General features: G+C 43.1%; 3 protein-coding genes and 2 long non-coding RNA genes across 6 annotated transcripts in view; 1 reads left to right on the top strand and 4 right to left on the bottom strand.

Annotated features, from left to right (window-relative positions):
- Positions 1-9,312: 9,312 nt before the first annotated feature.
- CYCS (cytochrome c, somatic) lies at positions 9,313-11,935 on the bottom strand. Its single transcript, XM_073333692.2, has 3 exons — positions 11,852-11,935; positions 10,965-11,141; positions 9,313-10,665 (listed from the first exon to the last, which is right to left on the bottom strand). Exons 2-3 carry the CDS (start codon positions 11,131-11,133, stop codon positions 10,517-10,519), a joined length of 318 nt encoding a protein of 105 aa, XP_073189793.1. The 5' UTR covers positions 11,134-11,141; positions 11,852-11,935; the 3' UTR covers positions 9,313-10,516.
- Positions 11,936-12,204: 269 nt separating this feature from the next.
- Positions 12,205-18,807, top strand: LOC140907526 (uncharacterized). The gene is made up of 2 exons (XR_012157514.2): positions 12,205-12,492; positions 14,912-18,807. It is a non-coding gene; the product is annotated as an uncharacterized LOC140907526 (long non-coding RNA).
- A 7,282-nt stretch (positions 18,808-26,089) lies between these two features.
- SPMIP4 (sperm microtubule inner protein 4) lies at positions 26,090-66,395 on the bottom strand. The gene is made up of 9 exons (XM_073329667.2): positions 66,262-66,395; positions 58,719-58,895; positions 54,272-54,343; positions 46,113-46,142; positions 40,102-40,286; positions 36,980-37,068; positions 35,051-35,225; positions 34,697-34,788; positions 26,090-26,923 (listed from the first exon to the last, which is right to left on the bottom strand). The coding sequence occupies exons 1-9, from the start codon at positions 66,393-66,395 to the stop codon at positions 26,090-26,092; spliced, it is 1,788 nt and encodes a 595-aa protein (XP_073185768.2).
- A 16,419-nt stretch (positions 66,396-82,814) lies between these two features.
- Positions 82,815-92,048, bottom strand: NPVF (neuropeptide VF precursor). Of its 2 annotated transcripts, XM_073333688.1 has the most exons (4): positions 91,939-92,048; positions 86,441-86,496; positions 84,043-84,422; positions 82,815-83,159 (listed from the first exon to the last, which is right to left on the bottom strand). In XM_073333688.1, the coding sequence occupies exons 2-4, from the start codon at positions 86,483-86,485 to the stop codon at positions 83,063-83,065; spliced, it is 522 nt and encodes a 173-aa protein (XP_073189789.1). In that variant the 5' UTR covers positions 86,486-86,496; positions 91,939-92,048; the 3' UTR covers positions 82,815-83,062. The 2 variants fall into 2 exon arrangements, with proteins under 2 accessions (XP_073189789.1, XP_073189776.1); XM_073333675.1 differs by lacking the exon at positions 91,939-92,048 and having other exon boundaries at positions 86,441-86,578.
- Positions 92,049-113,303: 21,255 nt separating this feature from the next.
- The window catches only part of LOC144930237 (uncharacterized), an 18,465-nt gene continuing 9,872 nt past the window's right edge, over positions 113,304-121,896 (bottom strand). Inside the window, exon 3 of the long non-coding RNA XR_013635391.1 lies at positions 113,304-120,731. This is a non-coding gene — a long non-coding RNA (uncharacterized LOC144930237). The remainder of the gene's footprint in view (positions 120,732-121,896) is intronic.

The following is a 121,896-nucleotide window of genomic DNA, read 5'->3' as shown; positions in this document are numbered from 1 at the left end:
CAACCCCTTGCCTCAGCCTGGAGCCTGCTCCTGCACCCTGAACCCCTCATTTCTGGCCCCACCCCAGAGCCCACATCCCAACTCAGTGAAAGTGAGGGTGGGAGAGAGCAAGCGACAGCAGGAGCAGGGCTTGAGTGAGTGGGGGACGGGGCCTCAGAGAAGGAGCAGGGCAAGGGTGTTCTGTTTCGTGCAATTAGAAAGTTGGCTATCCTAACCTCCCACCCAAGGCCATTCCCAGTCTGACCTGCTGGAAATTCCTTCTTGACCTCGCATCTGGCAATCAGTTAGGCCATGAGCATGTGAGCAAAAGAACCAGCCAGCCAAGCAACACACAGAGAAAGAATACTCACTGCAACCTCAGAGAGGGGCAGCGACTTATATGGGCCCATGGTGCCCGGGCTCCACCAATGTTTGGGGTCGGGTCTCTCCCCCAACCCCACCTGCCGCCCACGAGTGCCTCCCCTGAGTGTCCCCGAGTCCCCACTTGCTGCCCGCCCCCCCCCCCGTGCGTCTCCCCAGGGCCCTGGAGCATCCCTGCCTCAAGCAGGTGGCTGCCCCCATGCAGCTCCCCCTCTGCTCTGATCTGCTGGCTCCCGGCATCAACCGCCACCACAGGGTCCTAGTACCCCCTATCCACTAGTGCCGTAGGCCACCTTCCTCCCCTCCACTAGGCAGGCTGACCCTGACTCTGCCCTTTCGCCTCTGACCCTTCCCTTTTCCAGCGGGACCCTCCACCAGCACAGGGGCCCTCCCGCTTGCAGCCACTGCTCCTGCCCCACGCTGGGCAAGGGGCAGCCCCATCCCCCACCGCCAGTGAGGCTACAGTGATGGGCAGCACCAGGGGAGGAGGCGGACATGTGATGGCAGCCTCTGCCCATCACCCACCACAGGGGAGGCAAGGGGGCTTCCTGGATCTGAGAGGAGCCCTAGGAGCATGTGCAGTGACAGTGGGGTGAGCTAAGTGTGCAGCCGGGAGGGGCGATGGGGGCCCAGGGGCTGCCTGCACCCCATAACTCCTCAGCCCCAGCCCTGCCCCACCCCAGAGCCCACACCCCCAGCCAGAGCCCTCACTCCCCTGCACCCTAACCCTCTGCCCTAGCCCTGAGTCCCTCCCACCCCCCAAACCCCTCATCCCCAGCCCCAGAGAGAGCCGTCATCCCCCCACACCATAATCCTCTGCCCCAGCCCTGAGCCCCCTCCTGCATCGTGAACCCTTCATCACCAGAACCCTCACATTTTTACATTATTTTAAAAAATATATATCGGCTAACAAGGCAGGAGGGCGGGGTGGAACCTGGACCTGTTCTGGGCACCAGCAAAAATTACACAAAACTGCTGCCCTGGACCTCAGAGCACTGGACCACCTTATGCAGTGTCCCACCTGTAGCCATGCCCACCTCTGTTGCTTCTGAGGAAGGAGATTATTGCTGTTATATACTAGCATTTTATTACAGTACATTACCATAAGCCCTAATGCACTTTCCAAAAGAATTGGAGCCTATCATCAGATACTACTCACAAGATATTATTAAAAACCAATATCAAAGTGCATTTTTAGCTAGAAAAGGCAACATTCTTCTATCTAATCTGCAGTTTGGCTAAACTACATTACAATCTCTGCATTGTTCCAGGCACAAAACTTCAACTGACGACATCAATGTAAGTTCTACGAGGAGAACAAAAGCAGAGTGTGCATTAGAGATATGCTGTTTAGATAAGAGACCCACAGTGTAGTTCAGATAGATGAGTGTTGCTTTACAATTAAATTACATTAGCTCCCAATGCTCAAATACTTTTAGGTTTATATAAGATTGTATAAGATGTTTAGTCTTCAGAAGAGAAGAATGAAGGGGGATTTGATAGCTGCTTTCAACCACCTGAAAGGGGGTTCCAAAGAGGATGGCTCTAGACTGTTCTCAGTGGTAGCAGATGACAGACCAAGGAGTAATGGTCTCAAGTTGCAGTGGGGGAGATTTAGGTTGGATATTAGGAAAAACTTTTTCACTAGGAGGGTGGTGAAACACTGGAATGCGTTACCTAGGGAGGTGGTAGAATCTCCTTCCCTAGAAGTTTTTAAGGTCAGGCTTGACAAAGCCCTGGCTGGGATGATTTAGTCGGGGATCAGTCCTGTTTTGAGCAGGGGGTTGGATTAGATGACCTCCTGAGGTCCCTTCCAACCCTGATATTCTATGATTCTATGTTTAACACTATGAAATGTGAAACACTGATCAGTTCAAGGGTCCAGAACATTCCAGACTATCCACACTATATGAATGCACTTTTCTATTAGTCTAGTGACGATATAACATTTTTTTTCTTGTGCATTTTGTAAAATTGTCACTTGGTAAAAATCAGCTTTGCTCTACTCTACTTTAAACATTCAAAGGTTGATTAAAAATGGTGGCCAAAGACAGTTATAACTAAAAAGAAAAGGAGTACTACAGCTCGCTTCATCGGATGCTGTAGCTCATGAAAGCTTATGCTCAAATAAATTGGTTAGTCTCATAAGTACTCCTTTTTGCAGATACAGACTAACAGACTGCTGCTCTGAAACAGTTATAACTGTCACATGTAGCTTTTTCAGTACTTTGGCTCCCCCTTGTGGTCACTATGTGCAAACAAACTGATCAAATGTAACTTTCGGTCAAATTAGAGAAGCAATTTATTGACATATTAAACAATTGCATTTTAGAACAGCTAGTTCTAAAGCCCACAAGGAGAGAGGGCTATTCCCAATGTAGTCCTATGCAACATACAATAGTTGGTTCAAGATGTAATTATAATAGGGCCACAAAATAGTAGAGACCATGATATAAGTAACTTCAACACTCCAGCCAAGGGTGTTGATAGTACCAAAACACAGGAACATAAGAATGGCCATCCTGGGTCAGAAAAAAGGTCCATCTAGCCCAGTATCCTGTCTTCTGAAAGTGGCCAATGTCAGGTGCTTCAGAGGGCATGAACCGAACAGGTAATCATCCATCCTCTGTCACCCATTCCCAGCTTCTGCTAAGCTTCAAAAAAGAAGAATTCAATCAATGAGAAAGCTAGTCAAAAAGACAAAACACAATGAAATTAAAATCTTTTGACTCCACATGGAGGCTATTAAAGCATACCAGAACAAATTAAAAAACGGAAGCAAGGGAAAAAAAAGTATAAATAGCAAGTTGTTATTCAAGCCAAACAGCAAAAGAAATCTGTTGCTAGTTAAGCCAACAGAAAGAAGTGTAAACTATAGCAGATAAAATGGAAATGGAAAATAAAGGGGGATCCCCTGGACTACCAGAGAGTAAAAGGGTCAATTAAGAAGGTTAAGAATGTTGCAGAGAAGATCATTTTTTTCTCTGAATCTGTTTTCATCACAGAGCAATTGGGGGCTCTCTCTACCTTAGACCTACTCTTTTGACGTAATTAAGATGTGGTACTATCAGAGACTGAAGTGTCAAAGGAGGAGCTCTATGAAATGGAGCTGATAAATTAAAGAGCAGCAATTCACCAAGACCAGAAGGTAGAACATCCAAGAGATCTGAAGGAATTAAAAAATGAAGTGGATGAGCTGCTAGTAAAAATATGTACTCTCAATAAAATCAGTGACTATACTGGAAGTAGTAAATGGTGTAAACTTTCTTTAAAAAATTCTGCAAGAGAGGATCTTAGATCTATAGACAGTGCATCTAACTTCAATCATTGGTAAAATAACTGACAATAATTAGAAATAAAATTATTAAGAACACCTTGATGAGCATAGTACATCAGGGACAGTGCTGCATAGTTTCTGTAAAAGAAAATCCTCCTCCTCTCTTGTTTGAACAAGAAGTAGTGGGTAAAGAAGAACCAACTGAAATACTTGGACCATCAAAAAAGCCTGTTGACAAAGTCCCTCATAAGATAATTAAACAATCAAGGAGTGAACAGTAAAGTTCTATCATGGATTATAGAGTGCTTAAGAGACAAAAAAAAAAAGTAACAATAAATGATCAAATTTCAACTAGCAAAAGTTTAACTATTGGGCACCCAAAGTTCTGTAGTAGGACCAGCGTTGTTTAATGTATGTATTAATGATTGGGGGAAAGGAGTACATAACGAGGTGGCAAATTTTACAAGTTTAGGTTAGTTAATAGCAAGGAAGACTATGAAGAACTCCTAAGGAAACATATGAAAGCTCAGTGATTAGGCAGCACAATGGCAGATAATATTCAATGTTGACAAATCTGAAGTAATGCAGATTGCAAGGAGTAATTTGAACTCACACACATTTCTTGGTTCTCCATTAATTAACTTTGGGGCACCTGGAATTGGCCACTGCCAGAAGATGGATCATTGGTCTGACCTAGTATGGTCATTCTTATGTTCTTAACCATGCGGGAAAAAAATGTGGGTGATATTATGGATGACTCAGTGAAAACTGCTGTGCATTTGTGGGCAAAAAGCAAACAAAATGACTGAAGGAAGGAGAACAGAATGCAAATACTAAATATATTGTAATTAAGGTTAAGATTTTGTTCTTAATCACTGTTATTTTTAGTAAAAGTCAGGGACAAGTCACCAGCCATAAACAAAAATTTACAGAAGCCCATGACCTGTCCCTGACTTTTACTAAAAATTACTATGACAAAATGGGGTTGATGGGGGGGGGGAGGAATGAGAGCTTGAGCCCTGCTGAGGGAGGGGAAGGGAGGGTCCAGCACTCACTGTCACTGCCAGCTCCGGGGGCCCCTCACTGCCCATGGTGGCTTGGAGCTCTGGGACCAGCAGCTGGGAGCTGCTGGGTCCCCCTGCCGAATGTGGCAGCTGGGAGCTGCAGGACCGGCGACGGCTCACAGCTCTGGGTCTCGCTGCCTGTGGCAGCTCGGAGCTCTGGGGCCTCCACCAGCTGATTGCTCCAGCCCCGCTGCTCCAGGGCTGAAGCGGAAAATGTCATGGAGGTCTCTGGAAGTCACAGAATCCGTGACTTCCATGACCTAATCTTAGCCTTAATTCATTATATATCAATGGTACATTATCATGTGGAATATTGTGCTCATTTCCAGTCATCCTATCTCAAAAAAGACCTAGCAGAAATACCTGAGGTTCAGAGGCAGCTGAAAAAAAAAAAATTAGCTGATGAGAGTCTTCGGTATGAGAAGAAACTGAAAGGATTGGGGCTGTTAAGTTTAGTGAAGAGATGAACAACAGGGGACATGATATTTTTATACAAAACAATGAATGGTACTGAGATGGTAAATCAGGATCTTCTACTCATCCTCTCTCATAATCCAAAAACAAGTGGACATACAATGAAATTAAAAGACAACAAGCTTCCCACTGATAAAAGGAAATACCCTAGTCCTTCCATGGCTTGCACCTTCCTCTTAAGCATCTGGTACTGTGGCCGCTGTCAGAAAAAGAACAGGAGTGCTTGTGGCACCTTAGAGACTAACACATTTAATTGAGCATAAGCTTTCGTGAACTACAGCCCACTTCATCAGGTGCATAGAATGGAACATATAAGAAGATATATATAAATACAGAGAACATGAAAAGGTGGAAGTTGCCATACCAACTCTAAGAGGCTAATTAATTAAGATGAGCTATTATCAGCAGGAGAAAAAAAACTTTTGCAGTGATAATCAAGATGGCCCATTCAGACAGTTGACAAGAAGGTGTGAGGATACTTAACATGGGGAAATAGATTCAATTTGTCTCATGACCCAGCCACTCTCAGTCTCTATTTAAGCCCAAGTTAATGGTATCGAGTTTGCAAATTAATTCCAGTTCAGCAGTTTCTCATTGGAGTCTGTTTTTGAAGCTTTTCTGTTGCAAAATTGCCACCTTTAAGTCTGTTACTGTGTGACCAGAGGTTGAAGTGTTCTCCTACTGTTTTTGAATGTTATGATTCCTGATGTCAGATTTGTGTCCATTTATTCTTTTGCATAGAAACTGTCCGGTCTGGCCAAATGTACATGACAAAGGGGCATTGCTGGCACATGATGGCATATATCACATTGGTAGATGTGCAGGTGAACGAGCCCCTGTTAGCATGGCTGATGTGATTAGGTCCTGTGATGGTGTCACGTGAATAGATATGTGGACAGAGTTGGCATCGGGCTTTGTTGCAAGGATAGGTTCCTGGGTTAGTGTTTTTGTTGTGTGGTGTCAGCAACCACATACCACACAACAAAAACGAACAAAAACTAGTCTTTTCTGCCTCTCTTCCCTGTCTTCATTCAATTTTTTTCCTATCCTATATTCTTAGTTCAATTATTACTTCTTCCTCTCCTTTTCCCATCTTTTTTTTTTTTTTTTTGGACTGGCTCTCATACTCTCTCCCAACTGTCCATTAGAAGAATCTCCCTGTTTAACAAGGATCAGTACTAGGCCTGATACGATTCAACATTTTCATCAATGATCTGGAAGTAAATCTAAAATTCCTGCTGATAAAATTTGCAGATGATACAAAGATTAGCAGAATAGTAAATACTGATGATAACAGGGTAGTCCTATAAAGCAATCTGAATTGCTTGGTAAACTGGGCTCATTCAAACAAAATTATTTTTAATACAGCCAAATGCAAAGTTATACATCTAGAAACATTCCTACAGAACAGGGGACTGTATCCTGGAAAGCAGCAACTTTGAAAAGAATCTAGAGGTCATAGTGGACAAGCAACTTAACAGGAGCTCCCAGAGTGATGCTGTACCAGAAAGGGCTAATGCAATCCTGGGATGTATAAACAGGGGAGTAGAGAGAAGGAGTAAGGGGTTGATTTTACCTCTGTATAAGGGAATGGTGAGATCGATAATGGAATACTACATACAATTCTCATGTCCACATTTTTCAAAGAATGCTGACAATTTGGAGAGGGTACAGAAAAAGAACACAAATGATTCAAGGGCTCAAGAAAATGCTTTATAGCAAGAGATTTAAAGAGCTCAACCTGTGGAGCTTATTAAAAAGAAGATTGAGAGGTGATTTGATCCGTGTATAAGTACCTTCACGTGGAGAAAATACCAGGTATTTAAGGCTCTTTACTCTACTGAAGAAACACATAAGAACAAGTAGCTGAAATTCAAAGCCAGACAAATTCAAATTAGAAGGAAGACAATTTAACAATATAGGTGGTTACCCTTGGAACAAACTACTCAGCGAAGTGGTGGATTCTTCCATCTCTTGATGTCTTCAAATCAAGACTGGATGAGTTTTGGAAAATGTGCTTTAGCAAAATGCAAATTAGTCTTTAGTCAAACAAATTATTGGGCTTGAGACAGGGGTAACTGGATGAATTTTAATGGCCTGTGATATGTGAGGTCAGACTAAATGATCTAATTGTCCTGTCTAGCCTTAAATGCCACAGGTGGGATGCCCAAAGTGATTTGCAATGCTGAGTGTCATGGCACCTAACTATTAGGCATATAGAAAATCAGAAGAAGACCCTGTGATCCATAAAGCCAAATTAGATGCCTAGGCTCTCTTTACAATGCACGGGAAGTGTTAGGCACCTAAGAATGAGATCAATGAAAGGCAACATGCTAAGTGGGGAGCTGCCTAAGATAGCCAATGGGAGATGCCAGTCAGAGGAGTGTGGGTGTTAAACCCTGCCTCTCTCACAGAGCCAATTGCCTAAGGCCAGGTCTATATTACAGACATAATCAGTGTAATTACATTGTTCAGGGATGTGAAAAATCCACATCCCCAAGCAACGCAGTTATACCAACCTGTGTAGATAGTGCTATGTCCACAGGAGGGCTTCTCCTATTGACATAGCCACTGCCTTTTGCAGAGGTGGATTAACTACTCTGACAGAAGCTCTCCTGTCAGTATCATAGCATCTTCACTCGCGTGCTACCAGCTGTACTGCTGCTCTGTTTAAAGTGTAGAAGTGCTCTAACTCTGAGCTACAGGGAGGTGCTTATCTCTGCTTAAGAGTCCACGAATAGGAATCAACTGTCTCCAGGTGGCTTAGGCATGTAAGGCATTTCTTGCACGAATGAGTTATACCCCTGCCTTGCTCCACACCCAATTACTAGAGGAGAAAAAGGTGGTGGCAGGTGCTGTTGCCCTGAACTTTTAACCCAGTGGTTAGAGCATTCACCTGGGATACAGGAGACCTGGATTCAATTCCCCGCTGAGGGGAAGAAAGAATTTAAATGTGGATCTCCTTCCACCTTTCCCGTGGGTGCTCTAGTCACTGAGCAATTGCATATTCTGATGTGAGTCTCTCCTGTTGAAACTGTTTTACTGCATCTTAAATAACAAAAGAGGGATTGGAGCATGGGCACTGGACCAGGGCTCTCTATCTCCCAGGTGGGTGCTCTAATCACTGGCCTATTGAGTTATTCTCACTTGCTCACTCCCTCTTTCCCCCCAGCCCACTACCTGTTTCACTGTGGATAAATAATGAAATCAATGGGGCATTTAGAATTCAGCAGGAGTTTTCTAGATTGCAGTGGAGCCTAAAACTGGGATTTAGGCATCTACCTTTGCAGATTTAGGCACTGTCTCTGTATCTGAGCCACCACTGTGTAAGACAGAAATAAATCTCTGTGGGTATTTCTTCTGTGCAGGTATTCTAAATGAAATTTAATGTGTGTTAATGTTGCAGTAGCTCTAGATGAAGTTGTTTTATGTCTGACTAAGTATTGCTGCTTTACTGAGCACAAAGTCTTATTTGCACGCTTTATGATAAAAGTACTAGCTGGTACATGAGTGCATAAAGGGCTAAAGTGATCTTTCCCCTCCTGCTCCCTTAAGTTTTAATAATTCTTTAGCAGTTACAGAAGTTACACCAGCATTAAGAGGTAACAACACTTACCTTAGGCCAGCCCTGGAAGGCTGTAGCTTCTCTGCTGTTGAGTGCTATTAGCATTTCCTTTACCATTAGGAAGACAAGATTTTTTTTTTTTATTAAGTATTTGTTACTTAAACTGTTTTCCATGAAAACTAAAGAATGGATCATGGTAAGATATAAATAAAGTTAAGGGGTACTACAAGGGGAAAATTCAGAAATTGAATATGTACTGTAAGGAATGAAAAGCATCAGAAGATTACATTAAAATATACTGCAAAATAAATCATCACTTTGTTATGGAGAAAAAAAAAAAAAAGCTTTCCAATAAAGACATGTTGCCCTGTCTAGGTGATGGGCTGGTAGACTTCCCCTTCCACACCTCGTCACATGGAGTTTTTTCATACCAAACCACTGGTTTACCTTTTTTCCCCATGCTAATCCCTCTATCCCTCTTGCTTCCTGGAAGCCTAGTGCCACAGTGCAGCCATACAGCTTTGAGTTATGACCTCATTACTTAGTTAATAATTTCACAGACATTCAGGAAGTATTATGCTGGGAAGGTTTTTTAATTTGTAGTATCAAGCACACTTAACCTCATCATGTGTCTGAATGGTGGTACACAATAAATACATTTATCTTAACAATTCAGTTTTGTCTATGGAGAAAAAAGTTGAACCTTCTAGAGATTCCATTTTACACTGCAAAATCAAGTTTTCAGAAGTGAGCAAACAGCAGCATTTGCAAAAGTGAGGCAGAGAAGAAGACTTAATTTCCCTCTTCAATACTGCAAGTGCAATTCCTGCGCCTGTTGAACAGAAATTTCCTCTGTCCAAGTGGGTAGAGATATTAATAAGAAATATTAGCTAGATAAGAGTCCTTGCTCACAGATTCAAGCAGTTGTTTTTACGTTGTACCTTGGTAACTCCCAGAGCACTTGTTAATAACCTTTTTCGCAACAGTGAGGGTCCTTCTTTCAGAAGCCATAATAGATATCTAACATCTAGGACTGTCATTAGGCTCTGAGCAGTTTTAAGTTAACTATCCCTTTAAAAAGTTCCTATGAAGCAGAGCATTTCAATGATTATGAAGAGGATATTTTTGAACACAGGGCATGGGTTGTATCATGCACCATGAAATCAGAATAATCTGCATAAGCCAGGTAAGGCTTTCCGATAGCAGACACTATCAGAGTAGCTGGGACTCCGTCCAGTTTGCCTGTCAGGCTATGAAATCAAAAAAAGCTGCATTGCTAGTTCCCACAAAAACAGATGTCTCCCTACTCAGTCATATAGCTATATTAAATATTGTAGTCAAATTCCCTTGTTTGTTATTCTTTTTGGGGAGAGACATGATGGAGAATGCCAAGAAACTGCTCTTCTCTTTTTTGAAGAGCTGACCTATGTCAGAACAGCCGCACTATTGACTAGTGTCTACGTGTATTCTTTAGAATGAAGGAAGCACAAAAACACTTCTTTTTTTAATTGCATGATCAGGAATGACTACAACACATAGAACATGATTGTACTCATTCAAGCCCAATCCAATTTACATGTATTCCCATAAGTTACGACTGCCAAATAAATGTATTATTTAACAACCATCCATGAGCAACATTCTCTAGCTGATGAGACAGATTTTAAGAGGTTTAATATAGTGCATGTAAAAATAGAAAATTTAAAAACCAATCTCATCACAGAGACACTTTCATTTCCTTCTCTGTTGTGAAATAAATAAGGCAGCAGATAACTATTACTTAGAAGTGGCATCTTTGAGATATGCTATCAAGTCTGCCCTCTCTGTCTTCTTCTTTATGCCAGCAAAAATCATCTTTGTTCCTGGGATGTACTTCTTAGGATTTTCCAAGTATTCCATCAGTGTTTCCTCATTCCAGGTGATTCCTAAAAACAATTTAAGTTGTTAATATATATTTATAAGATGAGCCAATTACATATTTGAACTAATTAATCTTCTCCTCAAAAATCACTTATCTAAAGGCAAACATTTTAAATTAAATCAAACATAAAATACTAATAGAACTACTACCATTAGCAGCTGAATGTCATCTATTGTCTATTAGATGCCGTCTAAAAGAAAAGGAGGATACAGGCTAACAGGGCTGCTACTTTGAAACCTGTCTATTGCTCAGTTACCATTCTACACCTTCCATGTAACTTGGAAGAGTAACACTTTAGTTTACCTTTATTCTTGTTTGCTTCAGTGTAAGAGAAGTTCTCAGCTTGGCCAGTCTTCCGTCCAATTAGGCCATTCAGGTTAGGTCCAGTCTTGTGCTTGCCTCCCTTTTCAACTGTGTGGCACTGTGCACATTTCTGAACAAAGATCTTCTTACCCTTCTCAATGTCTCCCATTTTCAATGCTGAAAATGAAACAACCCCAAGGTCAGGTCTTTTTGGATGGACTTTAGAAGAGACAGGAAAGCACATGTATATTCTTAGGCGAGGCCGTTCTGGATAGCACCCAGCCGTCTAAAAATCCTCAGATATAATTTTGCACACCCAACAAGAAAATGAGCAGGGCTTGACAACACTTCTTTTTGGTTGCAGGGCTTAGAAGCGACAAAGCTAGTTCTGACTAGAAAACAGCTGCCCGCAGAGCTCTGCCTGGCCCCGAGGAGGACCTGTGCCACCGGGGCCCTGGCAAGCGCCCCGCGCAGGGAACGCCGAAGGGGCCGTAAGGCGCTGCCATGGAACCGCGCCCAGCCCAGCCCAGCCCCGGGGCCCGCAGCGTGTCCGGCACCACGCGTGGCACTAAAGGGTCCCGGCCCGCGGCGCCCCAGGCTGACCTTGGCGGTGGCCCCAGCCAGCGGTCGGGCCCAAATGGAAACGGCTCTGTCGCCGGGCCAGTCATCGGGGGGGGGGGGGGGGGGGGCAGCCGGGTGCAATGCGGGAGGCGGACCCGGGCAGGGGGCGCGGGAAGAGCCAAGGTCGGCGTGATGCCGGGATGGCGCGAAGCGGCCGCTGCGGCCCGGGCCGGACCCGCTCCCCATCCCGCGCCCCGCACCGGCCCGACGGAGACTAGGGCAGCAGCAATCCCCTCCCCCACGGGAACCCTCCTCGCGGCACCCACCTGGCGGCCTTCTCCGCCCTCCGACCACTATCGTCTCTGCCCCACGCTCGCTGTCTGAGCCCAAGGACACGCCGTACCCGACCCTTTGTAGCCGGTGCCACTGCAACCAAACCGCATCGGCCCTCGGCCCACCCACTCGAAGCGCTGGCCAATCGGGTGCCGCCGTGGGAAACTTTGATTTGTTTCTCTACGGGTCCATCAGGACAAACGTCACACAGCGTTTACACCAGGGTAGGTGGCTTCCAAGTAGACCCGGTCTCCGCCTTTTTCTCTACGAAATGGCGCATGAAGTACGTCAGAATACGTAAGAGGTACGACTAGGAGGGTAAGACCTTTGCGCATGCGTAGGATAGCGAGACGCAGAGGTCAACGGAGCAAGGTGAGGCTGCGACCTCAGCCTCTGCCTCGGTCAAGTCACGAGCTGCCTCTTCCCGCGGGCCCCGGGGGAGGAGCCTAAGCAGCGATGCGAGCCGAGAATCCCTCCTCGCGCGGGGGCGAAAGGGAGCGCCCCTTGCTGCGAGCCCCCAGCGCCCGCCCGCCCGGCCGCCCGGCCGCGGAGCGGGCTGCCCCATGCGGCGGTGGGTCAGGGCTGGTCGCTTGCACGGCGTGCTCCCCGGCCAGGGACCCGAGCCGGAGAGCAGGTGATGTCCAGGCCGGGGCTTGTCTCCTTGCCAACGTGCGTGGGGTTTGGTGAGCTGGTTGAGCCCAGCCCAGGCAGATCCCTGTGTGGGAGGGCTTCGCTGGGTCTAAAAGGGAGTATGCCGGGTCAGCGTGCGGCCAGACCAGCTGACGGCAATGTCGGTGTCCACACACAAAAGTTGCGCTGATTTCCCTGTGTTGGGTTAAAATCACGGCTGTGGTTAAACCAGTGCAACTCTGTGTGTGGACCCAGACTGTGTTTTACATCAGTGCAAAAGGCTGCTCAGGGCTTGGCTACTCTGAAAAGTTAGACCAGTGTAGCTGCGGCTCTCAAGGTGTGATGACGGGATGCTTCCTATCATGGTAGTTAGTATCAACACTGACACCTTACACTGGCCCAGCTCCAGTTTAATGGTTTAAGTGTGGACATAGCCTAAATCAGAACTGCAGTTTTTCACACTTGCTCTGCACAGGTCTGAATGGTCACACATGGTGCAAGACAGAGGAGAATCGTGGCATTCATTTTCACATGCTGATCCCTGGCACATACATGTGAAACTCTGGTGTTATGCTGAGAGGAATTTTTTAAAGGATTTTAACAAAAATTGCTTCAGTTCTTTTGAGTTAAAGAAAAGCTTTTTAAAAAGAGTTTCTACGATAAAAATAAAAATATTGCCACTCTTCTAAACACAACTCAGAAACAGCTTAACCTTGAAACTCAGTATGTAATGTTCACCAAAGAGCATGTCATACCTATGCTTGGAAGCCAAAACACACTGTATATAAGTGAGGACTGTGCCCTAGGCAGACAAAGAAGAGAGCACTTTTGAATGGATGTCAGTGGGCACCAGGCCACTTCAGAGACTTAGAGCAGCTTAAGACTTTATGCCACTATAAGTTCTTAAAGCAGCTTAGAGGGTGTTTTTAGCCCTTTCCTCTTTTAAGGACCGAGGAAATTAAAAGCAAAACCATTGTCAATACAACATGAAGGTTGAAAAATTAAACTAAAAGGTCATAAGCAGTGTTGCCAAGTCTTGGGATTTTATTGCAGTTTTTGTGGTATTTGGTATCAGAGGGGTAGCTGTGTTAGTCTGGATCTGTAAAAGCGGCAAAGAGTCCTGTGCCACCTTATAGACTAACAGACGTATTGGAGCATGAGCTTTATGGGTGAATACCCACTTCGTATTTGGTGTATCTCTTGAGGGAAGCTCTGGAACCGTGATTATGTGAGAATCTCAATTTTAATTTAAAAAAAGTCTTGCAGCTCTAATTGTGACAAAAACCTTGAAAACATGACCCATGTGGATCTTAAATATTCAAAACCAGCCAGAATGCAAATAAAATTGATCTAATTTTTTTAAAATCATGATTTTAAAAACCAACCTAGTCAGGGCCAGCCTTACCCATACACAAAGTATGCAGTTGCATAGGGCACCAGGAAATTTGGGGCAGCTGTGTGCTGCTCCAGCCTCTGCTCCACCTCTTCCCCATGGCTCCCGCCCCTGCTCCCCCCCCAACCCCACTCCACTCCTTCCCCAAAGCCCCCGCCCTGCTCCGCCCCCACCCTGCCTCTTCCTGCCCCTACTCCGCCCCAGCCCTGCCCCCACTCCACCCCTTCCCCTAAGGACTGCAGCAGGGGTCAGGCCTGCCCTGCACTCACCGTGCCGCTGGCTTCCAGCTACACCACCAGTGAGTGCTGGGGGGCAGTTCCCCTTGTCTTTCAAGTCCAAGGCTGGGAGCCAGGGGAGAAGAGCAGAGCAGGCTGGGCGCCAGGTCACTCTACTTCCCGCTGCCCCGTGAGTGCGGGATCAGGCCTGCCCTGCACTCACCAGGCAGCAGGAAGTGGAGCGACCCGGCCGCAACCCGCTCCGCTCCGCTGGCTCATGCTGGGCGGCGGTTTCTGCCCTGCCCCGCAAGCCTGCTCCTGCCCGCCCCTCCCCCCAGCGGAGGCCTGGGGACGCCCCTGAACCTAGTGGTATATTGGGTCCTAAGTCATAATTTTTGAATGGTCATCATCATCATGTTCCCATTACGCTTCTGGTGTTTAGGGCAGTGACGAAGCTCCTTCGCTTCTGTCTGTTTCTGGCAAGTCTTTCAATGGTTCCCCAGCTGTGCCCCAGGTTTTTCAGCTCAGCTTCCAAAGCTCTTTGCCATGTTGTTTTTGGGCAGCCTCATTTTTGCTTGCCTTTGGGTGTTCATCTTATTGCTGTTCTGGTGATGGAATCAGTTTTCAGCCAAAGCACATGGCCAATCCATCTCCAATGCCTCCTGTCAATTATGGTGTTCATATCCTCTTGGCTGCACTGGGTCAACAGATCTTGGTTTGAGATTGTTCTGGGCCAAAAGATACGGGGGATTTTTCTGAGGCAGGTTGTATGGAATGAAGACAGTTTGGACATGTCATACTTTCTCATTCCCCAGCATTCTGCACTATAAAGTAATGTTGAAAGTATGCAGGCGTGGATGCACAGACCAGATCTTCACTCTATGAAACATAATAGAACAATGCTTAGAATGGCAACGGCAGTTCTACATAAACTTCATAGACTTTGAGAAGGCTTTTGATAGTATTCACAGGATCAGCCTATGGTGCATTCTGCGGGCATATGGAATCCCTCTCCATATAATCAACATCATCAAAAGCTTTTATTTCAACTTTACATGCAGGATTGACTACAGTGAGCTCAGTTTTGAAGTCAAAACAGGAGTACATCGGGGTGTGTCATGTCTGCAATCCTCTTCAACATTGCCATTGACTGGCTAATGCAGCGTACAACAGAAGACATGACATGAGGCATTAAATGGACACCCTTCTCATCCCTTGAAGACCTGGACTTCGCAGATGATCTCGCTCTCCTATCACATATCCAACACCATATACAAGAAAAAACTCGACTCAACACATTCAGCCAGCAAATTGGACTGAAAATCAATCGTAATAAGACAGATATCATAACCTTTAATATTGCCTCACCATCACCAGCACGGATAGAGGATTCTGTTCTTATCAATGTAGAAACGTACTTGGGCAGCACCATCAGCCAGGACAGTGGAACAAGCCAGGACATCCGGAACAAAATCAGTAAAGACAGGAAGACCTTCAGGAGTTTAAATACAGTCTGGAAATCATCAAAGTAGAACACCAAAACCAAACTCAAGAATGGTAGAGGTTGGCAATGATGGAGATGCAGAAACTTAAGATTCATATAATTAAACTAACATGGCCATGTTACATGCATGCTATATTTTTGTGATGGGATCCCTGGGGTACCACCTGGAATTGTGGGACCACTGTGCCCCCTTAACTCTCCAGCCTGGGCTGTCTCTCACAATGCTTTGCCAGTGACAAGCAGGAAACCCCTCCAGGCGCTGTTACCGCTCAGTCACCAGCATTCAGAGGCACACCCAGCTAAGTTGCATGAATACCCTCTAAGCCACCCTTGAACTACACAGCAAATTTCCCAAGCCCCCAGCCTTACACCCTAGAAATATACCATCTTACACTGTTCCAGACCTTTTGAACAGTGCAAGCTTATTTATTAGTATGCCACTTCGCCAAAGGAAAGTGGACATGCACCAGCTTTTCTAACTTGAACAGATTCCCCAAGCACTTTAGACAAACTCACTGGTAAGGACAAAACATTAAATTACATTTATTAACTACAGAAAGAGAGATTTTTAAGTGATTATAAATGGTAAGCATAAAAGGTCTTACTTAGTTACCATAAGAAAATAAAAAGTAAATGCATTCTAAATCCTAAACTTTAGACTAAGCAAAAGTTGAATCAAACAGCTTTTCTTACCTCACTGGATGTTGCAGGTAGGTTGTAGTTCTTAATACGCAGGCTGAATTTCCTTCTTATCCTGGGACCAGTGTCCTGAGTTCAAAGTCTTTATCTCCCCAGCGGTCTTTTTGCCTTCAGCGTAGGCAGGTGACGAGAGAGGTCATCTCATGATGCCACTGTCCGTTATTTTATACTCTTAGTCCATGTCCTTGGAAAGAAACTGTCCCAGGCATGTCCTGGAGGGCCTTGCTGAGTCACAGAGTTGAGCAATCCTCATTGTGTGGTGCTGGCACAACTGTCTCTTATTGGCATAAGAGACGACAGCATCTGCCATATGCTGTTCTGAAACAGTCCAATGCAGAGCATTGTTTCTGGGGGTAGGTTGAAACCTGAAAGTTATTTTATGGGGTTGGTAATGCTGGTTGGTTAGGAAAATAGCATTATCCCAGAATTGTTTCCAATGTGCCTCGAGTTTGAATGAAGATGCTTTAAGAGCGTTAGCCTGATCTCAAAAAGAGTGCAGAAGACCTCATAAAATGATAAGTTCAAATTGGCCATGGTTTGGTTATACTCACAAGCTGTGTGTGTTCTTCTATGGATTTTGTTTGGTGGTATGTATGCCAGAGTGGGCAACCACTGAATAGGTGTTGATGTTAATGTTCCAGTTATGATTCTCATTGCTGCATTAGGCTGTGTGTAAGTGGGAAGATGGTCCTCAATTTGTGGAGAACTGTTTTGGCTTCTGTACTCCCCTGGTGGAATCGGATAGTGAAAGGATCTGAGTCCCTTTACCCAGATGCCTTTCTGACTTTAAGGACTTATCTTCTATTTTCCCATATGGCAGAGTCCTCATAATCCTGGTAAGGCTGGCCCAGGATTCCTGGAAGGCTTAACCCTCAATCTCGTCATGGTCACTTAGGACAAGAGCTAGGATGTCCCCACTCTGGGATACTTTCTTCTTACCCGCTACTTCCCTCACCCACTGATCAGTACATTGTTTAAACCAAGTACAATTTATTAAACAACATCAGTAAGCAAAATAAGGGACAAATGGAAAAGGTTAAAGGAACAAATCTCTGCAATTTAAGAAAAGTTCACAGTCTGTTCTGCACAGGTCCCAGGCCTTCTTCCCAGGACCTGGTTGCACTGCAGTCATACTGCAGGTAAGACACCTGCCCTGGGGGTGGCTACATGGCATCAGGTTCTAGGTGGCGGGACCCTTCTCCCCCAGCATTGGCCCTCCTGTCATGTCGAGGCCCTCTTGTCTGGTGATGTCTCCCTCTGCTGAGCAATTGCTGCCCAGGGTCCCACCTTGCTCTCCCCAGCTGCTCACAGTGCTTAGCCCTGGTATTAGTTGTGGCACGGCCAGCATCCGCTATCCTGGCTCTGGCCCCGCAGCTCCTCGTTGAAGCTCCGGCTTGGCTCACTGTCAGCATGGCTGGTCTCCAATGCTCCAGCTCCCCAGTTCCAGGCTGCTTCAGCTCCGCTCTGCCTCAATGCTGCTGCTGCTGTTCTGGCTCCAGCCCAGCTCTGTCTTCTCTCTCTTTGGGCTGCTGCTCTCTCCTCAGTGGCTGCTTTGCTTCTAGCTCAGCTCTGGCTGCTGCTCTCTCCTTATCTCTGCCCAACTCTGGCTCAGGCAGCTCCAGCTCAAAGGGAGGACGGGCCCCAGGCTGTTGACTCCTTCATTGGCCTGCCTGCTCTGTCAATCTGGCTGACTTGGAACATTGCTCTTTCCCCACTGGCCGTGGGGATTGTCAGTCTTAGGATCCTGATTTCTTTTGCACCCTTTCTCCTGGTATTGGGTGAAGACCAACCAAAAAAGATCCCCTCAAGTTTCAGTAAGTGGCCAACAGCCCCCTTACATGTGCATCCAGAGATCTAGTATATGAACTGCCTGCTCAGACTGGTGTGCAATATTCAGCAGTTGAGTATACCAGTGCTGGAGTCACTGGTTAAAGGGTGTGTGCATCACATAAAGTGTGTGTGCATGTTGTGCCTACAAGTTTTTGGATCGATTTCAATGGACTACTCTCAGTAATAAAGTTAAGCGTATGCTTTAGGAAACAGGCCTAAAAGAGACAAGCCACTTGTATGTAAGAGAAAAACGGGAGGAGTTAAAAAATCCCAAGGTAAATATAGTAGAAATAGGTATATTTCACTTGCAAACATCAGACCCTAAATATGATTAATGAAAACTATGTAGCCCTTTGTTCGATGCCTGCAAACTTTACAATACTTTTGTTAATGCTGTAAATTTAGTAAAAATATCAAGATAAGAAATTGAAACAGAATATCATTGCTTTCTGACCCTGTATAGTGTGTTTTTAGTAAGAACTTTGGATAATGCTTCCGTGCTAAATTGTTGGATTAGATATGTGGGAATTGAGAGGACTGATTGCTGGAGAAACATCAGACAGCATTAAATGCAAATCCTGCACATAGTATGTAGTGTGCTTACAAGAATTTAATGTGTACACTGTGTATTATTTTCCAGAGCTGAAGAGAATAAAGTCGTGGCTTTCCCTGCCAGAATCTGTGTGTCTCTGAATTGTAGGAGTGGGTTAAAATTAATCTGAGTACATTTACAATGTAGTATTCATTTGTTCCCATTGTCTGAATTTTAGCATCAGTACGGCATTTGTTTATGAATTTATCATTTTAATTTTTCAACTATTTTCACATTCTAGGTACAACTGAAATACTCCTAAAAAAGGACCCTGACTGTTTTTCTAACACCTCAAACAATTATGCAAGAATGATGTACAAAAATTTTGAAACAAAATTTTTTTTTATTAAATTAATTTTTTTTGAAGGGAAAATAGTGAAATCAAATAAATATGTACAGAAGGTTAGGTCCAGTTACTAATTTAAAAAAGGGAGAAATATATTCACAGTCAGAGTTTTTTTTAAACAGAGAACATGTAGCTAAGAGAGGAAGTATAGTTTTGTGGAATTAGGATGGGACTCAGGCAATCTGGATTTAGTTCTCAGCTCTGCTACAGCCTGTGTGTGTGTGATCTTGGGCAAGTCACTTCATCTCTGAGCCTTGGGTCACCACCTGTAAAATGGAGATAAGTATACTTCTCTACCTCTCGGAGATATTCGTTATCATCAGTGAGGTGCTCAGATAGTATGGTGATAACGGCCGTAGAAGTGCCTAGGTAGGTAATGTATACAGAATGTTATATATATGAAATACAGTATGTATGGAAATTGGGCACTTTGTTTCTGATATTTATTAATGAATGTGACTAAAACTTCAGCCATTTTGAAAGAGGAGGATTGTGACATCTGAAAGTTGGTAGTAAAAAACTCAACCCTGGAAAGTGTTAAATATCAATCTGTTGAATAGTTACTTTTTTTTTTCTAGCTGAGGACCCCCTTCCTAACGTAATGGTAATTTTTTTTTTATAAATGTCTCCCTATCTCACGCTAGGGTACTGAGTAGTTCCTAGCTCAGTATGTGATCAATGGGAAAAATAGGTAAGTGTTGCTTCTGCTTAAAAATGACTCCTAGGAGTATCACAGATACTTTACTTAAAAAAAAAAAAACAACCCTGCTTCTGTGAAGAGGCCGGCTTATGATTAAATAACACACAGAAAAGTGCATCCATCCTCTGAGCTCTGCAGAGTGCAGCTTTTCAATAGCCAACTCACATAATTTTATTGTGAGTCTCTCGCTATGTGGTGTCTTTCTTAAATCTCCAGTTCCTGGAATCTGTTGATTTTTCTGAGAACCTCTGTTTTCATCTAAAAAAAAAAGAAAGTATGTTTTTTCTCATGGCTGTGGAGAAAAGCTTGGAAACATGAACTCTAGAGACTCAAAAACTCGGAGGGCAAATAAAGAGAATCCACATTAATATTTTTAAAATGTCATGATTTCAGTACCAGTCATGATATTTTGGGGTCTGGCGCAAGATTTTTAAAAACTTGGGGTTGGTCTTAGAGTTTTCTGTTTGTACAGCACCTAGCACAATAGGGTCCTGGTACATGACTGGTGCTCCTATGCTCTACGGTAATACAAATATTAAGAAATAATAAACACCAGTGCTTGAGTAGGTCAGATTCCATCCATCAGAGGGCACAATACAACTGCGGTAATTGCAGTTGGCCTATCTTTCTGTATAGCTGGTCAAATCTGCCACTTTTTCAGTCTACTTTTTAATCATTTTTGCTAATGGATAAACTAATTGGGAATAGGCTGTTCAGACTGTCTCCTGCTGTGATTAAGTGCCTCTGCAGCTCTGTTATGGTCAGAGATTATTATCCTGTCACTCTGTTATCATTTGGTAGCGTGTTCTAAAGTAAATCTAAGTTATAGCATTGTAAGTAGTTGTAGCAGAAGAGTTGGCTGTCAAATTATTCTCCAGGGCATCAACCTACCCAAGAAAAGCTTCAAATTAAGTCTACTTTGTAAGATTTATATGGTTCGGTCTCCTTATGTCATGATATTTTAATCTTATGTAATCTATAAAGCCTTTGCAGTTCTTTTATTAAACTGGCCAAGGCATCAGGGCATTTCTTAAAATAAGAGCACAAGGATGGTGCTACGACGCACATTAAGAGTCATTAAAAAAAAAAGAGAAACCTGAAGTTGACCTTTGAAGAATTTTCTGTGAAGCAACCCTGATGACATATGTAGGACAAAGTCCTGTCTTCTACCATGGAGGGCCACAACCCAGCAGAAGTAGTGCTGGTCTGCTGCAGAAAGAGGGGTGGTGCAGAATTTGGAGACTTTGTGCTGGTGTCCATACACCCTGTGCCCTGTAGAGCTCCATAGGGACTCCCTGTGTCATGTATACAAAGGGCTTGGAGCTGGAGACTGACCATGTGAGATGGTGGATACAGTCCAGTCACTTGCTGTATGTTAATTCCAGGATTTGGGGCTAGATCCATAAAGCATTGCAACATCCAACTCCTTAGGGCCTGCCGCTTAGTGAAATCCTCAGCCCCAAGTTAGGCAGCCAGACTCACAAAGCATCGTACAGGGGAGAATTAGGTGTTTAAGAAAGGGATTTATTGAAGCCAGCAAGCTGAGCAGGGAGATGCCTCTGCCAGCCAGTAGAAAATGCCTAGGCTGTTAGGCACCTCCCGCCACTCAAGATGCACAGCTGTGAGGCCTCTCCTGGAAGTTCATCTGCTTAGATAGCCCATACCCTAGCACTGGAATGAGCAAGAGCAAACTGGCTCACTATAACCAATAGATAGGTGTTCTCCTGGGACGTGGGAGAGCTGGGTTCAACTCCCTGCTCTAGCCTGCGGATTCAAACATGAATTACTCCTGGGGAAATTCTGTGCGTGTGCAGAATTCATGCCCCACCCTGCAGATTTATTTGCTTCCCTGGAGAAAAATGACTTTCTGACAGGGAAGCAATGGGAAGCTGCAAGAGCAGTCATGCTTCACTTCCTAGCAGAGCAGGTACATCGTTTCAGGCACCCGGAGCAGCTGGCAGAGAAGTAAATCACCGCAGGGCTGTGGACACCCCAGCCAGTGGCTCCTTCCCTGAGCTGGGATCAGCTGCTAGTCCTGGTTGGGCTGGAGGCAGGAGAGGATGGAACTTCCTCTTCCCCTGCAAGGAGTGGCTGCGGCTGTGTCAGACCCACCCCCAGAAACTTCCCCCAGCTGCAGGAAGTTCAGCATCCTCCCCGGCTTCCTGCCCCCATCGCTCCTCAGCTGCACAGGGAAGTCACTGTACGGGGAGCTGCACCCACATCCGCCCAAACCCCATGCATCTGGACCTCCCATACCCAGACACCCCTGCCAAGCCTCAGCCCATACACCCAGAACTCCCCTAGCCCTCCATACCTGAACCCCACCCCAACTGAATCTCAACTCCTGCGTCTGGAACCCCCTGCACCCAGACCCCCGCCTCCAGACTGCCACCCTTGCACCCAGACCACTCCCCACTGAGCTCCCTGCACTCAAATCCCCACCCTGATGATTCCCACCCCCCTGCACCACCCTGAGCTCCCACATCCAGACCCCCACACCACTGACCCCCAAAGAGCTGCACCTAGACAGCAACCCCACTCCCCCAGCACCCAGACCCCTTGCTGAGACCCCTAACCATTTTTACCTGGAAGCCCCGGCAGAGTCCCATTGCCTCTGCACTTGGAACCCCCCCCCACCCCACGAGCCTCCAGATCCCCCCACACCTAGACTCCCTGTTGAGCTGCTTGCACCCAGATTGTCCCACACAGAATCTGTTCATCCCACACCTGAATCCCCCCACACTGAACTCCTCCACACTTGGATCCTGCTTGGTTGAGCCTGCCTGCCCCACACCTGGTGCACGTGGCACAGAGGGGCAGGCCCAGGCCTTGTGCTGTGTCAGGATTGGATGCAGCCTCACCACCGAGTCTGCATCCCCGGGGTGGGGAGGCTGCAGGGTGATCTCCAGCCTTCATGCAGTCAGTGGCCCACTGCCATGCTGGAGCCTCTGCATTTATTTATTGACAAATAAAACTTGCAGAATTTTAAAATACTGTGCGCAGAATTTTAAAATTTTTTGGTGCAGAATGCCCTCAGGAGTAATGAATCCACTAGATGAATGCCCTAACTATTGGGCATATACATACACACTCTCTCTCTCTTACTACCTGACCTGGTCTCCCTCAACTAACTTCAGATGGGTTATGTGTGCTCAGAGCACATCTACCAGATGGGGCCCTGCAGGTGAGAGAGTTTGAAAATCCTGTTGGGGTTTAGGTGTGAGGTAGGGCCCTGAGCAGCCAGTAGCTTGATGGCATCAGGACTTTGGCAGCTTTGCGCTTGCCTACCAGCAGAAATTTAAGCACCTCCATGGTTAGGCGGCAGCTTAGGGGGTTGTTTTTGTGGATCTCAGTGGTGCCTAAATGTTGGGTGTAGGCACCTAAAGTGGCAGTTTGTAGATCTAGTCCATAATAAGACATTTGTGATCAAACTACCTGCCTGGCAGATAGTTTGAGAGTCATGTTTCAATATCATGGCTACAAAATTAACTGCTCATTTTGTCTTGTGAGTCTAGTAATGTGGGAACTGCTATATCAGAAGAGATCTATGGTCCAGTCCTGTCTCTTGCAGTGGTCAATGCTGGATGCTTTAGTGGGCTTTTAAATCTGCCCGTGATCAGCTTATATCCTGAAGCGTAAGGCTGATAGCACTTAGAATGTTTATTCAATTTACTAGAACTGCAGATGCTGTTCTTATGCTCCTAGGATTTGTGTCTAATCCTTTTTTGAATGTTGCTAAGCTCTTTGTGTTAATAGTATCCTGAGCAGTAAGTTAAACAAGTAAATTAGTACACAGTTTACAATGTGCTTCTTTTGATCTGATTAATTTCACTGAGCAAAAGGTCTTGTGGTTTCTCATTATAGGACTGAGAATATATTATAGGAATGGCTGATAGGCCTTTTCTATATGAAATATGTTATGTCTCTTAACAAACTAGTTCTCTTTCCAAATGAATAGTCCTGTTCTTTTTAAATCTCTCCTAGGATGTAAATAACCCTTTCAAGTCTTATATTCCTTGCCCTTCTCTGGACCTTCCTTATTTCTAAGATGTTGCTTATGAACTGTGAACAAAATTGAATGCAGTAGACTGAATATTTTTATGACAACATAACATTCTGTATTCCCGGTGGTTTACCATCTCTTTTGAATGCAGCTTCCCATTGCGTAGAAGTTGCCACTGATTTTGAAATCTTCTCTCTGACAGGTTACAACTAATTTAGAACCCATTAGTGTCCAGGAGTTGTTTAAATTGTACCACTTGCATGACGTGTCTCAGTTAAATTTAATCTGCCTTTGTGTTGTCCTGTTAATATTGTGTTATATCCTACAGGAATTCCTCACACTCATCCTTAGTCTTAACAGCTAATTTAATCACCCCTCGTCTTAATAACCAAGGATCTGATTTTGTCCACATATAGACAGAAGATGCATTGTATGCTGGTCTCCCACTCCCATGGCCAAAGGGGGCTCAGCTGCTGGCATTGCATCATTTCCCCTGATGTCTAGAGAGTCAGAGAGCTCTCTGTGGGTCTGGGGATCTGTGCAGGGAATGGGGCAGGACTGGGAAACACAATCCCTCTTCCAGTCGGCCCCATGGAGTTCCCACACATAGATATTATAAATCCCTGGCTAGATTATCTTTCAGTCACCACCCAGTGCCTAAGGAAAGTCCAAGGCAGCTGCTAGCTGCAGGAAGCCCCCCACTGGGGTCATGAAGTCAGGGAGTGGGAAGGGACTGCCAGGGCCATGTATTCAGTGTGGATATGATTCTATATCCCACTAATTTGTGGGGTCTGTCTGTGGGGAGTGAAGAGGCAATTCCTGCTCCTTCAATGGAACAGTTCAGCAGACAAAAGTGAAGAAAGCCTTGTGGCATCTCCCACCTCCTTCATGTCCTCCTGGGGGCCTAATTTAATAATCCCTGGTTTAAATAACTAATTAAAAACCTATATAGGCTTGTGTCATTAGCAAATGTTGGCACTTTACTAATCCCAATCTGCCTCCTAGCTCCTTAATAAATTTACTAAGACCATGCTTAACCCAGGGATCAGCACTGGAATATCCCACTATTAACCTCTCTCGGCAGTCAGAATAGCTTGTTAGTCTTACATTTTGTGTCCTAATTTCATAGCCAGTTCTTAACCTGCAATAGGGCTTCACACTAAGTTTCCTTAATAGTTTCTCATTTTTAACGGGGGCCTCTATCAAAAGCCTTCAGAATGTTTAAGTACATTCTGTTTAGTGGTTTGCAATTAGCCTCTAATTCGTTAACGTTGTCAAGGATTCCTAAACAGGTAGAGAAGCACAATCCAGCCTTCCCACAACAGTACTGCTCTATTTCTATCATATACTCAAAAGTCCTTTATAGTTTTCTCAACTATTTTTCCAACCACTGAGCTAATTCCCATAATCATCCTTAGACCTTATTTTAAAAACAGCTACTCTAGTGGCTCCTTGCAGTCCTTTGGTGGTTGTACTTAATGGCAAATTACACATTTTGCTTAGGTTTCAGAGTAGCAGCCGTGTTAGTCTGTATTCGCAAAAAGAAAAGGAGTACTTGTGGCACCTTAGAGACTAACCAATTTATTTGAGCATAAGCTTTCGTGAGCTACAGCTCACTTCCTCAGATGCATATCGTGGAAACTGCAGCAGGCTTTATATATACACGGGGTGGGGGGGATGTGAGAAAACCTGGATTTGTGCAGGAAATAGCCCAACTTGATTGTCATGCACATTGTGTAAAGAGTTGTCACTTTGGATGGGCTATCACCAGCAGGAGAGTGAATTTGTGTGGGGGGGGTGGAGGGTGAGAAAACCTGGATTTGTGCTGGAAATGGCCCACCTGATGATCACTTTAGATAAGCTATTACCAGCAGGACAGTGGGGTGGGAGGAGGTATTGTTTCATATTCTCTGTGTATATATAAAGCCTGCTGCAGTTTCCATGATATGCATCTGAGGAAGTGAGCTGTAGCTCACGAAAGCTTATGCTCAAATAAATTGGTTAGTCTCTAAGGTGCCACAAGTACTCCTTTACATTTTGCTTAGTGGCTTACCTATTAATTCTAGGGCTCCTTCACAACCGTTGGGTGAATGCAGTCCATCCCTGGGGATTCACTACAATTTATTTTTTGTGTTCCATCACCTTTGTTTTTTAAACAAAAGGTTTTGTGTCTCAGACTGTGGATGTTCTTTTCATTACTTTAACAGTAAAACAGAGGAAAATAGCCCAAAATATAAGCCACAAAACATCAGATCATAAATATAAGAAGAGGGATCGATGGGGTCTTTTTTTTTTAATTTAAAGGGACAAAGGCACATGTCAGTTATAGAAATAAAATGCATTGAAGCCATAGAATGTGTGCCTCCTCCCTTCATGAATATTATCCCTGAGGTCTTTTGCTTCTCCTTTAATAGAATTATGAAAACGTTTGTGTGCTCCTGTTTTAGAAAAGGAATCCTGAAGCTCGAGTAATGATGTCTGAGGTCGAGGCACCCCAGAATTAGGAATCCATTCAGGCAGTGCCATGTTAGGCGGGTTGCCATCCAAATTCAAAGCATATTGGGTTTCCTCTTGATCATTGCACTCAGGTTGAAAATGTCCATCTTCTCCACCAGTTTGATTCTTTGGTACACCTGGCTTACAAAGACTAACTGGGTTGTGCCATACAATGTATTGGTCTAAATGGCTAGGTTTCAAATCTTCATAGTAAAGGGAATTCCAAGACGGTGTGGGAGAAGGGTCAGAGTCAGGTCTGACTGCAAGCTGCCTTCTGTACAAAGCTTCCATTTGCCATGTATCTGTGATTTTCTGAAATTTGTTTACTATACGTCTGTTATCCTGACTCTCATCTCTCTGGTAACATGCTTGAGGCAGATGAAGAGTCTGCAGTGAGTCCTCCTCCCTTTTCTTGGCTTCGTTTTCTGTATGTTTACATTGCTGATCCAGATTTGTCGCTGTTTTCCTATTGCTAAGTATCACGTCTGAGTAACTGGGTATGACAGCATGAACTGTGTACAAAACTGGAGGCACGTGGACATCTGAGGAATCCTGTTCTTGTAAAACTGATTCGTGGGGACGCCGACTTTGGAGGAAACGTGCGATGCGCCCTTCTAGGGGTCTCACTTGTGAGAGACTAGGCAGAAATGTTTCTTTCTGTGGGAGTCAAAAAAAAGGATTAGGGTTGGCATCTAAACCTGTGCATTTAACAAAGGAAAAGTGTCGTGGCTGGTGGTCCTGATCATTGGCTTACTCTGCCAAAAGGGTTCAAGTGTGAGTCTTCATCCACAGCCCCATACTTGGGGTGGTGCGGAGGCGTGCTGCCAGACATGGGCACAGAGTCAGGGGGAATATGGCCACTGCTTCACCCTTTGAAAGTGAGCAGTTAGTGCCCTCCCGTAGACACGCCAACTCTGGTGGGCTAGGCGAGGAGCCTAGACTATGATCCCACCCCTACCCAGAGCATATTGGAAGGCTATAGACCTTTTCCTTGGGAGAGGACAATAAATGTATTGTGCCTAGCATCTATGTACAGGACACAAATGGGAGGAGGCTTCTCCCACTTTCTGTGGTTACCATCCCTCCTATTTGTGATCTTATGACATCCACGTTGCAATACCAACAAATACTTATGTTAATGTATATTGTTTAGCTTCTTTTAATGTAATTTAGCAGTTGGAAGCAATGAGGATCATTAAAACCATATGGCCAGCCAGCTCTCTGCAGACCATAGTTTGGAGAACCACTGATCTATCGTCATTATTAATTATTTGCATTGCGGTAGCACCAAGGAGCCTCAACTAAGTCAAAGCCCCATTATGCTAGACACTGTACAAACAGAGTAAATGACCATCCCTGCCTGGTACAGCTTGCAGTCTAAAAATTACTCAAATAACCCAAATGTTTTATTTCTGCTATTTATTTTAAAGTACTAATGTTGTTGGGACAAACAGGTCTGGCCCAGAGTGGACACAAGTTCTGAGGCCAGAGGGCAAGGAAAACTGACCTGTGTTTGAATTAATGAGAGCTGCCATTTTGGATTTTCTCGTCTAGAAGCAAGTTGTTGAAAATACACTTTTCAAGCCTTCTTTATACATCATAAAGAAGGAGAAAAAGGGCACAAACTATTTTTTTCCAGGTCACCTTTAAGAGAACTCAGCATCTTTTCTGTTTAAGATATGGGGTAAAATTATTATTATTTATTGATTACAACTATTTGCACTGTAAAAAAAAGAAAAACAAAAGACAGTGCAATCTACAAGTCGAAGCATGAAGGGGCATACAAATGTTAAGTATATCTGGCACGTGAATACCTTGCAATGCCAGCTACAACAGTGCTATGTGAATGTCTGTTCTCACTTTCAGGTGACAATGTTAATAAGTAGCAGAAAGCATTATTTCCTGTAAATGTAAACAAACTTTTTGTCTTAGCGATTGGCTGAACAAGAGGTAGGACTAAGTGGACTCGTAGACTCTAAAGTTTTACATTGTTTTGTTTTGAGTACAGTTATGCAAAAAAATAGTTAATCTAATTTGTAAGTTGCATTTTCATGATAACAGGTTTCAGAGTAACAGCCGTGTTAGTCTGTATTCGCAAAAATAAAAGGAGTACTTGTGGCACCTTAGAGACTAACGAAAGCTTATGCTCAAATAAATTGGTTAGTCTCTAAGGTGCCACAAGTACTTCTTTTATTTTCATGATAAAGAGATTGCATTACAGTATCTGTATGAGGTGAACTGAAAAATACTATTTTTTTGGGTTATCTTTTTTAAAGTGCAAATATTTGAAATTAAAAAATAATACAAAGTGATCACTGTACACTTTGTATTCTGTGTTGTAATTGAAATCAATATATTTGAAAATGTAGAAAAACATCAAAATATTTATAATAAATCTAAATTGGTATTCTGTTATTAACAGTGCGATTAAAACTTCAGTTAATTGCAATTAATTTTTTAATTGAGTTCATTTGTTTTGAGTTAATTGTTTGAAGTAACTGCAATTATCTGACAACCCTAAACATTTTCAAAAGCATCTAAGGATATGTCTTCACTCCTTAAATATTATCCTGTCTGAGCCCTAAGCATTTATGCAGGTGACTAACCTGTCCTTCTTCCTGCACTGCTGCAGTGACACTGTTATTTTTGGCATGCTAGCTCAGTCAAGACTAGTTTGTGTATGTCTGCCTTACCTCGTAATTACACTTCCAGCTGCAGTATAGACATATGCTTTATCTAAAAGTCCCATTTTTAAAAGTGACATAGCCACTTAGACATTTAAGTCCCATTGACTTTCACTTAGCCCTGGTCTACACTAGGAGTTGGTCGAATTTAGCAGCGTTAAATCAATTTAACCCTGCACTCGTCCACATGACAAAGCCCTTTTTTTCGACTTAAAGGGCTCTTAAAGGGCCCCCGACAAGGGGATTAGCGCTGAAATCGGCCTTGCCGGTCGAATTTGGGGTACTGTGGATGCCATTAGACGGTATTGCCCTCTGGGAGCTATCCCAGAGTTCTCCATTGTGACCGCTCTGGACAGCACTCTCAACTCACATGCACTGGCCAGGTAGACAGGAAAAGGCCAGCGAACTTTTGAATTTCAATTTCCTGTTTGGCCAGTGTGGCAAGCTGCAGGTGAGTGCAGAGCTCATCAGCAGAGGTGACCATGCAGAACTCATCAGCAGAGGTGACCATGATGGAGTCCCAGAATTGCAAAAGAGCTCCAGCATGGACTGAACGGGAGGTACAGGATCTGATCGCTGTATGGGGAGAGGAATCCGTGCTATCAGAACTCCATTCCAGTTTTCGAAATGCCAAAACATTTGTCAGAATCTCCCAGAGCATGAAGGACAGAAGCCATAACAGGGACCTGAAGCAGTGCTGCGTGAAACTTAAGGAGTCTGAGGCAAGCCTACCAGAAAACCAGAGAGGCAAATGGCCGCTCCAGGTCAGAGCCCCAAACATGCTGCTTCTATGATGAGCTGCATGCCATTTTAGGGGGTCCAGCCACCAGTACCCCAGCCGTGTTTTTTGACTCCTTCAATGGAGAGGGAGGCAACACGGATGCAGGTTTTGGGGATGAGGAAGATGATGATGATGAAGTTGTAAATAGCTCACAGCAAGCAAGCGGAGAAACCGGTTTTCCTGACAGCCAGGAACTGTTTCTCACCCTGGACCTGGAGCCAGTACCCCCCGAACCCACCCAAGACTGCCTCCCGGACCTGCCAGGTGGAGAAGGGACCTCTGGTGAGTGTACCTTTTAAAATAGTATACATGGTTTAAAAGAAAGCATGTTTAATGATTAATTTGCCCTGGCATTTGCGGCTCTCCTGGATGTACACCCAAAGCCTTTGCGAAAGGTTTCTGGGGAGGGCAGCCTTATTCCGTCCACCATGGTAGGATACTTTACCACTCCAGACCAGTAGCACGTACTCGGGAATCATTGTAGAACAAAGCATTGCAGTGTATGTTTGCTGGCATTCAAACAACATCCGTTCTTTATCTCTCTGTGTTATCCTCAGGAGAGTGATATCATTCATGGTCACCTGGTTGAAATAGGGTGGTTTTCTTAAGGGGACATTCAGAGGTGCCCGTTCCTGCTGGGCTGTTTGCCTGTGGCTGAACAGAAATGTTCCCTGCTGTTAGCCATGGGGAGGGGGAAGGGGTGAGGGGCTACCCACGTGGTGGGGGGAGGCAAAATGCGACCTTGGAACGAAAGCACATGTGCTTTGAATGTAATGTTAACAGCAAGATTTACCGTGAAAGAGTGTACCCGTTGTTCTATAAAATGTGTCTTTTTAAATACCACTGTCCCTTTTTTCCCCCTCCACCAGCTGCATGTGTTTCAAGGATCACAGGATCTTCTCCTTCCCAGAGGCTAGTGAAGATTAGAAGGCGAAAAAAACGCACTCGCGATGAAATGTTCTCTGAGCTCATGCTGTCCTCCTACACTGACAGAGCACAGACGAGGTGCTTCTCTCCTTCACCATCCCTCCTAGGCTACCTTGGCAGTTATCCCCCTATTTGTGTGATGAATTAATAAAGAATGCATGAATGTGAAGCAACAATGACTTTATTGTCTCTGCAAGTGGTGATCGAAGGGAGAAGGGGAGGGCGGTTAGCTTACAGGGAAGTAGCGTGAACCAAGGGGCAGGGGGTTTCATCAAGGAGAAACAAACAGAACTTTCACACCGTAGCCTGGCCAGTCATGAAACTGGTCTTCAAAGCTTCTTTGATGCGCACCACGCCCTCCTGTGCTCTTCTAACCACCCTGGTGTCGGGCTGTGCGTAACCAGCAGCCAGGCAATTTGCCTCAACCTCCCACCCCACCATAAACGTCTCCCCCTTACTTTCACAGATATTGTGAAGTACACAGCAAGCAGTAATAACAGTGGGAATATTGGTTTTGCTGAGGTCTAACCGAGTCAGTAAACTGCGCCAGCGCGCTTTTAAACGTCCAAATGCACATTCTACTACCATTCTGCACTTGCTCAGCCTGTAGTTGAACAGCTCCTGACTACTGTCCAGGCTGCCTGTGTATGGCTTCATGAGCCATGGCATTAAGGGGTAGGCTGGGTCCCCAAGGATAACTATAGGCATTTCAACATCCACAACGGTTATTTTCTGGTCTGGGAATAAAGTCCCTTCCTGCAGCTTTTGAAACAGACCAGAGTTCCTGAAGATGCGAGCGTCATGTACCTTTCCCAGCCATCCCATGTTGATGTTGGTGAAATGTCCCTTGTGATCCACCAGTGCTTGCAGCACTATTGAAAAGTACCCCTTGCGGTTTATGTACTCGCCGGCTTGGTGCTCCACTGCCAAGATAGGAATATGGGTTCCGTCTGTGGCCCAACCACAGTTAGGGAATCCCATTGCAGCAAAGCCATCCACTATGACCTGCACGTTTCCCACGGTCACTACCCTTGATATCAGCAGATCTTTGATTGCGTTGGCTACTTGCATCACAGCAGCCCCCACAGTAGATTTACCCACTCCAAATTGATTCCCGCCTGACCGGTAGCTGTCTGGCGTTGCAAGCTTCCACAGGGCTATTGCCACTCGCTTCTCAACTGTGAGGGCTGCTCTCATCTTGGTATTCATGCACTTCAGGGCAGGGGAAAGCAAGTCACAAAGTTCCATGAAAGTGCCCTTACGCATGCGAAAGTTTCGCAGCCACTGGGAATCGTCCCAGACCTGCAATACTATGTGGTCCCACCAGTCTGTGCTTGTTTCCCAGGCCCAGAATCGGCGTTCCACCACATGAACCTGCCCCATTAGCACCATGATGCCCACATTGCCAGGGCCCGTGCTTTGAGAGAAGTCTGTGTCCATGTCCTCATCACTCTCGACACCACACTGACGTCGCCTACTTGCCCAGTTTCACTTTGCCAGGTGCTGGTGCTGCATATACTGCTGGATAATGCGTGTGGTGTTTAATGTGCTCCTAATTGCCAAAGTGATCTGAGTGGGCTCCATGCTTGCTGTGGTATGGCGTCTGCACAGAAAAAAGGCGCGGAACGATTGTCTGCCGTTGGTCTGACGGAGGGAGGGGCGACTGACAACATGGCTTACAGGGAATTAAAATCAACAAAGGGGGTGGTTTTTCATCAAGGAGAAACAAAAACAACTGTCATGCAGAATGGCCCCCTCAAGGATTGAACTCAAAACCCTGGGTTTAGTAGGCCAATGCTCAATGCCTCTGGTATTTCAGGCAGGACTGAATCTCCATTAAAGTTTTCAAGGTGCCCCTGACAGACCTCACCAAAACGATTGTCGGCTGTTGATTTCATGGAGGGAGGGAGGGACGGGGGTGGAGAACAAATGAATACAAAACAAATCTGGTCTATTTCTTGTTTTGATCCACTCCATCTATCTTTTACATCTTTGGCTGGCAGCAGATGGTGAAGTAGGACTGCAAGCCATCCACATCTCCTGGCTGTGCAGCAGAAGATGTTGCAATAGGACTGCTAGCCATCCTCATCTCCTGCCTGCTCACCATAAGATGGTACAATAGGACTGCCTGCAGGACTAAAGAGAATGACCTGGTTGAGTCACTCCTAATTTAGTCCCTGTGCCCATATCTGCCCAGGTGCTCCTGACTGACCTTACCGAGGCGGCCAGGAGCTCCTCAGACACGATGAGGATGGTTTTCAGGCCTATTGCACCGTCTGCTGCCACAAGGCAATGGGTTGCTGCTGCTGTGTAGCAATGCAGTACCACGTCTGCCAGCACCCAGGAGACATATGGTGACAGTGAGCTGAGCGGGCTCCATGCTTGCCATAGTATGGTGTCTGCACAGGTAACTGAGGAAAAAAGGCGCAAAACAATTGTCTGCCGTTGCTTTCACAGAGGGAGGGAAGGAGGGAGGGCCTGATGACATGTACCCAGAACCACCCGCGACCATGTTTTTTGCCCCATCAGGCATTGGGATCTCAACCCAGAATTCCAATGGGCAGTGGAGACTGTGGGAACTGTGGGATAGCTACCCACAGGGCAACACTCCAGAAGTCGACGCTAGCCTCGGTACTGTGGACACACTCCGCCGAGTTAATGCACTTAATGCACTTAGAGCATTTTGTGTGGGGACACACACAATCGACTATATAAAAACGATTTCTAAAAAACCGACTTCTATAAATTCGACCTAATTTCGTAGTGTAGACATACCCTTAGTGACTGAGTCACTTTTAAAAATGGGATTTAGGAGCCCAAGTAACTTAAATGCTTTTGAAATGTTATCTGTTTCTACTCTTAAAACTGACTTTGTAAAATATGGTACTGTCTCACTCAATAGATCTGCTTCGTGTGTGCATTCAAAATCATCTGGATCTTTTAGTGACAAAAGGAGTTTGAATAACTTCTTTACTCTTGCTAGCACTGCAGAGCCAGCACAGCTGTGGGACAGTGAATTGGAATTGGTTCCTTCTTGTGCATTATCAACAGAATACTTTACCTAGTTCCAATCAATTACACCTGTGCAAAGTCACTGAAGACAATGGGACTGCATGTGTCACTGAGGGCATAAATTGGCCTGCAGAACATTTATTATAGGTAATGATGCATGAGAAGAGAGCAATTCAGCTTGATTTTCATATCCGATGTTTAGTTTGCATGGCTGGCAGTTATGAAAACACATTTTTACTTGTATCCTGAGCACATTTAATATTAAAATTATTGAGACAATAAACATGGAACCTCCCAAAGCCATTTTACCCTTTGCAGAATAGAACTGCACTTTAAAATAGAATCAGAGAACTTTGAAGGAATTGTACATTCTTGATTCACCTTAAAATAAAAAGGCAAATTACTTACATGAAAGTAGCAGAATGGAAAACTATCTCAAAAACCTCAGCTGATTCTTCTTGGTAGACAAACAATAACATGTGATGCTACATGGACTTTTACCAAATGGAAGCTAAATCTACATGTTATCAGGAAAGACCGAGTCTGATAAAGGCCATAGGCCAGATCCTCAGCTGGTGGCTTCAATGGAGCTATGCTGATTTACACTAGCTGAGGATCTGACCCAATGCATTTCAGCCTCTGCAATGGTGCACCACTCACAAGAGACCTCCCTTCTGATTTTAAGGGTGGCATTACTAATGTTTTTAGAGGCAAAAGGTACTGTAAAGTGTTGTCATGTGCTGGTGACAGCTTTGAAAGATGAGAGAGAAAATTCAACTAAGCCGGGAGTCACAATCAAGAAAATTGGTAATTGAACACATCTTTGATACATTATACAACTTCTGTCTACAAAATAGATGACCACTGATTTTAACTTATGAATAATTTATCTCCAGTTTAGAGTAAACCTGATCTTGTAAACACACATTACTGGGGCTACTACTGCAAGTCATATCTGGGTCTACTCCTGTTCGTGAACGCTATGTCTGGTTGCAGGATGAGGTTCTTAGTGATTGCAGTACTTACCAGTTCCACGTCTTCCCCTAATTCTCCAGTTACTCTGCCAATTAACTTCATGTTGTAATCATCCAGTACAAGGGGGTTCATGGGACCTCTACCTTAATGGAAACATATTTTATTTTCTAGTCTGCTTTGGTTAGACAAATGAGAAGAAATGTTTAGTCACGTGTGTGGAAAAACTCAAATAACTGTTACCCTGTGTAACATTTATCATATATGCAGCTGCTTTTTAAAAATACTCCAAATCTTGAAATAGGACTCAAAAATGGAAAACTAAATCCATTGGCTAAACCCTTCTGCTGACATCATGTTATCTTTTCTTCTTTATCTCTATTCGTTTCTATTAAAAATAATGCATACCTGTGAAATCGTGGTTATATGTTGTTATCCACTGGGCCCTCTCTACGTTTCGCAGCATGTTGGTTGTCCTTGAAGAGAGATTAGGTTCCAGTGGGTTGCATGTAGCGTTCGGAGCCACAGTCTTTGGTGGCTTTGGATAGTATATCTGACTGCTTCCCTCAACAAATTTAGGAAACTGGAGGGAAAAAATAAAATAGGTAAAGTATAAAAATCTTGCTGCATCTAGGTGAGGTGTCTTTAAGACATGGGGTATCTGTATGTATTTTAAAGTTCTGATATGAAAAAGATCAGAAAATATGGTCTTTTTAGGAAACATTAAGTGGTAGCATGGGTGAGTTGGACATAAATTTATTTCTAGAAAGGGCCTACGCACCCCTTACTCTTGTGAACAATTTTCCACACTTCATCCAGCAATCTTTCTGTTAAGTTTACCTGATGGAATTACTCATGGGCGTAGTTCTGCACCACTGGAATTCAGCCCTGCATTACAGTCTAATTAGAATATTTAACATCTGCATAATTCACCTGAAACAATACACTTCGATTTAAAATCTTCATGTGAGGCTCTTCCTTGCTCTCATATTTTCAAGGACACAGGAGGCTGGACTCTACATACCATTCATACGCATTCATATTAACAGGGTGCTTCATAGGGATTGTCAAGTCAACAGGCTTGTATCTCTCAATATCCATAGGAAACTGCATCCCCAAAAGCTGTATCTATATCCTCCTTTTGTTTACCACTGGCCTTCCTATACTCTTCATCTTGTCTCATGTATGTCTTTCATCTAACTTAGGCTGAGCAGAGACCTGATCTTTCTATTCATCTGAAGACAAACATTAGCAGAAGCCTTAACACAAGTGCTGGAACAGGACAGGTCAGGGGGCCATGACCTTGTCACTTTTAAAAGTGGGAGGGCTAAGCCCCTTCCATTTTTTACCATCTGTAAGGACAAGCAACGAGGTGGAGAGGAGTGAGTGGGGGGCTGGGTCTTGGGGGAAAGAGGTGGCACAAGGGTGTGGCCTAGAGTTGCCAATTTTGGTTGGACGAATTCCTGGAGATTTCATCACATGACATAATCTTTAATTAAAGATTAATCTTTAATTCCTGGAGACTCCAGGACAATCCTGTAAGGTTGGCAACCCTAGTGTGTGCTCAAGGAGAAGGGGCGGTGTGAGCTTGGAGGCTTGGGGAGAAGGGGTGGTGTTGGGGTGTAGCTTTGGGGAGAAGAGGTAGTGTGGGGTGGGGTGGGGGGCAGGGCCACGGTTCGGGCCCCTGTGGCCCCTGAGGGAGCCTCCGCTGTTCCTGAGCCTTAACGTTTAGGGGCAAATCCATCTACTCATTCTGTGTTCACGCAGGACCCCCCCGCAATGGAACCAGTATGCATCAGCTGTGTAAGGCAGAGCTGGATTCAGAGATCTGTGTAGGGGAGGTGCTCTTCTTGCACAGCATGGAGATGAGCTCTGCTGGGAGAGGCTCCCTGTATGGCAGCATGAGGACAGGACCAGGGCAAGGCAAAAGAGTATCTGTTGTTACACAGATCCTCCAGTCATGAGGGGCTGCAGAGGAGTGGCTCAGTGGCCATTTTGTTAATCTAGCATGAGAAATTCCTCCTCCTACATGTCTCTGGGGTACTAGATTGGGCACTGGATTTTTATCCCTTAAATCAAAAAGAGCCTTTAGCCTGACAGCCTCTCTTAGCTTCTGATCTTATTTACATGTTTTTTTGGTGAATGAAAAATCTCTCCTAAAATGACGGCTGTTTGTTTTGACTACACTGTGCTCTATGCAGGGCTTGAATGGGTTTGTAACTGAAATTAATTTGAAATGCAGTCAGGCATCTTAATTTCTTCTAAATCAGTTTTACAAGGGTTTGGTTTTGTTTGATAAAAATGTAAATTTTCCTAATCACAGGAACAACTACCTACATGAAAGTATGCATGTTGTCCTGGCCAATGCAAGGCCTCCTTCTGGGAGTCTGATGGAATGTTGATGACTTCATGTCTATATGGATTACCTAAATAGTTGAGAAAAAAATAACAGGCTATAGTATAATATCCATCAGGCAGAGCCAGGGACAGAAGAAGAGAGAAAAGTTCATTGGTGGCTGAGGTTTGTACACAAATCCTCTCTGGGTTGGGTTTTATTGCAAGGGCTCTTGTTTAATGCAAATTGACACCAATTTGGCAAGACTCTCGCTGCATTCTCCCTGTATAGTTTTACAAGTACAAACAAAACACTACAGGATAAATAAGAACTGGTGAATTAGAACGTTGGGCCTCTGCCCATAAAACCTCACCCAGAGGTGGAACTGAATGCCACTGATCAATGAAGTAGCCTAATTGACTGAGCACAGGCCTGGAGCAACTGAGCCCTGGTCTATGCTACAAATTCATGTCACTATAATGACATCACTCAGGGGTATGGAGTGATACAGTTATACTGACTGAACTCCCGGTGTGGGAGTGACACTGTGTCGATGGGAGAGCTTTTCCCGTCAAAATAACTACTGCCTCTCGGGGAGGGGGAGTATCTACGGTGACGGGAAAAGCTCTCCCATCGGCATAGGTAGCATCTTCACTAAGTGCTACAGTGGCGCAGCTGCAGCGCTGCAGGTATAGACGAGCCCTTAGTTCTGATCCAGGCTCTGCTGTGTGGCCTTCCTGCACCCAACTCCCCCAGAAATCAAGTCAAGTCAATGGGAGTTTGGTGCCTAATACCTTTGCGAATATCACTGTAGCAAGCCGCCGACTCACCGACGCGGCACCTCCTGCTGGTTGTCCGGGAATTAGCTCTTTCCAGCCTCGGAGTGCCTCCTGCAGGGTGGTTTCTCCCTACCGGTATCTGCTTCCTCATCACTCTCCACCACTTATACTTCGGGCACTTCAGGCCCCCTTATCTGGGTCTCTCCTCCCAGGATGCCCACCTTGCCTCAGTGGCTACTGCCAGTTGTCATCTAGCTCCCTTTCTCTGGGAAAACTGCAGTCTATAATGGCCACTCATCATTGGCAAGGGGGTTGGACCGCTATCTTTCTAGCCCGCAGCTGTCTCCCTGCAGCCCCAGTACCTCCTTAGGCTTTCCTGCCAGGCCGCAGCCTGGGAGGTAGCCAGGCTTGAACTCCCCAGCTCAGCCTGCCCTTTCCCCAGCACTGCTCTATTGAAGGTACCCTGTCTCTCCCAGGCAGCTAGGTCCTTCTCACTCCAGGGCTGGAGTGAGACTCTCACAGCCCTCTTACCAAGGCCAGCTGTGGCCAGCTACCTAGCCAGCCTCCCTCAGCTGTTCTCACTCCTTTTATCCCAGGAGCAGGGTAACCACCCCGCTACAATCACCCAAAGTATTCTTTATATCGTAAAAGTGATAAAAGCCACCCAAGTTCAGTCTAGGTTACCTGAGTCCTCAGTCTAGATTTCCATCTTCCCAACTAAAAGCAAACTGCAGTAAATAAGTTTTTGTCCCAGCTTGCCCATATAAGTAAGATCATACAGAGGGAACAACGAATAAAGTCAAAGAATTTTTGAAGAGCAGTCATTTGCTGCTTCTAAAGTAATTCTTAACCCAATAAATTTTGTTGGGAATAGACCACAGCTTCCAATGATCCCCTGTTGAGCGAAAATAGGTTTTGCAAACCCACCTCCACACATCTGATTAGCATTGTTTAGTTTGAATGGAGAACTGTAAAAAGCGGAAGAGAGGTCAAAAAAGTACTTCCAATGTTATACGCTTTTTGTGAAAAGGTTTTGTTTATGGCTGACCAAAGTAGCCCCATATCATACAACCCTCTTAAACATCACTGTTCAGCACAGTGACAGTGACTAGGGAAGGTGGCTGATTAATGCAAATTGACCTGCTGCTTAATGTCATCAGCTTCTTATCACTCCAGAAAATGCTGCTTTTAAACAGAGAGTGCCAAACTGTGCTTGGCTCGCAGACATGGAGCAGAGAAGCTGGCAACGGCACCAAGAGTCCTGCTATTCTGGAAAAGAAATGTCCATCCTGCCCCCACACCTAAATGCCATGGGGTGCTAATGACAACACGTGTGCTAGTTAACCCAGACAGGAGAGCTGCAAAAAGCATACACACTTCAACAAAGAGATTGTGATCTGGAGAAACGGGGGCAAAGCCAGAGTACTACATTTTACCAGAGCCCTGGGCCAGATTCTGAGCCCCTTACTCGCATTGAATCCCATTGGGACCATTGTGGAGTAAGATGCTACTCAATGTGAGTAATGAGTAACAGTAATTTACTGCTTCTCTGAGCAGCATTAGTTTGCTGTTAGAAATAATTTCACCTTGGTGGGGTAAAATATAAACAGTTCAGTGACTGTTCAAACATACAGGAGTCATCCGCAAACAGTGAGTGTGGGGATTTCAGCTTAGCCCTGGTCTACACTACAAACTGATGTCGGTATATCTATGTCACTCATCCACACTTCCGAGCGATGTAGTAATACCAGCTGAACCCCTGGTGCAGACAGCACTGTGTCGATGGGAGGACTTCTCCTGTCAACATAGCAGCTACGGCAATGAGAGAAGCTCCCCTGTTGGCTTAGGCAGCGTCTTCACTAAGCACTACCCTGGCACAGCTGTGCTGCAAGTGTAGACAAGTCCTCAGACTGCAAGGGGCCTGGAAAAGTTTGCCACATGTTTTTGTACCCTGTGACCTCTCACTGCACATTCTGCCGTTTGTAAACATCTGGGTCTCTTCCATAGTGTAACTATTGTGGTCAATGGAGCTACTACAGGGATGAATTTATTTGGCCCAGGATTTGCAAACTTTTGATCTCTGCCATAGCTTTTTCTAGCCCCTCTCACTGCCTGTAACTACCAATAATTATTCCCATGACGGGAGAAGATTGTACACTAAATGTTATGCTTTACCTTTGTAGGAAATGGAGAGCCATGATGGCAGCATGCTTGGCACCAGCATGCAATGCTCCAGCTTAAGCCAAGCTGCTTAGCTCTGTCGCTATTATTTTCACACACTGGCTTCATTTCAACCAAATCACAAACATTTGAGAACACCAAACAAATGCCAAGTGCTGTTTTACCTTTGGTCTTTCTCAAAACAATCACATCATAAGCCTTTGTAGGGACGTTGGCATGAAAAGGTCGATGGTTGCTTGCTTGGATGCCAGTGTCTTGATCCTCTGGTGATTTAAAGTTTGGGAATGTGGCATACCTGGAGATGTGTGTCTGGTAGGGGTGTGTGACTGGAAATGGCAGGGATAATTGTCTTGGATTGAATTTAGATGGAAAGAAGAGCAGAAAGAAACAAAGTTACCTTACTTTAAATAAATATAGATTTGTCTTAATAGTAAAACAATATATTGTATATCCAACTGGGCCAAATTCATCCCTGGAATAATTCTGCTGAAGTCATTGGAGTTACACCTGGGAGGAATTTGATCTTCTCTGTTTAAAACAGATATTGGGTCATTGCTTGTCAGACACTTGTAAGGAGATGCAATAATTGCTCAGCTGAGAGGAGGCATGAGAAGCAAAGAGGAGGGGGTCCTTTAGTTTCTTTAACCTCTCCTGCCCTTAACTCACCAAGACTTCCCACTGTTCCCCCCTATACCTCTGAGGCTCTTTGTTCCTTCCCCTTCTTCCTATGTAAAAAAGATAATTTTTCTTTGTAGTTGCAACACTTGGGGCCAGCATTTGGGCCATGGAGATGCCACTACAGGCAAAGGGGCATCAAATAAAATTGTATAGTTAGCATGTCCTTAGGACCAGCTCTGCAATTGAGGAAGCATGAAGACCAAGACTAATATCTGATCTCTACTTGCTAATTAGAGATGGACCCAAATCAAGACTTTGGGAGGGGGTGGTGGTGTTTGAAATCAGAGCCCAGATCCAGATCAGAATTTTGTAAGAGGTCCCTACCAACATAATCTTCATGCTACCTAGAACTCTAACTGGGCCTACACTGCCTTCCTTGGGGAGGTCACCCACAGCTTCAGCCTGCACAGTAACACTACCCTTTCACGCTCATGAACACATAAACTTTACATCCGTCCTCTCTGTTCAAAGGTGCTCCTGTCTCTATAATAGTACATGACAGGAGGCTCTGTGGAGACAGGTACCCACAATAGGGCAAGTAAAAGACTGAAGAACTCATGTGAGAAACTTTCAGGGAAAGTATTTTCCTACAGACTCAAGAACTGGCATGTGGGGGGACAGGGTGGAGGACAGCGGGACAAGACAAAAACCAGACACAAGGAGCAGTGACAGAAAAAGGTATGGAGAGAAGGAAAACAAAGAGAGGGGAAACCAATCGCAATAGAAATAGCAGGCACCTGCCTCACACATAAGAAGTGCAAGCTTCAGAAAAGCAAATACAGGCCATAAGAAGGGTGTAAGAAGAGTGAAGGCTCGTGACGGGAGATGCCATCTAACATAGGAACACTGAAATCAACTGAGGTACTGTCAGACAGCCAAAAGAAGGATGGAAAAGAGGAGAGTAGAAGGGAAGACAAGGCCTGCCTAGTGGCCTAGCATAGTAGTAATGCACTGCTCTGGCATGTGTGAGATCAAGGTTCTTTTTCTAGACTTAGGTCTGTGTGTGGAAAAAAGGGGACTGTAGTTTTGTTGACTGCCTCTTGTTGGGAGAACACTATCGCTTTCCCCCCTTACAGTACCATTGTCTAGGAGGCCCCACTCCAGCAAAGCCCTTAAGACCGGCACTTGAAGTTAAGCATGAATAGACCCACTGAAGTCACTTTGCTGGATCAGGGCACTGGTCAATATAGAGGCAACCCCAAAGTGCTTAACTGCTTTGGGGGCTTTACATCTTAACGCTACAATTCAACTATGGTAACTGGAAACTATTTTATCGATGTAAAATAAAAAGTCAAATACAAACTGAACAGGTCTTCTAATATTAATTTTAACTCACTACTGCAGAAAAGATCAGACACATTAGCAAGCAGAAGAAAGCTAGTAAATAACATGTGTTCTAAAGACTTGGAGCAACTTACATAAAAAAAAAATTAAAAAAAAAGCAGGAGGAATGAGGAGGTGCAGCTTCCTTACAGGCTATAATGATCTTTGGCAATAAACGAACTTATGACTTCTAAACTCAAAGATCAAATATTTTAAGTGCATGGACTTTGTACATAATGAGTCACATTTACTAATGTTTACTTTTAGGTGAAAAAGAGGGGCAAATTCTAGCCTCAGCTTCTAGCACAGATCCCACTGAAGCTAATGGGTACCAGGCCTGTGCATCTAAACTCAAAATCTGGCCCAAAGAAAACGTTTTTTCTGGGTGGAGGGTGCTAAAAGAGAGTGCCACTGTGGACACCAAGAACTGGGATTTCACTGAGTGTTTCTCATATTGCTGGGGCTGCTATTTTCAGCTTTCAATTATTGAATGGTGAAGAAATCAAAGACCTAGATAAAAAATCCTAAAACATTGTGACAAGAGAAATAACAGGGATCCAGGGATCTGTCCTGAGGGAAACAATCACTGGGATTCTATTTCAGTATGAGGGAATTGCATGATCTGGGTTCTCTAGAAAACTCTAACATGAAAGTTTACGCACCTTATTGTGAGCAAACACCTTTTCCAAACTGCTTTAAAAAACACAGCCTACACAATATGTATAGGCCAACCTCACCCCTTTTCTGGGGCTGTACTCCACTAACTAAAATATCAACAATAAGCTAACAAACAATAGCTTGGCCACGGGTTCTCACAACAAATATTTGGTGGCCTCAGAGAGCAGTCACCAACTCTTGCTGATGGCCGCTCCCACAATTTTTCCTAAAATACTTAATTAACTTCAGGAAAAACAAATAAATATGTACCTGCCCTTGTCCAAATCATAATTTATTTATGTAGGGTTTTTTTATTTTCAGACTTAATAATAAAAATAATGTATAGTTGTCTCTATTCTTTAATGGACCTAAACAAATAAGGTGCTTTGTATGTTCTTGTACTTTTTGTTGCTGTTTCTTTTGCTTTTTTGGTTGCTTTTAAAAAAACTTGATAGCTAGTAAGTCTGCTGCTGTGAAAAGTGATACCTGTATGTTAATGCATGGTGCCAAGTATCAGAGGGGTAGCCATGTTAGTCTGTATCCACAAAAACAATGAGGAGTCCCGCGGCACCTTTTATCTTCTATCTGTTAGTCTTTAAGGTGCCACCGGACTCCTCATTGTTTGTATGTTAATATCACTTTCCAGGGCTTCCCAGCTAGCTACTAAGTCTGTTGTAAAAAGTGATATTAACAAACATACAAATATCACTTTTCACAGCAGATTTACTCAGCCCCGGATGTCTGGGGATAAATTAAGCCTTGGATGGGGAGGTGGGTCGGGCAGCAACAGAGGCCGGGGCAATGGTGGGGTGGGGTAAGCCCATGGCTGGAGCCTGGAGCCCAGTGCCTGGGGGTTGGAGCCTGAAGCCCCATGGCCATAGTCTGGGATCTGAGGCCCAAGCTTGAAGCCCTTCAGCCAGGGGACGGAGCCCACCACCACATAGCCAGAGCCGAAAGCCCCTTGGCCGGAGCCTGCAGTCCACCACCCCTGGGCTGAAATTTGACCCCACTGCCTCCAGGAAGATGGGGAACTCACTGGCTGCCTGTTCCTCCAGAGTTTGTCTCTCCAGAGCGGGGCTGGGCCCAACCCCTGCTGGGGACTCTACGGGAGGGGCTGCTGCTTTCCTCCCCACACCCCATCCAATCACTGCCCAGGAGGGACAAGAAAAGTCCCTGGTGGCTGCATGTGGCCACAGTGGCTGCATTTGAGAAATGCTGGCTTAGACTTTCTGACCAAGCTTGGCTTTACCTAGTCTACTATGTCCATACCCTAGATACTTCCTTCACTAAACAGGAGCTTCCCCTCCTCCCTGCCCATATATCTAGGTGGGGTAATGAGGTGTGACCATAAAAGCCTTTCCATGCCCACTGGCAAAGGGTTCAATGTCATGTAACAGCAACTTCTATCAACCCTGACCAACACATTGCTGTCATGATATTTATCTATAAAGTATGTTGTGTAAGATATTAAATGAAAGCTGGTGACACAGTGGTCATTCATATCATTGTGAAATGTGTGTCTTGACACTATCTAAGGCATTATGGATATTTACTGATATTATGCTTTAACACCTGTAACCAAACAAACAGAGAAACAGGTTTTCTTCCAGACAAGAGGGAGGCTAGTTATCTCCCTGTCTCTAATGTAAATTGAGCATGGTGATGTCAGAGACAAGGGTCAGTTCATTTGCATGGGAGGCATGCAGGAGGAGCCAATTAACACGAGGATGTGAAATCAGGATGAGAAGACACTGGAGTCTGAACCCCAGGGGTTCATCCTGACTTTACTGACAAAAACAATAAACTTTGAGGAATTTAAGGGGAAGCTAAAAGACATTTTGGATCCATCCCTGAGGGAATAAAGAGGTCAGTGCTCTTTGCATCTGTGAACGATGGATCCCAGACATGTGGGCTGGTGACACAGAGAAGTGGCTTGTCATAACCATACAGCTAAGGGTAGCCTAGAATTCCTCCTTACCTGTAAGGGGTTAAGAAGTTCAAATAACATGGTTGGCACCTGACCAAATGGGGAAAGGACCAATGGGGAAAGAAGATACTTTCAAATCGGGGGGTGGGGGAAGGCTTTGTTGTGCTCTTTGTGTGTTCTCTGGGGAAGCAGAGAAGCATCAGGTCAGAAAACTTCTCCTAAAATCATCCTAAAATGAGTCTCAATATTGGAAAAAGAGTAAGTAAATAAGGCAAGGTGTGTTAGATTATCTTTTGATTTTAGTTTGTGAATTTTCCCTGTGCTAGAAGGAGGTTTTTTCCTGTCTTTTGTAACTTTGAACTAAGCTTAGAGGGAGCTTCTCTGTGTTTGTGAATCTTTTGTTACCCTGTAAAGTTATCTTTCATCCTGATTTTACAGAGGTGATTCTTTCACCTTTTCTTTAAATAAAATTCTTCTTTTAAAAACCTGATTGATTTTTCAGTGTCGTATTGACTCAAGGGATGGGTCTGTGCTCACTTTGTAACCAATTGGTTAGGATATTATTCTCAAGCCTCCCCAGGAAAGGGGGTGTAAGGGCTTGGGAGGATATTTTGGGGGAGATAGGGCTCCAAGTGGCCCTCCCTGAATGCTTGTTTAAATCCCTTGGTGGTGGCAGCATACTGTCCAAGGACAAAAGGAATTTGTGCCTTGGGGAAGTTTTTAACTTAAGCTAGTAGAAATAAGCTTAGGGGGTCTTTCATGCAGGTCCCCACATCTGTACCCTAGAGTTCAGAGTGGGGAGGGAACCCTGACATGGCTGTAGGTGAGAAAACTGCTTTTGACAACAGTTGGAGTCTGCTAAGGTTATATGTAGTCTCTTAGAAGTGAGTTAAACTTTTCTTTTATTTGTTACCATTTCTGTTTCTATTATCTTTGCTTAGTGTCACTTAAATCTCTGTTCTTTATTATTAAACTTTTTCTTGTTTTATTATCAATTCATCTCAATGTTGTTATGTTAGAGTAAGGTGGAAATGCTCAGCTGAACCAACAGGCTGGGTATTCTGTCTCTTTGGAGACAGCAGACTTGGTATTTCTGTCAGTGACAGGCTCTTCCAAGGGGTTTGGGGGCTAGGGTGTATCAGGTGTTAGCCACAAGGCAAAGAGGGCTGGGAAAGGTCCTAAGGAGTTTGTTTGGCAGGCTAACAAGCTGTGGTGGCAGGGAGCTGTTACTCAGTTTAACACCAACAAATCTCTTATGCTAAAACAAAGGTGTAACAAGATCATTCATAACCCAGAGAAAGTATCACATGGCACTAGCAAGAGTGAGTCAGCAAAATGCATTTAGACCTTAGCCATCAGCCAGCAAGATCAACACCTGCTAAGAGGGTGGGGTGCTTTGGACAAGCACTAATAAATTTACCATTGTATGTGTTCATTCTGTAGTGAGATCTCTCTTTTTTTCCTAGTGCTAACTTTTCCCTTATCTATTGCCAGAGTACTTAAATTATATCAGTGCGGATATAAAATAGAGGAACTGCCTTTCTTTTAAGGCATAAAGAAAAAGGTACAATATAAATGATATAAACTTACTCGATTGAATTAGCTGGAGGTTCAGGAAGCCTGTATTAGAGAAAAGAAAATATTAGGTGACTAATTTGGAGTGATCAATATTCATTGTGATTCTCTCTCTCCTTTTTATCTAAATCAGTACAATCAACAAACATTAGAGACAAATTAATGTGTAATAAACACAGATAATACTCTCACTGATATCAGTCTCTGGGTGTGAAAGTCCTTTACATGTTTAGGTGCCAAAATATGAAAGCTCAATGGGCGGTGGGGGTGTGTCAGTTTAGAAGAAACAGGAAAAAAAGTCACCTCTAATACTTCCTTGTCACGAGCCCTACCTTAGTAAACATCACTCGATAGTACTTTTAAAAAAAGGAAGCCTTTTTATCAGTAATGCAAAACAGAAGAATCTGAAAATATAGCCACTCTATTCACAGGATTAGTAGAGAAATTATATAATCATTTTTCAATGATAAATTTTTTATTCTTCACAGTAGAGACTTATTTTTTTAAAAAAGCAGTAAGGTGGAGGATGTTTCCCAAACTTGGGATGCCGCTTGTTCAGGGAAAGCCCCTGGCGGGCCGGGCCGGTTTGTTTACCTGTCGTGTCCGCAGGTTCGGCCAATTGCGGCTCCCAATGGCCGCTGTTCACCGCTCCAGGCCAATGGGGGCTGCGGGAAGCGGTGGCCGGTATGTCCCTCGGCCCATGCCATTTCCTGCAACCCCCATTGGCCTGCAGTGGTGAACCGCGGCCCGTGGGAGCCGCGATCGGCCAAACCTGCGGATGTGGCAGGTAAACAAACCAGCCCGGCCCATCAGGGGCTTTCCCTGAACAAGCGGCGTCCCAAGTTTGGGAAACACTCGTCTACACTATAGAGTTAGGCCGACATAAGGCAGCTTATGCCAACCTATGTCAGTGTCTATGCTACAGCCTTGCTCCCGCTGATGTAAATGCCGTGCAACATAGTAACTCCACCTCCAAGAGAGAAATAGGGCTTATGTCCGTGTAGGTAGGGCAATGCAGTGTCTCTATAGAGCGCTGTAAAACTGACAAGAAAGCTGGCTCCCAGCTCCCCAGCCCGGCTGCTGCGCGGTCTCCGCTCTGAGCTGCGCTGCTACACAGACTTCCAGCCTGGACTGCCACCCGGGCTCCCCAATGTCAGCCCTGCTGCCCCCTGGGGTCCTGGCTCTCCACTCACTGCCAGGAGCACATCAGCTGACCGGGCTCCGGGTGCGGATCCGCTGGAGGTGAGAAGCCCCAGGTGTGGACAACAGTATGGACATCACGCACCGCAGTAATTACTGCGGTGGCTATAAGTCTACCGAACTGTCCCAGAGCTATTTCATTACTTCACATCAGTCATTATGGGGGTACCCATAGCCAGGTTCTATTCCAGCCTCTGGCCTGCAGGGTGACCTTGGGCAAGTCATGTCACTGCTCTGTGCCTCAGTTTCCCCATCTGTAAAATAGGGATAAGAAACTGACTTCCTTTGTAGAGTGCTTTGAGATCTACTGATAAAAAAGCACTGTATAAGAGCATGATATAAGGTATTAGTATGAATTATTGTTTATTTAAATGAAGAGCTGTCTGTCAGGCAGTATAGGATCTAAAGTATATGCATTTGGCTTTTGCACAGGGCTGCTGATCTCTGAAGAGGAACACTGGAATATTATGGGCATTCCTTGAGGTGCATTCATACACATGGGCATGTGTATCTAGGGAGGCTTCTGGAGGGATTACTTTTCTCTGGGCAAACAAAACTCTTTTTAGGGCTTTCTCCTTGCCCCAGAAGGACAGCCAATCATTAAAACCCTGAGTTTCCATATTTTCCCTTTTGAAATAATCTCGGATTCCTGTTAAACCTATGAATTGGAGAAGCCTGTACAATTCATCTCCTTGTTAGTTCTGTTTCATATCTTAAATACCAGGCACAGTCAGTTATGGATCTCTTTAAGGCCATTACACTTTTGATCACTAAACAAAATGTAGGGAGAGGGTCGTGTCACACAGTAACACTCAGTATAATCACTGTGTGATGTGATATCTCACAAAATTTCATCATAAGCTAACTCGTGCCTCCACTAAAATGAACAAAGATAATTGCTTTTCTTTTTTATGTGTGATATTTACAGAGATCATAGGACTTCAACAAATGTCAAATTCTGACAATCATTTACATACTGTTATTTTTGTAACCACCTGGATTTTCAGGACATGCTTGTTAGTTACAACTCAGAGCCTGACACTGTGCCTGCCTTGGAAAACTAAGCAGTTACAGAATTAACTGCATTTACACAAATGCAATTTTTAAAAGTTTATTCATCCTACTAATACCTATATTTGGTTTTCCACCTTTTCAGTTAGATAAATTAATTTTCTGGCCACAGGCAGATGGAATTGTGTAAATACCAGCATAGGGCTTGATTCTCCTTTCAGGTGCACTGGTTTTACATGAGTGTAACTCCACTGACTTCAATGGAGCTATTTCTGATTTACTCCCATGTAAGCAAGAGGAGATTCAGTCCCGTATGTGCTTTGGGGAGGGAGGATTATTTATTTGTAGATGTTTCTATAGCACTCAGCACTGGAATATCTAAACTCTAGGTAGTAAGAAAGTAGCAGTAAACTTACACTTTCAATACCAGAACGTACTTTATAGAAGCTTTTAGGGCCTGAGAACATAAACAGTCAAAAAAGCCTGAACCCCACATTTTCAGAAGTGTCCACTAATTTGGGGTGCCTTCATTTTTCAAATCTCAAATTGGGGAACCAAACACTGATGGCACTCAAAATTAGTGGATATTTTTGAAAATGTGGGCCTAAGCCTTTAAAAGAGAGGAGAAGGGAATAGTAATTGGGCCAAATTTGGCTGTCACAGTTACATCAATATCTTCACTGGAGTTGGTTTGGGTTTATGCTAAAGTTCACAAGCATTATAATAGATTTACACAGCTGTAAACAGGAACAGAATTTGGCCTTATATATATGTCACACGTTATAGTCCTTCAAACTAACCAGCTGTATCAGAATATTAAATGCAATCTGTAAAGAAAAGTACAGTGTGCCTATTTACTCACACTTATAATAGAGGAATGATAGTTATGGGACTGTCAGCTTTTACTTATATTTGTGTGTTCGTGGAGTTTATAGTCAGCCTAAAATTTACTCTGGTCTGAAATTTTGGTGTAAATTATTTTTCCTTTTTTATGTTATAAAAGTGCAAAACAGAAGTTTTGCTTTCAGATCATATTAGATTGTATATGCCTTGGGATACCATATGTTTGTGCAATCCATTGGTCAGTGCGTGTTACAGTTCCCCTCCTAATTTGCGCAGGCCACAGCACCTATGGGTCTGTTACAGCCCCCAACTACTAGGCCTAACTCAGGCTGTAAAAAGACTTTGCTTTCTAGCTCTGGAAGTCCTCAGTCCAGTCCCTGGTTGGTCAAGATGGTTGCTGTCATATGTGTGCAGCAATGAGCATGGTGGGGGGGGGGCAATCAGCTAGTAGCAGCCACACCATTTTTTGTACATCAGGGCACAGACATGGTTTCTTTTCAGACACAATTAGTCTATTCAAAGTATTGGCTTTGTGTACTTTTGCAGTTTTTGGAAACAATAGTTCCTTCAGCTCCCTTCACTGTATGGTGCACCATGGGGTGGCGGCTTAACAGTTCAGAAATACTGCTGGGGGGACACAGCTCGAAGGCAGCTTCTTGGGATGCCTTCCCCCAAACACTCTAGTGCACTTTGAGCACCTCTGTAGAAAATGGGCTGCCTGGAGGCAGTCAGCTGAGTGTGGTAGGAAGGTGTCAGGTTGTGGTGGGGGGGGATGGACCTGAGGAATGGCCGCTCTAAGTGGTACATTCCACCACTCCTGCACACTAAGTCTGTGTGAAAAATCTAAATAGATTAGAAATGGCATTTACTCATCCTATGCACAGTGACCCTTTGGGATGGATTACAGGTGATGCCTGGCAGCCAATGGTGCGACAACTACAAGCCTGTGAGGCTGACACTGCTGTGGGGGCAGGACCAGAGAGGAGTGCAGTTGGACATACCATTTTCTAGTGGGCCCCAGATCACTGGCACAAGGAGAAGGATTTTCTACAAGGCTGTCATAAATATAAAGGGAAGGGTAAACCCTTTAAAATCCCTCCTGGCCAGAGGGAAAAGTCCTCTCACCTGTAAAGGGTTAAGAAGCTAAAGGTAACCTCGCTGGCACCTGACCAAAATGACCAATGAGGAAACAAGATACTTTCAAAAGCTGGGAGGGGGGAAAAAAACAAAGGGTCTGTGTCTGTCTGTGTGATGCTTTTGTCGGAGACAGAACAGGAATGGAGTCTTAGAATTTAGTAAGTAATCTAGCTAGGTATGTGTTAGATTATGATTTCTTTACATGGCTGAGAAAATAGCTGTGTTGAATAGAATGAATATTCCTGTCTGTGTGTCTTTTTTGTAACTTAAAGTTTTGCCTAGAGGGATTCTCTATGTTAGAATCTAATTACCCTGTTTAAGGTATCTACCATCCTGATTTTACAGAGGTGATTTCTTTTTACTTCTATTAAAAGTCTTCTTGTAAGGAAACTGAATGTTTTTTCATTGTTCTAAGATCCAAGGGTTTGGGTCTGTGGTCACCTACGCAAATTGGTGGGGATTTTTACCAAACCTTCCCCAGGAAGTAGGGTGCAAGGATTGGGAGGATTTTGGGGGGAAAGACGTGTCCAAACTCCGTTTTTTTCCGTTTTTTCAAAGTTTGGTGGTGGCAGTGGAAATCCAAGGGCAAAGGGTAAAATTAATTTGTACCTTGGGGAAGTTTTATCCTAAGCTGGTAAAAGTAAGCTTAGGAGGTTTTCATGCAGGTCCCCACATCTTTACCCTAGAGTTCAGAGTGGGGAAGGAACCTTGACAAAGGCCTAGATGGATTTTTGTGGCCCCACCCCTTGCACAGCATCCCTGGTGGCCTCTTGGATTGGGAGGATAAATGTGGGTCTTTGGTGGCACATCAAAGCTCCTGCGAGGGGCTGATTACCTTGTTCTCCTGTGCGTGTTTTTAACTGGGAGGGAAGATATGGCCCACAGTTCATTTGTTTTGAAAGGCACTTCCTGTATATGCAAAGCCATTCATTGTCATGGAAAACTACATAAGGATTTGTGGTTATGACAAACGCACAGTAATCCCATTATGGTACATGACATCTAGTTACGGCAAATGCACAGTGAATCATTTTCCATGAGAGACTGTAATGGCTCAAAAGAGCCATCACAAGTGATAATGGCAATACACTGAGTATTAAGAGCTCCCTAGTAAGTCTCCAGAGCAGCACTCAGCCAGTGGTTTTCAACACAGATTTCGCAAGGCTATCACTACCTTACAGTCTGATACCGCGGGGAGAGTACTGAAAGTTACATAAATGTCTTCGCTCTGAAAAACCTGTGAGTATAGATGTGACAAATTGTCTAGGCATTTAAAAAAAGATCTGCTCTTTCTTTACAACATAAAAAAAATCTTTCAAAGATGAAATATGAGTGAATATGATCGTATGGAAACAATGAACAGAGACTGAATATTAAAAAGAGCATAGAAACACTGGAAGCCTTATCTTTCAGGTTACATTTTAATTTTAAAAATAATTAAGAAAATTTATCAACGCACTCTCAATTAAAACATTCCGGGGCCATGGCAGGATTCTATTCAGTATGCACTGGGCCAGATATTGATCTGTCCCTGTGGCAACATGCCTCCTCCCCTTATGTAGCCTGCCCAGATCATAACAGCAGTCCCTGGAAAGGGATCATGGGCCAACAAGCATGCAGAGTGGGGCTAGTATGTAAGGGGAGCAACTTGCACTGCCTGCACTCGGGGTGGGCCAGAGTAGAAATGACTGAATTTGGGATTATGAGGATACAGTGGAAAAGGTGGAAGAAGCTGTTGCCTGAGTAGCTGTTCTGTGCCTTGGGTTGGGGATGTATTTCACTCCACAACCCTCCCATAGTTCACCTGGTGTCCCAGCCTTTACACAGGCAGAGTGAATTCTCTCCAATATGAATTACCATTTACAAGGCATTCATGTGGTCATCAAAATACAAGAGGCCAAATCCTTGCCTGGTGTCATTCTCGTGAAATCAATGGAGTTACATCAGAAATGGATTAGGCCCATGAAGTGTAAAATAAAACCAAGTCAGCTTGCTGAACATTCCAGGTGAATGAGAGGCGATCTGAAACCCGCCCAAAGAAAAAGACGGAGTTAAAACTGAAACTCTTATTTATCTTTAATCCACTGGGCCTGATCCTGCATTTCTTGCATACCTGCTGGGGTATAGTGCAAAGGTTGGCAGGGCTGAACTCAGTGTACATAGATTCTTGTATTATACCAGTTTCCAAATGCTCCAGCAATTACAAAACCCCACGCTGAGGACAAATCCTTGTCACTTGTGCAAAGCTCAAGCAAATGTGCTGTGTGTGTGTGTGTGTGTGTGGGGGTAATATGCAGAACTTGTAAGGAAGGATTTCGCCCCACGACCTGCAGTCACAGTTCGCAAGAGCTGCACAGCCAATACCTTTAGGCTGCATTATCGGTCAAGGCCCAGTAAAGGTGAGCTTTGGCCAACACACTCTTTCAGTTTACCAAACCCACCCTCCCTTGGCCTACTTTCAAATCCCTATTGTGTGGTGCCACGGAGGCAGCCGGCACACAGCCCTACACCCTGGGGCACAGGGCTGCAGATTCATCCTGTGCAGTTTCTTTGTGGCCTGTCTTCACCCTCACACAGCACAGCTGTGTAGTTCTGCTGCCCTTCCGGCCCTCGTGGCTCACACAAAATGCCCAAGAGGATAGCATGCTTTGGAATTTGGCAGGCACTATAGATGGGGAGGGTTGCTTGCCATCTGGCTGGCTTTTAATCAGCCTGGCTGGTTTTTGTACGGCGTTGCCGGTGAAAAGATTTAGTGTGCTCCCCCTGCCCCTTGGGACCAGCATTCCCTGTTCGTTACATGCACATGTGGCTATGCAGTGGTTTTGTAATTACTGCACATCACTTGGCTGGGAGCACAGCTGGCACCTGCCTCTGTGTGCTGGCCTCTCAACCTGCTGAGCCGTAGCATCTCCTCCTGACCTTGGGGGCCAAGAAGCAAGACGGACCGAGGCTCGTCATCAGAGAGGGATAAGGAACGGGGTAGAGGAGACAGAGGCTACTGAGAGGGGACAGTAGTGGGGCTCCCTCAAGTACTGAAGCTCCTGTGAGTGGGCGGGTGTAGAAGCTCATGCGGGCAGAGGAATGGGCAGCTGTGTGTCTAGGTGACCAAAGAGAGGGCTGTGGCCACAGGTGTGGGGTAATAATTAGCTACTGTTAGCACTAGGACCCTTTTTGTTGGTGGTGGCGGCGTGGCCAGGGGCTAATTTTTCTGAATCTCGGAGATGGCAATCCTGCTGAGGAAGGGGTGAGGGTGAATCACGTACTGTTCCCCTCATTGGCCAGATAACCAGGGGAAGTTAATACAGCCTTAGCCCTAAATAACTAAGCATACAGGATATGCAACACGGCTAAGTTAACGTTGTGAGGACCGTAACTTGTTCATTTCCTGACTTTTGAGTGTTTAAACTCATAATTACTGTTACATTAACCTAAACATTTTGGGTTTTGAGCTGGAAGTTTCAGTGTTTTGTTGGTGCCATCATGTGGCAAAATGGTGTACTGCAGGTTTAACTGGCAGCATTCAATCTCAAGTAAACTAGCTACTCTTTTAAATAGTAGCAGTGAAAAAAGGAAACAATATCTTAGTCAAACCCCCTCTTAAAATACACCTAAAGATACCAGAGAAAACTTTAATATGATGCACACACGATGTTATGGTTAGCTCAGTGCTATTCTCTGCTAATCGGGACTCCGCCCAGTAGGAGAGAGTATTTCTGAGTGACACAGGTTGACAAATCAATAAAACCAATTCAAATCTCATTGCTTAAGAGATACTAAACTGAGTGGGGCACTGATATCTCATTCTGAACTTCCTTCCAAACTGTGTGTTTTCTGTAGTCACTCACCAACCACATTTTATACAAAGGTCATATTTCATTATAAACGTTAATCCACAAGGTCATTAAGGAGGAATGAATATTTAGCTTGCCATTGCATTTGTCACACTAAGTACATTATCTGGTCTATGCTGTAATGAAACTTACAGATCATCATTCATACGGACATCACTTTTTTTCATCTGGGTTACATCATAATACTGTTCAATGGGAAGACCTCTACAAAAAGAGAGAGAGAAAAAAACCCACAAAATAACATTTTACTTATTGGTTATTAAAATCCCAGGAAACACATATTGATTTATTTTCTTGTAAGAAATGTAGGCATAGTATGTAATTTTTGCCTGCAGTCCACAGTCTGCCCTTACCACCAATTTCAGAGATACTGGAAATGTGGATACTTACTATCAGACTCAGACCTTAACATTTAAGTTACACAGGGCCTGCTTTTCAGAAGTGTCGAGCAGTGTTGCCAATGATTTCAATGGGCACAGGATCAAGCCCTTAGAGCCTGATCCTATGAGGGGTTGAGCGTTTCATAGAAGATGCCGAGCATCCTCCATTGAAGTCAATGGGCTGGCAGAGTCAGACGCTTAGCTTGCAGAAAAACGGGACCTTTCTCAGTGATCTTTGTTGCTGCTGAAAAGACACATGACCGCTGAGTGAGATGACAGCATTTTAGCTGCCTCTGATGGAACAGATGTGGGTTATCAGCAGCTAGCATGGGGCAGGACAGAGAAAGGGAGAGCAAAGGGGACAGCCAAATTGAAGAACATACAGTCAGAGTAATCAGTTTTAACTGATAATGTTATTTCTGGAGTTAGAACAGCTTTGGGGCTTCTGACCTCCACCTGCAAAGGCTAAGCTTGTCACAGAGGTATCACTTGGAGTTTTAGAGTCTGTTTCAGAGTCCTCCACTATTTAAAGTCTGGAAGCTGTGGCTTTAATTGCATAGAAGGAGAGGAGATATGGCCTGGAAGAAGAGAGAGGAAAATGTTGGTTCAGAATGGCAAGGCATGTTTTGCTGTGTTCTGCTTGGCTTAATATGATGTTTGGGGTTGTTGGAAAGTTGACAGTCGTCTCTCCATGCAGTGATGTTGTAGCCATGTTGGTCTCAGGATATTAGAGGGACAAGGTGGGTGAGGTAATATCTCTTATTAGAGGTTTGTCCTAAACAAGCTATTACCTCACCCACCTTGCCTCACCAGTAATCTCTCCATGACATGCAGAGTGTTCTGCACTTTCTCTTCTCCAAAACCAATGTGGATTGGATCACTGCCTTCCTTCTTTTCATTTACTAGCTACTGCTGACACCTGACATCCATCTCAGAGACCAGGATGCATACTCCCCTCAGGCAATGCTTTCAGCACCATTCAGTGGACTACCCCACATGGGGGACTCTTACGGAGTAGTGATGCTTGCGTTAGCCATCCCACCCACCCTACTACCTGTACATTTTCTCTGATAAATGGCCAAGTTGCACTCAGTGTCCTGGGATATGTTAGACTCGAACACAGATCTCAATGAGAACACCGCACATAGACGATCTCCATGATGTGAATTCCCTTTTCAACTTTAAAATAAAAATGTAAGGATGACCTGGAACTTTTCATTTTTTGTCTTACTTACACTTCAGAAGTATTATGCTGCAAAGATGCATCTTTAGATTCACACAGCCTTTGTAACTATTCTAGCCGAGTGGAATAACTCAGTTAATGAGATACGGTGTTTGGGATTGGAATAACCTTTGGTTCAGTGCATCTGTAGGGAGTCATTAGTTTTGTCTGTAGAGGAAGATATTTTGGCTTCCTATGCATTTTGAGTCAGTTGACAACTGAGCATTTTGCATTGGAAACTGCATCCCCCAGCACTAAGAGGATAAATAATTGTAAATAATGCAATGCTTCTGAAAAATGGTCTTCCCTATATTATTAATGCACACTGACATCTGCTGGTCAAAACTGCACATTACCTCAGTTCTTTTTCCACATAAAACCAGCTCTGCCAATACACAGTTTCTCAAACTTAAATCTTCCTTAAGGTGTGCTCCATTTCATATATCAACCTCATTATAAGGAAACACCGAGAATATTTAAAAGCCAGAGATGTGTTAGACAGGAGTGTGCTGGAAAAATACTTTTTCCACTTTTTATCCTTCATAAACTTTCTACTGAAATTTTATAAATTGGGTTGGGAAAATTAAGCAATGAAGCATTTTGGTTATAACCACAAATTTTGGAATTACAGTACTTATACTGTTCACTATACTTCCCTATCAGTGGAACAAACAAATATATAGGAGATACCAAAGTAGAAGTATACTCATTTACAAAAACAAACAAGTAAACCAACCCCTAAATGTGGAATTTAAAAAAAAAAACCCAAGTACTTTTGTATAGGGTTCACAAACAGACAACAGCTCCACTACCAAAATCAACTATCTCAGACTCTAAATAATTTTGTTTGATATTTTAAATACAAGCTGCATAGTATGTGTGTGTGCGTGCGCAAATAAATTCAGGCTTCTTATACTTCCAGTGCTGGCATTCACCCCTCTATGGGCACAGTCACAGATTTCTAAAGTACTTCCCTTGCATCTTTCCTACTTTCCACTTTCTGATCCAGACTAAATTGTACTGTAATAAGCACATAATACACTTCTAACCTACAATCCTGGTAAATTTAATTGGAATCAACCTGCTAAGGTAGCTGCTAAGGTACCTGCAAAGGGATGCTGCTTAAACAGCCAGAAACCAATAAGCTCGGCTCCTACAATGTGGAGAAGGATATAGATAAAAGGACATAAATAAAACTTTCCAGGCAATGTAGAATTAACCTTTAGGCTTCATTGCTTCTCTGTTTGGATAACGATATGAATGTTTAGGGAGAATATTCCAATCTTAGGACCAATCCTCAGATGTATTGTAGCTCTTTTGGGTATTTGGGGACTACTTGGGCTCCTCCTGTAATTCAGAGCAACCAGGGATGCTCTAATAGCACCTGCAGTTATGGCCCCCAACGGGCCATTGAACTGGCCTACGATTACGAGATCTCCTTCCACCTTGGTACGTTCCTGAAACACCTTTTATGCTGGAGGCTAAAATCAAGTGGCTATGCTGACCAGTTTACTGTTAAAGCTAGTCTTCTGTCCCCTTTTCACCGCCAGAGCAGAACAGAATGGGATGAAGCATTGGCCAGGATCTGGCCCAGTGTGTCTATACGCTGAATAAGTCTAGGATTTATATATTTAAAAACAAAACAAAACCAAGAGCAATAAAAATTCTTGTTTGGAGTCATTCCAAGGACCTGTCACCATAAAGTCAATTTCTATAAAGAAAATTGATTCCATGATGGGGGGGACAGGACAATGGCCTTGTCTCCTCTTTGTCCTCCCCACCTCATTTAGCAGCGAGTAGCATCGCTGAACATTATTTCATAATTCCGTTACAAAAGGAATGAGATCTCTGAAGTCATATCTGTTTGCAAGGCTCCTCAGCTGGTGCTGCAGACCCAGAAAGTCAGTGAGATATTCAGAGTGGATAATGCAGTTTATTTATCTTAGGTTTAGTAGAATTTTCAGAGATTTTTCTTTTTTCCTCTGTTTTGGTGTTGGATGAACCTGGTGCTACCTGTGTTGGAGGCACTAAGCTCAATGAACTTCACCACACACTTCTTGGAGGTTATGCAATCTTTGGAGACACCTGTGATCTCTCTCTCTCTCTCTCCTTTGTATTGTACACACAAATATACCTGTAGGAAATTATCTTTTAGAATGGTAAGAAGAATAGTCTGGGGCTAGCAGAGCCAAGGGAATGCACCACTACATATTCTGAGCCTTGTTCAATTTGACTAGGCAGGGCTGAATGGCAATTTTCAGATAATGGGCCACATTCTGGCAAAGCAGCCAGAAAGCAAGCTTCCCCAGCTACCTGGGCACTCATTTTGCATAAAGGGGAATTCCTGAGTGGTGTAGAATTCTCTGCTCTCTCAGCCCTGGGTGCAGAAGGCATGTCCATGGAAACGGCTCCCAAAATGGCTCCTGGGGTTGGGAGAAGCTGGGTGTAAGTCAGAGCAGCCTTCAGAAAAATGTCAAGAGCCTACAGTTCCCATTGACTTCAGTGGGATTTGTGGATTCTGAATGCTTCTGAAAAATCAGGCCATGAGTGAGACTTATCTAATGTCACAGAGGAAGTTTAGGACAATAGCTAATAAATACTACACCATTACCAAATGATAGGAAAAAATAAACTACACAAAGAGATCCAAAGTGCCAAGAGTTTCAATAAATACCCTGGTTTCAGAGTAGCAGCCGTGTTAGTCTGTATTCGCAAAAAGAAAAGGAGTACTTGTGGCACCTTAGAGACTAACAAATGTATTTGAAAGTGATAATGGACAGTACAACTCAGGCACACTACAAGTTAGAGCATTGTCCAAAGTGGGGGTAACTTAAAGTCTATCTCCAGAATGCAAATTATCTACATAGCTCAATCTGCATTGCTGTCCAGACTGTCCAAATAAATTGCATTCCACTAGCTGTTTCTAGGTTACAACACTTTAAAAAATTGGAATGTGTGAAGCAGGCAACTAACCTACCTTGGCCAGGAATCTCCACCATAACTATAATGTTGATGTCCTTTAGCAAACAAACAAGGAGGCTCATTCTTTGGTCTATGATCTTCTGGCAATGAAACCTGTGCAATTCCTCCATATTCTCTTTCGGTTCCCCAGGGAAGCCTGCACCACTGAAATGAATCTCTTAACTCCTCATATCTGAAACAAAAAAATAATATTCTTAAATAGCAGCAGTGACTGAGCCTTGAATGCCTTCACGGATGTCTTAACAATGGAAACATTGGATTTATTATTCTCCTGGCTATTAGCTACTCAACTTTTTGATCAAAGTTGTCATAATGAGCCTGCTCCAGTTGAATCAATGGGAGCAGAAGCAAGTCCAATATACTTTGATTGGCTGAAGGAAGAAGATAGGTGAATGTATATGCCAATATGCTGCATGCATGTCTGACCTCCTGCAATGTACATTGAGTGTATGAGCTGCTGAAACATGGTTCACCTGCCTTTTCTTCTAGGTGCTAAATACTACTACACAAACTCATATGCTGATGGATTTTCAAAGAGCCAAATGGTAGCAAGGCATCTAATTCTCACTGACTTTCAAATTAGGTGCCTAAGTACAACTGTGCTTTTGAAAATCTTCCCTTACATCTCTAGAGAGTGGGTGAAAGATGTCACTTTTCAGTACCTGCAGCCCACCAGGGCATACAACTCTATCAGACACGTCACAAGTTTCTGTGAATGGATGACTAGTTCTAGCACAATTCAGTGTGTCTATATCACCAACAGTTCTGCAGTACTATGTGTGTCGTTTACTTCATTTGTTTTATGAAGATAAGCACCAAGAAGAGTGAACATTTTACACGATTCCTTTCCCTCTTGTTTTATTCATCTGGCAGGAATTTCCCAGGTAATAATGCAGGCATAAAGCCCACCCTATCATTCTTACTGATGGGGAGATAGGATGGGAAAATGTAGACTCAGTTTCTCCCAGGTATGGTGGTTTCCTCCAACACCTGTCCATTGAACAGACCCATAAAAATACGTCTAAAATTCCCGCAATAAACAAATGATTGTACTGGCCCTGGGAGTAGGAGTCCAGAGATCCCTCCCAAACTCAAAAATGACTGGTTATACTGCTGTGCGAAGGACCAGCCATCTTCATCTTTTGAGTTTATGTTATGTTGAGTTGGCAGGGCAAAGGACTAGGAGCCAGGTCTCTTGGGTCCTATTTCCAGCTCTGCCACTAATCCAATGGACATGATTCTTCTCTCATGAAGGCTATGTCTACACTACAGACTTCTGCTGGCATAGCTATGTTGGTCAGAGGCATGATTTGTGACCAGGGTGGATTGATTCAAATCATGATTAAATCACCAAATGGAAAGTCTGGATTTAAATCAACTTTTCCATTTGTACTTCAGTTACTTTCTGAAGAATGGTGCATTCTCACTGGTTGATATAACCATTAAAACAAGTTGATTTACAACTAAATACACCCTTTACACTAGATTTTGTACATGTTTTTGCTGCCTAGGAGGTTACACGATAACAATATACATTTATTTAAGCAATTATATAGCTTAATATTTTCAGTATGTTAGAAAATGGTGAATGATATATTGCTTATTTACTAGATAATGAACTTTTTGCTCAGGATTTGCGTCAAGCTGCATTAGGGTGGTAACTGGAATTTAATTAAACACAAACAACAGCACAGAAAACTTATTTTTATTAAACAAAACAACCTGAAATATTTTGGATACAGGAACTTCTCTTATCAAAACATGTTTCACATTTATAAATAATTGATTTATTAAACAGAGGGATTAACTGTAGTAAGTGAAAAAATTGATTATATCAGGTCAGCCTGGGAAATTTTCAAATGTGCCTAAGGGAAAGGGACTGGAGCTTAAGTTCCTACTTGTCGGCGTGAATGTCCACTGCAATAAAAATCCTGCAGCACCAAGTGTCCGAACTCAGCCAGCTGACTTGAACGCATGGTGCTTGGGCTGTTCGGCTAGACACTGCAGTGTAGATGTTCAGGCTCAGACTGGAGCCCGGGTTCTGAGAGACCTACCACACGCACAGGGTTTCAGAGCCTGGGCTCCAGCCTGAGCCTGAACGTCTACACTACAAATTTTCAGCTGTGCAGCCCAAGCCCCATAAGCCTGAGTCAGCTGACCCAGGCCAGCTGCAGCCATGCCATAGGTCTGTTATTGCAGTGTAGATGTAGCCTACGTCTCTGGACCATGAGACAGTTTCGTAAGTTACTTAGGCTGTCCTATTGTGCCATATTAATAAAACTTGATCTCAAAGGTTAGATGTTTTTCCCCCTGATTCTTTCTTTATGTAGAAAGGCAGTCTTCAGATCAAAGTTGTGAACAGAGGCGTATAGATTCAGCATATTTATTTTTTATTTAAATGTTTTAAGAGATTAGAATAAGTTTAGGCCTTAACATATTTTGTGCTAAATTCAGATGCCATTTTAAGTAGGTTTATTTTTTCAAAAGAAAAACTTCTTATAATGTAAATAACTAAATAAAAAACCATTTAAATTAAAAATCTGATGTTTAAAATGTTTGGGTTTTTTTCAAGAAAAATAATTGATTTTTATCCACCCTGATTGTGACCGACGTCGCCGTGCTGACAAAAGCCCTTAGCATAGATGCAGTTATACTGGCAAAACTGCCCATTTGCCAGGAGAGCTTATTTCACTGGGGGAGGTGTTGGGGGGGGGGAGCTGGAATAAACTATGCTGGCATAAACTGAGTCCACCCCAGCAGCACTTTGCTGATATAATATATTGGAACAGTACCCCAGCAAAGCGCTCCTAGTGTGGACCTGGCCGTAAACCAGTATGATTCAGAAATAACTTCACTAAAATCACTGGAGTTACACCAGTGCGAATGACAGGCACCTCACTTAATCTTTATGTGCCTTGGTTTATCCACCTGTAAAACATGTAATAATAATCCTGATTTAACTCAGAGGTTATTTATAAATTATATTGAAATATTCTGATCAAGACTACTATAGAAGTAATAAGAACACAGTATTATTATTTGTTGATGGAATAAAATACATAAACACAGGGTGAGTAAAAAGCAAGCAGTGCTTCACAGACGTGGGAAATACATGCAAAGAGTTTTTAAACAGCTCAGCACTCCCAAATAGAGAATGGTTTGTACAGAACTTCCTTCAAATTTTATCTGAAATGTAAAGTGCTTTCTAAGGGGAACTGATATTCTTCCCAAAGTACACAGGATCACAGTGAAATCACAGAAAGTTCAGTAGGGTGTATGGTACCTTGTAATATAAGGGCCAAATTGTCCTCTTGCACATTTAAACTGGAAGAAGGCTTTGAGGGAGAAAAATCTCTGTAAGGATTCCCTTGCAGAAATTCTCTCAAATCATCCAATTAGGAAAGGCCACGGGATGCTGACTGTAAACCTGGAAGATTCCTAGGCATCCATATAGATCCTGCCGGAGGGGTGGGGATGGGGGAGACCAGGGCCATCAGTACAGAGAACGTATACTTTGGTCTTCACCCCACATCATTCCCTGGCAACCCAGCTCTGTAGCATTGCTTATTTCCCAGCATTTCTCATCTGTGTCATGCCATAATGGTGTTGCAATACTAAGTCATCCCTTCATGACATTGTGTCACAACATGATGCAACTTCATGAGGCAATGAGTTTGTCTTGCAGGACAAATTAAAATAACCCTCTGGGCTTATCAGAACCCTGTGGGTTATCAGAACATTTTTCTATATTTAATAGCTGAATGAATGTTAGCATCTAATTTTTGAACAGCTCTGTTTAAGATTTTGTTTTTCCCCTGAAGGTTTGAAGCCAGATATCGAATCATTGTGTATGCTGGCTGTGTCAGTAGGTGGTAAACTGAACCCAAAGGAAACATTAATGAATCATGAAAATGCTGACTTCTATCTACCTGTTACTAAGATGTGGAACAACCACTTAACCCGAGACAGAAAAGACAAACATCGCACACAATGGTACATGAATCTGACTGCCCACCGAGACCTAACAGGGCTTTGTTAAGCTTCTAATGTTTACAATCTTTCACACAAAGGAACAGTTGTAGTCAATATCAATCCAATGGGATTTATGGTTTTCAAGGACACAAACAAAACTGTGTCTCTGCAAGAGAATATCAAACTAAAACTATACTGGACAAACTGTTAAAAAGGTGTAGAGTAGGAAACAATCCTGCACCAGCAGAGAAATGAACTAGATAGCTTAAGAGGGATTTTCCCTCCTTAACTTCCATGATTCTAGAATTATATTAAATTCTGACAGGTTTCAGAGGAACAGCCGTGTTAGTCTGTATTCGCAAAAAGAAAAGGAGTACTTGTGGCACCTTAGAGACTAACCAATTTATTTGAGCATGAGCTTTCGTGAGCTACAGCTCACTTCATCAGATGTTTACCGTGGAAACTGCAGCAGACTTTATATACACACAGAAATCATGAAACAATACCTCCTCCCACCCCACTGTCCTGCTGGTAATAGCTTATCTAAAGTGATCAACAGGTGGGCCATTTCCAGCACAAATCCAGGTTTTCTCACCCTCCACCCCCCCACACAAATTCACTCTCCAAGAATAATACTTAGAACTAAAAACTACTTTCCTTGCTTTTGATCACATGAAGTTGCCAAGTCAGCCATCTGTTTACTAGTGCATCCTTTATTTAAACTATATTTTTGCCTGCAAAATTTTCTTGTTTTCTGGCGTTCATGCCAACAGTTTATGAATATTGCGCCATAGGATGTGAGCTCATCAGATCTCATAAACAAAACAGGTTCTGACTTGATCAGAACTTGAAACTGAGATCTCCAAGGGAAACAAAAATGCTGCAGGAAGCTGTACTGGTGGTGAGTCTGTCTGAGGCAGGATTAGGGGCTTGGCCCTGGGTGTCACTCACATTGATTTCTAATTCAGTGGGCATGATTCTCCGGTGCTGTATGCCTTGCATCATCATTTACCCCAGTGTAAATCAGAATGACAGCCTTTTACGTCCAATTTACACTGGTGAAAGGGAGTGGAGAATCAGTCCCAGTGGGTGTGCAAAACTAGTATAACTTACACACTGAGTGGCATATGAGGGGCATACGCGTCAGGATACAGTTTGTGCTATAATATGAAAATCAAGAGGCGTACATAAGAGCAATCAGAGACCCCACACTTTTATGCCTGCACCAGGTCCAACACGCCCATTGCAAATCCACAGGGCCTGACTTTGGGGGTCAGTGAGCTGTGCTCAGTGCGGGACCCAAGGAGGGTGGAATAAAGTAGTAGGCATCCTGTGGAAGAAATAGTATGTGAACATGTAAGTAAAGACTCCTCATCCCAGCTCCTCGCCCAGGCACCTTGCCCAGCCAATTTCAATCTCCTCATCCAGTTTCAGTCTTTCCCATGCTCCCAGTCCCACTCTCCTTTTCCCAGTCTCAACACATGGCCCCACCTCCTCATCCAATTTCAGTCTTCCCCACCCCACACTGGTTACCAGTCCCTGTTCCCCCCTCATGGGCTATCAGTCACTGTCTCCCTTCCCTCAGCTCCATGTCTTCCTCGCCCCATGCAGCTCCCAGCCCATTTCTTCTCCCTCTGCTGTGTTGCCCTTCCACTTCCCCTGGTCTCCTCTGCATCTGAATATGCAGGCTAATATGGTGCCAGAGGGAGGGGGAGAAGGAGGGAGGAGATGCTCTCAGTTCCAATGCCCAACACCTCAGCAGCCTGCATCAGCTGGAAGGAGCAATTGTCAGGAAAGTCCTGCTCTGCCCCCACTGCTCTAGGGTAGAGCATGCCCAGTACAGAGAGAATCTTCCAAGAATTCAGCTGCCATCCTATAATAAGTCTTTACTGAGCATGTGCAAAGTAAAACTTTTCAAAGGCTTATAACTTGGCCAAATTTGGTGTTTTCCCCCCCATAGTAACAGCAAATGGCATATCTCCGGGACCAGGGTGACCCCTCCTACCAAATTTCAAGTTCCTGCTCCAAAACATGGCTGTGATAGAGCTTCTCAATTAAGTAGCTGAAATAATTTTTTTAACATGGGAAAAACATCATATTTTTTCCTTATTTGCACGAAAGCTCATGCTCAAATAAATTGGTTAGTCTCTAAGGTGCCACAAGTCCTCCTTTTCTTTTTGCGAATACAGACTAACATGGCTGTTACTCTGAAACCTGTCAGCTGCAATAGACGTATAGTAGATATATTGATATACATGAAGTTCAACCCAGTAAAGAGAGCAGATTTCTAATAATGATTAAAGTTCAGATTATTTATTATGTATTATTTAAAATAGTTGAGGCCAACCATTTTCTAAGATTTTTTTCCTTGTCATAAAATACCTATTTGCATCATTTTAAAAAACCCTGTATTATAACCTGATTGATATCTAGGCTAAGACCTGGTGCCAACTTCTTTTCTGATATAATGGGTGTAGCTCTACTGAGTTCAGTGAAGTCTGCACATTTATCTCGACAGAGAATTTGGCTCATGGTCCCTTAGTAAGGACATAACACTAACATTTCTCTATCCACAGAAAAAGACATATTATGACATGGCTGGGGTCATGATCATGTTTCTTTTCTATGCTTCAGCATTGTAATGTTTTGTATTGCAGAAAGGGCCTAAAAATGGTGCTTATTTTTAACAGTAAATGTTACTTGCTTTTATAGTGTTTTGTGCCCTTAGTTTTTGGCCTTTGTGCCCAGCCAACTCATCCTATTGTGGGGCACTGTCCAATCAATGAGGGTCTTTCCTCTGAGTTCAATGGGATTTGGATAAGGCCTATAATTCTCCTAGATTTTAAGTCATCAGCCATTATAACATTTCATATGCAGATTCATCTAACCTTCTATAACTTTATACGTTCACAACACAAGCCACGATGATAGTGAAATAGCCAGCACCTTGACTAGGGAAGATACCTCAATCAGGTGACTCAGCATACAGTCTGACAGATCCAATTACATCAAATATGCTCCTGCTGAAGACTTAATATGGGATGCTAGCCTTCAAAGGACAAAATCAATGAAAACTAGTAAAACACAAAGCTCTAAGTGATATGGGAACTATAATTTAGTTTCCTATTTCTGTAGATAAAATATTACGTAGAGGAACAGTGGAGAACATGAGGACCACTACAGGTCTACTGTATGTATAAAGGTGAGAAATGTGGATCCAAAAAGGATCACTGTCCTAAATAATGAGCAGCTGAGATGTATGATTTTCTAGAATTATAAACCCAAATTCTGTCTTGTGTGGCACCCCAACTAAGGGTATAATTTGCCCCATAATTTGTCTCTGTAAATTATTGACTGAGGTAAGACAGTTTTGTGTTATAGAATTTATGGCAAGCCACAAAAATTCAACCTATGCAATCTATTTTATAGATACAGATACTTAAGGCCAAATTTTGTAATTTCATTGAAAGCAATGGGGTTGCACTAGTGTAAGTGGGAGCAGAGTTTGGCACCAATACTTTAAAATTTTCAGCAAAACACATTTTCCTTTAGTAGCTATTTCTTACCTATCCTGGGACACAGTTGGGCGTGAAGGAATTTGCAGCGGAGTCAGTGTCTCATTAGACTCTAAGGTTTTCGATAATATGTCTGTTCCCTCCCTTTCTCTATAGTAGTATGGCAGGCCATGTAACAGCTCCATGCTTCATATTTGCACGTTGAGGCCTGCAGGGAAGCTACATGGATAAAAGATTAAATCATCAAAAGAATCAGACAGTGCATCTGGATACAGTCTGAGCAAGTAACATGGGTAGCTTCTGCTGAACTTTGATACCGTTCAGCAGAGGAAACAGTGGCCACTTTGATACTGCAACTGATCCTTTGTATCAGATTACAGTGTAAAACAAGAACAAAAAGATTGTTTAGAGACAGAAGTATAGCACTATGGCTTTATTCAATTCATGAACAATAGCTAGAAATACATTTTAACCAAATGGCAGGGAAAAGAAAATCTTCCCATGGAATATGGACTCTGAAAAGATTCACTTGTTATTTTTCAGATTTACCCTTAAAATCCAAAGTCTTGCTTGCTCTGTATAGACATTAATGATCACATGACACGTTTCACAACAGAAAGAGTTTGCTCCCTTGCCAAGCTTTTCCTCCTCCCACTTTTGTTCAGTGTGCTGAGTGGAAGGCATTTTGCACCCTGCATTTCAGTGATGCTGTGCATACTGTATAGACTATGGAGCGTGGAAAGCATTTTGGGATGACAGGTGATGTAACAGAATTAATACAGGATTCTCCACTGCCTGGAGCCATGTGCAGTCATTTACAGAGAGTAAAGTGCGACAACTCTGATTTCAAAGGAGCGACTCAAGCATGCAGGAGAAGATGGCGGGGAGTAAGCACCTCTGCTTCCCTTCTCCACCCAATGAAGCTCCTCTGGCTCACAGCACAGGAATCCCCTCTGAAAAGCCACAAGTCCTTCCCCCCCTCCTTCTGCATCATAAACTACATGAGTGCCCTCTCCCTACCTGAACTCTACTGCTCCTGGCAGAACCCTCATGCCTCTCAAAAGATCCCCACTCCCCTGATGTTCCCATGCCCTTTACTCCAAGTCCAATGCCAGGGTGGAGGCACTCAGCAGAAGTTCAAAAGGACAAGATGGGGTTAGCTCTAGCATTCCCTCCCTTCTACACCTGATGAGCCCTCCTCTGGTTTACATTAGCAGGACTCTCTCCAACTAACAACAGAAGATTCATTGGGTGCAGAAGGCTGGAAGACACTAGTGTTTCCCCTCTTCCACCTTCTGCACACCCTTTCTCCATCTGCACCCTATGCTCTTGGAAACCCCCCAACCACTGCGTGTACAGTTCACAAGGGAAGAAGGCATCTGAAACGGGACATGGGGAAGAGAGAGGAGATATGCAGCATGTGAGAACTTGAAGGAGACCATGTCCGTAGGTAGGGATCAGAGGAGTTGGGGCTGTGGGAGACATGAGGGGAAGTGGGTGTTTCTTGCTATGAGGAATGGGGGAACTCTGGGGAGCAAAGGGATCCAGGCTGGAAAGGAGCAGCTCAGGCAGGGGTGGAGAGGACATAGGGGTTGGAAAGCATTAGAGTTTCTTCACCTTCTCCACCCAACAAATCTCCCATTGTTTGTCAGAGGGAACTTCTGCTGCTGAATACAGCAGGAGCTTTGCATGTTACATAAGCCAACTATGTGCTGCTTCCCCACCTTCTCCAGCAGCACTATGCTGCTCCTCAGCTTGTCAACTCTGCTCTTTCTACTCCATCAATGTTCTCCCTCAGGCTCACGGGACAAGCATAAGACCCCAAGGAGACTTTGTGGGGTTCCTGGAAATGTTAGAAGGCTCAACAGAGGCACTTATCCAGGCAAAGCCAGATTCTTGCGCACCTCCTAAGCTCCACAGGAGATGGGCTGCTCTCCTAAGGAAGCGTACATTAGTAGGGCTCCCCAACTCAGATATCAGGAATTCACAAAGAAGTGCGAGGGGAAGAGATCCCCTAACCTTTGCTCCCTGCTCTGATGTTATGACTACACAGTACACATACAAGATTTTCACAAATTAGGCAAACAGGGTACTGAAGGCAACCATCCATCATCCTTCATTAAGGGCCAATTCTTCTGAGCTGCTGAAGGCACTGAGTATCTGACAGGATTAGGTTCTGACTCCATATGGTAACCAATTACCCAAGTGTCACTAGACACAGAGCTAGCTGTCTCTGCCCAAACAACACTATCAGAGAACATACAGGAAAGAGTAACAGTTAGTGCTCAAATCATCATGCTTACTGAGACGTGTGTGTGACATGAATTACTAAGCCTGTGTTCTATGGCCCCCATGTTTGATACTCTATATGTAACGCAGGGAATATGGTAAAGTGGCATTGTTAAGGGGCAGTTAGGATGCCTGTTTTGAGAGGTACAATTTTAACTGCATTCTGATTTCTACTCTTTGAGGGGTTTTAACACGAATGTTCTTGAAAAGCAATATGCATTCACACCACAGACATATGCCTACAACCTTAACTTCAATTTAACCAGGGTTATTGTGTGGTTTATTTTTATTGAACTGCCCTCTCTCATTTCAGCATTACTGCAAGTTAATGAGAACCAAATATTTCACTCTTCTTTGTGAAAAACATTAGTGCTTCTCTTGTATCTATACAACTTTTACAATATATTATTTTTGTCTGCCTTATGGACTAGGAACATAGTGTAGGAACTGCCAGATCAGATTCATAGTTTGATATCTTTCCTCAGATGGTAGTGGATATGGTAATCTTCAAAGAAAAGCAAAAAACTCTCCTGTAATACACATGGGGAATGCTTGGTGTGCATACTGATTTGGTGTGTGTACTTGTCTGGTATTCATGCATGAGGACCTACTTGACCACTACTGTGACCCCATACTGAAGCGTGAGATTCAGTCACTACCACCTTGCAAAGGAACCAATGATCATAGCTGTTGCCAACAACTTGTGGGTTTGAAATTTGCAAAGAGATAAGAAATAGAGGCCTGATTCTCCTCCTAGTGATACTGGTGCAACAAGTCTGTAATGATCATATAAAAGTTCATGAGTCTGGATTCCCACTGGGGGAAAAATCCAGTCCCCACTTACCAGAAATGGACCCTAGCTGAACCACCCAATGTGTCCAACCCTCATGTCCTTTCTGGGGAACTGTGTGAAGGGTACTTCTGTGCCATGCAGGAAGCTACCACTTGCTCACTTCTCCCCATTGTGAAGACTGGTCACAAGCTCACTATACCCAGGCTCGTGCTTCCATGCCCCACCCCACACTGCACTCAGCCTGGGCTCCACGACAGACAGCCAGTCCCACAGCAACAGCTCATAGCACCCAGCCCGCTGGGGACCTGCCCCCTGCACTGCACAGACAGCACCCGCCCCTCCACGTGGTGGGCTAAAAACCTCGGCGGCGCCCCCTGTGGCGCATCATCCTGGAGCCCCTTCGGCTCACGCGCGTCGTGGCCTGCCCAGCCGCCCCACCCACGCAGCTCTCGTTTCCTGGGAAACTGGATCCGCCTTCCCTAGTGGAAGAATCCAATCGGATTTCAGCTCCGTGAGCCACCACGGCCAATCAGAATCGAAGATTTGTTATTGACGGGCAGGCAAGGAACGCGGAGGCAGGGGGCGAAGCTGGTACTCAGTCCACATGTCACTTGTTCACACCACCCCATCTGGGGGCGGGGCCAGTACTCTGGGGAGGCCTCAATAATAGGGCACGATGGAATTAGCATCCCGCTCACGCCCACACAGGGGAATCCCCAGTCTGACCCCTCCAGCTCCCATTGTCCATGGGAAATTCAACCCCGCAGGGCAGCCGGCACCCCCGAAGGCCTTATTGTCCCCAGGGAAGCCAACAGCACTCACAGTGTCCGTCCAAGCCCCTATTGTCCCTGGGGAACCCCCCAAACACTCAGTGTCCCCCCAAGGCCCTATTGTCCCTGGGGAACCCCCAACACTCACAGGATCCCCCCAAGGTCCTGTTGTCCCGGGGAACCCTGGGATGACCACCCATCCCTAATTAGGCCGGACAGACCCGAAAGGTACATTTCAAGTCCTGGTTCTGGGCTGAATGACTCTCCGGGACATTTGTCCCGGGTTCCCTGCAGCGCCACTCCACATGTGCTTGAGGCTCAGGGGTGGTGCCTGGTGGGGGTGGGAAATGAGGTGGGCCTTAGCCCCCGCTTGCTGTGAGGCCCCACCCATGCTCCTTCTCTTCCCTCCAAGACCCCAACCCTAACCCAGCCAGAAACTGGAGCTGGGCAGTAGTGAGAGCCGACCAGGGAGCCAGGGCAACTGTGCCAATTCCCATATTCTCCATCTGCCCTGGGTGGTGTGCCCTGGGGGCTGGGGACACAGGCTGGGGGCTGTTCTTGGGCACCCCAGCCTCCCACCCAGGACAGGTGGAGGGTCTGGGACTCCACACAGCAGCCTTGGTTCCCTGAGCAGCTCTTAGCGTAGCCTGGCTCCATCTTTCAGCCTGGCCTCGGGACAGGACTTTGGGGGAAGAGGAGGGACAGGGGATGGGGACACAGAGGGGCTGCTGCATGTATCCTGCTTTTGCCTTTTGGAAAGGTGGTCACCTTAGGGAACCACCCAACACTCACAGGATTTCCCAAGGCCCTATTGTTCCTGGGGAACCCCCCAACACTCACAGGGACCCCCCCCAGGTCCTATTGTCTATAAGGAATCCTTTAACACTCACAGGTTTCCCCCAAGGTTCTATTCTCTATGGGGACCCCCCCCCAATACTCAAAGGGTTTCCCCAAGATCCTGTTGTCCATGGCAGTGGTTTTCAACCTGTAGCCTGCGGACCCCTAGGGGTCTGTAGACTGTCTAAGATTTCCAAAGGGGTCTGCACAATTTCAAATTTTTTAGGGGTCTGCAAATGAAAAAAGGTTGAAAACCACTGGTCTCTGGTGCCCCCTCACACACAGGGTCCCAAGGCCCTGTTGTCCATGGGGAAATCCCTCTCCACCACACATATACACTGGGTCCCACCAAGGCCCTATTGTTCAACAGGAGCAGCAGGGTCCCCTCCAAATTCCCATTATCCAGGAGGAAATCCCCAGCTGGGGGCAACAGCCCCCACTCCCAAGCCTCTCTAGTCCATGGAGAATTCTCAGCAGAGGAATTGGGCCTCAATCCCAGAGTCTATGTAGAAGCCCCAGTAGGGGACAGCACAGTCTCTACCCCCTACAGTGGGGCCCAAGGACCTTTTACATTCCCTTTTCTCCTCTGCTCCCCCATTCCCTCCCCCAGATTCTCATTCCTGTTGCTGAAGACCTCCCCCATTTACAATATTGCCACCCCAAGGATACAAAAATCATGTCAGGCTCTGCAAATCATGAGATTGGCCTTTAATTTGGCCTAAAATTTAACGAGATCCTTCAAAAAAGAACGTTGGGTGCTTTATATTTACCTTCTGGCTTTGCACATGAGCTCTTCTCTGCAACCAGGTGGGCTAAAAGGTTACTTTTTTTGTTAAAATGAAGGCTGAGATTCCCACCTAACAACCTTCCTCCAGAAGCTGGGTCTTTACAAAATCACCTAACATTGTGAGACTCACGATCAAATACCAAGTTAACAACAACTGTATTAGCTCAGTGTAAAGTAATACCCCAAACCAACTCCTTTGCCTAATAATAACTCCCACCTTGTCCCCCCATTCGGAGTCACTGGACACCTGTTTCTTGCTCTCCCCCAATCACTGAAATCCTGGGGAAATCTTGTAGTGTATAACACCCAGTCTACTTAGTGGGGATGAGACTAGCTTTTTCCCCAGCTCCCAGGAGTTTCTAATGACTTTAGAGAGGAGGATAGTAGCTTCTTTCTTTCATGCATTCACACGCTGTCCCCTCCCCTACATTCAAGGCTAGTATTTCCTTTCCTAGGGTGGGATTGGGCTACCTGGTCTGGGAGATTTAGCTGCTGCATCTTGGACCTCCTTATTATAATTATTATTTATATTTCAGTAGCACTGAGAAGCTCCACTAATGATGGACTGCACAAACACACAGTAAGAGACAGTCCTTGTCTCAAAGAATTTTCATTCTAAATAGACAAGACAAACACAGGGTAGGAGGGGGCCCCTTAGATAAGATTCTCCCCCAAGAAAAATTGTATGTGGGAGTAAGTTATTATGTGGGAATAAGTTGTTTAAGGAAATTGATTTGCTGGGGGTAAAAGATGGTTTGGCTTAACTTTTGACCTCCCGTGCCTTTTTTGTTTTTCACAAATATAATGGACCCAATTCTGATCACACACACAATCTTAGTCTTCCTAACCTCACTGACGTCACTGGTATTACTCCTGATTTACACCAGCGTGAGAGAAGAGAGTCAGGACCTGCATAACTTACAGTATTACCCTCTACCCTGCCCACCAAATAGACACCAGTCTGTATAAAAAAGAAAGTAGCCCAACATCAACAACTTGGCATTTATTTATCAACCCTACTATAATTAACCAGTATCGTCCCCTGATGGAATAGCAAAATAATGGATTTAAAAAAAAATACAATTGGTTTCAGGCTTCCTTCTAAAGGGTTGTTACAAACAGCACAGAGGGATAGAAATTCTAGTGAACATTCTGACGAATGCTAAACCCATTGTTTCCTTTGAATAAATACAAAGATCTGTATGAATTTAAAATATAGTAGATGTTGCAAACATTGTGATAACCCATTCTCTAGGGAGCTCTCAGTCCAAGGGGCCAGTTTGCAGTGATCCGTCCCCCTTCTCCCCAACTCAGTGTCTGGCAGTCTGCAGAATGAACGGCTAGTGGGCAATGGAATGGGGCAAAACCATAAACTCAAGCCTACCTTCTGGCTCAGTGCAGTATCCTGTGAGTATATTTTGGCCTGCATTCAGGGTAGGCTCTGACATCACAATGACAGATGGTTGCAGCTTTGGGGTATATACTATATAGTATAGCTTGTGATGTAGGCAGCATCACAGTATCAGCCCCTGCTGTTTGAAGAGGCATGTGTTGCAGCAGTCTTTCTGTAGGTGGTTACTGGTATCCTCAAGATCTGGAGAGAAGGATTTAAAGGAAGGGGTAGCTCATGACCTGCCCCACTTCTCCTGAGACAGTAAAGGTCATTTTATTTGAACAAATTGGGAGCATCAAGTGGGCAGACCTGGTGCAGACTGGGGCCACACCGCCTGCCCTCCCGGCACTCGGAGCTGGGGCTGCATTGCCCACCCTCCTGGTGTTCCGGGGCTGGGGCGGGGGAGGCTGGGGCCACGCTCCCCATCCTCCTGGCGCTCCAGGGTTGGTGGGGTTGGGGGCGCTCCTGCATTGGGGGCGCTAGGTCGGGGTTGGCGGCCATGGAGGAGGGGCTCTGGGCTCTGGTGGGGGTCCCGGAAGGGGCAGGGCTTTGGGCGGAAGGGGTGGGGCTGGGGGCTAGCCACCCCAAGCCAGCAGTTCACATGCCACCCATGCCTGCACAGGTTTGGAAACACCAAGTCCACAAGTTTGAGTTTACAATGCAGTGTAGACATGCCCTAAGAAAACAGAAAGTGAACTTACAAGCAAATGATTCAAGTTTTTAAACCACAGGAAAGTTAGAGACAGAAGTGGTGATGAGGCAGCATTTTCAAAGAATATGAAAATTTGAGGATTTCTTCCAGGCTATTCGAAAGTCTCGAGAAATCGTGCCTTCCACATGATTTTGAAAAAGCAGTGAACAAACTGACAGCTGTACTGCAGGCTACAGCACTTAATGGTCATAGTGGGATTCCACAGCAATTTTTCTAGCTCTTATTTCCACTTAGGCTCACTCTGGCTCTTTTCAGGGGCTTGCTCATTTGGGGATGCTCCATTCTTGTAGATTACTTAAGGGGATGTTTTCATCCTTCTTCTCAGGGCTTTGCAACTTTTGTCTTCCCACACCCCAAAAACTACTGCCCAATTGTTCCCTATGCCGGGCGCAAGTCAGTGGAAAGGGGAAAAAAATAGGGCAAAGAAAAGGCAGAACCATGGCTCCAAAACTCCAGCGTGCCAGTCAGCAGAGCTGACTGACTGCTTTGGGCAGGGGAAAGAGGAGCACCATAAGGAGGTGTTGCAGATTGTTCTGCCCACAGCACAAGGAGGCAGTCTACCTCTCTGTGCCGTAATGCCTCCTAGCGACTTCTCCAGGTTACTGTAGCTCCACATCACCCCTTCCTATGGGCTCTGGGCTATTAGCATCATCTAGCATGTAGTGCTGAAGTGAAGCAATCAGGAAAAAATAAAGAGCCTTAGCAGATCTGAATGGCAAGTTGAATAGTCATCCATCTCCGGGTTCAAACTCACCAGTTTCTAATGCAGAAAAGATCAAAGATTGCCAAAGAAGGTGAGGTGGCAGACATTAAATTGTCACCCACCCCCACTAAAACTGAACGAGTTTAATGTGGCATAATGTATTTTAATAAATGGGAAGAGAAAGAAGCATGATAATTTCTTATCAAACAAAAGAATGTTTCTGTTACTTACAGGGAAATGACCTAATGGGAGAAAAAAGTTTGTTAAATTAAATCAAGAGAAAACGTATTTTGCAAACTCAAATTTATCTCCACGTGTGCTAAAAGAAACAGGTGGATGTCAGGATTTAGATGGGAAACTATTCAAGTGCCATTATCCTGCCCTGGTGCTGATTTTTTGCTTTCTTTATGTGGAGAGAATCATACACACTTCAGTGTTCAAAAGGAATCTGCCACAGAATTTTTTTATAGAGAAAAGTGGTATTATTACCCAAGGTGATATACATTATTATACTTATGCCAATGGCAAAAGATAGAAGATAGACAGCACTGACTCAGTGGTTTTGCAGCCTATATTTGTTCTGTTCCAGGTTTTGGGAAATGGTTTCAAAGTGTAAGAATGTAAACAATAATATAACTAGACTTCATTTATGGCAAAGTCTTAAGATAGCCAGTGTGAAAATAACTTTATATGTGTTTGCATTTTCTTAAGTCTAGGGCCTCCATCAGAAGTCTTCTATCCCAATCTACAGTATGAGGTGAAAATGTTTTAAAACAATACTTCATTCTGTCTGAAATAGTAACTGGATGCTTCAAAAGCATTTCTCATGTTTAAAAATAGTGCGACTTCTGCCCTCCTGTGGCAGTAGACTAGTTTTGCAGATGGCCTGGGATCATGACTGCAAACGTCTGTATTAGATTTTATAATCACAGATTCCTTTATTTTTCTTTGTGGAAGAGATATAAAGAACTGTGTTCACAACCTGCACTGCTTTATAATTATTTGATTTTAGTACAAGCTTCTGGTATTTTGTTACGAAAAAGGGAAATTAATTAAATAATTCAGTACCATTTTTTTAACCTTACTATAAGAACACAGAGTCTGAAAGTGTGAAGATTATATAAGAATAAATGGTTTGGGATAAATTTTTGTGGTCATTAACATAATTTTAGCTTGAATGTCTATGCCCACATATTGGATAATTTGCACAAAAGATAGGAGAAGCTTCTATGCTATCCTGTTTAATCATTCTATAGTTTATTTAATGTAAACCCCTTTTTCTTTAGAAAAGATGTCCGGTATTAATGTTTGGAATACCAGGGTCTGATTCCTATCTTGTTTTTACACCAAGGCCATGTCATTGATTCCAGTGGAGTTACTTTAACTCTACCCATGTGTACATGAAGAGTCAGTCCCATGCCGTCTAGTTACATTAAAAAAATCATTAGCTGTAGCCCGATAGGCAGTTTTAAATGTACGGATTTATGCATAAGGTGAATCAGCCTTTCAAATAAGACTTGCACATGGCTTGACTTTCAGAGGTTCAGAGCACCTGAAACCTCAACTAACATCAATAGGGGCTGCAGCTGCTCATCACCTCAGCAGATCAGGCCCATTGAATATATTCATGGGAAAGTGGGCGAAAGCAAAATATTACGGAAGTGGATGGCAGTGGTCAACTGAGAGACACCAGGAAATACATGCTGACAACTGTTGCTGTTTTTTCCACCCTTTGTTTCCATGAAGCAGCTCTTCTTGAACACAGCACAAACTTCCAGCCAAGTCGCAGATGTTCAGCATCATCTGCATTCACACGTCTCTATTTCAAGACCCAAACAGGCCAAATCAAAGCCTGGTTTCACCACACTGAAGTAAAATTTACCCTTCGTGTATCTTTATTTTGGTTTAACTAATTTCTTCACATGCATCTAAATCAAACCACTTTCTCTTGTAACACTATTGACGCTGGAAATCAGTGCCAAGTTTCAGTTGAAATGCCCAACAGGAGAAATATCAGGGTTCCTTCTTGCACTTCTGGTGGCCTCTTATTTCCTAGCAAAATTCCAGCACTCAGAATTTGATTAAAATCCCTAATAGCGACTATGCATACACTTCAGATGCATACACTTCAGAACACAGCTACATCCAATGTGTAAGTCAATACCAATCATATACTTTTATCTTATTTTTCATTCCCTGAGCCTATTTTTTCTACACCCAGGGGAAACCAGTCCCACTTCCCCTTTCAAATCAATATCTACATGTCAGTAATACAGTGTAGCTTAAGCTATGCAATTTTAGGAACCTTTTTAACCATCAGATGAAGGTGACACATTTATTTTTAGCAACCAAAGAAGAGGTATTTGTTATATCAGATGTTTTAAAAACAATTCTCTCCACACTTGCTCATGAACTCCTGCGAATAAATCTCATCACTGGCCCAATTCAGCCCGACTGTGAGTGAGTGCCATTCTAGGGATACATTTGGTCCCATGTCTCTAAATCATTGCCTCCCTGAATTGCTAATACATTGGTCTACTACCGAAGTATTTCTTATTTTAAAACCAAAATCAGCTATTCTACGTCAGGGATAAAGGTGATGCGCATACATCTGTAATGTGGTCCTCTGTAAGATGAGATCAGGATGATTATGGAGGAACTTCTGTAGCTGAATGTCAATCCTGGAACAGGGTTTCTAGGGATTCCCCTGTTTCTGCTGCAGAATGCTGTGGGCTTGATCCAGAACTGTGTTACTTCAGTTCTATGCTAGTGAGAGACCACTGATGTCACCCCTTCTGTGATTAAATTAATCACTATTGCGTTGTAAATGATTTTTCCTGTTCCTATTAGTGGTTTTCTCTTCTGCATTTTTTAAATCTGGGTCGCTGTGGCCCTGCTCTGGGCACCTCTCCAGAAACAGGTGATTCCAGCAAACCTCTTCCTCTACTGCACTGTTGCGCTCCCTTTCTGTGAATTTAGAAAAGAATAAAAAGTTGCAGTATGAAAGCATGTGGGTTAAATATGATCTTTCATCGACTGCACACTTGGATGTAACATGAGCATGCAATATACAAAGTGCAAGATTTTGCTTCTGTCTCTAGTATTGAGCCTTTTAATAATTAATTGGGAGGAATGGGTCTGTGGAGGGCAGAAGAGGAGGAATTTTTAAATAGACAGAATGTGAAGATTGTGGTGGAGAGGATTATAAATAAGCTAGATTTCCGTAGGACTCTCCATTGTCTCTCCCCCGCACTATAGGGATCTGAGATCATCTTCCAGTTTTGGCTGAAACTTGGTAGCACTGAGATGAAGCTCAAGGAGGAGGTTTTCCCTTGTCATTGTGTTTTCAGCCCTTCTGTTAGGTGGTTCAGAAACTGGCTTTCACCCTACTGAATTACACTGCTCCTTTTCAGTCTGTTGCAGACAGGAGTGTGGATGGATGCCGTTGTGGAGAAGATGTGAACGGCACTTGCTAAGTAGTACACTGGCTGGCTCACTGACTGAGCACATTACCTTTTATTATCCTTACCACGGAAGCTTCAAAGCCGGGATAAATACTCTGAGCACAGAAGCTTCAAAGATAGGTTGAGTACACACTGTTCTAAGTGTCACAAAAAGTGGATGAACCCGTTGATAACAGTCAGTGAATTCCTGAAGTAGAGAGTAATTAGATTACTTTACCTTCCTACATTAGAACTCTTCTGTTCATTCTATTACTCAGTCTTCTGCTGTAGAGACCAGATTGGCAAGGGCGGGGGGTTGTGGGGGGGGGAGTTTAAGGCCCATAAAACTGTGTCATGACACAGAGATAATGTAACATTCTTGCTTTAATGCCACATTTTCTAAGCATAAGAAAATGAGTAAAATGATTCTTCCTCTTTATGTTTCTCTTGACCTATATCTGTACTAATCATTCTGGTGCCTTTTGGGCTTGGCAGAGAACAGGACCAACTTAACCCATATCTATCTATAGCTATATAAAGATAAATCAGACAACCTGTGGGTCAAAGGTTCAAAAGAAGGGATGGTGTGGCAGCTGTGCCGGAGCAGAAATGCCTGTGCTGTGAGCTTGGCCTGAGTCTTAAACAGTTAAAACAAACTCAAGATTTGTCTGTCTGCCCTTCTAAACTAACAAACACACAAGGTAACTAGTTAGCTGCAGTGCTTAAGCAAAGAGCCTGACCTGGCCGTGGTGTTTTGGGCTAATACTGCTCTGCTGTGCTCCTTTTCTGCCACAATTCCACTCAGCACTGACCTTCAGAAGAAGCAAGTGAACTTTCTTAACTGACCTGTTGGCACCTTATTGGTCAGTGTCTCTTCTTAGCCCTTCCACTCCCCTGGGAGACTCAATCCCATTGGTAACCTGGCCTGAGTGGATTTGCCTTAGGCGGAGGGTAATTTCTAGCAGGGGGCAGAGAAGCCCTGATAGATCCCCCCACAGACAGTTTCTTGAGGAGAAATGCCTTCTGACATTTTATGCACTCCCATATGTTTCCCAAAATGTGATTTAAAGCAGGGGTGTAATTTAAAGCTGCCAGAATGGTCTGGGGTGTAACTCTGGCACCTGATATTCAGGATGGAGCAACACTCCAGCACTTCACCTGGCACATGGGGTTACAATGCCATTCAAATTTGGTCTGGCTTCCTGCCCCCAGCATGATACCTGATGGAGAGGCTGCCAGGCCAAATTTGAGTGAGTGGTGTTGCAACCTGACACACGGGGTTGCAATGCCAATCAGGTTTGGCCCAGCTATTTGAGTAATGGCCTGGTGCATTGGGTTGCACTGCTGCTCAGGGCTGGCCTAGCCACCCACCCATCATAAGAGAGGGACTGCTGCCTGGATCAAATCTGAGCAGTGCTGCAACCCTGTGTGCCAGGTTGCAATGCCACTCATCACTCAAATTTGGCCCACATTGTTTGAGTGTGGGGCAGGTGGTGGGAACAAGTGGAACCACTGGGTGGCCGTAATCAGAAGGTGCAGCTCTAGCCCAGGACAGGACCAGGGTGCTGAGCTGTGGGGGAGGAGTCGGTGAGAGTCCAGGAAGGTTGTGGGGGTAATGAGCGCGGTGCTGGGGACAAGCTGTTGGTGGGCTACAGGTGAGTGGGGAGTATTGGAGGGTGAGGGGAGGGGAGCTGTGGCTGGTGGGGCTGAGGTGTTGGGGGCTGTGGTGAGTGGGATATATTTCAGATCTTTTGGGATGTTGTGGGGGGCCATCAGGATAAGTGGGGCGGGGGCTGGTCTGATCAGCCAATTAAATTGGGGTTATGGAGTGCCCCAAAAGTAGCTGGAGCATACAAGTGAATCTTGCTCTTATTTTAAATTTGCAGAGAATATTAATATTGTGAAAACAGTATTTTACATGCACCGCCAATGGGCTTTTTGACTAATTACATGTCCACTTTGGATGTGACTTGCTACTTAGTTTAAAGTTTGACACATAAGAATTGAGTTACAAGTATTTTACCTTGCTATGATATGTGCATTTGTTATTAATGTGTGAAATCTCATATTTGCAGTTTCACAGATTGTTGATGAGATAACATTTACTGGTAAAGTGTAAGTTAAGTTTTTAATATGTGTACTTTATCTTATGACATCACTCATAAGATAGATTGTGGAAGCCTGTGTGACAGAATTACCAACTTCAGATCACTTTTGCAGGGTTTCTGCATTATAAAATTTAGCACTACATCACTTGTTAAAAGGACTATGCTAGGTTAAAAATAACATACCGTAAAAGAACCATGTGTTAGTGTAGTAACCGCTCCAATTAGTAAAACTGAAACCAGTTTTAAAATCCTACTTTTTTTTCACTGGTTTATGCTATTTGTGTACTTTTTTTTTTTTTTTTGCATTTTTCTCTTGCTGGACAAAGAGAATAGACTAGGCAATTTCATTTTTGTTTTTTGACATTTTCTAGTCAATTTCATGTTAAGGTTTTACGCAGTAGCACAATGTGATGATATCTGGGTTGCAATGACAGTAGTGTAGTGGAATGATTATTTATTTAATTAAATGGTTTTGGCTGGAATTTTAAAATTCCTGTTGATTTCACATTTTGTGGAAGCTTATTTTTGTGAAACCTAAATGTTAAGCTGTGCCACCCTTTAAAAAAATCGAGGTTGTTGTATGCCTTGTATGGTGTAAGTCATTGGGGCTTCACAGACAAGATGAGAGTGACTGGCCCTCTGCATTTTGGGAAATGTGAGAAACTGGTTTCCTTCCCTGATGAAAGATGCTTGAGAGTCTATGGCTTCTTCTGGGTAAAACTATTGTCTTTTTACACTCTACTAAATCTCTCCAAACAATACATGGAACTCAACCGCATGCCGAGGCCTCAGACCTTTACATTTGGCAGTAAATTGTCACCTGTCCACTTTATAAGCTCAGGTAGGAATTTCAAGCGAACATGTTGGTTTTGCCTGGTGAGTTTAATGATAAGCATAAATATTGTTTGTGTAGCAGGAAAGGAGAGGAACTCCTGAACCCTCCTAGAATTAATCCCTGTGAGTTTGGATGGTCTGCTACTTGATTTACTTTAATCTTTCTTGCTTTTTCCCAATTCATGAATAATATCAATATGTGGATAATAAATAATCTGGTGAGTAATAGCTGTAGCTATGTATGTAGCTCCTTCTCATCCCTTTACACTAGTCAGTGATTGTTTTCCTGGCTCACACACTCTCAGACCAAAGCAAAATTTTGCTTAGCATCACATAATTTCTCCTTTATGTACTTTGCTCCTAGCTTTTTATCTGCTGGGAGGAAATAAATCAACATCTCTCCTCTCTTAGATCTGTGCTGCAGAGCCTGTAGTTAGAATGCATCCTATTTATACTTGTAGCAGGGATTGCTTTCAGGCTACTGCTTTTCTCCCATTGCAGTCACAATTAATGCCAATCTGACCTTGTTGCTAGGTGGTATGTCCCTTAAGCGGACAGTTGCTATTGCTGCTTAGGGATTCTTGCAAATGTTGTTTGCTTTTTGTTCACTTGACATGCTAGAAGTGTTCAAGGATCAGTACACAACTCACCATTTTGGGAATTTCAGTTCCAATGCTCATTCACTTATAAATCAGTAACACATTCCATGGTTTTACTGACTTCAGAAAGGGTGAAATTCTGGCCCTACTGAAGGGAATGGCAAAACTTTCTTGGACTTCAATGGGGCCAGGATTTCTCCTTATGTGTATGCTTCGTTGACCAATGTCCTTAAGTATGAACATGGCAGAATAAGTTTCTATGACTGCTCTTAAATCTGATACATTTCCGTGCTGTATGTCATGACCAAGTTTTGGGTCTAGCAGTAGCTAGTAGACATATTTCATTTTTTTAAAAAACATTACAAAGATCAGAACATTTATTTCCTTTGATCCTACAAGGAGTTCTACACAATGCCAAGGGAAGTTCCCCATTGACTTCAGCGGGAATGTGGGGTGAGAGGTGTTCAGATTGAACACAGAAGCCTGACTTTAGGCTCCTACTTTTGAAAATCTCAGTCTACAATGTTTTGCTGCTGACAAAAATACCCACATACACTTTGACTTTCACAGTGTTTATTGAATATGGATGAATTTCTATGTAATACCTAAATATTCCCCACTTTGCAGGGGCTCTGTTTATTTAGGATCAGATCCTGCCACCCTTAAGGTGAGTAGAACCATACTCTGCAAGTAGCCCCAATGAATTTAGAGTGGTGCAAAGGGGCTGATTGCAAGTCAGAATCTGTCCCTAACTGTGAAATTATCAGAGCACAAATAAAAGGGATCCATTCTTTTTCCCGTTCATATAACTAGAATGTTTCAACTGATATTGTTCAAATGTGGCTCGAACTGAAATGTCCGATCAAAGTCTAAGCAAGAACATTTTTATCCCAAAGAATGTTTTTGCGAAAATTACAGTGTGAAAAGGTGGGGTTTAGAATGTAAAAGCTCTGTCCAACTGTGCGTCTGGTAGTTCTAATGTCATTCAGTCTGGCAGAGGAAACAGAATGTTTACAGTTCAGATTCCTCAGGATATTTGGGAGGGTATTATTTCAAAATAGTAATTGCATTATGAAGAGACAACAATAGATGCCATTCCTCTGTGATGATCTAAGAAGCTAGCATTTAATTTGTAGCAAAAATGTCAGTGGTCACCTAAACAAAACTTCTATCCAAATATGTCTCAAACAACAACAATAGTTCCATGTATATGTTTTTTTCATTCATGTCTTTGGCTACATAAGACACTAAGATGGCAGTGGGCTTTTTTCCTTCCAGAATTGTTTCTGTTTGCTATTCACACAGTAGGCTCCTACTAGTTGTAGTATGCGTCTTTTTATTTGCTTAAAATGCTTCCAGTTATACAATACAACTATTCTTCAAAAATTTACAACAGACAGGACATCAGTCAGGCAGCAGTCATTAAAATTTATGATATCCTGCCACTGAAATGAACTAGTACAACAAATAACTACCGTTATCATTGCAATATACTGCAATGGTTTGCACAGCACCAGCCACGTACAATAGTATTAATATTATTATGAAGGTAAGTCTAGATTTCAGTTTGCACCTCTGTTTCCCTTACATCATCTTTTGATTTAAATATAGATCCCAGCTTTTCTGGTTTGAGTCTTCATCATTTGATTCCTTTTCAATATAGTTGTTTGAATACAGATTCCTAAAAGGTCAGAAATACAAAACAAAAAGTGCTATAATCGGGTGAGACAATCACAGAAGAATGAAAAACGGCAGATGCAGATAATACTGGCTGTCTGATTCTGCAGTGAATGCTTCTGAACTGGACTTCTCTTCTGCTTCATGCAGGCAAAACATGTGGTTTCAGAGCAAGACAAGTGAAGCAGAATCAGGCCCCCCAGATTAACGAAATGTTTGGATTACTGGTATTTTTAAGGAATTATTATTGTGTGTAAAAATAAAATTCACAGTAGAAAATAGTTGGTCCAAATAATAATAAGAGTTGGGTAGGAAATGGCTTTCCTGGAAAAAATTGAAATTTTGAAAATAATATATTTCCTGTCTTAAATCAGGATGAAAAGTTGAAATCTCAAAAATTTTCACAAGTCACCAAACCAATCTTTTTATTTTGGGGTTCAGGTCAATTGAAATGTTTAATTTTGACCTTTCAAAAAATTTTGGTTTTGACCTTTAAAAACAATGTTTATGATAATTAGCTTAAATATCACAACAAAACATTGTTTCAAATGGAAAACAATGGAATTTTTCATTTTGAAGATATTGCCATGGAAAGCTTCAACAATTTCAAAACATTTTAAAATGAGAAATTCATCAAACCTGACACTTTCCTTTCAGTTTCGATGAATTGGCATTTTCCAACCAAAAAAACCAATGTGTTGAAAAATTCCTGACAGTAATAGTAATGCTTTTTAATCTGATGAACTTTGGGCATCATTCTGATGTCCTTACTTAGGCAAATCAAACTCACTCAAACACCCAGTTGAGATTGCTTGAGTAAGGCTGGCAGGATTGAATCCTGGCTAATTTATCATTTGGAGGGCATTCGCATGCTTTTAAACACTTACCTGTTATTGCCTTGCTCAGCTTCTTGAATGTCTTCTGATAGGTGGGCAGGTAGTGATTTCCCAAATCTTTGTGGCAAGGTGGCAAGTGATTGGATGGAACTTTTAACAAATGGAAATCTCCTGAACCTGTGTAATAAGTTAGGAGCACATCTATTACTGCCTTCAAAAGCTCTCCCAAATCTCAGAGACAAATTAGCCACTGGCTTCATGCTTCTTTTTTCTTGAACATTTCTTCCAAACCTCAGTGGTAAATTGGCAAGTGAATTAGGCATCTTGTTGACTGTGGGAGTGCTCATTTTAATGATGTTTTTTGATCCCCAGTCTTTCAGTTCTTCAAAATTGAGACTTCTCTGCTTTTCTTCTAAGAAGTCTTCACTGGACTAAAGATAGAAATAATGATACAATCATCTTTTTACATGGATGATAACCTGTCTACATACAAATCACATACAGTAGGTTGTTAATTTTAAGGTTTCTGTAGGCACAGACAGGGGGGAGAAGAATATACTTTCCTAATGCTTTTAGAATGCGAATTCCCCAAATATTTTTCAGAGTGTGGACTCTTCCTTGAAGACTGATTGTCTTGTAGACTATTTCCTCCCATTGGCTACCAGAGAACATTCCAGTGGCAACTTCAGCAGTTGTTTACATAGAAAATTAGGAATGCATTTCTGTATCTTTATCTGCTTTAGTGATACCCATTTTTGCCCTAAATGTCAATCACAGTCTCCTTTTGCTCATTTTATCTTCCCCTTCCATCTGTTCTGTTCCTTTCCCGTTCTCCCTGCTCCTTGCACATGCTTTTCTGCTGTCTTGTCCTCTTCTCTACCTCTTCCTGTACAGTTGTTTCCCTTCTTATTGGTCTCCTTTTCCCTTCACATGATTCCTTTTCCCTTGGTTCCCATCTCCACAGCTTCCCATTCATGCTGCCCAGCCATTGGAGAATTCCCCTGGCCTAAGAGAACTTCAAATTAGTGTAAAGCTAACAGAACTACTCCTCCATTTCTGGCATATGTGGTGTGCCAGGATCACACTCTATTCTGCTACACTGATCCTCTACTGGCATAGGGGCATTAAGGACCTTGAGCTCCTACACTGCTTTATCTCATGCTTGAGCTGACCGGTACAGAACCACTTCTGTTGCACCCAATCCCTGTGCTTGGACACAGTGGAGCATTGAGCCCAGGATATTAATTGTTTTATGAAATAATTAGTGCCGTTGTTCTCTGAAAAGTGGCTATATAAAAATTATTTTCTTATGCAAAAGTGTTCTCTGCGCACAGTTAAAGTCATATCTTATTTTTGTGAAGTTGTGTTGTTAAGTTTCTCGATCTTAAAAGCAGATCAGTGCAAATAAGGTATTAGATTTAAATTAAAAACCAAACATTAACATTGTCCATTCCAGCCCATATGTTTTTATGAATGTTTACTTCTCTCAGCACTGCAGAAGCAAGCACAGCTATTGGGAGAGGGAGCTGGAGTCTATTCTAATTCAGACATCATTAACGGAATTGTTCACTTCTAACTGTGGGACCAAATTCTATCTCCTGTTACACCTGAGCAACCCCACTGAAATGTGTAAACAAGGGGCAAACCTGAAGACTAAGGGGCTGTACAGGCTGGGGTGCTGGAATAATTTGTATAACATGGGTGCTGAAAGAGGAAGCCATATATTTGGTTGTTGTTTCTACTTCAAGCCAGGGGGTGCTGCCGCACCTTCAGCACCCCTAGTTCCAGGACCCCTGTGCACAGGTATAATTAAGGTAAAATTTTTGCTTGAAGAATTTTTATAACTGGCGATGGTGCAGAAGGCAAAAATAATGTAGACTCTGAGGTCCCAGGGACTGCTTCTAGGGCAGAAAGTTAGGAAAAAATCACTTTATATATAAACTGTATAAATATAAACTGGGTAAATTTGATTTGGCAGCTATTGAGACACAATAAATATGGACCCCACGATGATATTTTATAGTCATTTTTCAGGGTAGAACTTTAAGTCCGTTTACCACATCAGATTTATAGTATTTTCCATTTATCATTATTATTTGAACATCTCAAACATTTCTTTATTAATTTTGGATCAGTAATGCATCTTTTATAAGAATAAAAAGCATGACAGTTTCTTACTGCATAAGCAAAAATCCATTCAAAATAAACATCACCCTGAATCCCAAGGTTTTACTGCATGAAAATCAAATCATGAATTGCTTTACACACTACATATAAGCCAGCGGATAGATTTCATGAAAGTTGTCTCAACAAGCCTTGTTTATGCTAGTGATGTTATAGGACCTGATCCTGTGCCACTGAAGTCAATGGGAACTTTGCCACTAACTTCAATGGACACAGGATCAGACCTGCAATTCTCAAAATAATCTCATACCAAGGCAAACCTTACCTCAGAATATCTATCACCATAATCTCTGCTCTGCAGACTGGACATTGCTGATTCATCTAGGCACGAAGTATTTGATGTTAAAAAGATAAATTTGGCTAAAGTAAATAAAATAAACCTTTTGATTGAGATGATTTTCATTTTCTCTTAAATTAAGTTTATATAGAGAGCTCAGAATCTGTACAGCAAAGGAAATGATCATCTTTTTATATGATTAGAAAACAAAGAGATTCCTTAAACTGTGACATCAACTCCAAATGCTTTATTTCTTAATATTAATTAGGGATGCAGTTTTAAATATATATTTGAAGAATGTTGGGAATTTGTTTTGTGAACATATTTAATAAACACTGTTTCCTGCTGCAAACACATTACCTTTACAAATATTTTTCTAGCTATGAAAGAGATTTTAATTAGCTAACTTTGAACGCCTCACCAACCAGCACTCATAATAACCATGTTTCATTGCTACATTTTAACAAAAGCATCTTGTTCCTGTTTCTCATATCAACCATCTGTTAAGGATGTAGATACAAGACTTTGCATTCTTCTGATTACATTATACTTGGAGGATGGTTATAATGCCTGTTTTGAGATGAGCAAAATTGCAAACATAGGACCCATTGAAATTAATGGTTTGTCTTTCTATTAACTTCAGTGGACATTGGAGGGACCCTGAGAGACATTTAGAACCCGCAAGTCCCACTGAAATCCATGGGTGTTTCTTTCAGGATCTGGCCCATGTATTAAACATATTCATCCATATTAGAGCTAAACAAGGAGCATGCCATTAATTACCAGGCCTAACTGTTGTGTTTTTAAAAAGTTTCAGGAGGACATGCTGGTTGGGTATGGTGTAATGATGTTTTAGGGCCAAATTATTCAAAGCCTACATTTAAAACTGCATCCACAGGTTTATGGCACACACCTGTTTGTATACACTCATTGAGGAGACAGCCTACTATCCAATTTGTGCACAGACATGACTGTGCCTGCACTAGCCTTGAGTCTGATTAAAATGCGGCCTGTATCCTTAAGACATGTATGGAATCTTCTAATGGACATTTTGACAAACAAGCATGCACCATAAAGGCTGCAAATATTTCAAGAGCTAGAGGCACATGCATGATATGTGCCCAATTCTCGAATATGAGCTTTTATATAGATTGTACAAATCCTATATTTTTGGGGTTTAAATTGACAAATAGACTCATTAACTGAACATTCTAGTGCATAAGTACTATAAGCACCAATCTGAGGGCACAAATTAGAAACTCACATTGGAAAATTGGACTCTACAGGAATAATTTTTGGAATTCTATGCTGTGGTTGTGAAGATGAAAAGTTTCTTCAGTTGTACCATAGTATCTGCAAAATTCTAAGAAGAGAAGTTGTTTTATGTTATGAATAACCTGGCTAATTTATATCCACTATACTTGTGCATTCTTCACTGGGAAGTATTTTTGAGTTTGCGAGTAAAATCACTCTGATTAGACTAAACTACTTGTTTTCATGGGTGCAAAGCTCTGTGTGTGACAAATACAGAGTCTTCTCTGATTTTAGTTTTTGTGGGAGCTTTGGATTATGACCTTTCTAAGGCTTCAGTCCACAGGATTTGCATCTGCAAGACAGATGGTCACAATTGTCCCTTCTAGCCTTGGCATTTATGAATTAATGACAGGGAATAACGAATGCACTTCATGTAGTAATATCTAACATTTAGTGAGTGTGCCATCAAATTTTCCTTTTATTTGGCCATTGGATTTTGAACATTTCTTTCTCAAATGGTCTTTCACTTAAGTGCTGAGAGATAGTCTGCCTCTTAATTAAACAGACTTGGCAAGAACCAACCACTTCTGAAATACTTTGAGTGAGAGTCAGGTCCCATTTTCTCTAGTCAGGATAGGGACAGTTGGGCAGCTATTGTCCATTCTGCAACAAGTGTCTGTGAATCTCTCAGTTTCACTCTCTCTCTCTCTCATGTTTGAGTTTGTTTCTTAAATCAATTTAGAGGGGAGTTCTTAGGTATATTATGTGCAGGGCAATCAAGGAGTAGTTGACTTCTGAGGGCTTAACTTTCCCCTTCTGGTTTATGTTATGTTCATGGCATACACACAGAGAAGTTAGATGCAAAACAGAACACTTGTGCTGGAAGATTGGAATATAACACTATTTTATTTCTTAGAATTCAGAATGATCACACACAAGTAAACACAAGCAGGCTGCTCCCTAAAACAGAGCCACACCTCATCCTGCCTTGCTATAGGTTGACTTTCTGCAGACTGACAGCTACTAGGCCCAGATCACACACTTCCCTAGAGAGGACACCCACACCCCCACATCCGGCAAGGAGGAGCTGGAAAACCCTCTAAAATTTAAAGTGACAGCTTACAATTTTAACAGTTTTCAGTACACCACAATTTAGTTTTTCCTTTGACACAACCAATTCCTGAGCACATGGGGGCCACTGAGCACTTTTGAAAATGTTGATTGAGTACCCAACCTCTTAACTTCCCAATTAACTCAGGCTCAGTCCCAAGTTTTAGGCGAACCTTCCCACCATCCATGCAGAAAAACTTCTGACCCAGGTTTGAAGGTGCTTTAAGCATGGGGGATAAGTTTAAGGGTTGCCATCTGGCTGTTTTTTAACTAGCTTGGTTGGTTTTTGTACTACCTTTCTGGTTAAAAGATTCAATGAGTCAGAGGTTTTTCATTTGGGACACCTTAAAGTACTCTACAATTTCACATCCCCAGATGTTTCAATAAAGTAAGAAAAATGATAAAATAACAAAAACACACATAGTGGGGGTTTTGTTTTGTGTGTGTGTGCATGTGTGTATCCCTGTGTGTGTGTGTATGTTAAGAATGGTTCTCCAAAACATTTTACTAATAATTAGCTATAGTTGGCATTTAGGACCCATGTTGGTGGGAGGGAGGCCAGTGGCCATTCTTCAGCATCTCAGGTGTGGCAGTGAGTTAGAACTCAGGCTCCACTTTGACTTGAGCTGGAACCCACCCACTTTGTAATGAGGCAAAAATAATTTCAGTACCAACAGTCCTTCAATGCCCTCCCCATGGTTTCCCCCATGGGACAGACAATTGCTTGGGAAAGAGTCCTAGAGTGTCTCAGGACAGAGTACAATGGATTATGCTCCCAGACACACACAGGTGAGTGCAGGACATAGGAATGTGGGTAGGACTTTGCAGGGGGGATGCTCACACCTGGGCTAGGCTATTCTGGGTGGCTCAGACCCAGTGGCCAACCACTTGGGTTAACTGTGCAGTGAAGACATACTCTGAGAGCATTCAGCACCCAGAGTGTTCAGGGGACTTGGCTAGGACTAAACTCCTGTTCTGAAAATACTTGAAGTACCCAAACATGCATTAAGCTCCCCATCTCAGTGCCCATCAGGCACTTGAGCCAGGACAGGCTTTTGAAAATGTTAACAGTCATGTGTGGGCCCATATGCTGGGCTAGTTCCGAGTGCTTTCCTGAATGCTAGAAGTGATCCTTCCTTGCTGCTTGTGCAGTGGGAGTGGGCATGGGAAAGAATTCTCACATACCTGTGCAACAAGGAGTAGGATCTACTCCATGATAATCATCTACATTGGTCTAGAGAACATCTACTTTGATAATATTTGACATTAAAATGTGATTAGTAGTAATGGCGTAGAGCATCCCACACTATAAGCAACTCAGTCCACAATGAGTTACAGGATTCCAGTGAAAGAACAAACTTCAATATTGTTCATTCCATTTCATATAATATAATGAAAACCCTTATCCATTATTAACAACCTATTGTGCGAAAATTATGTGTTACAGGACTCATGTCACCAATAAGCATCCAAGCATTTCCATAATGATAAAATCATTCATAGCACATTCATTTTGCCATTGTGTGTTATATGACCTATTTTATGGCTCATTTTGAAATAGCAAGATTTAAAAATATATTTTTTTCCATTGAAACAACAGTCTGGTCATTTTTCAGTCATTCTGCATGATATGCAATACACTGTTCTAGTTACACTGTGTTCTATTTATGCTATGGTGTACAGCAGTTTAGTACAGGAGGCACCCAGGTATCTTCAATAAAATCAGAATTTTGGTACTGTTTGATACAATGGGCATGATTTTCCTCTTACACCAATATAAATCAAGAATGACTCCACTGAAGGTACTTTGGTATAAAAACCTGTGTAAGTGAGATCAGAATTGGAAGCATTAGTTTGGCTCTGATGATCATTTCCATCTTTATTAAGTGCAACATTATCCTGTTCTACCTCCTTGTGCAGGAGAAGAAAGGAGCTTATTCAGCCATGGTGGCTACCTGCATTTTGATCACAGCACAGTGGGGAAAGCAGACACTTCCTGTTGTGCTGAACCAGGGCCTCCATTTTAAAATAACCCCCAGCCTTAAATAGCTGAGAATTTCCATTATTCAGGTAGTCTTAGGTGAAGAATTGATACAAATAACATTATTTTAAACACTGCACCTTATGAATCAGCCTTCAGTTCAAGAGGCTTTTTTCTTGAATAGCCAAATCCAGCAAATGAATGCATAACGTCACATTTTAATATGCTTTCTCCTGGCTGCTGGAGCAACCGAACAGCACAGGAGACAGAAAATAATGGGGGTGGGGTTGGGTTTGAGTTATTATAGTAGTAAGCTGAAAAGAACTTTATCCTCTTGGTAAATAAGTTGTGAACAATAATTTCAGGTTGGACAGATTCTTCAATTATACATTCATTGTAGTAATAAAATAAATATGTTTCCAATAACATTTGGTCTGGATTCCTCTTTTTTACTAACTACTCTGCAGAGTGTAGTACTGTACTTACTACACACAGCAGTATATTGGTATCTCTAAACCATTCTTGTCTATTAAAAATTAAACCCTTTTACCATAAATTATTAAAAGTACCTTCACTGGCTGCAAATCAACAAAAAGCTTCATAAAGTCTTACCAGAGAGAGAGAGAGAGAAAGAGAGAGAGAGAGAGAGAGGAAACTGATTAAATCTGGATGGGCAGGCAATGATTAAAAGTGTCTGAGGAAAAATATATTACATTTTAAAACTCTTTCTGGACTTTAAAAAAACCATTAGCAGCTTTTATTCAAATGAACTGCTAGGCAAAGGCCTTTCAATATAAGCATTATTCCACAATTTATTAGAATGTAATTCTACACTCCAAAACTGGCATTATTATTAGTATACTTTTTATTTAGATACTTCCACCTTCATTTTTTTTCCATTTTACTGTGTAATCCTTATAGAAATGGACATTACTGGACCCATCTTATCCCTTTTAAGCATGATTTTGCACTTGAAATATTGTTCTGGTTTAGTTAATATTTTGTCCACATATGTCCAGTGGAGGGAAGTATGTGGAACTGAATGAAGACTGAATTATTTACACACTGGGCAAATATGAAAGAGTATTTAGGCAAAACAGTTATATTTCCTGGAGTGAGAAAGAAGCTGCATTCATCTTACCACCAGAGCTGAACAAAACATGTCAAGTTTTCATGTGATGAAGTTCATTCAGACTGCTTTTAATGTAGGTTTGGAATGAATGGGGAGAGAAATCCTCTTTTTGCCCTGTGCTGTTTTGTGACATATGGGGAAAAGGTTGGAACAGAAAATGGCATTTTACTGAACAGTATGGAAATTGGGGTGTCATAGGTGAAGGAGCCGATTGTCACACTGGCAATCCATCTTGCTTTATCACATAGCCTTGATCTGAATGTTATGTGCATATTCAGCAGCACAATGGGAAAATTACAAGGAGGATGAAGAAGCAAAGATATTACACTACGGTCCTGATCCATGTCCTATCCACTACAGCAATAAAATACATAACAACAACAAATAATAAAAAGACATTGAAACGGATACCCTCAGGAACTTGGCTGCCTGCGGGCTGAGTTGCCTAGCAACCCAACGTGCTCACTTTGTGACTATGCTCCCTGATTGGCCAGAAGAACCAACAGATCACCATTTAAGCCCTGTAGCACAGTGACCGCTCAATGTGTTACTTGCGTACAGCTGCTCCAGACTTGCTTCCTGTCCAGCCCTTGCTCCACCCCTTGCCTGCTGCGCTCCAGCCCTACTCCCTGCCAGTCTCTAAACTCCTGATTCTTAACTCCTTGTTCTGAGCACTGGCTTGCCTCCTGACCACACCTCTGCTTCTGCTCTCTGATTATGCTCCAACCACTAGGTTGCACTGCCTACACCTCAGTGCATGACAGTTTGAGCAGCCACTAGAAGATAGCAGGGGCTTCACTTCACAGCATGGAGCTAACCTCCAGAATGGCCCCATCAGGAGCCCCCCTCCCTTTTCAGATGTTGATGGGGTCCTGAAAGGCTCAGGTAGCTATGCTATGTCGACCGAATTGCAGCCCTCCAGGCTCAGGTACTGTTACCTGCACAATTTACAGCTCCACCCCTACCCTCCCTCATGAGTACTCAGGGTGTAGGGCTCCCACCCCCTACAGATCCTTGTGGGTACTCAGGGTGTAAGGGACCCAACTTTATCCCTCTGTGGGCTCAGGGCAAACACCCATTCCTCGTGGACTCTACGGGTCTGCTAGGCCTTATCCCAGTGAAAGAGCCCTCACACAGTGAATATCCTTAAACATGTACAAGTGGTTATTAACAATTAACAACAAATCAACAGAATACACACATCAAGCATCTTATGCTCGCCTCTCCCAATAAAACAGACAGATGTCTCCCGATGCCCAGTCAGGGTCATGTCGTCTGGGGCTCCAGCTTCTACACAGTCAGGTCGTGCAAGGATTAAAAAGTTCTAGCAGCTCTGGTCTTGAGCTGTATTCTGGAGTTAAGTTCCAAGGAACTTGTTTTCTGACCCTTATTATATAGTTAAAATGAGGATTTCTCGTATCTATGCCGTAACCAATTATTTTACTTACAAAGAAGCTATGCAAAAACACTAACCAATCATTTTCACTATACAGGAGTTCACACGCCTAAGACTGCCTACTCATTAGCTTTTGTATGTTTCAAAATGAGTAAAAACATCTTAAGGTGTGCTTATCTTTATGCTTCGTTAGTGGGATACACTTGCAATAGCAAAACTCATACTTTTTATTATCAGAAAGAAGCTGCAGAAACTCAAGGTTAGCTTGTCCATTCTCATGACTTTGTGAATATCCATCGGTCTCCTGTTAGTAGGGCTGCAGCCGATGTTTTTCTATATGTGTGCCTACATCAAGGCTGAATTCTCCTGACTCTATAATTGTGTTTCCAATTTATAGTGGCTGAACATACAAAATGGCTGAGTGTTATGCTAAGTCCATACACAAAATGGCTGTGAATCATGTCAAGTCCAGGCCTCTTATTACAAAATAAGCCCAGGTAGTGTCTTCTGTGCCCCCAAGACTCACAACATCCACTGTTGCTGAGCCCAAGCTGCGCCCACCCGATAAATTCATTGAGGATTTAGCCAAGTTTCATGGGTTTGTTAACCAGTGTCATCTCCAGTTCATGCTGTGGCCACAGTCATACTATGGATCAGTCCTGAGTAGGATTAGTACCTAGCCTGCTTTGTACAGGCAATGGCGGGCATATTTGAAGAACCTAATCAAAAACATACTGCAGAAGCTGCTCTCCACGCACTCTGGCAGGGTGCCAGGGCCGTCGCCAAATATGCAGTGGAATTCATATATCTGGCCACAGAAACTCACTGGAATGAGACCACAGAATGACACCACTTTAGGGAGGCACTCAATGACTATTAAAGATGAACTAGCAAACTTGGAACCGCCGCCTAGCTTGGGATCTTTAATTGATCTTCTCATCTGGACTGATGATTGACTAATGGAGCAAGCTCAAGAAAAGCAGTGTGCTACCAGATCCCTACTAACCAGAACACTCTCGTCTCCCATGCTCTCAGTTGTCCTACCAGACCCCAAACTGATGCAAGTTGGCAGAGTCTGGCCCCACCGCTCCTCTGATTAAAAGACCTGTCGTTGGGTATTGAAGTTGTGTTTGTAGTGTGGGAGGCCTTGGCACATGGCAGCAGGTTGCCCAGCCAAGGTCCGGTCCACCCAGAGTTTGGGAAATAGCAGTTCCCAGCTACAGTAGGGGAGCTAGGGTTGGGTCAGTGCTCCACTCTTTCCTGCAATGAATTGTGCTGCTGCCTATCCACCGGAACTTGGCACCCTTAAGCAGCACACTCTGTGACATTTCACTCCATATTCTTTATGAAAATATACTTATGATATGAACATGACATAACTGATACGTACTTTATGCACAATGGCTTATGTGAGATCATTAGAAAGGTTATGATTTACTGAATGTGATTATCCAATTTGTATGCCTATATAATTTCTGTATCTAAGTTAGGAATATTAACTATGTGTCTGTATTTCAAATGTGTTACTTTGGGTGTCACCCCCAACCAGCTCTTAAGGTACAACAATGGAAAAGTCAGACAGGGCTAATGGGCCATTAGCAGAGACACTGGACTGTGAAAGAACTTAGTCTTCCTGTGGACTTTGGAGACAGTTTACAAGCAATGGCTGCCACTGCCATGCAGAGACATGGGTCTGAGTCACCTGGTACTGGAATGCCAATGGTTTTCCACTAGACGACAAAGGATTCCCACCTTACACAAGAGCTATATAAGGCAGGGGAGTGATATCATTGTGGTTCTTCTCTGCTTCCCCACCCAAAGAGACGCTGAAAAAACACCTGGCAGCAAAAACCTGGACTGAGGGGAGAAGAGTTGAACCCAAGCTGGAAAGGCATCTAGCTCGTGAGTAATACCTGAGTCTCAAGAGGGAGACAGTGCAGCTGCCTTTCAAGACTTTCTGTAATCTGCCTGCAACAATATCTAGGGTGAGTATTATATTTGTAACCAATTTCTTTATTGAAAGTAGCTTAGTTTGCATGTTTAGTTTCATTTTCTTAGTAATCTGCTTTGTTCTGTCCATTATCTCTTATATTCACTTAAAATTCACCTTTGGTAGTTATTAAACTTATTTATTGTTTATAATAAAACCCACTTTATGCAATTTCTAACTGCGGGGGGGGGGGGAAGAAGTGTGTATATCTCTCTTTACATTGAGGAAGAGGGTAAATTTTTATGAGCTTGCACTGTGCAGATTCTTCTATACAGCGCAAGACAGTATTATTTTGGGTTTATCTCCCAAAAAGGTGTGCACGTGAGTGCTGCGGGAGTCCTCTCACACAGAGCTGATTTCAGCCTGTCTCCGCAGCAGGGTGTGGTTCTACCTGTGTGTGTGTGTGCTGCAAGAGGCCAGCAAAGCAGGGAGAGGGAACCCACGCTGATTGAGCAGGGGAGGCTGAATGAAATCCCTGTACATCAGGTGGCATCCCAGAAGGGGGGGGTCCACCCATTACATTCTCCCACTGCATATCCCTTTTCAGCTCCAACATTCTGCTATGCCAGATGTCCACTTAGAAACATTGATCGACTCAGGTGCCTTCAGGAATTTTATTGACCAGAACTTTGTTAATGGGTATTGAATTCCCATTCTCCGCAAGGACTTCCCTGAGTTTTTCAAGGCTATTGACGGGTGCCTCCTCTCTTCAAGCCCCCTCATGCATCATACAGCCCCCATAGTGGTCATTACCATTGGCAGTCATTGAAAGATCTTGCAGTTCAGGGTCATCTGCGCTTTCCATTCACCAGTCATCCTTGTGTCCCCTGGCTCATCACTCAACCCCTGAATTAGCTGGTACTTGTGATCTACATTCTTCTGTTCCCTGCAGTGCTGCCAAACATGCCTTCCCAACTCTAGGCAACAGCTGGCTACATTCTGTGGCATGATCTAGCCCCTGAAGGATTAAAAGTCACAAACCAATTTGTTCAGCAGTGCCTGGAACCTGCTAAGTACCTAGGATATCCCACGGTATTAGATAAACAGAAGGTGAACAGGCTACCGCCTCTCTGCAGTTATGATTGCCCAATTGACCTTTAAGTGGGAACAGAGGTTCCTTTTGGATGCATTTACACCCTATCCAAACCCTACCTGCAGGCCCTTTAGGAGTACCTTGAAGAAAATCTCCAGAATGGGTTCATCCATCCCTCAGCTTCCCCAGCAAGAGCACTTGCCTTCTTCATGGCCAAGAATGATGGCTTCTCTGACTTCATGTTGATTATCAAGCCCTTAATAAGATCTCTATCCACCTTCCCCTCATAAATGAATTCCTGGAAAGACTCCATTCAGCTCAGGTTTTTACAAAGCTAGACCTGCATGGAGCATACAACCTGTTCCGAATCTGGAAGGGGGATGAATGGAAGAGGACATTTCGAAACAGATACAATTATTTTGAATATTTGGTCATGCCATTTGGTCTATGTAAAACTCCTGCGGTTTTCCATCATTTAATGAATGAAGTCTTCAGAGACATCCTTGACCAATTCAAAATCACTTACTTAGATGATATTCTCATTTTTCAGAGAGTCAAGAATTCCACATGCACACTGTTCTTGATCAGCTTCACCAAAATGAGTTTTAAGCAAAACCTGAGAAATTTGAATTTGACAAGGATACTGTGGAGTTTCTGGGCTATGTCATCCTCCTGCAGGACTTGCCATAGACCCCAGCAAGGTTACAGCCATCACCAAGTGGAAGGCAACTTCAAATATATTCAGGAGGCAGTGGTTCCTTGGCTTCATTAATTTTTACCAGTGATTCACCCAAGAATTGTCTAACCTGGTAGCTCCTTTAACATCCCTCTCCAGGAAGGGGGTGAAGTTCATCTGGTACACCAACATGCAGGCAGCTTTCAACCACTTGAAACAGGCATTTATTTTTGCCCTCAGTTTGACCTATCCAGACTCCACAAAGGCCTTCATAGTTGAGACCAATGGCTCAGACTTTGTAACAGGCACAGTCCTCTTGCATTTTACCTGCCCTCACCAGTTGCTTCATCTCTGCACCTTTTTCTCTTGGAAACTGACTGCCACTGAGAGAAATTATGACATGTGGGACAAAGAATTCCTGGCCATCAGTGGAGCAGGAAGCTCTCACCACTGTCCTTAAACCCTCTTACTTTGTCTGTGGGACTATAACTAGTCACCTGATGACCACTATCTATTCCCCAGTTTCAAAGTTTCATTTACAACAAGACCTCCTTTATCACAGGGATCATCTCTACATTTCTGAGGGCAGCTCCCAGCTTTATGTGCTAACGCTGTGCCATGACTTGCCCATGGCAAGAGGTTGTGGCCAATTTAAAACCTGGACCCTGGTTACTAGGTACTTCTGGTGGCCAACCCTATGAACTGATGTTAAAAACTGTTAGGTCATGTGACCTCTGTGCCCATATGAAGAAACTGCAAGTCAAGCCTGTGGGCTTCCTTCAGTCCGTCCCCACATCTCTGCATCCTTGGTCCACCCTTTCAATGGATATTATTGTTGAATTACCACACCCCCAAGGTCACTCATTTATCCTGACCATAGTGGACCTCCTGACCAAGTTGGCCTATTCTATTCCCTGCTGCACTGTTCTGTCTGTCCATGAAACTGTGCAAGCCTTCCTGCAGCACATCTTTAAGTACCATAGAATGCCAAAATGCATCATTTTGGATTGAGGCCCTGAATTTGTTTCTTGGTTCTGGCAGAAATTTCTCCACCTTTGTGGCACCAAGCCCTTTACCTCAACAGCTTACCATCCACAGGCAGATGGCCATACTGAAAGTGTCAATCAGACCCCGGAGCGGTACCTCCCAGTTTCCTGAATTTCCGTCAGGATGATTGACTTCCACTTCTGTGTTTAGCTGAGTTTGCATACAACTCCTCTATCCATGCTTCAATTCAATACATTCCATTTTTCCAAATGGGTTTTCACTCTGGATCCCATCCCAGCAGCCATGGACCTGGCCCGCCATTTCCAGAAGATACCAGTAGGTCAAAGAACACTTACTTGCCTCTAAAGAAACGTATAAGCGTTATGCGGATCAAAAGTGACAAGCTGTCCCAACCTTGCAGTATGGGATAAAGTTTGGCTCTCGACTCAAAGCCTGGGAACAGACCATGCTTCAGCTAAGCTTGACCACTAATACCTTGGTTCTTTTTGGATCATGGAACAAATGAACCCTGTGGCCTTTAAGCTTCAACTCCAAGAATCCTTCAAGATTCACGTTTTTCATGTTTTTCTCCTCAAACTGTTCAGCAACAAGCCTTTACCTGACTTGTAGACCCACCTCCACCCCTGGTAATCGTCTATGGACAGGAGGAATATGAAGCCCTGCAGGTCCTCGACTCTTGACGTGTCAGAGGAAAACTCCAGTATCTGACAGACTAGAATGGGTATGGGCCAGAAGAGAAGTCCTGGGAACCAGAAGAAAATGTTCACATACCCAATCTCCTGTGGCAATTTCACCAAAGGTATCTTGGCAGGCTAGGGCTGAGGGCTCCTAGAAGGAGCCCTCCGAAAAGGGGTACTATCAGGAACACAGCTGCCTCAGGGCTTGGTTGCCTAGCTACCCAAGGAGCTCATCTGGGCCCAATAAACCCTCACTAAGTGGTATGCTCCCTGATTGGTCAATAAAGCCAACAAATCACCGTTGAAGTCTATAGCAGCAGCAGCACAGTGGTTGCTCAATGTGTTTCACACCTGCAGCTGTGCCATACCTGTGTCCAGCCCTTGCCTGCTCCACACCAGCCCAAGTCCCTGCCAGCTTCTGAACTCCCGATTCCAACCATTGGTTTGCCTCCTGACCATGCATCCAGTTCTGGTCACTGATTCTGCTCCAACCACTAGGCCTGCTCCGACCACTAGATCACACCACTTTAACCTCGATGTGTGGCAGTTATAATCCTCCATTTGGTTTTTCATTTTGTTCCAACTTTTAAAAGGAGAGGGAAGGGAAAACTTGAGCAGAGATAAAAATCTCTCCATATTCTTTCCATATTTCCCATCTCCATAGCATCTAAGTGTAATTAAAGAGAGAAAGGAGAAGGCAGCGGCTTAGCTAAACAGAGTGGAGGGACTAAAACAGTGAAAGCAATTCCCTTAAGTTTCCTGTTGAAGAGAAATGAACAAGAAGCAAAAGCAGCCATGGTAGTTGCTATGACCAAACTCCTGCTCGCGAGGAAGGTAACAAAATGAATTAGAGCAGTTCTTCATGAATTGTCATGCACAGTGTTTGTTTGTGTGGAGAAGTGCGGGGGCCTAGACCCTGGCCCAACTTAATGGAGCATGTGCTAGAGAAGAAGGGCTTATAGTGTACTAGAGAAGTTTAAAACTGTGCTGTCAAGGCTGATTCCCCACTCTGGCACTTCGAGTGCAGAAGGTGGGGGCCTGCAAGGATTTTAAAAATTAATACTGGCCACTACAGGCTTGTATTAAACTCCCAAGGTTACAGCTTTTCTCTGACCTTGGATGGTTAGATGCTGCCATTTGGGGTTAGCACAGAGGACTCCACAAGCTATAAAGAAATAAACAAAAATAAACCTAATCGCGTCTTCCTAGACATTTCCTTACATATCTGGGGTTTCAAATGAGTAGTTTCTAGGTATGATTTTCCATACCTGGCCCACGCTCTTACAGCACAGCTGCAGCCCTTTCTGTGCTTCTCCCTGAGAACAACAACAGAACAGACAAAGGAGAAGTTTTTTCACCCAATTTTAAAAAGTTTTAGCCTTCCCATTGGCTCTTTTGGTCAGGTGCCCACTCCCTTCCTTTTACCTATGCAGGGAGACTTTTTAACCCTTTACAGGTAAAGGAAGTAGAGAACTACTAAGAGGAATGTTATAGCTAACTGGCTGGCTGGCTGTCCATAAAAGAGAGCGACCCCCTTTCATTTATCACATGTGCTGTCAGAGGAGCTTCAGACAATGCTAGTTTTGGGAGCCACTGAATCCTCTATCAGTAGATGGTCAGAAAACCCAGGTTTTACTTACGGAAGGTTTTGCATGCAAAATACTTTTGAAAACTTTCCAAACAGAAAATCTCAGGTTTTCTGCAGGAATTTCATTTGAAAATAAACTGTAAAAAAAAGAAAAAAAGGGAGGGGAAGTGGGAAAAAATCCTCCCAAATCCAAAAACTGAAAATGGAAACCAAAACAGTAAAGTGACTTTGATTTAGAATGATGATTTGAAATTCTGAATTTTAAAAATGTTGCCAGACCTTACATGTTCCCATAGAAAATACTGATTTTGACAATACCACATTTTCTGATGGGAAATTTTTTTGTCTGAAAACTTTCAACTAGATTTTCATTAGAGGGCATGTTGCTATCTGTTATTTTCCCAACACAATGGGGATGGCTGCTATACATAATGAAGTACAGTAGAACCTCAGAGTTACGGACATCTCAGGAATGGAGGTTGTTTGTATCTCTGAACAAGTCATTATGGGATGCTCCCACAGGTGCTGACTTTTCAAATTGCCTGGTGGTGCTCGACCCCTGGCTCTGCTCCAGGCCCCGCCCCCACCCCACCTCTTCCCCCCCATTCTGCCCCCTCCCCCAAGCGCACCATGCCCCTTGCTCCTCCCCCCAGAGCCTCTTGCATGCTACGAAACGGCTGATCATGGGAGGCATGGGGAGGGAGCGGGAGGCGCTGATTGGTGGGGCTGCCAGCAGGCACTGGGGGTGGGAAAGAGGAGGGGACTGCTGAGCACCCACCATTTTCTCCCATGGGTGCTCCTATGGAGTCAGCACCTGTGGATGGTCCTTGAGCAGACTGCTCGGAGCACGGGCTCACAGCTTTGCAGTGGCTGCCCAGTGAGTGAGGGTGGAGACAGGCAGCTGGTTCTATCCCCCTGGCTTCAAGGGTGAGGAGTGAGGCACCCTGGGGCGCTGCAGTGTCCGTGTGCGCAGTGCAGGCTGTGGTCCTTTAAAACTGAGCTGCTCCTCCAGAGTGCAGTGTACGTTCAGGAGCTTGGGCTCTGGCTCCAGCAGCTTGCATTTCTAGGCCAAGTTTCAGTAGCACCTTGGGAAGTTTCTTGCAAGCTTGTCCCCCTCCCAGCGAGGGGAGTGGGAGAGAGGAAAAACAGCTTTCACCACCCTCCTACCTATAAGTGGCTGCCTCAGGACATGGCAAGTAGGGGGAGAGGGTGGGGACAGGAAGCCCAGATGTGCCTATCTTTAAGATGCAATACAGGCTCACTACAGTATTCGCTTTTTTTTTTTTTTTGGTCTCTACTACTGCCTGATTGGTTTCCAGTTCCCCAGGGTGTCCAGTCGACCGGTCAGTCCGTAACTCTGGTGTTCATATCTTTGAGATTCTACTGTATCCACATTTGATATATGCCCTATGCCTCAGATAATTCCTTTATTAACTGAGAAAAAGTAAATCTCTCTTCTCTAGACCTTATAAAAGGATACTGGCAAATCTCATCAGATTTGGTATTCAAAAAGAAAACAACAGCTAGACATCACAAGACTTGTTTTGACTCAAAGCCATGCCTTTTGGTCTTCATGGAATCTCAGTGACATTTCATTGGCTGATGGACTCTGTCCCTACAGGCTGTACGATAGCCAGAAGGGTCTCTGGATGAGGTCTGCATGCCTGTTTGAACAACATTTTGGCAGTGCCCTGAGAATGGACTAAAAGCAGTTAATCTCCAGTTTACATAGAAAAATGATCTAAATATTTTCTTTGAAAAAGTTTGAGGATGCTTTACATTTGAAAAAAAAAGTGTTTCTAAACAGCGAGTATTTCTTAGGCTAGATTTCCTCAGACGATTTGGATAAAATAATTTATCTAGACTTACTAAATTTATTTCCTTACAGACTGGTATTCAGATGTATTGACAAATATACCCAACCTCAGCAAAGCAAATACATCCTAGAAGTAAGCTATCAACACACTTAGGTAAGCTATTAAAAATATTGTGCCACAACGATGCTCTAATGTTACAGTATGGCCTAATCCTGCAACCATTTTCTACTTATGTTACCTCAGTGGGTCTGGTCACGTGAGCATAAGGGACATGTTATTCTACTGCTTGAGAAACTAAAGCTGGTTTTTGTGTTAAACATATTAAAAGTTTACACAAAGTTGTTTAACTTGTAACATTATATAACAGTATTTCAATCTGCTAGAATTCAAGGGTCTACAATTCAGAGTGGTTAGTTAATTAGTCTATTATTGTTAATGTTTCTCAGTAGGGTTATAAATATATATCTCTGGGATCAGGACAATGATCTAACTTTACCATACAGGAAATCAGAATTTGAGATTCAAACTACATCCTTTGTTTTTGGGCTCACAAGATCAGTATACTGTGAAAGTGTGACGGCCGCCAGCTTGGAAAGGAGGAAGGTATGCATGTATTCATATATGTACAGAAGTAGGTATATATTTATGTATGCAATACATCCCTCATCAATGTTTTATCAGAATTTAAAAAATAGCACAGATATGTCCTCTATGTCACAGATAATCTATTTTTATACTTTTTACATGGATTTAAAGTGCCAAACCTATCACTCCCTAGTAAGTCTCTTCTCACTCTTCTGAAATTGGTTGGGTTTTTATTCACTTAGTGCTTTCTCTCTATAAATACACATCATGTTGATTGACAAACAATTGTCCCAGCAGTGCTACGCATTTGTGTTCTACAACTGTAGTGTACCCACTTTCTACATGTGTTTTTCATTAGAAAAATCTTAAAACTGTATAAAAAACTAAACTTGATATTAAAAAGGTTTTTCTTATTGATTGAAAAGTAGATCTCACCTCACAATTCACAAGAAACTGTGTGTTTGGGGGGAAGAAAATTCAGAAATCAAAAAAAAAAAAAGTGCATTAAGACTGTGGACTAGAAATGAATCCCCCCAAACATATTCAAAACATTTTTAAAAAGTTATTTTCCTCCAAGAAAGCCTTCCTGAGCTTAATGTGACTTGATTGCATTTATATGTTGTTATAAATTTGCAGGGTGAGGTTCTTTAGTCTGTGGTACACAGGAGGTTCGAGTAGATGATCATAAATCACATTGATTTCTTCTTAAAATCTAGGCACTTGTTATGGAAATAATCCTTGGTTGGGAGGCAGGAACTTCTGATTCCAGCTCTGCCACTGTGGGCCAACCACTTCACTTTTTGACCTCTAACGGGGTTGAGTCACTGTTTAGAAGAAATTATCGAGCTGAAATAGCTGCACCAGTGGGAGAAGTTAAGGCATCACTTTCTTTCTGGGGGAAAGAACGGAAGGATACAGGTTTTTAAAACATCTTTTAAAAAAGCATGTTAAGGCTGATCCTGTTAACTGTATAAAAGGTGAACATCTGAGACTTACTCCTTAGAAAAACCAACCTGCATGACAGGTGAAGAAATCCAGCCACAATAAAAACCACTATTGGAGTTTGCACAAAGTTAGGCGTGTAAAAGTGTTCCCACTTGGGCCATTGGTGGTCAAACCTAGTGGTGAAGGGAAGAGTGCAGTCTACTGGTTAGACCCAGACTGAGGGCAGGCGGAGCCCAGGAAATGAGCCTAGGGTCGGTACCCAAGTGGCAGAAGCCAAATACCAGAGGGGGGCAGGGCATGGCACACAGGGGAGAGAGAGACAGAAGAATCATAAGCCAAAGGCAGAGCCAGGAATTTGTACCGGCGAGACAAGCCAAATGCCAGAACCAGACCATCAACCAGAGTCATAAGCCAGTGTCAGGGCTGGGGGTTGAAGCCAGTAGGGGCTGGAGCAGAACAGGAGAAGAGACTTGGAACAGGAACTGGAACAAGGGCTGGAGCAGCTGCTGTGGGGGCCAGGCTCATAAGCAGGACTACTAAATCAGGAGTCCATCAGGAGCTGTGGCCACACTGCATTCTAAAGCAGTGCAGATGGGCTCAGAAGTTGCCTAGCATCACTGCTAGGGAGCAGGCCAGCAGCTGGTCTGGTCACTTACAAAAAGGCACATATCCCAGTGCACCCCCTTGCAGCTGCAACCTGCCTTAATTTTCCCAGTTAGGTGATCAATAAGTCCACTGTGGCTTTTAGGTATCAAACACCACCCTCCCCACTTTTGAGAGGCTATATTTATCAGCAGGAAGTACAAACACAAGAAAAGAAAAGGAGTACTAGTGGCACCTTAGAGACTAACCAATTTATTTGAGCATAAGCTTTTGTGAGCTACAGCTCACTTCGTCGGATGCATGCTCAAATAAATTGGTTAGTCTCTAAGGTGCCACAAGTACTCCTTTTCTTTTTGTGAATACAGACTAACACGGCTGCTACTCTGAAACACAAGAAATACCTTCACCCAGGCTTCTAAACAAAGAGACAGATTCCATCTGAGTTTGTCAGTCTCACTTGCAGGCCCACTAGGCACTCCTGACCTTGATTTCTTCTCTGGAGTCAGGCCCTTCCTGCCAACTGTAGCTCTTCTACCTGGTGTCACACAGCTCCTTACAGGCTGAGTATCCTGCAGTTAATCTGGGTGATCCCTCCCAGAGTTCCTTTCCCTGGGAGATCTGCTCTATTCCCTGGGCACTCCCTCCCACTATGAGCCTCCTCTCTGTAGAACCACCCAACTTCAGCTCGGTGTGGGAGCCTCTTATCAGGTCCAGGTGCTCATTAGCCAATTAACTGCAACCCAGTCACCTAAGTAGTCCATTACTTGCAGGTAGGCTGAGATGGGCTCATTCTCCTTAAAGTAGTCTGTCATGGGTCAATTGGGCCAGTCACCTGTTACATAGTGTTTTTTAAGCCTACAAATTAAAGGCTAGCATTTTAGGAAAATAGACTATTTCCCTAGTTTGCAATGTGTTCGAAGAGTCCCAACATATCAATAGGTCAATCCCATGTGCTCTAGGTGTGAGGTACAAATGTTGAATGTGGTATATGACAGAGGACTATATATGCAGGTTTTTATAAGCAGCCATGTTTTCCTGCAGTCAAATCATGTCAATTGGAGAAAAGGCTTGGATGAACTGAATGGAAAAAGTGACTAAAATTTCTGAGCTACTGGGATCTCATAGAGATACCCCCCCAAACACCTGCTCTTTTAATGAAGTTAAAAATAGGATTCTCACTCACTATAAAACATAAAAGCTCATGTGTTCAAATTCTGATTTGGGCTAGCTGGGACAATTTTTACTCTTTGCTCATTTCTATCTTTGCTCTGCTTCTAACTGCCTTTTTACTCTTGATAAGCAACAACGAAACAGGCCAACAAAAAGGTCCAAATATGCTTTCTGAGATATGATATTAGCCTGGTTGTCAACAACACAGTAACTCCAAAGACAGGATGAAATAGATTCTCTCTGTAGTCATCTCACTTGGGAAAGAAACTAAGACCTGCAGATAGCCATGACACAGACAACCTAAAAGAAAGGTGGAAGAGACCCATAACTGGAGAGTGGGACTGATCCAATCTGGCAATTCCTATGTTCCTATCAAAATGAATCAATTTCTTTTCGTTCCTATATATTTCTTTGTGGTTTCCTTGTTGTCTGTGTGTCCCTCTGTAATCTGCAGTACTGTTCTTTGTGAATATATGAAATATTAGTGAGATAAGACCATGGCACCAGTACGCTCCTAATGGAAAATGTGACCCTCAGAGTCTTATGAATGCAAGTGAATAAAGGAACACTTGAATGATTTTCTGAGGCTGCTCTGTGTTATACCAGGGTAGCCGAATCCTTTCACAGGGAAAGTATCAAACGAAACATGCAAAAATGCTGAAAAAGAAACCCTCACGTTACATTTATACAGGAAATAATTGAACATTTCCAGCTAGGCATTGATATCAGTGAGATTACTCACATGCTTAAAGCCATGCACAGTAAGGGAAGCAGCAGGAGCGTTGTGTGATAACTAGGACGAAAGAGGGAAAAAGAGGCAGAAGTGGAAGCAGCCGGAGAGGCAGCAATAGCAGGAGTGAGGAGCCTGCACAGGGCTTCGATCCAAAGTTCAGATCCATGCATTGTAAAATGTAAGAAATAAGTTAATTTTGAATTATGGGGCTATAATTCCATCTCAGTCTTGTAGTAACTACATAAGGCCACTTGAGCTTTGTTTTTATAGTTTATGGTATCACCACAACCCCCTGGTGGATTTATAGCCCTGGCACTGAAAAGTAGGTTGTGTTTTTTTATACTTAAGTAGAGTACATCACAAGAGATATTGATAACAGTCACCTATTGTACAGCACCATGTTCCCCATGTATTTGGCTCTGGAAAATCAAAGTTATACTTTGAGACTTGGCCACCACAGAGCAGGTATGCGTTCTGCCTGCATCTCTTTGTCCCATTAAGGGTGCTTCTTTAATTTAGCAGTGATCTGCCCGGACAAAGAAAAGCACGTTGATTTCACATCATTACGTGACAAGCAACCTTCTAGTTCCAAATTTTCACATTTCCTTTTCTCTTTTTTTACCCCCTGCAGTATCCTAATTTCTCTAGTCTTATCCCACCAGCTCCCTGATACAATCTATCAACCTAATACAAAGCCTAGTCTCCTAAAGCAAAAGTGAAACAAAAACCGATACATTCATGGACACAGTCACTAGCATATGAAGAGCTATGCAAACTGTTAGCAGTGAACACCTCATTCAGCACATTTAGTCCCTTTTTAATATTCTCAAATTATTTTCAGAAAGATTTTGTTTTTTACAAATTTATTTATTTGAAAAGATTGAGCAATTGGGTTATGAGAACATAACTGAGCCGATGGATGGTTTGTGAACTATCCACCTTGATCAATGCTTTGAGTATTCATTATCTGTAATTTGCTAGTTGCGCCATGTGATTAGTAAATGAAGTTACGTGATACTGTTTCTGCTCTTGGACTGAATGTCTCTGAAACACAAGAAGCTTCTAAATTAAGGTCATGTGGTTAAAGCACTTGATTTTTAGAGCCATCATCTGCATCTGATCCATGAGCCGCAAAAATGGTCCATGGATATCTGCGGATATAAAGGGGATATCTGTGGATTTGCAGGACTCTATTGATTGGGTCGCAGTTGCATTGGGTTTACTTCCTACTTATGCCAGAGACTTCTAGTGGGGTCTTGGTCAAGTTATTTAATCTCTCTTTCTGTGCCTCAATTCCCTGTTGTAAAGCAACATTTTCCTACTGCACAGAGGTGCTGTGAAGGTAAATCCATTAGTGTGTATGAGGTGTTCAGACATTACAATGATGTGCGACATAGAAAATACCTTAAAAACAAAGTCACACAAACACTTCTCGTGCCAAAACTTGTGTGAATATGTATTCACACAATGCTTTCTTTCTGCAAACATTCTTGCAAACAAATATTTGCTCACACAAGCATTTAGAGAAAGCAAACAGAATGGGTCATGTATATCAGCAAAGTGAAACTGCATTCTGGTTCCAATTAGTTATTGTGCAGAATCCACTCAACTTTCATTCATATCCTGGAAGTTTCAGATCATCAAACAGTGCTTGAAAGGGATACTGTCAGCTTGAAATTTTTGAAACTGTCTCATCTGAAGAAGCATGGCTTCTTGGGTCTGGCTTCCACTCCTGTCCCAACTCCTGTAAGAGGGAGGGGTTCCTCCATCTCCTGCTAACCTCTCTCATTCTAGCTCTTTCTGTTGTGAGATGGGATATTCCTCCAACCACCGCTGTCTTCTGGTTCAGATCTTTTCTTCCAACCATTCATTGATTCCAAGGCCAGAAGGAACCATTGTGATTGTCTAGTCTGACCATCTGTGTAACACAGGCCATAAAACTTCTCCAAAATAATTCCTAGAGCACATCTTTTAGAAAAACATCCAATCTTTACTGAAAAATTCAGTGATGGAGATTCCACTGCAAACTTTGGTAAATTGTCTCAATCGTTAATTACTCTCACCATTAAAAATTTTCACCTGTGTCTAATAGAGGGTCTTTTGTCTTGAATTCACTGATGGGCCCACAGAGGTACCTGGAGGTAGATGCTTGCCCCCACTGCTGCCGGGTGCTCCTTGGCTCATGCAGGGTTGTGCAGTGTTTCAGATAATGGTGGTTGTTTTGTTTCTGGTGCTGACATGCTGGATTTGAAGAAATATCAATTGGTTTCAAAGCCTGCACTTTGAAAACCATGGGTACTTCCCCAAGGAATCTACATTAGGTCTGGTCGAAATGTGGCAGAATCAGGGGTGAAAACTGAGTATGCCAGTGAGAAGATTATTGCTCAGTCTCACTCAAGAGCCTTGAGGCCTATGCTGGGCCTCACTAGTAACCCACTGAATTTGTTGTGTGTGTGTGTGATCTGCAACGAGGGGAGTGTTATCCCAGAATTTGACATGCCTGCCTGTACCCCAGAACTTGACCGTACTGCAATCAGCCATTTTGTATGTTCAGCCACTGCTGGCTGAAAACCAAACATCCCATGGCTAGGAATAATCTTAGGCCTTTGTGAGACAATGTCAGATAGCTGCATACTTGCAGTTTGTTAATTACAATGGGACGATAGAACAGAAAGTTATGGAAGAGGGTGAGTGAATAGCACCCTTGGTTTTAGGTGCCACTGACATATTGTTGATAGGGCTAGAAATACTAGAAATGTTTGAGATAATGAGTAGTTGAAAATAGGAGAATTGGTGACCCAGTAGAGGTTATTTTGCTGGCCCACTAGGAGTCATCATAGGTCATGTGCTCTGTTAGAGTTAACTATAAAAGATTAAGTAAAAGTAAATACCTCAGAGCAGTCTGAGGGAGATTTTCTTCGGGCAAGGAGCTGACATCTAAACTCCCCATCAGCTGGCTGGAAAGACAGCCTCTGAATGTCCAGCTGGTGATCACTCAAAACCATCTCAGACTGTGGATAAAAATATATGGGATGTCCTAAACCTATTGTGTATGTGTGTGTGTGCTTAATGTCTAATAAATAGTAGTTTGATATCAGATCACACCTGCTTGCATCAACATTTTTCAGCCAGAACTGCTGTGTTCCCATTGACTTATTCCTGACACTGTCACGAGAGCCAGAGCCAGAAGATTACCCAGAAGTTACCTACTACAGGACAGGCCCAACAAAGAAAATAACAGAATACCACTAGCCATCACCTTCAGCCCCCAACTAAAACCTCTCCAACGCATCATCAAGGATCTACAACCTATCCTGAAGGACGACCCATCACTCTCACAGATCTTGGGAGACAGGCCAGTCCTTGTTTACAGACAGACCCCCAACCTGAAGCAAATACTCACCAGCAACCACACACCACACAACAGAACCACTAACCCAGGAACCTATCCTTGCAACAAAGCCCGTTGCCAACTGTGTCCACATATCTATTCAGGGGACACCATCACAGGGCCTAATCACATCAGCCACACTATCAGAGGCTCGTTCACCTGCACATCTACCAATGTGATATATGCCATCATGTGCCAGCAATGCCCCTCTGCCATGTACATTAGCCAAACTGGACAGTCTCTACGTAAAAGAATAAATGGACACAAATCAGACGTCAAGAATTATAACAGTCAAAAACCAGTCGGAGAACTTTTCAATCCCTTTCGTCACTCGATTACAGACCTAAAAGTGACAATTCTTCAACAAAAAGCTTCAAAAACAGACTCCAACGAGACACTGCTGAATTGGAATTAATTTGCAAACTGGATACAATTAACTTAGGCTTGAATAAAGACTGGGAGTGGATGGGTCATTACACAACGTAAAGCTATTTCCCCATGTTTATTCCCCTCCCCAACCTGTTCCTCAGATGTTCTTGTCAACTGCTGGAAATGGCCCACCTTGATTATCACTACAAAAGGGGTTTCCCCCCACACACACCCCACTCTCCTGTTGGTAATAGCTCACCTTACCTGATCACTCTCATTACAGTGTGTATGGTAACACCCATTGTTTCATGTTCTGTGTGTATATAAATCTCCTCACTGTATTTTCCACTGAATGCATCTGATGAAGCGAGCTGTAGCTCACGAAAGCTTATGCTCAAATAAATTTGTTAGTCTCTAAGGTGCCACAAGTACTCCTTTTCTTTTTGAGGAGAGACACAGCTAAGTTACCACTTCTTTGGGTTCTGAGAAACCCCAGGTAACACCCATCACCAAACTCTTGGTTTTCCTTGCCCCAATAGGGATCTTCCTTGTCCCTTCCACCAGAATCCTGCTGGTCCTGTGTCTGGGGATTTCCTTGGATACCCCTGAAGCTCCTGTTGCTTCTCAGTCCTATGCTGAGGACCAGGGAAGAAACTACACCTCTCCAACCCCAAACTGAGGCACAGCAGCAGCTCTGCTGTTGTCATCAGTAAACACATTTTTAGAAAGTCTTAAGGAAAGCGTGCATATAATTCCCCTTAGAGGAATGCATGAGAGTGATGTGATCATACTAGTGCACGACACAGGACGTGCAACTGATCATCCGCAACCCAGTGACACTGACTATACATAAAGTGCTGTGAAATGCACACAATAAACAAAGAAAAATGTAGAGAAAAATAGTAATCTCTAAGTTCCTTCAGTTTTAGTAACGTTAGGTGTTACTTATACCAAAACTACAAAGTGATACAAAGTTATCTGACCGGATTGTGATTATCAGGGAGATGATGAGTCCTTAAGAAGTTATGGATACTTCCTGTACTTCTGTTGTGTGGATGATATTCACAAATCATCACAGAGTCATGATGATCATATTCACAACATACAAACAGAGAAGTTAGATAAAGACATAAAATACTCCTTTAGGAAGGCTGTAATGCAACACTACTTTACTTCTTAAAATCCAGAATTTTAACACACAATAACCAAAACCAGAGAGAGAAAAAGCAGGCTGCTCCCTAAGGTGGAGAAGCACAACTCTCCCAACTTAGCTCTTGTCTGGGTCTTTCCAGACTGACTCTGATCATATGCTTTGTTACAGAGCCCCTGAGCCTGCAATCTGGACCAGGAAACCACAAACAATTTAAAGTGACAACCTACAATTTCAACATAGTTTTGAAATATACCACAGTGACTGCCAGTGAACACTACTGACAGGCCTTTTCTCCTTGTCCACTTAATTTTTACAAAACAAGAACTAAAAAACTTGCATTAGGTGCTCTGCATGTAGATAATAACAGTGCACGCAGGCTGGGAAAGGCCCTGCTCAGATTTGACAGCAGCACACGAGACAGTTCGACATCTGGGGAGGTGATGTAGAAGGATGGGGACAATGAAGAAGAATACAAGGAGGACCTCATAAAATGTTAATTTAACAGTACAGTGTTCTCTCCTCCTTGCCCTAGTTATACAGGAACTGACTGATAACTATCCTTCGCTGATCTCATGCTGCTGCTTAGTGTTTGGAAGCCATGTCTGTGGCTGGTGCAATTGAGTTAAATTATTCGTGAGTGGGGGGGAGGGAGGGAATCACAAACTTCAGCTTATGACCAACACTCCTTGCCTATGAGGTGGTGGGGGAGAACATGGAACTACACAAAACTTGGCAGCTGTGTCTGGGACAAGTGCTCAAACGGCTTCGGGGAGTGTGAATCCATCAAATCAGGTCACTGATGGGTAACAATGTCATAATGTGATATTTTTATCAAGCATCTTTAAAAATGAAATGTCAAAGTAAAGTACTGGGGGCTATAGAGATGCTGGGCATGCTTATCAATCAAGCACTTTCCTATGCTTTGCTTTAAGTAGTAATTTTATACACATGTTTTATAAGTAAAATATCTAAAACTATCTATTTAAGTCAGTCAGAATGCTTCATTTGTGTGTGAGAGATACTGCAAACATTCTGTGTGCAAATAGAAAGAAAAGGAAAAAACATCTCTTATGGACTTGCTCAGCAGCCTCTCAATTTAACCACAGGGGGGCATGAGATATTTATTTAAGAGAAATTTTGACTGGAAATTATACAAGGGTAGTAAGCCTTATTGCAAAACAGGGATCTGAATAGCCACCTGTTCTTTAGCCCCTTGCTGTCAAACAAGAATATGTGGCTAAAAAATATTTAAAAATGAGACTTGTCTGAAATAATTCTAAAATTCAAAACACTGTGGTGCTAATACAGTTGGACTGGGAAGAATATCAAAACAGTTTTTTAAAATGTTGATTAGTTAACCTAAATCCCAGGTCTATATTTTTCTGACACTATTTTGAAATACAGTGGTTCTGTAAATAAAATCTTAAATCCTATATATAACCCCAAAAAAGAAAAGGAGTACTTGTGGCACCTTAGAGACTAACAAATTTATTTGAGCATAAGCTTTCATGACCTACAGCTCACTTCGTCAGATGCATTCAGTGGAAAATACAGTGGGGAGATTTATATACACAGAGAACATGAAACCATGGGTGTTACCATGCACACTGTAATGAGAGTGATCAGGTAAGGTGAGCTATTACCAGCAGGAAAGTGGGGGGGAGGGGGGGGACATTTTGTAGTGATAATCAAGGTTCACCTGCACATCTACCAATGTGATATATGCCATCATGTGCCAGCAATGCCCCTCTGCCATGTACATTGGCCAAACTGGACAGTCTCTACGTAAAAGAATAAATGGACACAAATCAGACGTCAAGAATTATAATAGTCAAAAACCAGTCAGAGAACACTTCAATCTCTTTGGTCACTTGATTACAGACCTAAAAGTGACAATTCTTCAACAAAAAAACTTCAAAAACAGACTCCAACGAGACACTGCTGAATTGGAATTAATTTGCAAGCTGGATACAATTAACTTAGGCTTAAATAAAGACTGGGAGTGGATGGGTCATTACACAAAGTAAAACTATTTCCCCATGTTTATTCTCCCCCCCCAGCCCCAACCGTTCCTCAGATGTTCTTGTCAACTGCTGGAAATGGCCCACCTTGATTATCACTACAAAAGGTTTCTCCCCCCTTAGCCCCCTCCCGCTCTCCTGCTGGTAATAGCTCACCTTACCTGATCACTCTCTTTACTGTGTGTATGGTAACACCCATTGTTTCATGTTCTCTGTGTATATAAATCTCCCCACTGTATTTTCCACTGCATGCATCCGATGAAGTGAGCTGTAGTTCATGAAAACTTACGCCCAAATAAATTTGTTAGTCTCTAAGATGCCACAAGTACTCCTTTTCTTTTTGTGGATACAGACTAACATGGCTGCTACTCTGAAACCTATATATAACCCAGTACATCTGACTTTTAGATAACCTGTACATTTTCATATATTTGCATTCAATGGTACAAATTCTTTTTTTTTTTTTTGATACACCAGTCTAAATCTGAGTAAGTCCATTGAGTTCTTCTGTATTTATTAGTTAATCTGGATTTACTGTGGTGTAACAGCCAATTCTGCCCTCACATGATATGTATTCTATTTGTTATTATCTATTGTTTTCATTGCCATGGAAGGGTTTTTTAAAGGAGAGTTTTTCTTTCACTAGTTGCTTAGGAACTAATTCTGTCTCCTTTACTCACAGTAGAATACTGGATTCATTTAGACCCCAGTCCTGCAAAGCATGTACACACATGCTTAATGATGTTAAATATTTGAGCAATTTCGTTGTCATCACTTAAGCATGTGCTTAAAATTAAGTATGTGCTTAAATGGATTGGTACCTCTCAACATGAGGAAGGTGGCAGGATGAAGCTCTTAACATGAAGTGCAATTCTTTGCATTGAAAAAAGTGCATGTGGACAAGTCTCTCTTGACACAGAGGGGACTAAATCTATTTATCTACTTTGGTTTCCAAAGGGGGTGGAAGTGGGGCTGATTGGTTGCTGTTGTTTTTCTCTCCTAAATTTGTGAATTTCATTTATTAACTTAACTGATTTGTTTGAAGCAGGATATTTGTACCAATATGTCAAAGTCCGTTTATTGTCTATGCACTTTTTTACTTAGAAGACAAATCAGTAAATTTTGTTGTTAGTAAAGATGAAATATTTTTACTTCTGGTTCATTCAATTTGAAATAAAACCAAATGCTTAAACAACACCAAAGTATCTTAACAAAAAGTGGAAGTTTGTGTAATTTTTAAATCACAGGCTGTGTCTGTACTTCAAAATTCTGATCCAGAGCTTAACACCCATAAAGTTCAGAAGAGTTTGAATCCAGGACTGTGGTTTAAACCTTTATTAATGGTCCATTATGGAGTTTCTTGCACCCTGCTTTGAACCATATGTCCAGTATATGGGTCCCCCACTACAGTATATGGGCCCCCCACTACAGAAAGGATGTGGACAAATTGGAGAGAGTCCAGCGGAGGGCAACAAAAATGATTAGGGGGCTGGGGCACATGACTTACGAGGAAAGGCTGAGGGAACTGGGATTGTTTAGTCTGCAGAAGAGAAGAGTGAGGGGAGATTTGATAGCAGCCTTCAACTACCTGAAGGGGGGTTCCAAAGTGGATGGAGCTCGGCCGTTCTCGGTGGTAGCAGATGACAGAACAAGTAGCAATGGTCTCAAGTTGCAGTGGGGGAGGTCTAGGTTGGATTTTAGGAAACACTATTTCACTAGGAGGGTGGTGAAGCACTGGAATGCGTTACCTAGAGAGGTGGTGGAATCTCCATCCTTAGAGGTTTTTAAGATCTGGCTTGACAAAGCCCTGGCTGGATGATTTAGTTGGGGATCGGTCCTGCTTTGAGCAGGGCTTGGACTAGATGACTTCCTGAGGTCCCTTCCAACCCTGATATTCTATGATTCTATCAGAGTCAGGTGACTGCACTACATGAACTATAGGTGTGATCCACTATGGCAATTCCTATGTTTCTGAGTGAGAAGGGCCAACTGCGTTCAAGTCTGAATTTCAATCCAAACTTCACCAAAATCCAGAATTGTTTGGTTCCAGGCTCATCCCTGATGAAAATCTATTCCTGCAGGAAATCAACATGGTAGCAAAAGCGATAGCAGAAAGAGACAGCCACTTGCACAAAATCGTTTTTGAACATGACACAGTCAATACAGTACAACAGAAGCATGACTGGGCTAGTAAACTGCAGCTGTCACATATTTTTTCTATGCTTTGAAACCCTCTTATTTCAATGCCCAGTATTAGAAATCCTTCAAATTGCTCAAACAATGAACTCAGTTAGCTCTAGACATACTGTGCTTTAAACCAGTGACCACTCAGACCTCAGTGGATCAGGAGCCAAATTAGTGATCAACTTTACGCAAAAGAGCCACTGTAGTATAAATTCATTGTTTCATTTACTATATATATGAACCCTACTACTGTTTATTATATATATACTGAATAATATATATTCTTGTCATAGCAAAATAACTGACCAAATATTATTATTTTATCAACCATAATTGGTTAATAATATAGTGAAAGCATCCCGATTGGTTAATAACGTAGACTGGTTAATAATAAAAGCACACAGTGTTTTAATATCATGTGCTGCAAAGAGCCGCAGGAGACACATTAAAGAGCCACTTGCAGCTCAGGAGCCTCAGTCTGAATATCACTGCTTTAAACAGTGTTCTACTGAAAGTTTGAATGAAGGAATAATCTTTCAAAAACAAAAAATCCTGTGCAATAAATGCATAAATGCTTGGAGGTTGATGATCAACCTGCAAAACAAAGAAACACAAACCAATTCCCCTCTGCACTCAGTTTGAAAATTGAAATGAAATGACTCTTAAAAAAAGGAATGGCCCAATCCTGCAGTCTTGCTCAGGCAAAATTCCCACCGACAACAGGATTTCAAGATCTGGGTCCAGGTAATTGATTGTGGATAAATCTGGCCACATCTCTTTCATATTCTCGAACATGTCTATCCCTTGTTGGCAATGAAACATTTGTAGGTACTAATTAAAAAAGCTATTATCCCATTTACATTGTCTGTGAAACTGATGGTGCAATGAATACAATGTTGGATACTGTTTGCCTGTAAGCTTTTCTGATCCATTAATGAATCAAATGTATTAGAATTTAGGACTCTCATAACTTTTTATGCAACACTATTAAACCAATTTGGTGGATAACCACTGTAACCTTTGTAATATACTGCAGCAACAATGAGATTATTATTTCCGGATGTGGTTTGCTGTACCATGAGCTGTATGCTGATCTCCTGAAGTCCTTGCATGAAGGAAAGTTTAAAAAAAAAAGATTTTTTTGAAAGGTTGCTTGTTCTTAAATGGAGAACTGATTAGTAAGAATGATTTAATATCTCCCTGCCTTAGAAGCAATGGAAATTTGGGACAGGATCAAACATTCCCTCCAAGTTGGCTACAACCTTCCTTGCTTAATATTGTTTTTAAATGAAACATCTGACACATTTTCCAGCAGGGACGTTATTTTGTTCCTCATGCTGAAATGTTTCAAAATTCACTGAAAAACAGGCTGAATGGAAGAATTTTTTCCCCCATAGACATCTGGAGCTTTCTTTCAAAGCTGATGCGATCTTTCATCTGGACAAGAAAGGCTTTGATCCAAACTCTAAGATCCCCTATCTCCCAGTTAATTGGTGTTAGTGAGGTAGGTTTGACAGCCTCTGACACCAGTCTCTGGAATGCCTTACTCTATTAAGACCTGTCGGTTGTGACTCAGTCAACTCAAAGACATCAGCATTCTCTCATTTGACTTCTGCCCCTCTGGGGATGGTTACAGGTTTTACCTGCTTTCATTGTTTTTTCTCTTAAAACCATTCAATGTCAAGAACTAAATACACTTTTGAAACCAAGCACAAGGCACTTAGAGGCAGATGTGATGAGTGATGTTTTTAACAAACTCTCCCAGTTAATACAGCAGGAGAAATAGCATAAGAGAGAGGGAGGTGGAGATAAAATTCAAATGTCCATTTCTTTAGGATCTTACAGTTCTCATAGGTGCACATGAATTTTTCTGCAGTATGTTTACTGAAGGATAACCAACAAAAGTCTTTTTGGTGGGGAAATAAGCACTGATGATTTCCCGTATGAGTTATAGTGTAAATCATTCAAAAACATCATTCACTCTTTGATGTGTTATGCTAAGATAGGGTTAGATAATTTAAGGCAGGATTGTGCCCAGTCCTTATGATGCAACACAGGGGAGTAAAGGAAACCTTGCTTACTCCCCTACATGGGCTATTTGCATTGTGGGCAATCACTTGGCAAGGACAGTATCTCCACAGGATAGCTATTCCTGAGCAGATGGGATGGGAGTGACCGTGCAGGGACAGGGAATGGGTGGAGCTGTGGTTCTGACCCACTCAGTCCGCTGATCAGCAGAGATGGGCAGGCATGGAGGGGGAAGTAATCTGTTCCTGGTATAGGCCTATAACAGATTCCTTCCCCGCTGGAGTCAGGGAAGAACCAGGGAATGCATTGCCACAGAATGCTGTGACAGTCAGCCATGTGCCACCCCTCACTAGGGACAGACTACGATGTCGCCGCCTAGTCTTTAGACCGCAATGCGTTTGGAAGATGAGTAGCGCAACTCATAGCCTCCCATTTCCAGAGACACAGGGCCTCATTTCCCAAGCGCTTTGCCCTCTTTTCTGGGTGTATGTACAGTTCTCCTGCACCTACATCTGCACAGTGGATAAATTCCAACATCTTCATGCACAGGTGTGCAACTCCATCCACTGCATGTGGTTTTAGGGCTGTCTCCTGTGAGATGCCGAGCACCCCCAGACTATATGGGAACCATTTGGAGATGGTTATTTTGTCTCACTGAGATACTGTCCGGAAATCCACATCATTTTCCTGAGGGTCTCTAGGAGAAAACAATTGGAGAATCCTTCCACATAAGTTAGTACCAAAACCAGTGAGATGGTCCCATTTAAATGTCAGGTATCAGGCAATACTGAGCAGTCCCAGTATCAATTCTGTTCCCTATAGTCACATCCCAATACTAAAAGCTCCTGGATGGACTCTAACACTGAAGCGGGCACTGGCTGCATAACATGTTGCCTCAGCATTACAGTTTATGGAAAAGATATCAGACCCGTGAGATGTGTTGTGTGCTACGCTGGGGAAAGAGGTTATTGGTTATTAATAGTCCTAATATCTAACCGTGAGTGTACATTTGAACTGCAAGGTTGAAAATATCATGGATGCAGAGATTTCTAGCCCAACAGAGTTAAAGAATGTTCAGTGAAACCATTGTTGGTTTGTACTGCTTAGAAAGTATGCCCAGCTGTACATTACCCTGCAACTGTGATTGATCTGGAGAGTTAGAGGTTTAATATTGATTAGAAATTGATATACCACTGCCACTTACATGTCAGTCTTTCTCAGAAAGTTCAACCCATCTTTGTACTTTAGAGCAGAGTTCACTGAAGTACTCAGTACTGGGTTCTCTGTATCAGTTTCGTATACCTGAGTTGTGGCACTTATACCAAAAGCATATTAGAATGCAATGGCTTTGAAAGGCAGCTTCAGTGGGCGTGTGGTTGGGAAGTGTAAGGGTTGACAAAGTAAGGATGAATCTTTGCTGATAAACGGTGGAAACAAATTGAAAGCAGGATGAAAAATCCGTTTTACAAGCAGAAAATGTAGCATTAGTAGATGACCCAGGAAGTAAGTAGATGCACTACCTTACTGACAATTGTTTTTGATGATTAGGACTGAAAAAAAATGTTTTAAAATGCCACTTGGCTAAGAATAGACAGACATTCAGGGCCCAGTCCTGCTCTCCTTGAAGTCAGAAACTCAGTCTCGAGTATCTCAGTTCCGTAGACAGTGGAACTGTGTTGATTCACCAATTGTGTTACTCCAGTGTTGCAGCAGTGTGACTCTGTTGAGTTATGCAGCGAATCAGGTCCAGCACTGCTCTAGAAAAAAAATAAATGAACAATAGTTCAGTAGCTTACGTAGCCATTTAATGGCTATTATTGTGCCCAGGCCTCCCTGTTTGTTAGTTTTTTTAACATGAATGAAATACTGATTTTTTTATTTTGGTGCTATGCAATCCCCCGCTCCCCTCCCAGTCAATGTATTCTTTAGGGAAAGGATTTTTTTTAAATATGGAAGATGAAAATACCAGAATCCAATGGAAACCTGTTTTCCACATCATTAGAGGAAACTGAGAAAAACAGGGTAGGGAGGTCAGTTGTTAAGTTATGTACATTAGCTCAAAATGTTCTACATGAGCTCAGGCTATTTCACATGTTTAAGCAGTGAGTGCTGATTCACAGTGACTTTGATGGAATAACCAGGCTTTATGCATTAGACTTGAAAGGCATTTGAATAAATTCCAGGTCAGTGTTTTAGGTCTGGCATTTCCAAGATTTACCCCTTGCTCGCTTCCTTTCAAGAGAATTGCAACTGCTTTCCCCAGCTTCTCAAACATTCCCAGAGAGATACCTCTGGAGAAGAGAAATCTGGTTATAAGAATGTAATCGCTTCCTAGATTATTCACCATTTCAGCAACAAATGCAGGCAGCGTTTTATTTTTAACCCTAGAAGCACTGCTGGTGTGAGAAAATTCATGGCCCCAGCTGACAGGGCTTTCATTTACTCTGCTCTAACAGTATTAGATTGGCATAGATGTAATCTCATTAGGTTATCCACAGAGACCTACCCGCACAGGAAAACAGCATCTATTGTTTACTCACACCATATAGTGGGATAATCTGAGAGGGCCCTAATGGACTTGTAACTAAGCACATGCTGATTGGAAGCATAAAGAAGATTCACAAACAGCTCTATTAATGGCATCAGGGAATCAGAATAAACAAATAAGGACACACTGAGCAATAAATGTTAGCCTGCAAGTACTGCATGACTTTCCTCATAACTACACTAATTAATTGGTACAAAATGAATAATTTTATGATGCAATTTGGGCATTGGAGGGCATGGCTTAGTGGGCTAAGTATTATGTTTGCAATGGCTCAAATCCTTGGGAGATTGCTCTCATCCTTCCATGGTATAGTAGCTCCATTGAATTCCATGCTGCTAACTGTATGTGGTTCCTTGGGAATAAAGGACAAATCCTTTTCCTACAGAAGTCATTGGAGTTTTGCTCTGAATTTCAATGGGAACAGGAACAGGCTTGTGATCTTTGAAACCAAGGACTTGTTTGCTCTGCATTAAAGGAGCCAAGGCACTTTTTCTTAAGAGTTAGCGTTTACACCAATGTTCCAGGCCAAAATATTCCCTTTTTCCCCACTGATGTTCAGGCTGTCCATCTGGATGATGCCTTCCACCAAAGAGGTGGCTGAATTTCAGCAGTGCCCTATGAAACCTGCTTTAAGCATAATGGAGTTGGTCATTGAATAACAATGGGACAGAATTGTGTTCTGTGGATCTGGGGACACTTTAGAGCAGAATCTTAAGATAGACTAATAAAACTGATCGATTGTATAAATTCTGTTTGGTAACCTATCTTCTAGATGAGGATTGCTGGATGAGATTTCATGTAGAGCCTATTATTACTCCTCCTAACTTGGTGAGCAAGGTCACTCCGAGTGAAGTAAGGTAGTTTCTCCCACTGCATGGCTAGCTGCCCTGGAATGAAAAATTGGATTTGAATCAAAACTTGGTCTCTTAAATTGAAGGGTAGAGCACTAATCACAGGGTCGTCAGTCATTTCACTGAAGAAGGATCAAATAACACACTATCCTTGCACTTTTAGGTCCTGGCTGGGCCTGTTAATTGTGTTAGTTTGCCTGGTCTTTCCCCCCAAAAAAATTAATGTTGTGTCACGAGTGTTTGGTACCCAAATTATTCTGAGTCTAAATATCCTGGGTTTATTTTGACAAGAGAGTTTCCAGTTAATTTCCCATCTTTATTATTTATGTACTTCGATGAAGATTTTTTTTAAAAAATGAATGACTAAAGTTAGGCTTCAATGTCCATATTTAGGCACTAAATAAGTGTCCTGATATTCAAAAGTGCTGAACATTGAGGATTAGTAGCTCACTCTAGACACTCATTTTTTTAAAAAGAATTGGCCTTTATAACTGTTATTTTTCTGATTATTTATCATTTGTATTGCAAGCACATAGGACCTGCAAATCATGGACCCATTGTTCCAGGCGCAGAAGAAAAAGTACTATATGATACAATTCTAATTACCATGTTTCTAAATGGTTATAAACCCAGCAGGATATATTCAGATAACACAGCTACTCCATATTTAGGACATGCCTGTTTTCTGTAAGCTATACAGTCATCAGCGCTTCAAAACTAGTTAACAAATAGGCTTTGATTAGACCAAATGACAGTGTTGCCCTTCCCTCCTGGCCCCTCCCATCATTCTTTGATGATTCTCTGGCCCCATGGCTAGTGCTCCTATCTGTTGTTCCCCATCATTTGGTACCTCATATAGTCATTCAGTATGAGTTGAGCATGATTTCTCAGCTCAGCACTAATGGCTGTTTTGGCTAAAATGATAGGCCCACTTATGCTCGAGGGTTTCTTTTTCATTTGCGTTCAAAAGGAAAATGTCTATGAAGGTGCAGCCAAGGGATGGGGCAGAAAAGAAAAGATATTCAATTTAGTTGGGAAACAATTTAAATGCTTAATTAGTAAGGGGGAAAAAATCCAAACCCTGAACAGGTGGTGTATTATTCTGCCAGGGATCTTCAATAGGAGTGAGTGCATATTGTTAGCCTGATGCAGAATGAAAAATGCGAAGATCTGCAGTACATGGATACATAATGGCATGTGA

The sequence above is a fragment of the Lepidochelys kempii genome, chromosome 2 (assembly GCF_965140285.1).
Source record: "Lepidochelys kempii isolate rLepKem1 chromosome 2, rLepKem1.hap1, whole genome shotgun sequence".
Classification (NCBI taxonomy): domain Eukaryota; kingdom Metazoa; phylum Chordata; order Testudines; family Cheloniidae; genus Lepidochelys; species Lepidochelys kempii.
The sequence above is the reverse complement of the archived record's forward strand: the minus strand, read 5'-3'. Positions and strand labels throughout refer to the sequence as shown.

Excerpts from the sequence above, each read along its gene's own strand:
- SPMIP4 (XM_073329667.2), bottom strand. The coding sequence starts at position 66,395 with ATGGAGCTGTTACATGGCCTGCCATACTACTATAGAGAAAGGGAGGGA. Across the intron at positions 37,069-40,101 it reads TGTTTTGAGAAAGACCAAAG|GTAATCCATATAGACATGAA; the intron begins GTAAAACAGCAC and ends TCAACTATTTAG. Across the intron at positions 34,789-35,050 it reads ATATAACCACGATTTCACAG|GTAGAGGTCCCATGAACCCC; the intron begins GTATGCATTATT and ends GTTTCCATTAAG.
- NPVF (XM_073333675.1), bottom strand. The coding sequence starts at position 86,578 with ATGAAAATCATCTCAATCAAAAGGTTTATTTTATTTACTTTAGCCAAA. Across the intron at positions 84,423-86,440 it reads ATGGTGATAGATATTCTGAG|TCCAGTGAAGACTTCTTAGA; the intron begins GTAAGGTTTGCC and ends TTCTATCTTTAG. Across the intron at positions 83,160-84,042 it reads GCTGAGCAAGGCAATAACAG|GAATCTGTATTCAAACAACT; the intron begins GTAAGTGTTTAA and ends CTGACCTTTTAG.
- CYCS (XM_073333692.2), bottom strand. The coding sequence starts at position 11,133 with ATGGGAGACATTGAGAAGGGTAAGAAGATCTTTGTTCAGAAATGTGCA. Across the intron at positions 10,666-10,964 it reads TGAAGCAAACAAGAATAAAG|GAATCACCTGGAATGAGGAA; the intron begins GTAAACTAAAGT and ends AATTGTTTTTAG.